The sequence below is a fragment of the Miniopterus schreibersii genome, assembly GCF_964146895.1.
Source record: "Miniopterus schreibersii genome assembly, chromosome: 16".
NCBI classification, from domain to species: Eukaryota; Metazoa; Chordata; class Mammalia; order Chiroptera; family Miniopteridae; genus Miniopterus; species Miniopterus schreibersii.
Window position 1 is genome coordinate 24,454,755 of NC_138116.1, and position 139,501 is coordinate 24,594,255.

The 139,501-nt window shown below is 46.4% G+C and overlaps 8 protein-coding genes and 1 long non-coding RNA gene across 27 annotated transcripts in view; 4 read left to right on the forward strand and 5 right to left on the reverse strand.

Moving 5' to 3' along the window:
* Positions 1 to 8,353: 8,353 nt before the first annotated feature.
* On the reverse strand, positions 8,354 to 35,808 carry GJC1 (gap junction protein gamma 1). Of its 7 annotated transcripts, none has more exons than XM_081116075.1 (4): positions 35,055 to 35,230; positions 14,972 to 15,044; positions 13,465 to 14,048; positions 8,354 to 10,910 (listed from the first exon to the last, which is right to left on the reverse strand). In XM_081116075.1, the coding sequence occupies exons 3-4, from the start codon at positions 14,026 to 14,028 to the stop codon at positions 10,890 to 10,892; spliced, it is 585 nt and encodes a 194-aa protein (XP_080972201.1). In that variant the 5' UTR covers positions 14,029 to 14,048; positions 14,972 to 15,044; positions 35,055 to 35,230; the 3' UTR covers positions 8,354 to 10,889. The 7 variants fall into 7 exon arrangements, with proteins under 7 accessions (XP_080972201.1, XP_080972200.1, XP_080972196.1 ...); XM_081116074.1 differs by having other exon boundaries at positions 12,798 to 14,048; XM_081116070.1 differs by lacking the exon at positions 35,055 to 35,230 and adding an exon at positions 35,597 to 35,808 and having other exon boundaries at positions 8,354 to 14,048.
* HIGD1B (HIG1 hypoxia inducible domain family member 1B) lies at positions 35,359 to 46,841 on the forward strand. 4 transcript variants are annotated; one of them, XM_081116080.1, is made up of 5 exons: positions 35,359 to 35,503; positions 39,460 to 39,530; positions 44,800 to 44,949; positions 45,556 to 45,690; positions 46,328 to 46,841. In XM_081116080.1, the coding sequence occupies exons 3-5, from the start codon at positions 44,850 to 44,852 to the stop codon at positions 46,390 to 46,392; spliced, it is 300 nt and encodes a 99-aa protein (XP_080972206.1). In that variant the 5' UTR covers positions 35,359 to 35,503; positions 39,460 to 39,530; positions 44,800 to 44,849; the 3' UTR covers positions 46,393 to 46,841. The 4 variants fall into 4 exon arrangements, with proteins under 4 accessions (XP_080972206.1, XP_080972207.1, XP_080972205.1 ...); XM_081116081.1 differs by lacking the exon at positions 39,460 to 39,530; XM_081116079.1 differs by lacking the exons at positions 35,359 to 35,503; positions 39,460 to 39,530 and adding an exon at positions 43,608 to 43,969.
* A 93-nt stretch (positions 46,842 to 46,934) lies between these two features.
* On the reverse strand, positions 46,935 to 75,312 carry EFTUD2 (elongation factor Tu GTP binding domain containing 2). 3 transcript variants are annotated; one of them, XM_081116058.1, is made up of 28 exons: positions 75,014 to 75,312; positions 72,329 to 72,437; positions 69,765 to 69,930; positions 69,137 to 69,215; positions 67,684 to 67,759; positions 67,140 to 67,205; positions 66,341 to 66,376; positions 65,232 to 65,322; positions 64,019 to 64,101; positions 61,574 to 61,740; positions 59,667 to 59,791; positions 58,118 to 58,181; positions 57,651 to 57,741; positions 56,365 to 56,500; positions 55,055 to 55,182; positions 54,132 to 54,325; positions 53,077 to 53,188; positions 52,521 to 52,661; positions 51,792 to 51,893; positions 50,742 to 50,824; positions 50,197 to 50,283; positions 49,819 to 49,945; positions 49,533 to 49,620; positions 48,805 to 48,923; positions 48,623 to 48,717; positions 47,999 to 48,152; positions 47,712 to 47,819; positions 46,935 to 47,391 (listed from the first exon to the last, which is right to left on the reverse strand). In XM_081116058.1, exons 2-28 carry the CDS (start codon positions 72,431 to 72,433, stop codon positions 47,296 to 47,298), a joined length of 2,919 nt encoding a protein of 972 aa, XP_080972184.1. In that variant the 5' UTR covers positions 72,434 to 72,437; positions 75,014 to 75,312; the 3' UTR covers positions 46,935 to 47,295. The 3 variants fall into 3 exon arrangements, with proteins under 3 accessions (XP_080972184.1, XP_080972185.1, XP_080972183.1); XM_081116059.1 differs by having other exon boundaries at positions 74,901 to 75,044; XM_081116057.1 differs by lacking the exon at positions 75,014 to 75,312 and adding an exon at positions 74,226 to 74,308.
* Positions 75,313 to 75,340: 28 nt separating this feature from the next.
* FAM187A (family with sequence similarity 187 member A) lies at positions 75,341 to 80,972 on the forward strand. Its single transcript, XM_081116068.1, has 5 exons — positions 75,341 to 75,482; positions 76,371 to 76,522; positions 76,920 to 77,052; positions 78,607 to 78,627; positions 79,428 to 80,972. Exons 4-5 carry the CDS (start codon positions 78,609 to 78,611, stop codon positions 80,672 to 80,674), a joined length of 1,266 nt encoding a protein of 421 aa, XP_080972194.1. The 5' UTR covers positions 75,341 to 75,482; positions 76,371 to 76,522; positions 76,920 to 77,052; positions 78,607 to 78,608; the 3' UTR covers positions 80,675 to 80,972.
* On the forward strand, positions 76,380 to 80,966 carry DNAAF19 (dynein axonemal assembly factor 19; the record flags this gene model as incomplete). Of its 2 annotated transcripts, none has more annotated exons than XM_081116077.1 (3): positions 76,380 to 76,522; positions 76,920 to 77,052; positions 79,428 to 80,966. In XM_081116077.1, the coding sequence occupies 3 exons, from the start codon at positions 76,380 to 76,382 to the stop codon at positions 79,431 to 79,433; spliced, it is 282 nt and encodes a 93-aa protein (XP_080972203.1). In that variant the 3' UTR covers positions 79,434 to 80,966. The 2 variants fall into 2 exon arrangements, with proteins under 2 accessions (XP_080972203.1, XP_080972202.1); XM_081116076.1 differs by lacking the exon at positions 79,428 to 80,966 and adding an exon at positions 77,687 to 79,395.
* GFAP (glial fibrillary acidic protein) lies at positions 80,966 to 90,973 on the reverse strand. 5 transcript variants are annotated; one of them, XM_081116064.1, is made up of 10 exons: positions 90,498 to 90,966; positions 89,518 to 89,578; positions 89,229 to 89,324; positions 88,381 to 88,542; positions 86,728 to 86,853; positions 86,339 to 86,559; positions 85,748 to 85,791; positions 85,269 to 85,388; positions 83,697 to 83,782; positions 80,966 to 83,027 (listed from the first exon to the last, which is right to left on the reverse strand). In XM_081116064.1, the coding sequence occupies exons 1-10, from the start codon at positions 90,956 to 90,958 to the stop codon at positions 82,986 to 82,988; spliced, it is 1,419 nt and encodes a 472-aa protein (XP_080972190.1). In that variant the 5' UTR covers positions 90,959 to 90,966; the 3' UTR covers positions 80,966 to 82,985. The 5 variants fall into 5 exon arrangements, with proteins under 5 accessions (XP_080972190.1, XP_080972189.1, XP_080972193.1 ...); XM_081116063.1 differs by having other exon boundaries at positions 80,966 to 83,422; XM_081116067.1 differs by lacking the exon at positions 85,269 to 85,388 and having other exon boundaries at positions 90,498 to 90,973.
* A 7,441-nt stretch (positions 90,974 to 98,414) lies between these two features.
* KIF18B (kinesin family member 18B) lies at positions 98,415 to 117,139 on the reverse strand. 3 transcript variants are annotated; one of them, XM_081116062.1, is made up of 16 exons: positions 117,006 to 117,139; positions 109,130 to 109,455; positions 108,342 to 108,499; positions 107,899 to 108,003; positions 107,615 to 107,725; positions 107,338 to 107,535; positions 107,005 to 107,181; positions 106,252 to 106,326; positions 105,966 to 106,066; positions 105,391 to 105,568; positions 104,926 to 105,053; positions 102,085 to 102,290; positions 101,299 to 101,821; positions 100,256 to 100,345; positions 99,693 to 99,775; positions 98,415 to 99,472 (listed from the first exon to the last, which is right to left on the reverse strand). In XM_081116062.1, the coding sequence occupies exons 2-16, from the start codon at positions 109,440 to 109,442 to the stop codon at positions 99,318 to 99,320; spliced, it is 2,601 nt and encodes an 866-aa protein (XP_080972188.1). In that variant the 5' UTR covers positions 109,443 to 109,455; positions 117,006 to 117,139; the 3' UTR covers positions 98,415 to 99,317. The 3 variants fall into 3 exon arrangements, with proteins under 3 accessions (XP_080972188.1, XP_080972187.1, XP_080972186.1); XM_081116061.1 differs by having other exon boundaries at positions 98,415 to 99,775; positions 104,926 to 105,041; XM_081116060.1 differs by having other exon boundaries at positions 98,415 to 99,775.
* An 8,931-nt stretch (positions 117,140 to 126,070) lies between these two features.
* On the reverse strand, positions 126,071 to 133,701 carry C1QL1 (complement C1q like 1). The gene is made up of 2 exons (XM_081162673.1): positions 132,839 to 133,701; positions 126,071 to 127,188 (listed from the first exon to the last, which is right to left on the reverse strand). The coding sequence occupies exons 1-2, from the start codon at positions 133,433 to 133,435 to the stop codon at positions 127,009 to 127,011; spliced, it is 777 nt and encodes a 258-aa protein (XP_081018799.1). The 5' UTR covers positions 133,436 to 133,701; the 3' UTR covers positions 126,071 to 127,008.
* Positions 133,702 to 135,701: 2,000 nt separating this feature from the next.
* LOC308568706 overlaps positions 135,702 to 139,501 on the forward strand; it is a 9,472-nt gene continuing 5,672 nt past the window's right edge. The window contains exon 1 of the long non-coding RNA XR_014000520.1: positions 135,702 to 136,603. This is a non-coding gene — a long non-coding RNA (uncharacterized lncRNA). The remainder of the gene's footprint in view (positions 136,604 to 139,501) is intronic.

The following is a 139,501-nucleotide window of genomic DNA, read 5'->3' on the forward strand; positions in this document are numbered from 1 at the left end:
CATTTCCTCATCACTCATCCAGTCCTTGGAGCGAACACTCCAGGTTGCCACCTCCAACTTCATCTCCTTTCCCATCCCATCATCTGGATCCTGGCAACAGTCAGCTCCACTCCTCCAGCTGTTCCTCTCCAGTCCCTCCTCAACCCCGGAGCTCTGGCTCAACTCTCTGTCCCCTACTTGCCTTTCCAGCTCATTTCCGGCCCATCTTCCCCTTTTGGTTCCAACCTTGGGAATGTCTTTCAGTTCCTTGAAGGTTCTCGCCCTTGGACTTTCTCCCCATTTATGACTTTACCTCTGCTTTATCTGGCTAACATCTTCTAGGTCTCCATTTATGTAGCTTGCTCCAGAATGCCACCCTGGGTTGAGGGTCCCCCCACGGTGCACTCAGCACGCTGCATCCTGAGAGCCTGTCTACCCCCAAAGGCAGCATCAGTGCCATGAAGAGTGGGACTGGGGCTGCCTTTTACAGTGTCATGTTCCCAGCAAGTAATTTGGTGCCTGCAACACTAGTGGTGCTTAAAAAGTTTGTTGAATGAAAAATTACTGTGCCATCCAAAGGCTAAAGCAGGCTGGATGGTTGTGTGTTGGGCTAGGAGGGGGGTAAAAAGGAAACATAAAATTGGACTGGCCTACAATGCTTCTGTGTAACTGGAGTTGAATCTGGAATTTGAGTGATCTTTGGGGTGTGGAAGCCAAAGTTTCATTTGAGACATACCCCATAGCATGTGGCACACTGTGGAAATTTCTTTCCCGCTGCACAATAGAAAGAATAACTGATTTGTTGCTGTAAAGAATTGGGATTATATTCCCAATCCCACCCCTCCTCCTCAACTAGCTTTCCTCTTAGCCTTCCTAGATTTATCAGTGGAAATATCATTCTTCCAGCACCAGACAGCCCCATCTATGCCGCCTTAGAATTCACAGCCCCTAATTATGGGGCTTCCTGTGGGCTGGGCCCTAACACAACACCATGGGTGGTCCTCACACTAGCCAAATGTACCAGGGCTATTACTAGTCCCACTTCAAAGATAAGGAAACCCAGCCTTGGAAGATGTGTCCCCTTAAACTATGTTGCTTGTAACACTCACCTGACAATTCATGCAAAGGTCTTATTTTCTGCCACTACATAATGCCACCCAGAGTCTTGGTTTCTATCTCTCTGCATCTTCCAAGAGAAGGCTCTCTGCAGAACTCTTACGTAGAAACTTTATGTGGGATCGCCTAACATCCTTATTGGTGAGGACACTGATGCATGGCTGTTCCTGCAGCCCAGAATGGGCCAGCTGCTCCAACACAAGAGCCAGCCACCCCTTCAAAGGACTTTTATGGGTTCTTCCCTTTTCTGAGTATTTCATAAACGTCAAAGACTTATAGTGTTTACTTACTGAAATCCTTGCCCAGAATCTCCAGGCACTTAGAAAAAAAAAAAAGAGGCAAAGAAAAAGTCCTTATAATCAGTGTTGTTGAAAAGAGGATGGAGCCCAGAATCCTGTTTATCCAGACAGAATTGTAGAATCTGAAGAGCGGGTCCGAAGAAAGTATCAACTTCTCACTTGATTACTCCTGCAAACCCCCCAACTTGACCTTTGTGTAAATTCCTACAATGATGGAAAACATACCACCTCAAAAAGCAACAGATTTTTTATCAGAAAACTTAACATTATAACCAAGCTCTGCCTCCCAACAACTCCTAGTTCAGTCCCGTGTGTTTCGGCCACTGGTACTCCCTTGTGCAAGTCTTCTCTGCGCCAGGCTACAGGGCCTTCCAGATTCCTGAAGTGCTCCTCATGGCCTCGTCTTGCCATTCCCCTTGTACCCACATTCCTAAAGCATGATGCCCAGAAATAAAGAGAATACCCCAGTGTGGCATGCCCTGTGGAGCCGGAGTCCAGCAGGCCACTACCTTTCCTGATAAGGAAATCTTATTTCTATGGAAACAATAACTGTGCTCTGATCAGACCACATCAGAAATGTGCACTTATTGCCCTTCGCTTTACCACAATTTAGCTAAATCTGTAGATATTAAATCTGAGAACGTTATTTGAAAGCTAGATTTAACAGTTTTTAGGAAGGTGCCAAAAACTACATGTCAATCCTTGTTCAGAGAATTTATTACATGAAGACACTGGATATTATACCAGCATTAAGCACCTGCATGGTGCTTCCTTTTGGTAAGTGGAGCATGTTTTTCTGTGAGGCGAGCTGTCTTGTTCTCTTGAGAACATGGGGCTACAGTGAGGCCATCAGGTCACTTAGTAGCTTGAAGCATGAAACTGAAGGCGACCACAGTTGTGCCATCAAGTAGAGTGGTCATTAAAATTCAAAAGTGCTGCCCTAGTCTGTTTGGCTCAGTGGTTAGAGCCTCAACCCAAGGACTTAAGGGTCTCAGGTTCAATTCCAGTCACAGGCACGTACTTCGGTTGTAGGCTCGATTCCTGGCCCCAGTTGGGGTATACAGGGGAGGCAATCAATGTGTCTCTCTCACATTGATTTTTCTGTCTCTCCCTCCCTTCCACTCTAAAAAATCAATGGAAAAAATATCTTTGTGTTAGGATTAACAAAAACAAAACAAAATGCGAAAGTGCTGGCGGGAAAAGCACTCAAAGATGTAGTAAGTGAAAAACAAGACGTTGAAGTGTTTATAGAATGACCTTCTGTACAGGCTGAGATATGCATAGGAAAAGCCTGTGATAGAGTTCGCAAAAATGGACCAGCCATTACACTTCGGGGAACTGTTGGAAGGGGATATTTATTTTTCACCCACTTAATACATTTTGGTAGTTTTAATTTTTAAGACATGTGCATGTATAATTTAAAAATATGTTACTGCTTTCAGAGAGAGAGAGGGAGAGAGCAAAACATCATTGTGAGAGAGAAACAATGATTGGCTGTCTCCTGGTGACTGAGCCTGCAACCCAGGCATTTCCCTTGACCAGGAATTGAACTGGTGATCTTGGTGCCCGGGACGAAGCTCAGCCAATTGAGCCACACTGGCCTGGGCTACTCTTATTCAACAAGGGTTATCTGAATATGAAAGTTGTGGACCATTTGTATTTCCTACATACTTTGAATAAATGCATGTGTGCTTTTAAAAAAAGACAATGGTAGCTAGGGACAATGGCTTTCTAGGAACTGGGCAATTATTGATGTATTTTGTTTTCTCTTTATTTTCTGAATTATGTAAGTTTGTTTGTTTATTTATAAATATACCCTTATTGATTTCAGAGAGAGGAAGGGAGAGAGAGATAGAAACATTGATGAATCATCCTTGATCAGCTGCCTTCTGCAGGCCCCCAACTGGGGATCGAGCCCGCAACCCAGGCATGTGCCCCAACCGGGAATCGAAACACGATCTCCTAGATCCTAGGTTGATGCTCAACCGCTAAGCCAGGCCAGCCAGGCTATACAAGTTTTTTTATAAGGAGCATGTAATGACACCTTTATAACCAGAAGTCACTAAAATAGAATAACCAAAAAAACAGCAATGATCATTTTATTTTAAAAAAGAAACCAAAAGATAAAAAAAAAGACACCAAAGTCATTGAATTACACCCTGAAAAAGAGCACATTTATTGTCTGTAAATTAAGCCTCATAAAACTAATTTTAAGAACTTAGAAAAATCTTTAGAACTCTTACATTTCATTTCATGTAGTCTGTAACAGCGCATAAGCTATAATGTTTATGGAAAGTTATTTCATGAACACTAGCAGTACACGTTCCTGTCAATTTTCTGTGTTCCCTTTTAAGAAAATTAAATTTAAGTAAGTTCTCTACTTTTGGTGCCTGTCATTTTGGATTTGGGGTCCTGTAACCTGCTATTACTAAAGATAATTGTAATTCTGTTGAATAAATGCTTTGCTAAGCAAAGGACAGACATATGTATATGCTCGTATGTGCATAAATGCTTCTAGAAAGAAATGTTAGAGAGTGACTGCCTCTGAGGACTTTCACTCTTTTATACCTTTAGTATTGATTAAAATTATTTTATTGTTTTAGTAATATTATTCTATTTAAATTGTGATTTAAAAAATACAGCCCTGGCGGGGTAGCTCAGTTGGTTGGAGAGTCACCCTGACGTGCCAAGGTTTTGGGTTCAATCCCTGGTCAGGGCACATGCAGGAGTCAACTGATGGGTGCATGAACAGGTGGAGCAACGGGTTAATGTTTCTCTTTCTCTCTCTCAAATCAATAAAGAAAAACTTAAAAAAAAAAAGAAAATGAAAACTTCCCCTTAAAACAAACAAAACTTACCCTCAACAATTTTTAAGTGTACAGTTCACATTGTTGTGTAACAGATTTCTGGAACATTTTCATCTTTCAAAACTGAAACTTTGTATCCATCAAAAACTCATTTCCCCAGCCCAACCCCCACAATCGCCATTCCACTTTTCTATGATTTTTGACTAATTGAAGTATCTTATATAAATGGAATCATACAGTCTTTGTTCTTTTGTGACAGGCTTATTTCATTTAGCATAATGTCCTTAAGGTTCATCCTTGTGATAGGACCTTCTTCTTAAGGCTGAGTACCAGTCCATTATATGCATATATCCTATTTTCTTCATCCATTCTCCTCACCATGGACAGGTGAGCGGCTTCCACCTCTTGGCCACAGTGACTAGTGCTGTAATAAACATGGGTGTGTAAACATCTCTTTAAGATCTTGCTTTTGATTCTTTTGGCTATATACCCAGAAGTGGAACTGATAGATCAATAAATTTTTTAAAAAGCAGACTGGCTGCTGCCCTGAGTTTGGGCTGACATGGCTATTAAACTGTTACTGATAAAATTATAGAACCAGGGAGGGCCAAAAAGCATTCCTCTTTGCATGACTTCTTACTCTTTCTGCATGAAGTAACTCAGACTCAGCATTCATTTTATGCGCATAGCTTTTCTAATAGTTGACTACAGCCTTTTCCATCCTCTGAACACGTCTGAGTTGAATCAACTGTTTATTTGCTAAAATAAACAACCAAGTTGCCAGTTTGTTTGTTTTTTAATATATCTTTTTTGATTTCAGAGAGAGGAAAGGAGAGGGAGAGAGAGAAACATCAATGATGAGAGAGTCATTCATCGGCTGCCTCCTGCACGCCCCCGATTGGGGATGGAGCCCGCAACCCGGGCATGTGCCCTGACCGGGAATCGAACCTCCATCTCCTGGATCCTAGGTCAATGCTCAACCACTGAGCCATGCCCGGCTGGGCAAGTTGCCAGTTTTTATTTATTTTATTTTTTTAAATATATCTTTATTGATTTCTGAGAGAAGGGAGAGATGGAAACATCAATGATGAGAGTCATCACTGATCTGCTGCCTCCTGCACACCTCCTACTGGGGGATCAAGCCCGGAACCTGGGGATGTGCCTTGACCGGGAATTGAACCTCAATCTCCCGGATCCTAGGTCTATGCTCAACCACTGAGCCATGCCCGGCTGGGCAAGTTGCCAGTTTTTTAAAATAATGTTCTTATTGATTTTAGAGAGGAAGGAAGACGGAGAGAGAAAGAGAAATATCAATGAGAGAAAAACATTCATTACTCGGCCACCTCCTGCTGGACCCCCACAGGGGATCAAGCCCGAAACCCGGCCATGTGCCTCGACCTGGAAATTGAACTGGTGACCTCTTAATGCATGGAAGATGCCCAACCAACTGAGCCATACCACCCAGGCCAGGGTTGCCAGTTTTAGCAAATAAAAATACAGGTCACTCAAATTTGAATTTTGGATAAACCACCAATTTTTAAAATATTAATATGTTCCATGCAATATATAAAAATTATTCGCTGTTGATAAAAGATTCAAATTTAACCGGGTATCCTGTATTTTATCTGGCAACCCCAAATCAAGGGTAATGGGCTCCTGCCCAGGATATCTATTCCAAGCCAACCTATGTTGACCTATTCACAACCTTCCCTGGCAGTGCCTAGTTGTGCTACGGCATTTCACATTCCCCCTACCACACAGAAATACCCTCCCCCAACACACACATGCCCTTAGCTTGTATCTACCCTTCCTTCTCCCAGCAATTTCCCAGGATCTTAGCCCATTACTCAGAAGAGCTGGCTTGAAAGGCCACTCACTGCCTAAGGGCAGTAAGTAATGGTCCCCACCCCACACTATATCTTTTAAGTCAACAAGCCCCCAGAAGCAAACCACTGGAACTTAACAGCAGTATCACAAGCAGGTCTATAATCACAACTCATTCCAACACTGCAGATCCTTGTCCACCATGATCATTTCACTATCTGATGTGAAGCAAATAATCCATTGACAATTTGCACTTACCCTGTTCCTAGAGCTTTTGCCATTAAAAGTGTCTTAAGGAACCCAAATCCCCGTGCAGACCACTCTGCAGTCAGAGACTGAGGCCTGTCACTGCTCTCAGCAGCACCTGGGTACAGGATCTAGCATGTCTGCCTGCTGGGCAGTCACCACAGCTGCAACGTGCTTTCCAAAAAAATGGGCCAGGCCAAAGGACTCCCTGTCAGTCTTTTTCAATGTTCCCAGTGCAAAGATAAAATTTCACTTCCACAGGACTACACAAACTGAAAATAAAATAAAGCTATCTAGTTCTGTATCATTTTCGCCCATGGTCAGGTCCCATTCAGGTCACTGGTTATGCACAGAAATCGGTTATGAACAGTTGCTTGGTTCTGCTCTGCCTGGAGTTTAAGCTGTCAGCCAGCCCATGCCCTCTGTGATGGCCCCGAGAGCAGAGCAGACAAGGATACTTGTGGGAGGTTCAGCTGAGGGTAAAGAGGGAATCCGGTCAGCTTTTCCTTGAGGCACCAGCAGTGGGCTTCCTTAGGTTTTCTTTCACAATCCCCGAATCTAGTTTAAAGTAGGCACAGCATGTCAAGGACAGGGCAAGGAAATGCTGTGATGTTTCCTCAGGACTGAGAGGGCCAGGAGAGAAAACCGACTGACAAGTGTTTGTCACCATGTCATCATCTCTTTTCCCTATTCCGGGATGTTTTCCAATTCTGAGTCACTTCCTATTTCTAATTCCTCAAAGATGTCATTAAGTGTACATTGGAGAAATTTCTAAGTAATGACCCTGACTTATTTACATATAAGGTATGAAGGTTCTTTTCATGTGGGCTGAGTCAGTCATAAACCAGAAGTCCTGAATCCATACTGAGTCTGAATCTTCTTACAGTCTTCGTAACTCCAGGCAGCTATCAGTCATTCTGAGCTGGGAGATGACATCCATGTTCTGTATCTCCTTGAAACAGAAGAAATCATTCAAAATGCTCTTCCCCTCTTATTCTGGTTCGCACTTCCTATGGTTCACAAACCTTAATGTACGTAAGAATTACCTAGAGAAATTTTGAGAAAGCCCCACTAACAGCTACTTCTGCACACTCATCTAGGAAGAGAGCAAAGGGCACTGGATTGAGCCACTGGGCAATCACTGTGCAGACCTGGATTCTGTTCTCAGCTCCACCTCAACGTCGTCTTCTTCATGCTCATGTTTAACATGCTTCCAATCTGATACCTCGAGGAGGCAAACCCTAAAAATATTGTGTATTAACATAAGCCCTTAAAACTTAGAAATATTGTCCTTAATTCTATGTAGCAAACAGATTTTAACTTTTCGCCAACACTTTTTGCAGGTATTAGTCTCTGTTCTGATGGCAAATCTGACAAAAAAATGTACTTTCAAAACTAGCAGTGACTTAACTGCTCCAACAGCTTTCAAGCAGCTCAGAAATTTATTACCAAATATGGTTGGCTAACTAGTTTAACAATGTGCTGCTGAGGGTGGGCTCTATGTGTAACCTACAGCCAGCTATTATGTGTCCAGGGGAACAGAGGGCATTGTTGCAATAAATGTGACCCTCTCCCAAACCCTTCTCTTTTCAGAAGGTAGATTAGAATTACCAAGACTGGCGTACGTCTGTGGGGACCATCTCTCTCAGAAGGCACTACTCTTGGAGAAAGGGCCTTGAGAAACAAAGGGAGCCAAAGACAGGGTGTGTGTTCCCAGTTTCTGTGCTTAGACGTCAGCACCCCCCTCCTCCCACACAAGGCTACCTACCCTCCCCAGATTATGATACCACAAATACAGACCCATTTAGCCACAGCAATCCCAGAGAAGTTCTAGCTCAGCTGTGAAAAAAGGTATCTCTTAAGCTCAAACCTCCACTGGGAAATTTTCCTGCTCATGCATTCCCAGTGAGATCAACTTACAGGTGAAGGTATGAGAACAGATTTTTGTATCATGCTTTCTGTGTAAACCATTAAGCTCTTGAGCACTATTTTATACAAAGAATGGGGTAATATACTTAATATGATATGACATTTCCTGGTAGTTCAGTTTTCAAGTTTGGGAAAAGATGCACAGACCACAAATGAATCTTCTAAACTGTATTTGGAACTGACAAAACATTCAAAACTGAAAGAAATCTTTCTAGAGACAAGGCCCTGAGCACAGAGTCTGTCTCTAACCATAAAATTTTACATCAACTGTACAAAACAAAATTAGCAACAAGTGATCTTTGGCACTAGAATGGGTAATCCTTAGCTGTTCATACAATATCCAAACTGCACACCACATGACATTAGATTGCTGGTTAATAGTTGTTTACATTTAAATATCTTAAAAAGTTGGAAGTCCTAGCTAAGTTTTCAGTATTAATATCCTAACCATATCTAACACTTAGTGCCTGAGGTAGAGACTTCTGTAAGAGATTTATTAAAGAAAACACAATTGAGAGTACAATAAAGAAAAAGATTTCCAATCTTGGAAGCATACAGCTAAATGTTTTTGCTGATTCAACAAGCCAACCCTGAAATGCAGAACTCTTCTATTTCTGTAGAGATTTTGCATGGGAGTAGGGCTTTTTTTTTGTTTGAACTCCTGGATTTTGGAATTCTATGTATTGCTTCTTTAAAAAGTATGATTATTAACATAGAATGTGCACGACCCAAACTGACTTAAATCATTATTCAAAAACACAACTGCATTAGCAACATATAAAATATTTTAAACTCTCCATGATGTGTGGCCAGAATGAGTGACAAGTATGCAATTCAACCTAATGACCCTAATATTTGATGGTGACTGTGAATTATTAGATTTATGGTATATAGTTGAGTTGCAATTTGTTTCCAAACTCTGTGCTGTATAGGTTCAGGGGCTTTAATTATTTTCAGGTGGTAAGACTCTTCATGAGATTACATGATTTTATAATGATAAAATTAACTGAATACCTGGAACCTTCCTATTAAAATGACCAGCAGCTGCGTCGGTATCTTTGACTTTAGGTACTTTTCTTTAGTCAGGAAAGACATTCCCTTTACAGAAAGGTGTTTCTTAAAGTAGGTTCAAGTATAACATATTTGCCTGGCTGGCCAAAAATTTATCATAAACTATAGATGGTATTTTTAGATGTATACAGTCTCTTAAATGAGAGAGAAAGCATAAAGATGGACATTCATAAGCTTAAGGGTTACGCATAGGTATAACTAATGGGAATAACGGTTTCTTCCATTCTTGGTATAAATTGCTTAGAGCAACTTAAGTATTTTTAAGCCATCATTGATTCCTGTGGTAAGAGCACTGAAGGACATCTTACTACCATCACAGTTCTCTCAACTTTTTTTTTTTAAGCTCCAAGTTCAGACAAATGACCAATAATAATAGTTGGTCTTTTAATACCTTTTACCATAGGCTCAATCTAACTACTTCATATCACTTTTGAGAGGTAAGTGGCTCCTGAAACTTGGAAAAGTAAAGTGAATTGCCTAATTTCATACCAAGAAGAAATGACAGAATTAAGGTACCTAATGACGATTTTTTTTTCTCTTTAAAGATATAGGTGTCCTTCTGAAGGACATGTAGGAGTCCTAACCTTTAGAAACATTTCAAAAGACAAAAGTTCATTTTTATCGAAGTAATTCTATAGACATTAGATATTAGTCACGGAAAATCCCCAGGAAAACTGACTTCGAATGCAATAACACACTTGTGGTTTTAAATGAAATATCGAAACAGGCAAAACTAAGTCATCAAGCAAACTCAAAGCCACAAAACGAACATTAACATTTCTTTAGGGGAAAATGTTACCTAATTCTCCCATCAGATTTGAACTAAGAAAAAAGCCTGATCCTTTTACAAATCTCTCTGAATAATAGATTTTAAGGAAGATGAGCAAAGGACACACCACATCTAAATAAATCCAACAGTATGCTAAGGTATATAAACATGATCATATCCTGACTCTCGTATGTGAAGAACTAAACGCCCAACTTCTATCTAGAGAAGCAAATATCCTATCACAGAGCATGTCTTACATGGCAATTCAAAGGAATATAATTTTGACAAGAAAAAAATGCTGACAGGCTTTTTATACAAATGCCTGCAAGCTCCAGAACAATAGCTGGAATGGTATTTTTATACATTCAATGTAGACCAATCAATGGTTAACCTAGACACTGACAGGGACATTTTCTTAATGTAGGCTCACAGATATCACTGGGGGAAAATGGCTTTGGCAAATTCTTATGTTCAAAGACTGAAAGAAATATACTAAGAAAGCAGTGAGAGAAACCCATGCCATAATTAAAACTTTAGTGACAGAATAAAAATAGGTTTTTAAACATGTATGCACATGAAGTGACTTAGAATATTTTTCTACATACTTTAAGAAGGTGAAGAATTATCCAGACACAAAAGGTAACAGTCTCACCAGAACAAGCCAAGATGAAACACCAGGGGCACCATTTGTAGATACTGAGTGGATGCTTCTGGCGCCGAACGTCTGCCTGGCATTCCTTCCCTCTCCATCACTCTCAAATCCCCAACCTTTCTGCTGGCAAAGCCATGTTGTTCTTCTTCAGGCTCTGAAGAGACGGATGTGATGTATGTGTATTTTCTGTCCTTCAATTAAGAAATCTGCTCGAAGCTCTAGTGACACAAGAATTGATAATTCTTTATCTTAGCTAGGCTTAGGTATTTAAAATCTTGCCTGTTTTCTTAGAATAATTATTTTAATTTCCTTATTAAACATTTGGTTTGAAGGAAACTGTGCATGTCTATTAATTATCCAGGATACATACATGTATACTTTTCTGAAATTTCCCCTTCAGTCTCACCTGAACTTACTTTTTGCTTAAGATATTTAGAGATCCTGAGGAATTTCTCAGGTCAAAATTTATAAATTAAAAAAAAAAAGCAAAATAAAGGTAAATGCATGGCTAGAAAATAAGCTTAAATTTTCTACTGAGTTTCTTTTGTTTGGGGGTGGGAGCGGGAGAAATGCAAGGGAGAACAAAGAAAAAAGAAAAAGAACAGCACTGCTGTTCTTGGATTTCATTTTAAAATTAAAACATAAAAAAATACTACTTTTGGAATTTCAGAGTCAGAGGTGGCTTGTGATAGCTTCCTTTTTGGAGAAGAGTGAGATGCCCAAAATGAAATACTGCCTGGTGAAGCAAAAGTCCCTTCCTTTAACTCTTTACCAAGCTCTTACTCAGAAGCTCATAAACTATAAAACAAATGATGTGAACAGGACGGGAGAGCAAAGCTCCCCAACGTAACACGAGACTGGAAACGACAATAAACTACTATAAAATATGAGTGCTACGTGAACATTAATGTTTATCACTGACCAACAGATATGCCTACTAATATGTCTGTAGGGAATAAATACTGAAATTCTCTTCAGGTCTATTTACAGATAAAATCCCTGGTCTGACTGATCTTCCAGGCAGAAGTATGTGAATTATGAAAGTTCCACAGTAAATTATAAAAAATAACGAATTTGGATTCAGGCCTTCCACCATATGCAGCACAAGCAGCTTTGAGTATTCTTAGCTTACAGGGGAATATCTGTATTTCTAATGTTAACATATAAAGAAAATATCCATCACTGGTTTCTTAAACTAGAGAGGCAGGTTTCTGGATAGAGATTTAAGGCAAATCAGACAGGTCCACAACTAAACATCCTATCAGGGCTCTCATTTTCCAGGCATTGCTTTGCTTTGTGGAGAGGAACCTCAGTAACAACTTTAACAAAGTCTCCACACTGCTACAGAACTGGGGAGTATCAGCCTTTTGAAAGAACTTAAATTATATACACACCATCAAAGCATATACTGGCAATGCTGATATTTAAAGGAATCCTGCAGTGAATTATGTATCTCCTTGGAAAATACAAATAGTTTTCAACTACAACTCTGGGCACACGAATGATATTCAGATTTCTCAAGTAAAGACCAGAAGATCTCAACCTTCTTCTACTGTGGACTTTCTTTCTAAGACTGAAAATTGATTCTTCCTCCTTCTTATATATTTGAAATCATCCCTGCAATATGAGAGGCACTTTTATTAGGTGTAGCATCTATTAAAACTTTAAACCCATGGTAGAATTTGCTGAACAAAGTAATAACACTAGCCTAATAGGCATTACCTTAGGATTTTTTTCCCCTTTAATATAAAAGTATAACTACAGTGGTCCAATATACAAGTACAAAAGAAGTTCTCATACTAAAAAAAAAAAAAAAAAAAAAAAAAGGTACCATAATACTGTACATACAAAAATTGTTCAACAAGAATGATTTAAATATATCTGTTCTTTTCCAGATCTGGAAGACACGAATGTAAAGTTCTACAACTGTATTATTGCTGGAACATGTGCCCAGGAACACTATGTTTCCCTTCTTTTTCCTCTGTCCCAGCCCTGCCGCCTTCAGAGTCCCCCGAGCTTGGATCACAAGCCAACAGCATCCCTGAAGATAACCAGAGCCAAATGTTTACTCAATGGAAGTCATTATTCAGTGAGCCGTTGCTTACCATAAACTATGAAAAGCACAAGTTTCAAGCCCAGCCAAGATTAAATCCAGACGGAGGTCTTCCCATTCCCTGATTTGCTACTCGTACTGCTTTTGTTGGACCCAGCTTTAGACCCCCCTTTGGCTTTTTTTTCCCTGGGAACATGGGGGTTGTTTTGGTGATTGTAGGCCTGGATTGCTAGGTCCAAGCGTTCCTGAGCCATTCTGATCTCCCGCTGCAGAGTCTCCAAGTCAGCTGGGAGGTGCTCCTCATGGCTGCCGTACTGTTGTTCCTGGGCAATGTTGGCCTTGTTTTGCTTGTAGGCGATCTTAGCATTGGACAGTTCCGTGTACTGGATTTGATCTGGTTTGACGGCAATGTTATAGCCAGGGGGAGCAGATGGTGTATTCCAAGTGAAAGGATAATTATAAACACCCGGGTCTTCCAGTTCTCTCCTTTTACTGTTTAGTGAGTCTCGAATTGTCCCAAACCCTAAATGGAGCATCTCCCAAATGTTAAGCAATAGGCAAAGGCCTGTAACACCATACATTATCAGGAGGAAGATGGTCTTTTCAGTGGGTCTAGAAATAAAGCAGTCTATCTTATGAGGGCAAGGAATTCTACTACACACATAAGATGGGTGGACTTGGAAGCCATACAGAAAATACTGCCCTATCAGAAAACCCACCTCAAATACGGTCCTTGCCAGCAACTGCAGCACATAGATTTTCATGAGACCATCTTCCCGAATCCGCCGTCGGCCATCATGCTTGGGTTTAGGTTGGTTTTGCTCTTTATTTTCTTTTTCACTTTCTAATTCCACTTCTGGATACATCATGGGATCCTCTTCATGGTCCTCTTCTGTTTCTTCCAGAGCCCGGTGCTGTTTCCAACGCATTGCATAGGGTTTGCTCCGAGCTGCCTTCTTGTCTGCTTCACCATGCTCCATTTTGGCAATCTTATGAATGGCGTAGCCCAGGTACATCACTGAGGGGGTTGCCACCAGGATGATCTGGAACACCCAGAAGCGCACATGGGAGAGGGGTGCAAAGGCATCATAGCAGACATTCTCGCAGCCTGGCTGCTCTGTGTTGCAGACAAATTTGCTTTGCTCGTCGTAATAGATGGACTCTCCTCCTACAGCTGTAAGAACAATCCGGAAGACAATCAAGACAGTGAGCCAGATCTTCCCCACAAATGTGGAATGGTTGTGGATCTCCTCTAGCAGGCGAGTCAGGAAGCTCCAACTCATGGTGATTGAACTGGTATGCCCTGATAAAAATGGAAAAATAACAAAGGAAAAATCAGCAAATATTAAAATCTTAGTAATTTAAATTTTTACTGATATCTCTAGGAACTATTTTCTGCATACTTGAAATCTAACTTCAAGGCTCATACTAGAATGATTGTTAAAATAAGAAGCATCTCGTTCTATTACCCTCCAGTAGGACAATTCACCTCAGTCTATGAGCACTTGTTTGCGCCACCAAACTAGAAAGTCTGATTTGCTTTCATGTCTTCTCTAGTTTAAAAGGTAAAATTATAGCTATAATTTCAGATGTATTTCTCAGACACAGTATACTGGATTCTTTACATATATTATTATTTCATAAGGCCTTCAGAGCTCTGTGAGATATAGATAAGAAATAAGAAAACTATTTGGTCCAGGCATGATAAGACTACCAATGAGAACATAATGGAGATACCTGGGCTAGACTTCATTATGAAGTACCTTATTAGGAATCTTAAATTTCACACCTGGTGACAAAGTATTAAAAATAATTTAAAAGATAGTATGGCTGCAAATAATTGGCAATGATCAAGAACTAAAACAAGACAGAAAGGAACTAGGAAAACACTCTCTTGCTAGGATTCTGTATTATGTTTCTGTATTATGTTTCTAGTGAATGTTAAAACATGTCTGCAAACTGAATTGTGAGGACATTAAATCCAATCAATAGGCAAATCCATTTAAAACAGCACTTTGAAGGATAGTTTTATTCTGAGATTCTTAGAACTATGCCCAGAATCTTGGTAAAAATTATCTAGATAAGGTAATATATATAAAATCCCTAATGCTACCTCTGACACTAAGTACACCTAGCTTTTCTCCTTCTCTTCTTCCCTCTGCCAGTTTACTTCTGCAGATTATAGGTGACTATCAGCATCATCAAAGAAGCTTAAATATACTTTACCTGTTATCCAGAACTTCTGCTATCCAAAATTTTCTTAGAGAAATGATGTGCTTACAACTTTTCCAGATCCCCTCTGGAAAGGGAAAAAAAAAGAGGTCATAGGCTTCCTTCCACAGAAAACAATGCATCACTAAAATGTCATTTTCAGGAAGAAACAATCAATCAGCATGAGATGGAAAGAGGCTTCAGTGTGAATATTACTGCTTTCTCCTCCTAATACATGTGGTAGGAGAAATTTCATAGCAGTGACCCAAAAAGCTTTCAGTTATTGTAGTCTAACAAAATATGACAGGAAGATGAGTCATTCATGAAAACCTGAAGTAGATGAAGTTGGGTACCTATAGGAAAAAAACCAAAGCAGAAAAATCCCAACAAATTTAAACTGCACCACTGAAGGCCTTGCGAAAATCCTCACCCTGCATGCTCTACTCCCGCTCTATCCCTGGAGCAGTCAGTACTTCTCACTGGGACTTGAGCAGCCAACTAGGAGCAAGCTGTTTAGTTAAAACACCCAACAGCTGGCTCTCAGTCACTGGGACACCCGTGTCCTACAGGAGGTGATTTACAGACTCAACTGCTAGAAAACAGCTGCATCTGTATTGTAGTTTAAAAAAAAAAAAAAAAAAATCCAGGCCCTGGCCAGCATGGCTCAATGGTTATAGCGTCAGCCCCCACACTGAAGGGTCTCGGGTTCAAGTCTCAGTCAAGGGCACGTAGCTGGGTTGCAGGTTCCATCCCTGGCCCAGACTGGGGTCTTGCGTGGAAGGCAACCAATCAACGTCTCTCTCTCACATCAATGTTTTTCTCCCTCTCTCTCTTCTCCCCCTCCTTCCCTCTCTTCTACTTTTCTGAAAATCAACAGAAAAAACATCCTCTGGTGAGGATTAACAACAACAAAAAAATCCAAGACAAATTATTGCTCACGATCAAGTTTTGCCAACTCTGGCCAAGATTCATCCATTAAGTGCCAACTTTGTTCACTTATTAATAAATAAAATTTAAACAATTCCTGACTGTTATGTGTTCATAGTAACTTAAAAATATTTTTGTGGGGGGTTAAATACAGAAAAACCCAGAACATTTTCAAAATTTTCAAGAGCCCAGTGAGAAAGAGGAAAAAAAGTGCAGGCAGCCCAGCCGAGTGTGGCTCAGCGGTTGAGTATCAACCTAGGATCCAGATCACAGTTTGATTCCCAGTCAGGGCACATGCCCGGGTTGTGGGCTCAATCCCCAGTCCGGGGCATGCAGGAGGCAGCCGGTCAATGACTCTCATAATTGATGTTTCTCTGTCTCTTTCTCTCTCTCTCTCCCTCCCTATCCCTTCCTATCTCTGAAGTCAATAAAGATATATATATATATATATATAAAAGTGCAGTCACCTACATAACATATAAGTATCAAGATTTACATACAGATATCTGACCATACAAAGATCTCATCATAGGACTTCAAGCACAACTCCCATTTCCAGCCCTGATGTCCAACTGAGCTCACCACTTCTCCTCTCACTGAATACATAAGATATAAAACCACAAAACAAAAATAATATGCAATCGACAAATGGTGACGTAAATTAGGTTTCCAACACAGAACTCCATAATTATTCACATTCACAAATTCAGACTCAGATTTTCCCCAAATACCACATCTAAAGCATTTCCCCTGAGTCTGAAATTCTATTTGTTCCAATATGCCAAGGTCATAAAAGTGCAATTGTTTCTTGCTTAGAAAACTCATCCTCTACACTTCCATCCATACCAAAGATATCTTTTAAAATAATTATTGCTATGAAAGAATTTCTTAACAGTTCAGCATCTCATACAATAATCTAACATTTAGGGGGAAAGGAAAAATTGGTGATAAGCTCTTCAAGGTTTATATAAGTTATAAAGCAGCCATCTAACCACTCCCAGAAGTACACATTGTATACTGGTTATGCTGTAGGCCTAGAAAATGCTGAACCCTAGAGTCTGATTTTCCACAGGCATTCATAAGTGCCACAGCACCTTATATCCACATCTTGAGTATAAATGATGTGTTTAGTAACTGAGTTACAACACAAAGTGGACAATGGACAATTTTCTTTCTAAAATAATCCTGAGCTGCTCGTAGCCGGTTTGGTTCAGTGGTTAGAGCATTGGCCTGCTGACTGACGGGTCCCAGGTTTGATTCTGGCCAAGGGCATCTACCCTGGTTGCAGGCTCGATCCCAGGCCCAAGTTGGGGTGAGTGCAGGAGACAACCAATCAATGTGTTTCTCTCTCACATCGATGTTTCTCTCCCCCCCTCCCCCTTCTACTCTCTCTCTGAAAAGCAATGGAAAAAATACCCTCGGTGAAGATTTTAAAAATTAATTAATTAATTAAATAAAATAAAATAACCATGGGCTTCCTAACCAAAGTGGCAGCATCAACACTGTTTCTATCTCCTGTGGCATCAGTAGGTTTTTCTCTGATACTCTTACCTTTCTGCTCCTTGCAAACATTAAGAGAATGGTGTAAATAGAGAATATTATTCCAACAGGATGGAGAAAAGTGAAAGGAGGGTGAGAGGGAGACAGAGAGGAAAAGCCCAGTTGGTGTGGCTCAGTGGATTAGCAATGCATTGACCCATGCACCAAGAGGGTGCTGGTTCAATTCCTGGTCGGGGTTTTGGGCTCGATCCCCGGTAGGGGGCATGCAGGAGGCAACTGACCGATGTTTCTCTCCCTTCCTCTTTCTAAAAATCAATAAAAAATGTATTTTAAAAAAAGAGGGGAGAAGAGACTGAATGAGAATGGTGGGTTCTGGAATTAACATTTCTAAGTGGAATGTGTCACTGCCAAGTGTGGTCTCCTTGTGTTCTTGCTCCACTAGTGTACAGAACTTTTTTTTTTTTGCTTTGTTATCAGAAACCTAAGATTCAGGACATAGTCTTCTCTGGCTCCCAAACAGACTTGTTATAGAGCAGGGAGAGAAGAGCATGCAATTAACCTATAAATTGCTCTCATGAAAAAATAAAAACCATTTCAATATTCCTTCTATGAATGGAAAACGAATGTGGGAACATGTGATAGGTGCTGGTGAGAGCTGGGGGAATGAGTGCCAAACACCCAAATGTTTAGGAAAGCCCCAACTGACTTATATATATTTTTATACTTATTATCTTCTTGAATATATTCTTTAAGCTTTGGTTGAATTTATCTACAGACAAATTCTAGGAAGTGATATTATTAGGTCCAAGAAATGTAAATCAGCATGGTTCTTGCTTTGTACTGTTACTTGACTGTCAATAAAGGTCCTAGCAATTTACAATGCCTGGAATAAATGATTACAATTTCACCTCAACCTCATCAGCAGTCTGTTATGCTACTGTACTAGATGCAAAGTGGTACTTCAAAATTATGTAAATTTGTACGTTTTTAATCCAACAGGATACACATCCTCCACATTCTCCCCTTTGTGGACTTGTTCTATCCTTTTGCCCATTTATCTGCAGAATGTAATCTTAATATAGTACAGACATTAACTATTTGACATTTAATATAAACACCTCATTTGACTGTTTTCCTTCAAATTTTATTTTTATATAGTCACATCAGTCAATTTCTTGAATAAATTAAAAGATGGAAAAGTTATTCTTTCAAGGATGGCTTTTAAAAAATCTCTTATAAATATATTTTTAAATTTTTATTTTTCAATTACAGTTTACATTCAATATTATTTTATGTTAGTTTCAGGTATATAGTATAGAGGCTAGACAATTATATAATTTACAAAGTGATCCCCCTGATAATTCAAGTAGGGTGGCTTTTTAAATAAATAATACTGCAATTCACTGTAGCCCATAATTCAAAAAGATACACACAAAACATACTGAAGAAAATCATGTTTGCTTATATAACATTTATTGGACAGAAACCAAATGTGCTATTTTTAGCCTATTTTCCAAATAACAAAAGTTACATATCTGCCCTGTCTTGCACTAAAAAATAGAACTAAAAAATTAGTTGGCATCAACATGGTAATAAATTATGTAATTCCCTTCCAAATTCTTTATATTTGAAGACTTTTCTATCAGTTACATCCTAACAGGATCAAGTAAAAGTTACTGCATTTTTCTGTAAAACAGAACTCATTGGATTTCTGAAGATTAAATGTAAAGCATATTATTTAGATTATCTCAGGAGGTAAATTACATAATTAGATCCATTTTATTTTTATTTACTTATTTTTTAAAGAGAGAGAGAAACATCAATTTGTTGTTCCACTTATTTATGCATTCATTGGTTGACTCCTGTGTGTGCCCTGATCGGGGCTCAAACCTGCAACCTTGGCATATCAGGAAGACGCCCTAACCAACTGAGCTACCCCGCGAGGGCTAATTAGATCCACTTTAAAATTGAAGAAATGAGGTCCAGAAAGTTTCTAAAATTTGCCCAAGATCATCCAGTTATTAAGAGGTGAAGCCAGAATCTGAGATCAGCCTGTACATATTTCCATCTGTAGTGTAATTCTTTACTGGTGGTTAAGAGCCCAGATTCCGGAGCAAGTTTGCTATGTACAGGTTCCATGTGAACATAGAAGAGTAGACCTTATCCCATTATTTGGGATGAGAATTAAACTAAATAATAAACTAAACTTGCAAAGATCAAAGGGAGAAATTTCAGACTTTAAGATCTTATATGTAGAATTAGAACTGAAAATTTCAAAACCCAATAGAACCACAGTTTCTTAGTAGTTGGGTGGGAAGAATCAAAAAAGAAAAATGGTGTCTTTTAACAAAAATGATTTAACTAAGAAGGATAACTTATTTAGGAATTGAAAATAGGGACTAGAGCCCTGGCTAGTGTTGCTCAGTAGTTACAGTGTCAGCCCTTGCACTGAGGGGTCGAGAGTTTGCTCCCTGCCCCCAGATGGGGCATGTGTGGGAAAAGCAACCAGTCAATGTGGCTCTCACATCTGTTTCTCTCCCCCCTTCCCTTTCCCCTCCCTCCCACTTTCTCTGAAAAGGCAATGGAAAAAATATCCTCAGGTGATGATTAACAAAACAAAAAAAATTTAAAAAAAGAAAGACAGAAAACAGGGACTAGAGAAGTTTGTAAATTCAGTTCAGGGCACACCTGAGATGTTAATATTTGTTAAAGGGGTTATACACAGATAGTATACATATGAGGTGCTCAGAGCTATGCCTGACCTCAAGGCAAACACCATTATTCCCATTACTACCAGTGGTCTTGCATTTTTCTGCCTTGTCACCTCAAGTGTACTGGGAGCCCCGATGTGTAGGAGTGCATTCGGAAGGCAAATGATCGATGTTTCTCTCTCTCATCGATGTTTCTCTCTCTCCCTCCCTCCCTTCCTTCCTCTCTAAAAATCAATATAAAACATATCCTCAGGTGAGGATTAAAAAAAATCCTCTTGTAAATTTTTTAAAGTTAAAATAACTTTGTTTTAATTATTTTATTTCAAATGTTCATCTTTTATTCCAAAATTTTAAATATCATAGGTACACCAACTGACACTATATTTTTTCACATATGCAATTATTTCCTTCCATTAAACCCACTTCTCCTGAACATCTTCATGGTTTGCTCCCTCCCTTCTTTATTCTTCTCTTTAGGTGCACCTCCTGTAGTGAGGCCTTCCCTGACCACCTACCCACAGTAACATCCCTCCATCACTCTCTATACCCTTACCCTGCCTTTTTCCTTCAGAAAACTTAACATTATCTAACACATTTATTTGTTAATGTGTTCATTATCGGTGACCCCAATAGAATTTAAGCAAGGACTGTTTTTGTATCCCTGGCACCTAGAACAACTATTCACTGAGTGATTTCATAAATTTGAATATCTGCTCATTGATTTTTTTTCCTACTTTAAAACATCTTTCCATTACCTCCTGCCTGGAAAAACTTTCATTCTTTAAGATCTAGCCCAAAGGTCAGTTCAAGTGTCCTTGACCTCCTCAATTAATCTCCCCAGAAAGCCCATAATAACTTTTCATTCCACCAATATCAGGACTTCCCCTAGTATTGGCTTCTCCTGCTGAAATATGTTCCTTGAGGGGAAAGTCCACGTTTTTTAAGATTCTTTGAGCCTCTAGCACCTACTATACTGCCTAGGACACAAAAAAGCATTCAATGAATGTGTGCTATATTAAACAGAAAATCTGAATGAATCTGTAGGAAGCAGAAAATATAAAACATGTTCACTACTACAATCAGACTTCAGGGAGGAATACAATGAATGGGATAAAAGTACAGAATGTGAAAATACTCAAGAGACGGGGAAAGACTAATTCTTATGAATTAAAAAACATAAGCTGTTAATTATACCTCCATAAAGCTGTGGGGGGAAAGTATAGAGCTTACTGCAGAAGACAAGTGGGTCTCTGATGGATGGGTATGATTTCACCAGGCAGAGCTGGGGTGGGAAGTAGACGCAAGGCAGATGGAGAAAATGGTCTGAGTGAAAAGTTGCATAGGAAGGCTCTTAGCCTGGAACATAATGGAGAATGTTTGGGAAGTAGTTGTAGAGAAGGCTGAACAGGGAAGTCAAAGACCAGTTTGCAGAGAGCCTTAGCACACCATGGAATCCGAAATTAAAGCACGTAAAAGCAATGATAAGTAAATGTTCCTCAAATGTGGTTCACAGACCACCTTCATCAAAATTATCCAGAGTGCGTGTCAAATGTCAATTCCCAGGTCCTACTTACCCAACTCCCACTCCCAGGACCACTGAATCAAATTTAACCCACCTATGGTTAGACATTTCGGTTATTCACAATGATTTCCTAGAATACTTATAACTTATATCCCCAAATAGATTTAGAATAAATTTCTAAAAGAATTGCTGAGTCAACAGTTGTATGAATTGTGAAAAAATTTTGTGTGTATTAAGAAAAGGTCAACTCTGCCCATTATCTCTCCAAAAATTCTAAAGCTGTTGAAATGTATTACCAAATTACCCCTCCAAAAAGCTATTAACTATTTATATTTCCACTATCAGAGTATAAGTATGCTGGTTTCCTTACTCCCTCACCAATGGCTTTAATATATTTTTTAAGAAACAAGGCTTGAGTTAATTTGAACTTAAATTACAAGAAGTTTTAGACTATCAATTATTGGAGAATACAAATAAAAAACCCACATTAATATTTGAGAGAGAGCCTGGCCAGGCATGGCTCAGCGGTTGAGCACCAACCTAGGATCCAGGAGATCGGGGTTCGATTCCTGGTCAGGGCACATGCCCGGGGTGCAGGCTAGGCAGCAGATCAATGACTCTCTCATCATTGATGTTTCTATCTCTCTCTTTCCCCCCTCCTTTCCTCTCTCTGAAATCAATAAAGATATGTTTAAAATATATATATATTTAAGAGAGAGAAAGAGGTGACAAGAAAATTGGAATCCTTGCTGTGCACTGCTGATGGGAATGTAAAATGGTACAACCTTGTATGGTTACGATTTCCTTAAAATATTAAATATAGAATTACCATATGACCCAGCAATTCTATTTCTGGATATATACTCAAAAGAAACAAAAGCAGGGACACTAAACATATATTTATACACCCATGTCACAGCAGCATTATTCACAATAGCCAAAATTTTGAAGCAACCCAAATGTCCAATGACAGATGAACAGATAAACAAAATATATACATACAATGGATTATTATCCAGCCTTATAAGGAAGCAAATTCTGACACATGCTACAACATGGATGAATCTTGAAGACATTACGCTAAATGAAAGAAGGTAGTCATGAAAGGACAAATATATGATTCTACTTATATGGTGCTGGGAGCAATGGGGAGTTAGTGTTTAATGGGTACAGTTTCATTAGGGAAGGTAAAGAAGTTCTGGAGATGAATGGTGGTGATGGTTGCACAACAATGTAAATGTACTTAATGCCAAAAACTATATACTTAAAAATGGTAAATTTTATGTTATGCATAATTTACAATAAAAAAAATAAATAAATAAAAGTTTTACACGAAAATTCATTCACACAATTAGTATTTACCCACCATTAAGAAGCTTGCAAACTAGCAGTTTAGCCCTGGCCAGTGTGGCTCAATTGGTTGAGCATCATCCCATGCACCAAGAGGCGACTGGTTGATTCCCGGTGAGAACACATGCTCGGATTGCAGGCTCGATCCCCAGTAGGGAGCATACAGGAGGCAGCTGATGAATGTTTCTCTCTCATCGAAGTTTCTCTCTCTCCCCCTCTCCCTTACTCTCTCTCTAACAAAATCAATGAAAACATATTTTTTAAAAACAGCAATCTAGTAGTTTATAGAAAATTTACACCTTCTAAAAACAGTTGAATTCAAGAGGTATTTTAATTATTTTTTAATTATTTTTTTAAAGATCTTTATTGATTTCAGAGAAAGGAAGAGAGAGAGAGAGAGAGAGAAACATCAATGACGAGAGAGTCACTGATCGGCTGCCTCCTGCACACCCCCGACTGGGGACTGAATTGCAACCAGGGCATGTACCCTGACCGGGAATCGAACTGAGATCTCCTGGATCCTAGGTTGATGCTCAACCGCTGAGCCATGCCCGGCAAGGCAAGAGGTATTTTTAATGTATAATTATATATGCTATGCAACACAAGACTAGAGGAAGGTATCTGAAATCATCTGTTAAAGTTTAAACATATTTTATAGCATAGTGACTCTATAGGGAAATGCTTTAGTTTCCAGTTTATCTGATTCATTTTTTCCAATCCAAAAATACCACTTTCATATGTATGTTTGGAAAAGTCGAATAGACTCATGTTAAAAAAAAACACACAAATCCCAAGGGTTTCAGATCAACTAAAAAAACCCATAACTTGCCCACTGCCAATTTTTAAGGCTCACTAAACTATAATAATCAGGAAATTAAAATTTTCTAAATAAGTAGTGTTATTCTAAATGTTTTGCAAATGCAACAACCAAGTCCAAATGAGTCAGAGCCAAGTTTTAATTTCTAATTTAAAAAATGACAAACCTAAAACCTACAATAGGTAGAACATATTTTAAAAATCTTAACTTCTTTTCTAAATAAGAAAAAAATCCAGGATCAACTAAAATTAATATTCAAAGAAAGGGATTTCTAACTTCGAAGTCTGTGAAACAAACAGAGCAAGCACTAAACTAGGGGCCAAAAGATTCTAAACATGTGCTGCAGGAGTACTTCCATTTTTTTCATTTGTGAAATAAGTTGAGAATATCAGATTAGATGATTTCTAAGGTCGCTTCTATTAACATTTGATGAAAATCACTCCAGGCAGAGTAAAATTCATGGAGCAAACAACAAATTATGTATGTGGAAATAACTGAAGTAGTGGCAGTGAAATTAAACAACAGTAAGATGTCAAATTTCCAAGAAGGCATTTCCCAAACAGTCATCCCAGGAAATCTGTGGTTGGACTAAAAAGTCTCAATATTGACTCATCATGATTCTAAAGTATTAACTATCTGGGCCTCCTAGATCATGAGCTGAGCAATCCTCTAAGAATGGTGCTAGTGACTCACACTCCTGAATGAGACTGCTTTATATGCCGAGACAAGGAATCAATTAAAGGGTTTACAATGAAGTTTTGTTTAACTGGAACATTTTAAGTGGAAGTTAATTCTGCATGAGCGATAATAGATGTTTAATAACTAGCTAGTGACAATTTCTAAGCAAAAGCATTATGGCAGCTAACTAGCAAACAGTAATTTATGTATTACAAACATGAAAACAACTTGTTTTTCAAAAGAGCTCTTGGCTATGGACAATATTTGGAAACACAAAATATACTTTATTGTGAATCAAATTATAAAACCTAACGGAAAAAAAGTAGTTTGAAATCTTGGCTCTATTAACCAATAAGGAAATAGAATACACTATTGTGAGTTGAAGTGTCAATTTGTGCTGGCAAAAAGCCATCCTATTTGAATATAAGAACCATCAGGAACCAGCTGGAGAAATATGGGGAACCCGAGATAATGATGCACCGTAAGTGGTACTGTCTTCATGTAAAAAAAAAACCACAACAGCCCAGCCAAGCGTGGCTCAGCGGTTGAGCATCAACCTAGGATCCAGACGACCTCCATTAGATTCCTGGTCAGGGCACATGCCTGGGTTTTGGGCTTGATCCCCAGTGGGGGTCATGCAGAAGGCAGCTGATCAACGATGACTTATCATCGATGTTTCAACTCTCTCTCTCCCTCTCCTTTCCTCTCTCTGAAACCAATAAAGATATACTTAAAAAAAAAATCAAAAACACAACAATATTGGCATACTTTTCCAAAACTAAGCTTAAGTCAAACCAACTGTCTGAACAATGATCAGTCTAGGAAAACAAATATATCTATGACAAAATAAAAATAAATGTATAATTCCAATATTACTAGGTTCACAATACAAAGTTTAAAAAAAAAAAAAGCACTGTCATACACTAATGGCAAGGATGGTCTGGTACAATCTTTCTGGAAGGTATTGTGGTGACAGTTATCAGGAACTTTAGAAATGTTTATATCCTTTGATCAATAATTGCCTATGTAATAACTTATCCTAAATAAATGCCCAATAAAATAATTTTACATAACTTATTATATAACCTGTATGATAAAATAATGTACAAGCATTATAAATCTTATTTTAGAATAGAGATCACAAAATTCAAATGTCTATAATTATACAGAGACAAAATGTAGATGAGTGGTTACCTAGGGATGGGGGTAATAAGGAATGACTGTTAAAAGGTATTAAACCTCTTTCCGGGGGAACAAAAATATTCTAAAATTAGGTTGTGGTGATGGCTACACAACCCTTTGGAATACTAAAAACACTGAATTGTATACTTTAAATAGGTGAACTATATGGTCTGAAGTAAATCTCAATAAAGGTGATATAGTATGTAACTGAAACAGGAAAATGGGGCCTGGAAAAAATAAGCACCAACTAACGGGGTCTACTGCTTATTGGCTACAGTTGTGGGAGTTAACAAACTGTCATATCTTTCAAAAGGATTTCTGAAAGAACTTCAACCTGGATTTTTACGTGAAGGCTGATTTTTCTGGTAAATTTTCTATCAAAGTCTAAAATACCTACAGAAATGTGCACAAATATAAGTGTACAGCTCAATGTATTTTCACAAACTGAACACACCCATGTAACCAGCACTGAAATAAAGAACATAATATTATTAACCACTTAGAGCCACAATTATGCCCCTTCATATCCAAAAGAAACCACCACCCGTACCTCTAACAGCATAGATTAGTTTATCCCAGGGCCAACTTTGGTATGTTGACATTTTGTATAGTTCTTCCTTGTGGGAGACTGTCCTATGTAATGTAGGATGTTTTACAGCATCCCTGGCCTCTTCCAGTTGTAACAACTAAAAATGTCTCTAGAAGTTGCCAAATGCCCCTTGGGGAACAGTATCACACCACACTGAGACCCATTGGTTTAACCTGTCCTTGAACTTTATATAAATAGAATCATAAAGAATAGACTCTTATATTGGAATCATAAAAAATATACTCTTTTGTGTCTGACTTCTTTTGTTCAACATCTGTTGAGAGTCACCAATCCTGTTACATTTAGTTCTAGTCTGTTCATTTGCTTTATTGTATTGCCATTCTGTGAATATATCACAGTTTATCTATTCACTGCTGATTGGTATTTGAGCAGTTTCCAGTTTGGGATAATTATGAATAATGCTACTATGAATATTCCACATATGTTTTCTGGTGAACATATGTATGCATTTCTGTTGCATACCTAGAAGCAGAACTGCTACCCATAGGGATGTATAGGGTTGTATCAGCTTACACTCCTACCTATCTCCTTTATTTTTCAAGTTGACAACGAACAGGAAAAAACATTTAAATAATACTGAGCTAGAGATCTTACCGGCTGAATAAAGTCTGCCAACTTGCGACCTGTTTTAAAAGAATAGTTCATTATGTGGGAAAATGCTCATATGTAGTAAAAAGACAAAAACAAGCAAACAAAAAAAAACACACCCAATAAAATAATACACCTGAGTAAAAGAAATACACCATTAACAATGGCTTATGGACAATTTCTCTTCTATTTGCTTTTTAGTATATTCTACAATAAACACGTAATAATGGAGTTGGCAAAGCTTTACTGTGCAGCAAAAGCCCCGAGAGAAATTTAAAAGTAGGCCAGGGTACAAATTTCATAATACTTACATACATTCATAAAGACCTAGTTAAGTAGCAGATATAACACAGAAAAGTGTTATCTCATAGTTATCACACCTCCTTGCATAAGGGGGTCCAGAATAGAACTCATATAAAATTCTACTCCAGATTAAAATATAAATGGTAAGTCTACAGTGTAATTCTTAATTTGTAATGATATACCAAAAGATAGCAGTACTATGACATGATATCTTATATAGCAACTTAGTATCATAATGCTGCTCTTCTCATTTCTTTAGAGACTCATTCTAAAATGGTATAAGAGCAACACAGAAAAGTAATATACCCAATATTTCCTTGAAATATATAATTGTTTAATGGATTCCAAGATGGCGGCAGATTGAGTAGAAGCTATACTGACACTCTCCCAGGACCAAACTGGAATTATAACTAAAATAAAGAAAAACCATCTGGAATAATCAACTGCAACTGAAGACGAGCTGGAGAGCACCCTCATCACCAAGGAGGAAAAGTGAAGACCACATAATGACTGCTTGTGCCTGGGGTAGAAGCAATTGTCCCATCCTGTTGGAAAACCTTTCGCCCCACCCTGTAGAGTTTCTACAGCTTGAGGTTCATTAAGTAACTAATGACAATCAGCCTCTGGGTGCTTTGAACCTTTGCCTGATTTGCTTCTGGACCCAGGTCTTGGAAAAGCAGACCTTGGTGCTTATCTTGGTCCTGTCCAAATACGCCCTGCCCCAGCAGAGGGAACCACAAGCTGTGGAGTATGGAAAACTTCAGACAGGGTACTCAAGGCCAGTCACAAATAGCATCTGACATTGGTGTGCACCAGATACCATCCAAAAGACTGGAGTTCTAGCAGATCTATCAAATACACAGAAACAAATCCAAACAGGAAGCTAAAATGAGGAGATAAAAAAACATGCCCTAAATGAGACAACAAAAGAATTCTCTATAAGAAGAGCTAAATGAAATGGAGATAAGCAATCTATCAGATATAGAGTTCAGAATACTGATCATAAGGATGCTCAACAGCATGAGAAAAGAAATGGGAACTCTGAAGGAAGTTAAGAATGATATAGTAGAAATAAAAAAAAAACATCGGAAGCAATAAACAGCAGATGAGGGGAAGCTGAGGATTGGATCAAAGAATTAGAAGACAGGGTAGAAGAAAAAAAAATCAATCAGAGAACCAAAAGAAAAAACAACTGAAAAACAGGACAGTTTAAGGGAGCTGTGGGACAACATGAAACCTAACAATATTCGCATTATAAGAATGCCCACAGATGTAAAAAGCAAGCAAGGGTTAGAGAACCTGTTTGAAAAAATAATGGCAGAGCCCAGCCGGGCGTGGCTCAGCGGTTGAGCATCGACCTAGGATCCAGGTGATCAGGGTTCGATTCCCAGTCAGGGCACATGCCCGGGCTGCGGGCTCCATCCCCAGTTGGGGGCATGCAAGAGGCAGCCGATCAATGACTCTCTCATCATTGATGTTTCTATCTCTCTCTCTCTCTCCTTTCCTCTCTCTGAAATCAATAAAGATATATTTAAAATAATAATAATAATAATAATAATAATAATAATGGCAGAAAACTTCCCTAACCTAGTGAAGGAAAAAGTCATACAAGTTCAGGGGGCACAGAGAGTACCAAGCAAGAAGATCCCAAAGAGGCCCATGCCCAGATATATCATAATTAAAATGCCAAAAATTCAAGACAAAGAGAGAATCTTAAAGGCAGCAAGAAAAAAGCAATCTATTACCTACAAAGGAGTTCCCATAAGGCTGTCAGCTGATTTCTCATTTAGAAACTCTACAGGCCAGAAGGGAATGACATGAAGTATTCAAGGTAATGTAAAACAAGTATCTGAAACCAAGAATACTCTATCCAGCAAGGCTTTCATTCGAAATAGATGGTGAAATAAAGAGCTTCCCAGACCAAAAAAAGGCTAAAGGAGTTAATCACCATCAAACCAGCACTGCAAGAAATGTTAAATGTTAATGTAATAAGAAGTTGAAATAGAGAGAGCAAGAAACATAGGCATAAAGAAATAAAATGGCACTAGATAAGTACTTATCAATAATAACCTTAAAGATAAATGGATTAAATGCTCCAATCAAAGGACAGAGGGTAGATGAATGATAAAATAAGACCCAGCCCAGCTGGTCAATGTTCAGTGGTTGAGCACTGACCCAGGATACAGGAGATCAAGGTTTGATTCCTGGTCAGGGCACATGCCCAGGTTGCAGGCTCAATCCCCAGTGAGGGGCGTGCAGGAGGCAGCCTATCAATGATGATTCTTCCATCATTGATGTTTCTCTCTCCCTTCCTCTTTCTGAAATCAATGAAGATATATTAAAAAACAAAAGCAAAAAACCCCAAACTATTTCTTAAAAAAAAAGAAAACAAGACCCAAATATATGCTGTATACAAGAGACCCACTCCTCAGAACAAAAGACTCACAGGCTGAGAAGAAAAAAACCCAACAAACTTCTGGAGGACTTAAAGGTGAGACTGACAGCAATACAGTCATAGTAGGGGATTTTAATACCCCACTAACTTTACTGGGTAGATCCTCCAGACAAAAAATCAAGGACACAGTGATTCTAAATGATGCACCAGATGGATTTGACATTATTTCTTCAAACAGAACATTTCACCCCAAAGCTGCAGAATGGGCATTCTCCTCAAGTGCACATGGGACATTCTCAAAGACAGACCACATGTTAGGACACAAAACAAGTCTCTACAAGTTCAAGGAGATTGAAATCATATCAAGCATCTTCTTGGACAATTACACCATGGAATACTATGCAGCTGTAAAAATGAAGGATCCCTTACCCTATGAGATAGCATGGTGAGACCTGGAGAGTATTATGCTAAACAAAATAAGCCAGTCAGAGAAAGACAATTATCACATGATCTTACTCATATGTGGAATCTAATGAACAAAACCAACTGATGAACAAAATAGATCCAGAGGCATGGAAGCATGGAAAAGACTGATGAATCTCAGAGGGAAGGTGGGGTGGGTGGGTGGGGGAGAGTAACCTAAAAACATATGCATATATGCATAACCCATAGTCACAGATGACAGTGTGGTGAAGGCTTGGGGGGAGGGGTGCAGGGCAGAGGGGATCAATGGGGGAAAGAGGGGGAAGTCTGTAATACTTTCAACAATAAAGATAAATTGAAAAAGTAAAATGTCCCAGTCTGAGTGAGTGGGGGGGGGGCATGGTGTAAATGTTCTGTGATGGAAGGTCATCCTGGTCCAGGGTGGGGCCTGCCTAGAGCTTTGGTATAGACTCAGGTCACCCTCGACACTGAACTGGAATAAGTGGAATAAGCAGGTTGGAAGATGAAAATAATTGTCTTATGTTCTTATTACTGTTTCTTAAATGTATGTATAGCTCATATTTATTTCAATGTTTAATATTACAAGTGTTTTGGGTCTTTATTTAGAAGTTTGGTGATGTTTCTGTGACCAGAAATATGCTGTAGGAACTTAACTCTTGTTTATATCAATTAGCCTATGGTAAAATTGGTTTCATTATACATTGTTTTGCTTAAAGTTATAGTTTCCCAGAACCTGTTAATGACATTAAGTGAGAATGTGTTGTATATGACTTGAGAAATATACATAATAGTAAAAGTAAAAAGAAATGTAAGGGAATAAAGTTGACAACCTCTGATTTAAAAAAGCCTAAAATGGAGGTGGCGGGGACCATGCAATCAGGTAGGGAAACACAGAAGACTTCAACTGTACTGGTAATATTTTATTTCTTAAGCAGCAAGGTAGGTATGTAAGTATTTACTGTAGTATTATTGTTTTTCTGTCCTAAACATTTTTATTTTTATTTTATTTTTGTTTAAAATATTACAGATGTCCCTTTTTCTCCCCAATGATCCATTCCACCCCGTCCCATCCCCCTCCTCAATCCCTCTCCCCATCATTGTCCGTGTCCTTGGGTTGTGCAAATATGCATATAAATTCTTTGGTTACTCTCTCCCCCTCCACCCACCCACCCTCCTCCATCCTTCTGACACTCGTCAGTCTGATCTATGCTTCCATGTCATTGAATCTATTCTGTTCATCAGTTTATTAAATTCTTTAGATTCCACAAATAAGCGAGATCATGTGATGTTTGTCTTTCTCTGCCTGGCTTATTTCACTTATGTCCTAAACATTTCATATTACTTTTTCTCTTTTTACAAGCATGAACAAGAAAAACACTTAGAATTGACTATAACAGACTTAGGAAATGGTAGCCTAGACTAGGATGGAGAGACTAGAGGTGGAGAGAAATGGCAAGAGTCTGGCCTCAGTAAGTTGTTGACAGAGCCACTTAATAAAACAGGCTACAGTGAAGAAGGTCTAGGTTTGCAGCCAAGATCAAGTCCGGGCAACTTAATTCAAAGTACTGAGTACCTAAGCAGAGATGCTGAACGGACAGCTGGGATGAGAAAAAGGATCTGAACTACAGATAAAAATTGGGGCATATTCAAAATATATACAGTAACTGAAGCCACAGAATAGATAAGACTAGAGTGGGAAGAGAGGAAGACTAAGAACCCAGACTTGAGAAAGAACAATTAAAGATCTGATAGAAGAGCAGGGGGGGAAAGCCTGAAGGAACACCCAGAGAGCAAGGAGGGAAAATCATAACCCAAGAGAACAGAGTATTTCAGGAGGGAAATCTTTGAATCAAAATAAACACCCACTCTGGATGGGTAACGAGGAAACCAAGGTCCAAGAATGAGTCAAAGAGAATTCCCTAAAAATAGACAGAGTCCAGATCTACTTTACTCTGAACAGTCCCAAAAGAAATGTTACAATGCAAAGTAACATCAAATTCAGTCAAAACTGCTAAGTTCTACAAAGATGTAGATAAAAATAATCTTTGTAACTATGAGATTTGAATACAGTTTAGAGATGAGAGGATAAGAACAGGGATGTGTGCATTTTATTCCATTTTATAGTGACAAAACGTCAAAACTTACTCTGAAATACTACGTATTTCTTTTATTTGGAAGATTTTAGACAATTTCCAGACTGTTAAACCTTTTTAGCATGTTAAACTATAAGCATTTTCAAAGCAAAAATCACATAGTATTTATCTTTGAATCTTCAGCATCTAGTTTAGTGCCTAACAGTACTTGACTGAAAAAGAAAAATAAAGGTTCACTGAATGATGTGTGGGCACCAGAACACTTCTGTCGAAAATGTGCTGGCGTTACAGCAATATAGCCTCAAAGAACAAGCTTCAAATGAGGGCTCTACTCATTCCACAGAACACTTCATTTCTTTAGAAATAGAATGCTATGTACAAAGAGATCTCATCCTTGTCTTGGGGGGGGAGGGTTGGGGCAACACATTCCACAGGTCTGAATGATAAACCCAAGTGCTGTCAGTCAGTGCGGTATCTGCAAAACTCAAGGATATATGTCAATACTGTCTGGTCATTCACTCTTGAGAGTTGCATAAAATAGCAATGCTCTCAGACTTAACAGAATAGGTTCTCACATCCACACAAACTAAACTCATCAGTTGCAGCAGTATGCTTGAAAAACAATTGTTGGCACTCAGTTGATATTAACAGTTCAAAACTGTTTCTATGTCTAAGTTTCAGATTAATGATATCAGCTAAAATCTATCTTCTCATATGTATTCTCAAAAGAATGGTCTACAAAAGCAAAAGAAGTAAGCTCATCCTTTCCTTGACTAACTCTGCATCAGATATTTTGGATTGGAGCCATGCATGATTCTACGCTACAAGAAAAGCATGAGTTCAGAAATAAGAATTAGACACCCAGTTGCACTTAACTATCCAGATTAATAATAATCTGAACACATCTCATTTATTTTGAAATGTGAATAAACTTCAAATTTAAAAAAAACCATGCTGGAACCTATCACTTTACACTTATTTAGGCATGGAACAAACTAGGCATTTATTAAGAGACTGTGGCTCTGGATTTTAATTATGTATTTTGTATTCTAGGATGCCAACTACAAAATTGATAAGTGAGCCTGGGGGGCTAATCAGAGATAGACCCTGTATCCCTTCCTTTGGCTAATTTATATAAATATGAAATAAGAGTAAAAAATAATTATTAAGGGGTAACAGCATTTATAAGATTGTTATGTTCAAGAAATGTTAACTTGTTAAATCCTTTGGATTAAAGACTAAAACTCAATTCTACCTTCATGAACTGAATAGAAAGTTACTTTGCTTCTTTTTAAGAAAACTGTGGCGGCTACCTAGCACAAGTAGAAAACCAATTCTAAAGTCATACAACCTAAAAAGAAGCTAAAAGCATTGACTTTTTGAAAGATGTTTGAAATGCTTTGGAAAAGTGCACAACAGTTTAAGACAAGTAGTAAATACTAAACCATTACAAATCAGGACAAATAATAAAAGAACTTCCATATAACCTGCATATATTCTCTTCAAAATGTCCTTCGCCCACAACACTGTTCACAAAGATCTGGAGAACATTAAGACACAGATTTGCTTACCAGAGCTTTTTATCTTTTACCCAGAAGTTATTTCATGCTTTTTAAAATCTGCCATTACATTGCACTTAAGAAATACAAAGCAACTACAATATACAACTCTATGCTAAATGCCAAAAAATGAAACCAGAAAACCCCAGCAAACATAACCACAATTCAAGATATTTTTAGTCAGGAGCTCTGTAATTACGTTTATTTTTCTACATTGTTATTCTGAATATTAATACCTAAACCCTCTTGCGGGGGGTAAAGGATCTGACCTCTAAGTTACATTATTAATCCCCTTTTCTACAGATATCAATGTATTCAAGATATGCTGTTCTCCGTCTATCAGGGAATTAAAATCCCTTTCATTTGTAGTTTGATTTTTATAGCGCTTTCTCATGTACTCACTTAAAGTATAAACAACGCAAACGTATGACAATTTTAGACTTACCAGGCATACAAGATAACGCTTACCCAGAACTTATTCTAACTTGACTTATCCGATTCCAAAGCATTGTCTTGATGCTAACAAAATGAAGTGTGAGCACAAAGAAATATGTACCAGTGCCACTTCTCAATGAACAAAAATTCTTGACAACAATAAAATCAAACTCACCCATTTCGCAAAGAAAAAGAAATCCCAACCTTAAAAACAATTGCAAAAAAAAAAAAAGTAACAAGAACAAAATTCTAAACCACACATTTACGTAAATCTTTTCAATTCAAAGCTCCAAACGCTGCGGCCAACCACACAACTGCCCACAATCACAGCGTCAGTGCCTTCTCTTAAATTTTGAATCTGGAGATGGGGGCGGCGGGGGGGGAACCAAACCAAAACAGTCTTCCAAAGTTTCACGACGCGGGAAGAAATCATTTGAAGTTCAGAAAACGTTAATCAAAAGACAACTATCCCATTTCCCCGCCCCCGCACCTAGTCTCCTCTGAAACATCTGCGGGAGACTGGAGACCTGGCGGCGAGATGTTAGAGGAAAGAGTCCAACGAACCTACGCCGCCCGGAGAAACGTCAGGGGCCGGCCGTCGGAGACAAAGACCAGTCCGCGGAGCGCCCAGCGCGGCCCTGCGCCCCTAACCGCCCCGCGGAGTTGGGGGCACAGCCGTAGTGCCGCCCAAGTGCGCGCAGAGGGTCCCCCGGGCTCCCCTCCCGCCGCCGCAGCCGGGACCCGCCACCGAGCCGTTTCCCTCCCAATTTGGAAAACGCGCGCCTCGGGACAAAGCGGAAGGGCGCGCCGGGGGCGGCGGAGGGCCGCGGGCGCCGACGCCCCTCCAGGCTCGGCGGGAACCCCTCGGGGGAGCCCCAGCTCCTCCTCTTTCCCGCCCCCCCGCCCCGTCCTCCCACAAGTTCTCCCGTCCCCACCCCACCCCCGGTCCGCCTCTCCTCAGCCCGCCCAGCGGTCGCCCCTTACCGGGCGGCGGGGTCCCCCGGAGCCGCCTCCTCCGCCGGGCCTCGGCCCGTCCCGCCAGCCGCCGCCTCATGTGCCCCGCGTCGCCATCGCCTTCGCCGCCACCCTCGCTTCTCCTCCTCCTCTTTGGCCGCCGCCGCCTTCGCCTCAGTCTCCAGCCGAGGCCAAAGCCGCTCCCGCCGCCGCCCGGACCCGCGGGGAGGCGCCTGCGCACTACGCACCGCGATGGGGGCGGGGGCGTCCCGCTGCGGCCTGGGAGCGGGGGGCGCGCGGCACGTGGCGCTCGGGTGGGAGAGGGCGTCCCAGGGCGCGCGGGCGTTGGCGCGAGCGCCTAACTTTCCGCGGTCTGGGCCGTGCGCGCTCCCGGGCGGCCCGGGACGCGACGCAGGCGCGGCGCGTGTAGAACCCACCGGCGTGGAGTCTGCACCTGGCGTGGACGCAGACTTCTCTGAGTCAGTGCATTCCTCGAGCGTGATTCCCAGGGCCGGAGCGCCTGCCTCACTTGGAGCGGGCGACTAACGGTGCAGCTGAGGACACGCCCTTACCTGGATATTCTGGGTGGGTCTAACCAGTCCCGGAGGTCTCTGCGCGCTGGGCAAGGCCTTGGTCCTGTGCAGCGTAGGATGCTGATGCCCCTCTCTGGGTTCTGCTGTACAGCTACTCGAGGATCCTAGGAGCCCTCGGTGGGCTAACCATCCTAGCTAAGCTCCTTTAAGTAGTGGCGTTTCTACATTCGTTTGAAGTCCTGGACTTTTCCGATTAGCAAGACCCTAATAGGCCGTTTCCTCTTAACCCCTTGCATCCCAATAGTCTAAAGACTTCCTGAAAATTTGTATGCATAGGAATCTCCAGTCTTAAACTGCCTGGTAGGAATCTGAAAATTCCTCAAATACTTTTAAGTAGCGTCAGTGCACAACAGAAGACGTACTGAGGAGAAGGGAAAGTATTCTGTACAGTGTTTGATAACTCCCAACTCCCATAGTTCTAAATCGTCTCTTTTGACCACTAAACAAAAGGGTAGGCTTTTATTTTTCCCTTTTTGACCAGATTGGAAATTAAGCTCTAAACAAGAGAGGTAATTTGCTACAGGTCAACCCCCTACCTCCACCCTGAAAGTCTAGCCCTGTTGGGCCCTAACAGCTAGTCCAGAGGTTGAAAACCAGGGCTGGGCATCTGGCCTACTGACAAAGTTTTGTTTGGCCAGTACCATGTTTTCCAAAAATATGAATGAATCCCCAAATTTTAAAAACCAGTATTTCTGGCTTCTCACTAAATGTCAAAAAAATTGCTCACTTTGAGCCTCTATTTTCAAGTAGCAGCTACTTCTGATCACATCGGTTTATCCAGGGCAGGCACTGTCCCCATTCAGCTGCTTGAACTCTGTAAGTTCTCCTTTCCTTGTTCTTGTCATGCCCCAGTCTCCCCCAACCCCCCATTATCACATTACCTCTACAAATGTATTTAAAATGACAAGTGTGAAGACTAAATTTATGAAAATTGGAATAAACATGTTAGCAAAAGTAACACAAGTGAAACATCACTGTACATGCTGATTGAAATATTAAACCTCTCACATATTGCTAAACCAGGTATAAATTAGTACAAATCACTTTGGAAAACTGGCAATATCTACTAAAGCTGAACCTGTGGATATACTATGGCTCTGCAATTCCATGGGGATTCCACAGAAATGTGTATAAATGTTCACAAAATACTGGTACTAGAGTATTAATAGCAGCACTATTTGTAAGAGCCAAAAAACTGGAAATTACCCAAAATGTCCATCAACGGTAGAAAGGACAGATAAATTGTATTATATTCACACAATGGTACATTATGCAGCAATGAGAATGAACAATCTACGATTATACACAATAAGACAGATGAATCTCACAAAACCTTCCACTAATATAAAGTTCAAAAACAGGCAAAGCTAGCCTATGCTGTTAGGAGTAAGCGTAGTAGTTAACCTGAGGGAAGGATAGTTACTGGAAGGGAGTATGAGGGGGCTTTTGGGGAGCTCGTCCTGTTCTGTTCTTAATCTGGATGCTGAATACACAGATGTGTTCAGCTGCCACATCTGAGCTGTACACTTTTTGTATGGCACATTAGGACTTCAATAAAAACCTTTGGTGTTAAAACATTTGATTATATATGTATATAAAGCATATACAGTGGTGGCAAAAGTAGGTGTACAGTTTGTATGGAAAAAATATATAATACAGGAATACACTCTGCCCCTGAAACCTATATGATTTTATAACCAATGTCACCCCAATAAATTCAATTTAAAAAAAGAAAAGTAATGAAATGTCACATCCATGATTAGGTTATTAAAAAAAAAAAAAGAATAAACTCCTGTGCTTCACTTACAACGGTAAACCTACTTTTGCCCACTCTTGAATATAAAAAATACATATAAACGAATATGTACAGGGTGGGGCAAAAGTAAGTTTACCGTTGTAAGTGAAACAGAGTTTATTCTTTTTTTTTTTTTTAATTTATCTTTATTGATTTCAGAGAGAGGAAGGGACAGGGAGAGAGAGAGAAACATCAATGATGAGAGAGTCATCATTGATCAGCTGCCTCCTACACGCCCCCAACTTGGGATCGAACTGGCAACCTAGGCATGTGCCCTGACCAGGAATTGAAACACAATCTCCTGGATCCTAGGTCGATGCTCAACCACTGAGCCACGCCTGGCTAGGCAGACTTTATTCTTTATTTTTAATTTATTGATTTGAGAGAGAGAAGTATCGATTCATTGTTCTACTTATCTATGCTTTTATTGATTGATTCTTGTTTGTGTCCTGAACAGGGATGGAACCCACAACCTTGGTATATGGTGATGACACTAACCAACTGAGCTACTTGGCCAGGGCCAGAGTTTATTCTTGTATTATTATTTATTAATTATTGTATTATTTTCCATACAAACAACTGTAAATCTACTTTTGTCCCACCCTGTATTATGTATTATATATATATAAATAATATATAATCAAATGTTTATTAAATATTTTCTTATAAATTCATAGATGAATCTGCAGGGGAAGGCCTCTCATCTCTTAGCATTGCCCATTCTTCATGGAGACTGGGAACGATACACTTTCTATATCTGTTACCTTGTTACAGGAAAGGGAACCTGAACCTGAGCAGGTCTGCCTAGGGTCAGCGTGTGGGTTCTTGACTTTGTGCAGGTGACTATGAGGGAACTTTTATTAAAGCTGGGGACAGTAAAGCAAGAAAGGGCTTAACATAGAAGAAGCAACAGGAGAGCCTAGGCTGGGCTGCCTTAGCTTTCTGGGAAGTCAGAGAAAAGGGGGCCTTGGGGACAGGTTCAGGGGATTAGCCTGGGACCAGCTGCTGCTGCCCATTGCTCTCCTGGTTGCAAGCCTCTTGGGGTCCTTTAGTGTTTAGGAGATGCATACCTGTGGGGGAAGAAGGGAGGGAAGAAGAAAGGAAAGGAAATGGCGGAGAGGCTGCTCCCCAGAGGGAGAGCATGCACTGGACCTTAGTTTTTTGTTTGTTTTTAATCGTCACCTGAGGATATTTTTTCCATTGCTTTTCAGAGAGAGTGGAAGGGAGGGAGAAACATAGATGTGAGAGAGACACATTGATTGGTTGCCTCCCACATGCACCTGGACTGGGGCCGGGGATCAAACCTGCAACCCAGGTACATACCCTTGACCGGAAATCTAACCCAGGACTCTCTGGTGTGCAGGCCGACACTCTAACCACTAAGCATGCTGGCCAGGGCTGGTGGAGCAACCTTTTAAAGATGGAAATAATGAGACCTAAGGCAGCTAAGTTGTTTTACCTGCAGACAGTTAACCAGAAATATAACCAAAGGCTCTTGTTTCCTACTCAGGACTCTTCTTTTGCTCCTCTGTCACCCTGCCAGCTAATGAAATCCTTTAATCCAGTTACAGGTGGGAAACAGGCCAGAAACCTAAGCCAGAGGATTTTTGGACCAGGCATTCACCAGGGTCCGGAGCAAACCAGGGTGTCTGCTAGAATGTGAGCTCCTAGAAGGCAGGACCACAGCACCCAAAACAGCTTCTAGAGCAGATCCCAGCACATAGTAGGTGCTTAGAGAGTATATGCAGAGTGAATGAGTGAAGGAAGGCTTGATATTCCTAGCACAAAAAGGCTGCTAGAGGGAAGAAAAAGAAAAGCCCCAGTTTCATGCAAGGAAATGGGTCTAGTTTCCAGCCTCTGGCAGGGAGTAGAGAGCAGAGCCCAGTGCTGTGAGAACATCACTTTTTATTCACATGGGGCCCGGGCAGGAAAAGATCAAAACCCAGTTTGAAAACTTTGAAACTCACCCTGGGGCTTTGTGGTTCGGGAACTGTAGGGTCAACTTGAAGACTGCAGACTGTCACTATTTCCATTACACATTTTCCAGGGTCTCCACTTGGCTGGTAAACTTGGAGCAGATTCTTCTGTGCTGGGGGATGGGAGCAGAGGCCCAGAGAGGTAGGATTTGAGAAGGCTCCCCGCTGGCCACCGGAAGCCCCGCCTGCCCTGCCGATAATAAGAATTGTTAAAGAAGCTCTTGATGACTCTACAAAGTGGGACTGGGAAGTGGAGTATTGCAACTCCTCCCCCATAATCCCCAGCAGTTTCAGTTAACCTGTGAGACACTTTATACCGCTTCTCCCTGCCATGGGGATGTTGGCTGAAGCAGATTTTTTTTTTGTCAATTTTTTTTTTTAAATAAGTAACACAAGTAGCATAGAAGGAACTGTAAGATGAGCCTCTCCCTACCAGTGTTTCCCACAGCCTGGTTATCAGTTTCTTGTGTATTAATGCTGAATTTTAAATTAAGATCAATTTACCTGCAAATGAGGAGTAGGTTAAGTCTGCGCAGGAGTTGGGGGTGGGAAGAAGGGTATGGGAGGGAGATGTAGAGACCTACTCTGATGCCTGCACCAGGCAAGCACTTTTGGACGTGCCAAGACACTGTGCGCTGGCCCAGGACCCACCCTGCCTTGGTGATAGGCAGTGGGGTAGGTGCTCAGCCCTCGAATGACTGGAAGCCCTGGATTCAGAAGTCCTCTCGGCCCAGCTGTTTATACTCATTTACTCATATTTCTAAGATGGTGTGAGAATGAGATGATGAAATGTACATGAAATCACATTATTAGCTGTTACTGTTAATTTCCTATTGTCAAATGATCTATAGTGTTTCTCATTATTGGTTGTATAGCTCAGCCATTTACTTGTGTGACCTGGCTAAGTTACTTAACCTCTCTGAGCTTTGCTTTCCTCATTTGTAAATGGAGATAATGAGATTTACCTGTTGGGGCTACTGTGAGGATTAAATAAAATACATAAAGAGCCTAAACTTCGTAGGCTGTCCAGACAGTAGTCCCTTCCCATAGTTTGCTTTAGAGGAAGCTGGGTATTTGGGTATTCAAAAGCATCTGCACAAGGACCTTAGCAAAACACCCATTTGTCACCTGCGAGAGTGGTGTCTACTGCTGTCTTTTGCAGCTCAGAACTGTTCCTTCACAAGACATGATTCTGTAACATCAGCATCACTACAGTCTGATTCAGTCTTCCAGTTACTATTATCCATACCCTCTTAGAATTTTTTCAAATATGTGAGCAGTCTCCCCAGAAAGATTAGTGGGTACCAAAAACATTTTCCTGGCCCCAGGCAGGTGGCTCTTGGGGCTGTCCTTGGACAATTGCTGCAAGGTCCTTGGAACTCGGCCTGTTTTTAGAAGAAGATGTCACACCCTCCCCACCTCAGGCACCTTCTAGAGGCTGCCTCAGCCTAGCCACATTGTCTGGAAACTTCCACTGCCCCTGCCTGTCCCTTTTACCCCCCCCTCTGCCTCTCTAGTCCCTGACACTACTATATGGCCTAATGTTTTCTCCCCTGTGATTCCCCCAGCCCTTCAGCCTGGGTCCTTCCCATTCCAAACCCATCTCTGTCCCTTGTCCAATTTATTCTTCATCATCCCCTCACTCACAGATTTCTGTAGCTCAAAAGCTCAAGGCAAAAGCTGCACGTCCCTCCCTTCCCCTGTCTAGTCATTCAGCTCCCTTGGGCTATATTTAGCACAGCTGTGCCTTAGATTGTGTAGCGCTTCAAGTCCCAGTCCCCCCTCCCCTCTCCTTCTCCCTCAACGCAATAGGAAGCCTGAAGCTCCCAGTCAGGATAGGGAAGCCCAGCTAGAGGCAGTGGCAGCGGGGAGTCGTAGAGGGACAAGAAAGGGTGCGCTGCATCGCGGACCACCCAGAACACGGTGACCTTCCCATCTGTTGTCAGGGACTTTCCACTTCTCCCCCAGCCTGCTAGCTATTCCCTGCCACTTGCTCATTCTGGAGAAAGAGGCGCAGGCAATGTGCTGGGGAATTCTAACGATCATCTTATTTAACTCTTACAGTGATCTTTTTTTTGTCAATCCTCACCTGAGGATATTTTTCCACTGATTTTTCCAAGAGTGGAAGGAAGGGATGGGGGGAGAGAGAGAGAGAGAGAAAGAGAGAAAGAGAGAGAAACGTCAACCTGACCAGGGCCAGGGATCAAACCTGCAACCCAGGTTTGTGCCCTTGACAGGGAATTGAACCTGTGACCCTTTGGTGCAAAGGCCAACACTCTAACCACTGAGCTATACCGGCCAGGGTGCCCTTACAATGATCTTATGGGTACCTGCTCAGTCTCCATTTTACAGATGATTTAGACTCAAAGAGGTTGAGCAGCAGAAGACCAAGTATTTAAGTATTTAGGGGGTGGTTGGGCCTTAGCCGGTGTGGCCCAGTTGGCTGGGTGTTGTCTCATGCACTGAAAGATTATTGGTTCTGTTCCGGTCAGGGCACATGCCTGTGTTGTAGGATCTCTGGTAGGGGGTATGCAAGAGGCAGCTGAGTGATGTTTTGCTCTCATATCCATGTTTTTCTTTCTCTCTCCCTCTCTAAAAGTTAGAGGGTGGTTGGTGAAGCAACTAACTGATCCCAGGTCTAACTCCAGCCTACACTCTGGATCCCCTAAGTCCGTCAGCATCATTCATTTAGAGCCCTGTAAATTAGAATTTCTATTAGTGTGACCTGATCTGGAAGAAAGAAGTTTACTAAGCAAATTACTAATGTAGAAAAGCCAAAACCAAAATAATTAGTAAAGACTTGGCATATTAACAAAAATGTTATCATAATTTTATCTTATCTGTTTACTAAAGCAGGACTCTCCTGAAATCTGTTCCCTAAATATTTCTGTGTGTTCTCAGAGGTCTTTGAAAATAAAAATCCATTTTATTTCTTCTATTTCAGGACTTCTCCTCCACTTTACACTCATTCTTCCATTAGTCCAAAGTAGTGAGATTTGATTTTAGGAATGGTGAGAAGTCTGGGCCTTTTTCTCTGTCACTTACTGTGACGTTGGGCAAGACATTTAATCCTAGCCTGTTTTTAAATGTGAAATGGGAAGAATAATAGTAATAGTACTTCATAGTTTTCGTAAGGATTAAATAAAATAATCTACTTAATGCATTTAGCATATTTTTGGCTCCCAGGTGCTCAGTAAATCATAGCAACAATTATTATTTTCTCAGTTCTGGGCTGGGATATTGTGGAGCATCAAACATGATCTCAACAGGGAGAAGTTGAACTTCACTCTCTAGAGCTTAGTCCCAGTCTCTAAAGGGCGTGGAGTTGATCTTGATTCTTGCCATCTTATCCAGACATTTCCACCCCCCACCTCTGGACTAGATCATCCGTCTCCTGAGAATTTAGGCCACTGTTGGGACCAGGAGAGGCAGCATGGGAGAGTGTGTGTGAATGACTGAGAGGAGCTTTCCCATGGACGCTGGGGATATGTGAAGGCCCTGGGGAGTTGCTGTGACCCTGGATCTCTTCCTAGAGCAGTGAGTGCTGGGGAGAGAAAAGAGAGACATCAGCTGCTGGACAAATTTCCAGTGCCGAAAAGCCCCTTAGGGCAGACACATGGGACTGAGAGTAATCTAGGGAAGGAACAAAGGCATGGGATGGAGTGGAACTGCCCAGGCTGCATCCCAATCTTTCTCCATTTGCTTAGCCAGAAGATGCTTTTCTTTTCCTAATCAAGGGTGGCATGATCAATTAGCATTCCGAAGCTTCAATATCAATCCAGAGAGGGTTTCAGCTTGACCAGCCTCCTGGAAAGCAGGTTAGCAGTACAAATTTTGGAGCCAGCCAGGCCTGGATTCAGATCACAACACTGCCATTTACTAGTTGAACAAATCATTTAACCTCTGGGAAACTCAGTTTCCTTTGTCTATAAACAAATTGCTACTTACCATATAAAATAGTTGAGAGGTTTGCGATGTAAATACTTAGAAGAGGCACTAATGCTGGTCACTGTCATCTCTGTAACCCCCCTAGGCAGTATAAAGAGCTCTGAAGATGTGAGGGAAGTCCCAGTTATTTCAAACTTAACGAATCTCCTTGGTCCAGAAAGCATCGTTGAAGGTATCAAAACCAAGACCAGAGAGCCTGCTTCCCACAATCTGAGCATTTTATTTACATCCCACATTGTTCATGAGAGTATTCGAGGCATTATAACTCAGAGGAGAAGCCAGGATCTCTGTCCATCCTTGATCTGCTCTCCATATCAAGTCCATCTTTGACCCAGCCACTTACATCCATGAGAATTAAAAGATTAAATCTAGCTAAGGGCCTTTTTCCATTTAGCCTTTCATTACTCTCCAGTGCCTTGGAGTCCAGCCTGAAACTCAGCAGATGGGGGGTTAAGACTGATGCCCTGTCCTATCCCCTCCCCTCTCTGTTCCTGACTTTAAAGTCTCCATAAAGCCTGCCACTGCTTCTCTGACCCCACAGTGGTAGCTTTGTCATCAGCTCTTGGCCAGTTCAAAACAGACGCTGTGCCCTGGCCCAGCTGCTCACAGCCCACTTTCTGGTCGTCTCCTGTGGTAAGCATCAGCATGCTGAGGACCTGTGGGGCCAAAAGGTCTTGCTCCTCCAGGAGAGGAGGGCAAGTAGGTATAGAAGTTGCCTCAGACAGGGAGTTTATTTCAGGGTTAGACTTAGGAGGCCCACAGGCAGAACCCCTGGTTTAAGGACCAGGACTCTGGAACTCCGTCTAGTTTGTGATCAGAGCAGACATTTATAGGGGTTAGCAAGTAGAACAATAGGGGTCACCAACCCAGGGATGGAGGCAGGGGGTTGGTATTTGCAAAGAACCTGGAAAAAGATGGACCTGAAAGTGGGAACAGCTCAGGAATCAGAATTTGTTCTTAGTATTAATGTCTGAAGTGTACACAAATCCGTGTACAATTATTTCAATCTCTGGTTCTGGTGATTGGGTAATCATGCTGTAACATTGCCTGGGATGGCTCTGGTTCCCTGAGGCCAGATCCTGCTCTGTAGCTCCCTTAGGAGTAACTGTCACAAACTCAAGGCCGGGGGGGGGGGGGGGGGGTCCCAAGGCTCAAGGCCTTTTCCTTCCACCCTCATCTGTGGATTTTTCCAGCTGCTTTTCTTGGCCCAAGGATGACACCCATAGAGATGCAGATGGGAGAGGGGGAAGCAGAGAAAACAGTGAGGTCAGAACAAGCTAGGGAAGAGGCAGATATTAAGATGGAGAAATGGCGCTAATGGTCCAGCCATTCTGAGACAGGACATCTTTTTACGTAGCAGCTGTGTAGGGCATGGTTAAGAGAGGGTCTCAGCAGGCGACTTTCTCCTTTCCACCCCAAACTGAGTAGCATTGGAATTCTGATTGTGGGGTGCTTCCTTCTAGGGCTGGGCTGAAACCTAGGAGCCCTAGCTGCTAACATCTGGGGCAGGATCATGTCTGCTAACAAAGGGTGGTGGGCGCCACCCAAAGGTGAAGACAGTGTGTCTGAGAAGTTCCTGAGGAAGACCAGGGAGTCTCCACTGGTGCCTATAGGTGAGTGGGAATGGAAGGGATGGGGGGCAAGGAGGGGCCTTCTCTCAGAGAATACCTCTCCTAATCCTTTCAAAGAACAAAGCAGAGAACTCAAGTGGTCCTACCCACTGAACAACCAACAGCTAGAAGAGAGAACCGATAGCAGAGGTGCTAAGGGATAAAGGGACAACCCTTTACAATGAAATGAGGGACTCTGGATGGGTGGAGGTGGTGGCCAACTGAGTGCATGGGATGTAGGGAAATGTGGGGCACCAACACCAATGTCAGGAGGGGAAGGGGCAGTTTGGGATCCCCTAGGGCTTTCTTTAAGACCCTGGCAAAGTAGGAAAACAGCTGTATCAGGATGTGGGAGCCAACAGTGGTTCAGAAGGGCCGAGAGCAGAGCTAACGGGTAGGGGATTCATGATGATGGGCTATTTGTATATGGGGGACGGGAGTCACTGGAGGGAGGCAGCCACTTTGAAAACACCATCCAGAGGAAACTCGGTAGTCTAATAACCCCCCCAACCCCCTCTTCATCTAGATGCCCAGTCTGCCTACTGAGGTCTCTCTCAAGAGTAATGTGCTTTGTAGATGAGGCTCAAGGGTCATGTTCTCTGACTACAGGCTTAGGAGGCTGCCTAGTGGTAGCAGCGTACAGGATTTACCGGCTGAAGGCTCGTGGTTCCACCAAGATGTCCATACACCTGATTCATACTCGAGTGGCAGCACAGGCCTGTGCTGTGGGTGCCATCCTGCTAGGTAAGTGGGGTCACAGGAGAATGTGAGCTAGGAGTCCTGACAGTTAAGGGTCCATGATTTCAGTCCCTGTTCCCTATACAAGGCTCCATATCAAGTCCTTGGTGAAATCCCATACTGAGACATATTCAGGGTTCCCTGTTTAATCTCCTGTCCCAGGCCTGTGGGGACAGTGTGCAGTCTGTTTCATGACAGTTTGTCCTAAAGGTGAGAAAAACCATGCAACAGAACATAGGCTGAACTTCTCTTCCTCTCGGGATCAAAAGGCAGGCAGCTACTTACTAGTTGTGTGACAGTGGACAAATCCTTCTCTGTTGGTTTCCCCATGTGTAACCTAATAACCACCCCTGGCTTGCCTACCTGAGGTTGCAGCAAACCTAAGTGAGGTTTCTTAGATAGAACTGCACTTGAAATGCTTTGTGAATTGTTAAATGGGTTGTTTTCTAGATGTGTGGCCAGGTGCTTGCAATAGCTGTTGAGCCCTAGAGAGGAAAAATGAGCAGTAAACTAGACTCTCAAGGGGTCGGCTGGAGTCAGATCCCTGGGGCTTTGCAGCTACTTCTCTCTGGGACACTGGGGGAGTCAGAGGATGGGTGAAGGTTTCGATGCCAAGGGGTGTTTTGCCTTCTCCCTCATGCAGGTGCTGTGTACACAATGTACAGAGACTACATCAAGAGAACAGCACAGGATGCCAGGGAGAAGTAGGTTCCTATAGCCATGGGCAGTCAGACACTCTCACATCAATCCCTGGTATGTTCCTAATAAAGGAGTTTTGTGAAAAACTGAGAGTCTCTTCTTCACCTGGGGGAGAACAAAGTAAGGGATTGGCAGTGGCTGGTTGGGGAACTCAGAGCAAAGGGTTGGAAATCAAATTTTGGCCCCAAACTGCAGGGCAACAGAGACTCTCAGGGGGCAGAAAGGGAGGTACAGTAGACCTCCAACCCCATAAACCCAACAACTTCCAAGCCAGCTCAGGTCCCACCTAGAGAAGGATGGTAGAGAGAACAGAATGCCAGGAGTGGGAGTGGGGGCAGTAAATAAGCCTCCATGCTTACGGGACACTGAATTAAGAGGCAGGCACTTCCCCCACCACAGGCTGCTTCCCTGGAGACCCAGGCAGAAAGAAGGCTGCAGCTGGGAGCAGAGGCAGTGAAGCCTCATGGGAAACGACATAGATTTAGAACCCAAGTGCCAGGACTAGACTGTGCTGGAGGAAAGGGTGTGGATGAAAGAAACAGAGAAAGGCAGAGGTTAGAATGTTCTGTTCACTTATAAACCATGTCTAAGGTCAAACTTGTACAAAAAAATTCCATGTAAATTCTGAGGACAGGGTCCCCTGGGGTTAAACACTTTTATCCCCTTCTTCCCTGAGCCCAAGTTCCTCTCTGTTCCCTGGGAATGGAGCCAGGCAGAGGCCACAGAAGGAACCAGGAGGCCAAATGTGCCTCCCTCACTGGGCTCTGCATTGGAGGCTCTTGGGTTGCTCCAGACGGCCACAGCAGCTCCCAGACACTCTGACAACATGGAGTCCAAATCACACCAGGTCCCAGCTTCTAGTCCAGGATGCAGCCCCCTGCAGGGAGCAGGAGCTGCTAGGGGTCCTGGCATTCACATGGGGTAATTGAGCACAACATCCTGCTTGGCGAGCTCCAGCAACATAGGATCATCGAAGAACTTGCTGATGCTCACGTCTTCACTCAGGCCCTGCAGAGGGTGGGGGCAAATGCAAGAATGAGTCCTGTGTGGTGTTTGAATGAGCTGGGGGCTATCTGAGACCTGTGGTTTAGTGCGAGGCTGGGGGTGGTGGGGTGGTGGAATGTCAACCAGGCTGTTTGAGGATCCCTGCCTTTAGGGAACTGTCCCTGGAGAGCAGGTCTAGCTGCCTAGGGCCTGTAGAGATTGCATCTCTTTACATTGTAAGTAAACTGCTTAGTCTTTGGGAGAAGGGTCCAAAAGGAAGAAATGGACTCCTGCTAAAACCCCTGCTGGTTGAGGGGTAGTCATAGGTCTGAGGGGACACACACCTTCCGACGACGGGTTTTGATCATGAATTCCCGGGCCAGGTGAGGAGCTGGCTGTGGCTCCAAGGGGCGGATGACAATGCTCTTATCCAGAGGATCACCAGGAACAATCTAAAGAAAAGGGGTTTCAGAGGATCCAGGCAGACCTCCAGTGCATTTGGGCCTGGAAGCAGGACTCTTTTCAAAGAGGTTGGAAAATCTCAGTCAGGACTTGGAAGGGGAACAGGTCAGAAGGGATTGGCCTTGTACAGGTGGGAGGCCAAGTTGGCCAGCATGCACCATTTTCTCACCTGCCAATGGTGAAAGACAGACAAGGAAAAGGCCTGCCCCTGGGTGTGAGTCCGCAGATCAGTCTCAAAGCCGAAAGAGTCGATAGCCGGGATGAAAGCTTTGATGGTGTAAAGAGGGGAGCCTGGAATGGGTGCGTCCTGAGTCACATGCCCCCTGAGACAGAACAACAAAGGCTGGGTCAAAAGCAGAGAAGCAATCTGCCCCCAAATACACCCCAAAACAGAATTACTGTCAAAGAAAAAGTAACTGTGAATGCACTACAGGAGACAGAAAAGGCTGGGGCTCTCAGTGTAATTCCCTGTGGAGGTCAGAGGGGCAGCAACCTCTAGGCCAGAGTGAGAACATTGATGGACAAGGTTTTATAGACAGTCCCACCACCGACACACTGCAGTACTTTCCCCATGAGCTCTGAGAAGGGGTGCCCAATAAGGAACCTCAAATTTTAATCTGCAGGAAAGCGGGGGATTGCCTCATTCCCGTTTCTACTTCCTTCTGAAAACTCAGCTCATTAGGTTTCAGGAGTGGAGAGGGTGGGGAGGCCGATCCCTCCATGGTAGCCAACTGACTTCCTGCTTTGCTCTTCCTCTCTGTGCTCTCCCTAAAACAGGCCTGGGGCTGCTCACCTGCGCCTGGCCAGGACAGTATAAACAGCAGAGACACAATCTGCAGGGGCCTGCACCTCTACAAAGTAGTAAGGTTCCATCAGGCGAGGAGTGGCCTGCAACAGAGGAACAAGAAAGGGATCCTTAGCTTGGGGAAGGCTGAGGACTTAATGCCCTGGAGCAGCAGAGCCCCACTCACTTACCATGAGGAAGGCAGAATAGACAACTCTCCTGGCTGTGGGGATGATTTGGCCCCCGCCTCGGTGCAGGGGCTCCTGGGCAACCACTGCATCTAGAATCTTAAACTTGACGTTTCGAATCACTGAAAAGGAAATGACAGCTAATTAAGGAGTGGTTCTGGTGCCAATTAAGGGTCCACAGCCAGAGCAGCAAGGAGCTTCTTATAGCTCTGCAGCTATCTTGTGGCCAAAGAAGATAAGGTACAAAATTGCCCTACAGATGGGTGTTCTGATAGAATATGCAAGGCCTGTAGCAAACATTTAAGCACACATTTGTAGTGCTTGTTTCAGGTATCATAAAGCTTCTCTAGAAGTTTACGTGCTTCTTTTGCAGACATCTAGTTATTTTTGGGTATAGAATAAATTCTAGGAATTGCATATTTGTTCCTATTAAGTCCAATCCTGGTCTATAAACCACTCTAATCCCATCTTCCTCTTGAAACATCTGCTCAAATATATTCCTTCTCAGGAATGAGGAACGAATGTCAATCTGGAAATGACTTTATTTCCAGGACGTACTAAGTGTTAGCAAAGGATAGGGTGGCAGAGAGGCAGGAAGGTGGTTCAGGACACTGGATGGCCCTGCTGCTTCTCCTGCCAGGTCCCAAAGATGAGCCTACCACACCTTCTACACCCAGGTGCAAGGACCCTAGAGGACTAAGGTATGGCAGGCAAGAAACTGGTAGACTTACATTCATCACAGAGAGGTCCCTCCCTCGTTCCCCACTGGAAACCTTGAACAATGCTGTCCTTCACTGAGCCAAGAAGAGCCTTGTCCACCTGCACAGAACATAAGGGCTCTTTAGTAGTGACCCTGGCAATAGCCAGAGTTTAGAGGGAGGAGAAGGTAGGTACACTTATAAGAGGATATTCTTTCACCAGAAGACACAAAATACTTTCAGGAAAAAAAGAACATTTTGTAGTTTCTTCCACTTGAGCTAACAGACTGCCACATGGCTCCCATCAGTTCTCCTGTACCTCAGAGGGCAGGGTATCATCCACAAGGATGTTGGGGCCAGTGGCATCAGGGCCAAAAGCCCAGATGGAACGGGCAGCCAGCAGATCCCAATCGTACTTGGTTTGGAAGAACTCTCCCAGCTTCTTCCTGGGGAAGGAGGAGACAATGGAGGGCTCAGCCAGCTCTGTGATTGTTGGCTCCTGGGGCCACGGATCCTGCCTTTCTGGAGACAGTCAAGTCACCCCACTGCCCACAAAGTGCTATAGTCCAAGACAATAGCAAAGTGGTAGAAAAAAATTACTTCCCAGAAGGATGTGTGGTATTAGAGACCCAGCAGGTAAGCTATGGCACCCTGACCCATCTCCCCTTTAGCCCTGGAATCAGAGCTGTGTTCTCGCCTGTTCCATGTGATCTGGACCACCTCATTTTCAATGTCTTCAGCAAGGCCCTTTTCAAGAGGCTCAGCAATCATGGTGATCTTGTTCCTAGTTAGAAAGGAAATGAGTAATGAGGTGGGTGAGCAGGACTAGCAGAAGGGCCATTCCTAAGAAAAGGGGGACAAAGGAACAGCTAAGGCAATGACATCAGTGAAAACCACAGGAGCAGAGTAGAGCCAAAAGAGCTCATCTTCTGTCTTCTTTCATTAGCATCTACCACTCTTCCTAAAAGTAAGGTTTGAGGAAATACTTTAAGATGGTCATATTATAAAGAAAGGAGAAGTGACAACTGCAAGTCATCCTGGAATAGAAAGTCTTATGGCAAAGGATTTCACAGGATCATGTCTAAAGGCATAATGGATCAGGGGCCTGAGCTAAAACTCAAGTATCCTAAGCACCCCCATCCCAAGAATTCAGGGTCTCTATTTCCACAGTGTTTGTGATTGTGGTGGAGTTGGTGGGGAGGGGAGCATGTCAGTCCAAGGGACACTATGCCTCCAGCTTACTTCTTATTGGGTGTTTCAGCAAAACACTTGAGGGAGGATGTTTCTACCACGGTCTCACAAAAGGTAACAACGGGGTCAGCCACCTGGGAAACAAAATAAATTATTAGGCCAGGTCTCATTTTGTTGGAAGAACCACCTCCTGCCAAAGGGAATTCCGAGGGCCCCTTGACACTACCTCTGTGAGAAGCCCCCACCTTAATCAGCATCAGTGACAAATAGAAGGCTAAAAGTCACTATCACTGAGAAGCCTGACAAAACTTAGTGTAGCACAGTATTTATGTTCTGAAGCGAAGAGTATCTGGGATCAAATTCGATCTAAATTACAATCCCTCAACGTATCCTTTGACATCCATGTAGCCATCCCACCACCATTCACTGAATCACTCCTGCAGGTCTGTCAGAGCTGGTACTAGAGACTGACTGGGGAGTACCCATTCTGTTCTCAAACTGTGACTTTTGGGTAGCATAACTCTTCCCTGATGTTCCTGTACCCAGGAAATCCAGTATCTTCTATAGCACCAGTCCTGGGCACATCAGTAGAAGAGTCTAAGAGGGGTACTTGAGGGTACTCATTCCCACCACCCTAGGGCCTTGGAGAAAATGTGTCTCTCAAATGGGAGACTGAAGCCATGAAATGGGCAATTTAATTGAGGGGCTAAGACTTGACAATGAATCCAGGAGAGCCAGGCCCCATTCCCTCCTTGGAACAATCCACTCTGAGCCTTAATCACCACAGATAAGTTGCTTTTTTTTTTTTTTTTTTTTTAAACAAATGACCAAGAATAACTCTGGCTTGGGAGACTTGACTTTAAATGTCCGACACTGAGAATAAACCTGTAAAAGGGGGAAAACCAGATCTCAAATACCATCCCATTTAGGGAGCAACAGATCATGGTTTTCTGAAACAGATCTCCTCTAGTAGGGCACCCCTCTTCCCTTGGGCCTTCCAGGGGAATCTAGGGTTTAGCTGCTTGAGAAATCAGTCTGGAGCTATGAACCAAGCCCCCTGGTCAGGCAGGCACTCAAGAAAGAAAGGGGCCGCTGCTTTACCTTGATGTCTATCTCCGAGTACATCTTACGCAAATCATGCATCACACAGTCCAGGTAGAGCTCCCCAGTCCCCAGAATCACATGCTCGCCAGACTCTTCCACCTGAAACACAACAGCCCTGGTGGTCACAGCCTGGACTCTCTTGTGCCAGCAACAGTAGATAGAAACAGAATCAAGAATGGACCCCAGGAGGAGGTATCTGAATCCACTTTCATAAACAACCACTGCTCACCATCGGTCCTGGCCTCTTCAAGAAAAGTCCTCAAGACACCTGGGTCACTCAGCACAGTGCTACTGGGTGTGATAAGGTCACTAATTTTACTGCCATCTTAGACATCTAGGGAAAACCATGCCCTATGTCTGTGGACATAAGCTGACCTTTTAGCCCTGGCAAACTACTCAGAAAGGTATGTTGGCAGGCTCAAGAGTGTAGAAGGGTCAGAGTGACTCACTTTTCCCTCTCAATTTTTCTGGAAAATAAATTCAAAGTATACTGTACAGAGAACATATCTTTTCTACCTAGACACTTGTGAAAGCTGTGTGCGTGCACACACGTGAGCTCCCCCAAATGGGTCTCACCCTGCCTTTAAATGACAGTGACAGGGATTAAGTCCTGACACAAACTGTTGAAAGCAGATCAGATACCTGATGGACACGAAGCAGCAGGCAGCACAGACCACTTAGCTGGGGCAAGTAGGGCTTGGCAGCTGCTGCAGGCCCTGAGCCTACCTTGGTGGTGAGGGATGGATAGCTCTTGTTGACCTTGCGTAGACCGTCCAGCATCTTGGGCAGCTCTGAGGGATTGACTGGCTCCACAGCAATCTTGATAACAGACGTGGTGTTGAACTTCAAGGGCCGAAAAATCTGAGCCTGCGATCCAAAATGCAGAGGAGTGAGAACACCTGGCCTGAGTAGGCACAGACGGTGTGGAGCTAAGAGAGAAACTGAGGACCTACTTAGGGGCAGACTCTTCTCCAACCAGGAGCCACGGGGCTGCTTGGAGGCAAACTGAAGGGGGATTTATTCCCATGTATTTTGGCAGAACAAAGAGAGAAGGGAAAGAATAAAAGGCATTCCTCCTAATTTCTAGCACCTGAGCAGAGTACAGGGAGACTGCAGCAGGGTCAGATCTAGAAGGCTGAGCCTGGGCTGAGGACTGGAACCAGGAAGTAGCAGTGACTCTGGGTTAATTCCCTACCAGTTCTGCTGCTTATTGCTCACGTGTGCCGTGGGTCCTGTGACCCTCTAGCTTAAGCCAGTTCAGCCACCTCTTCAGAAATTTTACCTCCTCATTGCCTCGAGGTTCAGTTATGGTTGCTGTCTTCACAATTGGTTGATCAACACCTTCAATCAGAACCCAGTTGCCAGCAGGAACTCGGTTCACTTCAATGTGGTACCTGAAGCAACATCCAATAAGCAGCAATGACACCTGGGCAGAGTCTTCATTCCATAAAAATGTACTCAGTGCCTGTTGCGTGCCAGGCCCTGAGCCAGGAGCAGGGGCCAGCCAAACAGATAGATTCTAGCAGGGGAGGGATGCAATAAACAATCATATAACCACACATATACGTCATTACAAACTGGTAAGTGCCATAAAAAGAAACTGCAAGGGATTAAAAGAGGACAAGACAGGAAAACTATATTCCAGTTGGATGTTGGTGATAAGCAAGCTGCTCTCAAAGGCACAGGATGTAAGGAGATGCCAAAAGCACCGCAGAACATACTGCAGCTGTCCTAGTTCTTCTATTTTCTTCTGCCTTCTAGCGAATGGGCTGGATTTGGAGGAGGCAAAAGGGGCTTCGACGAGGTGCAGCAGCCACACTAGGAATAGGATTGCCCAGTTCTGCTTCCCAGATGAGGTGCTACACTTAGGAACTGATAAGCAGCCCAGAGGCCCAAGCTAAATTTGATTCTGCAGATGGGGATGCTACAAGGGATCCAGCAAAGTCTTCTCTCTTGGTCAAAGAATAGTCAGTGGAGGTTGGGAAACAATTTCTTTTGGGAAGAAACACAACGGTTGTGACTTAAGGAACACAGAAGAGGAAGAGGGGATTAAGATGAGTAAAAACAGAAATGCTGCTACAAAAGTTCATATAAGCCATCCAAACGCAAAGGCAAGGCTCTTGGCATTATCCCAACAGCGGCTGCCTTTGGCCCTAGCAACACTGGGTAGCAAGAACTAAAAGTCAATAGATCTGCTGAGGGAGAGTCATCTTAGCCCCTATTGGGGGGAGCCAGGCAGCAACTATGTTTCCAGGGAGGACCACCTCCTTCCAGCTGTTTGGGGCAGTTCCAGTGTAGAGGACAAGGCAGGCCCCTAGGGGCTTTGGTTAGAGGTACCTGGCCACAGAGATCCAAAGGCGGCCCACGGTGCATATCTGAGAGTCTTCCTCATCCTCCAGGGTGTAGTTCTCTCCCAGCACCTTCACAGGCTGCCCAGCATGGATGGTGCCACTTAGCACCCGGCCAAAGGCATGAAACTGAACTCCGTCATCTGTGCTATACATCTTGGTAGTGTGGCACATCAGGGGACCCTGGAGGAGGGGACAGAGTGCAGCCTCAACCACACATACTCTCTCGGTAAGTACCACTGTCTCCACCTCTCCTCATAGCAATGACATGAGTGCTATGAGGAGGCAGCCCAGATGTAGAGAAAATGTGACAATCTCCTGGGAAAATTCCAACCATGCTCTTCCCCCTACTTATTAATAAATGTCAAAGGCATAGCAAAAAAAATCCACTTTTCCTTTTTTTCTGGGATGAGGGCAATAGGGAGGAAAAGCAGGGTTAGGATGGTAGATTGGCACTGTTAACTTGCAAGATTATGAGACTAACTTGCCCCAAATTTCCTCTGAAGATGTAACTCACAAACTTCAATCGGCTGTATGTTTATGCTGAGAAACTAGATTGCCAAAAGAATGGCCGGGAAAGAGTTTTTGAAGAGCCAGGATTGACCAGATTAGCAACCATTCATTGAATCTTTACTACCTAGTGGGTGACATAACATTTTCTTAATCTTATTTAAGTCTCATAATGACCACACACATATTATTAACTCATTGCACAGACCAAAACCCTGAGGCTCAAAGACTGAATAATGTTCCCAAGATCATACCACTAGTAGCAGTAACATCAGGCTTTGAATTCAGGAAGTTTGACTGTGCTCATGGGGAGGGGAAAAAGGCATTACTTCTGTGACCAGAAAACAGTATCCTCGCACAGGAGGGAAGAAATCAGAGAACCGGGGAGCCACATTCCCTTACGTCAGGGTCACAGTCGCTCATGGCCTCGCCGAGGTCGGAGTCCACACCACCGGTGTAGGTGTGCTCAATCTTGGGCTTGGCGCCCACCTTTGGAGAAGGGATATGCTGCACACACATGTCCACAAAGCCTGCAGAGGAAGAGAAAGCCATTATTTTACACCCTCATAGGGGGATGTGAGCAGTGACTTATCAGCTCATGATGGTCAGAAACCTAAAAGGGAGAGGACTTTCTGCTCTGAAAGCTGTGACAATATGATTCTAAGGGGAAGTGATACCCTATTTCCTGGGAGTATGCTGCTAAAAGGCTGCAGTCACACTAATGCCAGGAAGAACAAGAAGCAGGTCTCAGTGGTTCCTTGGAACTCAGCTGACAAAAACTTTCAGTTATCTGTATCAATCCACGACCTTTTATTAAATATAAGAACCTACGAGCACTTACATGAAACTGAGTAAGTATCCCATCTCTCCTTCCAAGATCTACTTTGAACAATCCTTGAATTGACTTTTCCCCTTTGGCAAACATCACATAGGTTTCTGTTCACTAAGTTATCTTGTTTTTCTAACAGTCAATAAGCCATGCGAAAGAGAACGTCCGTTACCACCCTGGGGTAGGCATGTCTACTTTTAGTGGTGTCTCCCATGTCATACTGATGGCCAGCCCAGAGTGAACTACTAAAATTATGTACAGCGCAGACTCAGACACCAATATCCCACTAGACTCAGAATCAAGAAATTGCTGAGGGGGTCCTTTGCCATCGCGTTTTACTCTCCTTTATTTTACAGATGAGAAATTAGAGTCATAGAAGAACTCTATGACTGGCCTATGGTCACCCTGTGGAAGAGCAAGGCCCAGAGCAGTCCAAGGCCTGTTCTTCTGTATCACCTGCCTTCCGTGTAACTAAAATATGGGAGAGACAAGCTCAGGGGAAAGAGAAATTTGAATCTACAGTCTGTCTCCCAAATCCTAGCCTGGTGCTTTTCCCACTATTTCACATCACCTACTAGTCCACCTTCTTGACTGTCTCCTGGCAAAAATGCCAGAACCTCGGATCTGCGCTCCCATTTCCTTTACTCACATGTTCCTCCTGGTAGGGAAATTTAACTGCTTTTGTTTCCCAGCACAGAATTCTTGGTACCATCCACTAAGGAAAGCAGCTAGGAAAAACCCAAGTGCTCTGTATCCAGACCTGTAGTTTATTTGAAAGAGCCTCAGATCTCTGACCACTACTGTGGGTTAGGGAAAAGTTCTCCACGACACGTGGCAGGACGTAATGATGGTGATGTTAAGGAGGCCATGAGCTCTTTATTACCTGTGAATTCGCCAAAGAACTTTTTGCAGACCAGCCTGAGAAGGGGACGGATGTTCAACTTCAGCTCCTCCTTGGTCAGGTGGATGCCAAGCTCATCCAGCGTTCTCGGGAGGCTGGTGTCCACATCACCCACAACCTGTGACAGTACCAGACACCATATCAGTTGTAGTGATAGCCCCACTGTGGTGCTACAGAGGAGGCCAAGGAAAGGCCAATGGGCAATCTGAAGGGTCGCTGTACTAGATTCTTGTCTACAGGGAGAGCTTTCGGCAAGAACAATTTAGTTTCAAGGAAACCTTTGGTACCTACCCTTCAAACCAACCCTGGGTGAAGCAGGCTTGGTTAAAGGCCCACACCAGCCAATAAACCGGGCACTCTTAGATGGATTGCTATCAGTGCTGCCCCCTGGTGTCTAAAAAGCAGCATTACTCTGGCAATCCTTACCCTTCCCTATTTTAGAGACTGGATTTAGAGGATCGCTGTACTGGAAGGAACCAAAAAAGGTCACCTAGCAGTCCATCCTCTGTCAAGACAGGGCCAAGCTAAATCATCCTCAGCAGACTCCAGGTCTCTGCCAAGACAGATTCTATAAATTTCTTTTATTAATCCATTACAGTTTGACACAAGATAGTATTTTTTAGCACTAATAAATTTCAATCATGTTATTTTGTCTTGTTGCTATGTTTTACTATTTTAAAGTTGGAATGGCCCCACACATTTTGTATATATGCGTGTGTTCACTGTACACAGTACTTATTCAACACTTGCATATTTTATAAATGTCTCAGGAGAAGTCTGTATGAAAATTCTTGTACATTATTACTTTTAGTTCTGCCTTTTAGGGAGTACAAATTCATATAAATGCAACATTATCCTCTTTTCTTTGGAGCATCCCATATGTTTAACTCCATCCTTACCACTGTCTGATGCATCTTATGCAATCTGGCAAACATCGCATACCTGTGTGCCTAGAACAAAGCTCATGCTACCACTCACTAATGAACATTTAACTGATTTCCAGGTTTTAAAAAAAATGTTCTCTACTGTTATAAATAATGCCATAACAAACAAATATATTAAAAACTGGAGGACTTTCACAATTACAGCTGTAATTTAAATTCCACAACTGAACTGATAAGTTCTCAAGTGTCACATTCTTTTGAGCAGTCAAAATCTTTGCACAAAATTTGTTTTGGTTGTGCCTTTTCTTTCTTTCATACATTCCCCCTTTAAATCCAACAGTACTTAGAAGGGCAGATCTAAACCAGGTGGCCCAACACACTTACCTGAGCAAGGATCTTATACAGGGGCTCCAAGATAAACTCCACGAAGCTCCTCTGGGAGCTGCTGGTTGGGGCCTTTTTGGTGAACTTTCGCCTAAAGAGAAAAAGAGTTACGGGTGATCCAAGAGAAAGAAGGCAGTGTTACTGACCTCCAGGGTGTATTTCCTAAGTTCTGAATCTGAACAGGGCCAAGGGGAAGAAATGTGTGTGTGTGAGCATAAATTTCCAGACTCCTGAGACGGCATACAGTTATTACTTTCATGGATGCCTGCACTAAACTGTAAAAACCTAAAGAGAAACAACTGCTCACCCTGTTAGAGCTCATGAAACCAGCTCACTTAGAGGAGGAAACATGGTAGCTCATGTCTAAGAAAAAAGTAGGTTTTAATCTTCAGAACTTTCTTATGACTGCCCTCACTTACTGGGAAAATGGATCACCCCTTTAGCGTCACTTCCCACATCCTACTTACGTCTTGGGGTTGAAGTAGATGTCACCCCAGAGTCTTTTAGCAAATTCCTGGTAATTAATGTCACCTATAAGAGAAGCCATACAATTATAATCTACTTAGCAAACTATTGTTCAAAATTCTCTTTCAGGTGCCACAATAGTTTGTAGCTGAGAAATTCTTGCACCTTTCTTTCCGAGGTCCAGACATTTCCTTCTACCCAGGCAGGCAGACAAGGACACAGACGCACAAAGGACAAGACTGGCCCAAAGTTGACAAGGCTATGCTGGAGCCAAAATGAGCCCCCAGGTAGCATTCCATCTCCAGCAAGCATGGGACTGAGCTACAGACAAGGGTACAGTTTTTATTCTGCCTTTGATGGAACAGGCTCAACTGCAGCCTATATGCAACCCTTTGTCTGCACCTAAACCCCATCTTCCAGAAATGATGGACCTAGCCCTGGCCACTGTGGCTCAGTTGTTTGAGCACTGACCATGCACCAGTTTGACTCCTGGTCAGGACACATGTCCAGGTTGCGGGCTAGAACCTCAGTAGGGGGTGTACGGGAGGCAGCTGATAGATGTTTCTCTCTCATCAATGTTTCTATCTCTCTCCCTCTCCCCTTCTCTCTCTGAAATCAATAAAAACATGTTAAAAAAAAAAAGGTCTTGGATTTTGCTTTACATGCTGATACAAGAAAACACTGAGAAACACATAAACTGGAATCCTGTTCAGATGAATGCACTCATCGTCCATCTATTTTTTTTTTTAAAGAATCATCTGGAAACAACAAAAATATATGTTTAATGATGAGAAAAGTGGTAAGTGATAGTACATCTATACAGCGCACAACCGACCGATGTTTCTCTCTCTCCCTTCCTCTCTCTAAAATCCAACAGAAACATATCCTTGGGTGAGAATTAAAACCCAGGATGATAATGCCCTTCTAATGAAGTACAGTATTTGACACACGACACTCAGGGCATGGCTCCCATTGGAATCTGAAGGAACTGGGGAGGCAACAGAGGTGGAGAGGAACGCAGGAGCCTCTTGAGATGGGAAGCTGGTCTTAGGGTTCTGGTGTCGAGGCTCCAGAGACCCATAAAATCATTCAACTGGGCATCCACTGGAGGCTCGTTTGTGCTGACTGGACATCCAACATGAGTTAAGTAGGCCTACAAAGTTTTTACCTGCTAGACATGGCTGGAAAGACAGCTAGAACACTACTACTGAGGGAGAGTCCATTTCCAAGGAAGAGCTGAAGGGGTTTTGTGAGCATGGCTGATTCCCTTTAGACAAAATCTGTCTAACTCTAGGAGAGAGCCTTATTCCTAAATGAGCTCTTTCTTCATTCTTCCTTCCTAGTCACCCTTATTGTTCCATTGTTTAGAAACCACTCGTCCTGAAGAAAGGGCCTAGGGGCCAAAAAGAGCCCCAAATGTGAGAATAACAGTTGATAAAATGCTCCCCGAAACAGGGACTCTGGCATGAAGCCAATTTCTAAACCATTCAGCAGGAAAGGCACACATGACTCTGGAGAAGCTGGTGAGAGAGACTGCCAGCCAGAGCTTACCAAACGTGTCAGCGTAGATCTTGGCAAAGGAGCCCAATGTGAAGCAGATGCTGTACTGGGAGCTGGAGAAGCAGACGTTGCCCAGGAGTGGGGACAGGATTAGGTTCTCATCGGTGGAATACATGCTGAAACAGAGACAGTCATGAGCGCACAGCCAGGCTGACACACTGCCAAGGGTAAAGGGCAGGGATTCAGTATCACAGCCTCTCTCCAGCCCTTGCCCTCCAATGGGGCTTACATAATACTGTACTGTCAGCTCTGCCAACAGCCTGGTCCAAGAAAGTGACATGATGGAGTTGTTCCCTAACTCCCAGTAACAAGCTGACTTCCTAGAGCTGGGAACACTCTGCATGATCTTGGAGGAGTTAACTACACTGGCAGACAAGGGAAAACTTGGAGGACAGAGACAAAGGTCTTAGAACACAGGAAATGAATCTGATGTGATTGCAGAGATATACATTCTGGAGAAATCTCAATCTTACAAACACAAATAGACATAAACACCAGTATAAATGATTGCTTGAATGAATGAATGAATGAATGAATAAATAAATAAAAGAAAAAGTAATGTTGCTCCCACCATGCTCCTCTTTCTTCTTTCTTCTGTTTGTTTGGCTTGCTTTACAATTTTGTGTTAAAACTTTGTGTCTTAAAAGCCATGTAGAAGCAACAGCATCACAAGTTCACTAATATTTGTAACAAAATCAGTTGTACACAGGGATCAAACCCACAACCCTAACCTTACTACACAATGTTTTATGGAATTTCTTAATTTAGAAATAAAAGTATTGGCTTATAAAGAGCAGTTCCCTACCTCACTCTACCCGACTCCCAAGTTATGCTCCCCAGAGGCAACTGCTTTCAATTCTTTTAAAGCTGCTTTTAGAGTATTTACCTCCATATTTCTAGACAATATGTTTATATTGCTATTTCTTATTTAGAGGCTGAGACATCATGACTTCCTATTTTGGTAGATCGGGATTTAGCCCTATCCCACCCCATCTCCCTTTTTGAAGAAGTTTATCACTTCATATTTTAAATTCCTGATATTACATTGGGCTCTAGTCATTTTCAGCTCTTCCAGAGACAGGAAGAAGATATCCCTGTTGATAATCAGTGCTGCAACCAGAGAAGCTGATGAACGTAAATCTGTCTCTGGCCACGTAGGTACAGTCCTCAGTCCTCAACTGGAGAGATGTTCTCTCAGTCAAACGGTCTATTCCCATGCCCTTTGAGGGGCCTCAAGAAGTCATCCAGTACACTCTTCAGCCTACAGATGAAACTGTCTTTAAGACATATTTAACCTATTCTTCAAAGCCACCTTGATACTATATTCTAAAGTCCCCCAATCACCACTCATACTTATTAATGAATCCCTTGTAAACCTATCTGGTAAAGCAGCTATATCCAGAAACAACAGCCAACAGTTCCCTCATTTATTGAATGCTAATAATATAATAACAGCTAGCATTATTCAGTGATCAGTTACTGCTAAGCACTGTGCTAAGTATGTTACATCAGATATCTATTTAATTTCTTGTGACATCTCATTAGGCAAATATTATTATCTACCTCTTACAGAAGCAGAAACTGAGGCTCTACAAGCTTAAGTAATTTGCCCAACTTTACACAGTTGGTATGAGGTGAAGAGGAGACTGATTCTAGAGTTCAAGGGGTTGACCACAATACTAAATTGAAGATGTGTGAAGACGTGTGCACAACTGATTGAGACAGAAAATGAAGGAAGCCAGGCTGTGGAGTCAGTCCCTGTAGAGCCATGGAATGAGCCTCTAGGCCTGCCCAACAAGCTCATCAACACATGCCAAGAAATCAGAGTTGCCCCCAAAGTTCAAGGTTAAGCTTTATAAAAGCCAGAGTCCCTGAGGACACTGCCAGGGTCCATATACCTTATTAATCCGTTGACCTCATCTACAATGTGGCGCAGCTTGTAATAAGCATCAGTGGGAGGCAGCTTCAGCTCCAGGATGAGCCTGTCGATCTTGTTGATGCACACAGTGACTGCCAGCCTCTCTTGCACTGCGTGCTTGATCAGCCGCTCTGTGTTCAGCATCACCTGAGAGACAAAGGTGGTCAGGGCAAAGAGAGCAGAAAAGTCCAGAGCAAACTCAAGAGGGTACTATTTTAAAATATGAAGCATGAGGAAAAGAGGACCTGAGGAAATAGACTGTTGGGTGGAAACAGATGGTATCTTGCCAAAGGCAGATTGATGAACTTTAAGAAGGTACCAGCAGGACTGAGAAATGAATAAATACACTGATGATGTTGGGAGCCAGGTTTCTCAGAGCTAGAGAAGAAACAGAAGAATTAGGAAGAACCTATGGTGCTAAAATGCAGTTGCCAGAATTAGGATAAACTAATTCTTTTTTCTTCTTTCTTTTGTTGTGCTAATGATTTTTTAATATACATGAGTAAAAATAGTTACAGATATGCATGGATGTATATGATCTGTGCTCAGTGAAAGGACCAAGATGCAATGCACCCCAGTAGCAATGATCTGTTTCTAAATACCAGTCTCCACTATAAGAAGCCAGAGTTCCTTGCAGAAATGGCTGATTCCAGGACTGGGACAGGGAAAGTACAAGATGAGTCTAGACCATCTTTTTGTGCCTAAAAGCAGGAAGTATTAAAAGGAGAAAAAAAAAAAAGATGGGACACGCCAAAAGGATAAAGGAGACAGCCCAAAGGATCTCTCACTAGCCAAGTCTAGGATAGAGTATCAAAATATATAAGGACAGAAATAGATTATAACCCACAGAATAAAATAAAAATCCATGTATCCATACTAATAATAAATAAGCAAATGGGGGAGAAGGGAAGGCTTTTCCTTACAAAAGAATTCCAACCAATAAATACAGAAGGAATAGTAAGAGTTAGAAGATCACCACTTGCAACTATTATAGAAACAAGCTAGGAATGATCAATAGATGATAAAAATTGTAGGTAAAGTTGGATAAGGAATAGAATATATAACAGACTCAAGATATCCCCCACAAATTATTACACAGGGGGAAATGGTAACTTTACACCGAAGAAAGCTGACAGACCTGCCTTAACTAGTGATCAATGTTAACATCACCAATGGGATAAGCTGACATCATGGACCTCCTGAGAAGATGGAGTAATAAGAACACAGCTATACTTATGTAGTATTCCTGCTAAAAATAACCTAAACATAATCACGAGGAAACATTAGACAAACCCAAATAGACAGTCTACAAAATAAACGGTATATATGCTATATGCCAATGTCATAAAATACCAAGAAAGATAAGAGAACAGTTCCAACCAATTAAAAGAAATTAAAGATACATGAAGACTAAATGCTATGCAGCGTCCTGGATTAGGAAAAAATACTATAAACGACATTATTGGGACAGCTAGTGAGACTAAGTTCTGTAGAAAAAGATCTATATAATAACAGTGTATCAATGTTAAAGTCCCTGATTTTGGTAACTGTACTATGGTTATGTAAGTGAATGTCTTTGTTCTTAGGAAATACATTCTGAAATATTTTACTTTCAAATGGTTCAAGGGAAGAACATACACACGTGTGTGAGTATGTGTGTACATGTACAGAAAGAATGACAAAGCAAATGAGGGTGAGTTCTTTGTACCTGCAACTTTTCAGTAAGTCTGAAATTATTCCAAAACAAAGTCAATTTTAAAAAGGCAATTCTGGGTCCCTCTGCTAGCTATCTCACTAATGACAACATGAATGAGGTTAGCCAAATTACCTCATCTTTCAATTTAGAAATATAAAAGACAGACAGCTGTCCCGCATGGCTCAGCAGCTGAGCATCGACCTAGGATCCAGGAGACCTTGGTTCAATTCCCGGTCAGGACACAAGCCTGGGTTGCAGGCTCGATCCCCGATGGGGGACCTGCAGGAGGCAGCCAGTCAATGACTCCCATCATTGATGTTTTAACTCTTTCTCTCCCTCCCTTCCTCTCTCTGAAATCAATAAAGAGAAATTTAAAAAAAAGAAATAAATATAAGACACGCTGGGCCTCCAATCTCTCTTGAGATTAGAAAACTCATTAATATTTAAAATCCACTTATACAAATATACTCTCCACCTTCCCTTTTATTTGTCATTTTATCTTTGTGTTTTCTGAATGGCAATGGGTCTTATCAATCATTTTGAGCTTCACTGGGCAGGGGGTGAGGAACTCACATTGAGAACTAACTTTGACCTTCATTTGTTGCCTTAGTTTTAGAGCAAATGTGAGCCCTAATCCCACAGACTCTCATGTTCTCTGGCTCCCATCTTGCTCAGTGCTCTGGGTACTGTGTGGGGCAAACCTAATGGGGAGGAGGGGCCCAGACTCACACCCTCGGCAGCATCGATGAAAAGGACCACTCCATCTGAGATGCGCAAGCCAGCCGTGACCTCATCAGAAAAATTCACATGTCCTGTAAAGCAAATACCAACTAAGTCACCAACTAAGCTGCCACTTGTACGGTGGCAGGATAAGGCACAGTAACTAGTAGGTGGTCTGAGGGGTACTATAAAGCATGTGAAGTCCCAGTATCCCTTTCCCTTCTCCCCACAGCTCCCTGCAGTATATAAAATTCCACCATTAGAGTCACATCCTTGGATTAAACTTTTATACAAGAGATCCCCAAACAAAAAGAAGGAAGTGGCCCTGGCCGGTGTGGCTCAGTGGCTAGAGTATCGGCCTGTGCACCGGAGGGTCAAGGGTTCGATTCCCAGTCAAGGGCACATAACTGGGTTGCAGGTCTGATCCGCCCCCCAGTCAGGGCATGTGTGGGAGGCAACCAATTGGTGTGTCTGTGTCACATCGATGTTTTTCTCTCTCTCTCTAAAATACCCTCTCCCCTTCCATCTACTCTCAAAAATCAATGGAAAAAATATCCTCACTCCGGGGGTGAGGATTTAAAACAAAACAAAACAAAACAAAACCCCAAACAAACAAAAAAACAAAAAGAAGGAAGTGTTTGACCTAGGAGGGTATAACATATTCACATTCACATACCAGCTTAGTCTAATCAGCAGTAAGCAGAGTTCTGTGGGACAGAAGATAATTTGGAGGCAGGAGAAAAGGCAAAGGAGGACCTGGAACATGGGAGACAGCATCTGGCAAGATGCTGGTGGGGGGCAGGGCTGACAGGTATGAGGGTATTGGGCAAGGAAGGCCAATCTGTAAAGATTCAAATTTTCCTACTTAAAAATCTGCCACACTTGGTCTTTGCCAAAAGATAAAAAGTCAGCTATAGGGCAAGGCATGCTGCTCCCATGGTAACCTGTGTGTCCACCAGCAAGCAGTTGGTGTGCTTCTCCCATAGTCTCCTTCAAAAGATTGGGAGTGCCTGAGGCAGGGAACCATGCCTGACTTATCTTTGTTACCATAGTGTCTAGCATGGGGCCTGACACAGGCCCAAGTGAATAAATGAATGAGATTCCCTAAAATTTAAATATCCTAGAGAAGAGTAAAGAGAGGAACAAAATGAAAGGCCTGGAGGACAGAGCTTGCTAATTAACTAGTAAGAAACAAAGGAGATAGGGCCAAAGAATGTCCTACCTGGCGTGTCCATGATATTGAAGAGGTAAGATTTTCCTTTGGTATCTGGCAAAACCACTGTCACAGGAGTGCTTTTGATGCCAACACCTCTCTGAAAGTCACAAAATGAGAGTGTTCAAGGTTCCTTCCTATGCAAGACGGGTTCATTCTGCTCTTGGCTTGCCAGTTGCTAATAAATTACATTGACTTCTCTCTTTGTAGTGGATATGATTTGTATCTAAGCATCCAACCAGAATGACCTTGAAGATGAAGTATCTTAATGTTAAACAGCATTTTTGGAGGGGTTTTCTTCAAACACACAAAAAAAGTAAAACTAAAAATGAGCAAGCAAGCAAAGCAATATTAAACCTTAATGGAGAATCCAGGGCCCTAAAAGTCTTCTCCTCATGCACTGGAAACAAAAACAATAGCCAAGCTTCAGGTAAGTAAAAAGAAACAATCTGGGGGCATTTTAGGATAAAAAAAAATAATAACAGCTTTAACAGGGAGTAATTATTAAACTCTAGTCAAATAAATATATTAAGAAACAACAGCAGTGCCCGGCTAGTGTGGCTCAGTGGTTGAGCATCAATCCATGGACCAAGAAGTCACCAGTTGGATTCCTGGTCAGGGCACATGCCTGGGTTGTGGGCTAGATCCCTGGTAAGGGGCATGCAGGAGGCAGCCGATTGATGTTTCTCTGTCTCTAAAAATAATAAAAAAGCTTTATATAAAAGAATAAAAGAGAGAAGCTACTCCTAAAAAGGCATCATCATATGGAAGTCATCTTACAGATTTTAAGCATGATGTCATTTAAAGCATCAAGTTGTGCTTCTGCATAACTTATAACATAAATGTACACATCACCTCTTAGTATTTGCCCCATTAGGCCACATTAAACCCAGTCAAGGACAGAAGGGTTCCCCCCCTTTACCCTACAGCTTGCCTACCCAGCTCTTTCAAGTTACAGATCATGGGATGACTGGTAGAAGCAGGGAGATAAAGTGGCGGGAGTGAGAGAAGGGTTGCGGTATGGACCAAAGTGTTATCATAAAGGCTCCCTATACTCCCTATAAAGCTCTTGCTGGGTCTGGTGTGGGCAACAGTTGGATTTCCCAAGGCACACTTACCTCTTGCTCTGTGAAGAGGATGTCAGTGTAGCACAGCTGAAAAAAATAAACTGTTGTTACCAAATGAATTCAGATTCCTCTCCCACACAAATCATCAATCACTTTCCCTCACCACCTCCCAACTCAAGGTTTCTACCTCAGGAGGATAGGCTGAAAAGAGCAGGGTGTCCCTACAGAAATTCCAGACAATGAGACCAGAGCCTTCACAGATGGAAACTGTTCCTCAATGTGTGTGTTTTGGGAGGGTGGGGGTGGCCACTGAAGACCAGGTAGGGCTGGAGAGCTAAATTATATCAAATGCACCAAATCACCAAATTCTTTGATTGGTAAAGGAAACATATTCAGCTTTCATGGAACCCCCATATGTCAAAACAGTCAATCGGGCAGAGACTGAATAACTTATTGCACTGAGACTTGCAGCCACAATTGGCTTCATTCACAGGCATGTAAATGTATCACACAAACAACAAAGTGCAATTGTATTAGATTTACAGAAGAAGCTTTTAATATTATGACAGGAAAGAACAGGCTATAAAAGTCAGGATATATCAGAACAGAGATGGGATCCCAAGTGCAGAATAGATCATCCAAAACTACTGCAGATTAATATTCTTTATGCTTCCGAGAAAGTTGTAATTATTTTCTTTAAAGCAATTAATAGAGATTACAATCATAAAGAGCACTTTGTAGGTGTCATTATTTACAATGAGTGGGAAGGCTAAAGGAAGGGGAAGGAGAGAGACACACTCTGTATATTCTGAATGCTTCACCCTAAATCCTCAACAGAATTTCTACTTACATCTTGGTCATAGCGCTTTCTGATTTCCGGGTGAGTCTGCTCTATTAAACAATCTACAAAACAAGTCTGAAAGGAAAGAGAATGTTAAGACCTGCCAACCACAGAGGAAAATCTATTTTATCCTTCCCCCAGCTCCCAATACACCACATCATTTAGGGATAAGGAGAGGGGGAAGAAAACAAGGAGGATTATGGGACAGCAAAAAATTAACACTGAAGCCACAGGATTATTTTCAAATGAAAGATGCAATCTTTCTTGGACAAGCATCCCCAGGGATGCTTGTATAAAATCAGAGTAAGGCTCAATTTTCCCTTTTCTGTCCAGCTGTAGACACAGGGCTCAGGCATGCAAGTGGCTTACTAACAGGCTCCACATGCTGCTTAGGAAAAGCTAGAATTTTAGAGCTTTTGCAATAAGCATGGAGGCCCCCAGAGTCAGGATTTCCAGCCTTGTGGGCTCAAATCCCAACCTGTGACTCTGAGGGCTGAAAAAATGAGCAGGAATGAAGAGAAACCCTCTTCCAAGTAGCTAAAAGCTCTCTCACCTTGCCATGATGGAGATGGCCGCAAAGGGTCACATTTCTGATGAGCTCCGAGTTATCCATCAGATCTGCCAGGAAACTGAAAGGAAGAAGGAAAAGAGAAAAGGAAATTTGGAAGTTTTCAAATGGGAAGGGGTGCAAAAGTGTCTTAGGTATTTTTAGTTGTTCAGGATCAACTTTCAGACCAACAAGAGAGTGCTTAGAGGCAGATGGGAATTTCTACATCTATACAGTTCTGGCTTTGGGAATGGAATAGACTTCTCCATGAGGGTGACGCAGTCCATGAAATGTCATGAGGATTTCAACAGTATAATAATGAGATTTAAAAAGGAAAAAACAAAACAAAAACGAATACCAGAACTAACACACATACACAAGTACTGTCCCTTTCAAAATCGTCAGGCTAAATGCTATCGTTTATTCCTTTGATGCTAAGGGGACTTAAAATAACTTTGGGAGCTTTTCTTTTGAAACTGTCATCAGAGCTAGTTAATAAAAAAATGCCATCTCATTAACAATGCTGAGCAGAGAACTTTCATCTTTACCAAAATCAGCACTGTTTTTCTTGCTTAGCACCCACATTACTCACGGTAAGTAGCCTTCACATGACTGGCTCTTCAAAAATATCAAGTCTGCTTTCAAAGACAGGAGATTTTAAAACATCACCATTGAGAACAGAAAGGAACATGAAGTGAGTTCTGAAGATAACTGAAAAATTGCTTCAAAAATGCCTAAATGATGGTAGGTGAACTGAACATTTGATAAGGGACCACACTCTTGGACATATGAGATGACAACATGGTTAAAAAAGGTTTCATTATCGAATATTGAGTCACAAGCACTTTAATATATGAGGGCCATACCAGTGCATTTCATCAACTTAAATATTTTCAAAAATAGACTGAAGAGTCTAAATTATTCTATACATACAGGGTTCGACAAAAGTAGGTTTATAGTTGTTCGCATAGAAAATAATACAATAATCAGTAAATAATAATAACAAAATATAAATAAACTGTTTCGTGTCCTCACAACTATAAACCTACTTTTGCCCCACCTGTGTATCTACCTACTTGTACCCTCCTTTTCAAAATAGAATCATGTTTCCAAAATATTTAGCAATTTTGCTGAGTCAAAATAGGCTCTGGTAGCCCAATGACAATTATACTACTTAGTACTCACTGTCTGAAAGGCTGGCTTTCAATACCAAACTAAAAATTTGGAAGAAGAGAAAACAGCTGAGATATGAATGACAGCCAAGAGAAAAGTTAAGAATGAAACTAAATATCCCAGAAACCAGATAAACTGAAAGGAAATCTTGACAAATTGTAGGGAGAGATTTTGCTTTTGCAATTCACTGGCTATTTCAAACACAAACCACCTCCTACATCCCCATGAAAAAAACGAACCTACACTATTCATGAAGAGAGGCTGAGAGACCTTATTTATAACTTACTCCATTTCATACACTGTGACAGGTAACGTCTGCTCCATCAGAGTAAATTTCTTGGTTTTCACTGGTTTAATAATGGGTTCTAGAGAAAAAAAAAAAGTAGTGATGTGCAGGTAGGCAGAAAACATAAAAATACAGAGCTCTATCCCATTAGGCTGAGCTTTCAGAATGTCTGATATGTGATATCAATTTATGTTATTCTCAAGAATCACTCAGATGTTGAGAAAGTTCTGAGAATGCTGTTTCACACAAACAGTAAAGGATGTTGAATTTTGGACTGAGCCTGAACTTCATTTTGTGGGAGAAAGGGAGAGGGACCGGATATAGGTTGAGGTCAATGTCACTTCAAAAACTCTCCTTGCATTTATAAAATGCAACTACTTAGAAAATAAGCATCATGAGGACTGGTTAAAGGAGTTGAGATTATTTGGATGGGAGTCTTCAAGCACCTAAATAGATATTAGATAAATAAGTAACTCTTATTTCCTTAGGAAAAAGCTATGAGTTTTACTGAATATTAAAACAGGGTTAACGGAATCTCAATCCAGAACTCTCAAGATTGCTGAATGCTGTGAAATGAAGAGTTCTAGTTTTACTGTCACCGTACACAACCCAGTGCCTCCTGACTTGCCTGTCAGAGGCTGGGTGTCTTCCTCCTGAACTATGGTCTCCACCTCAGGACCATACACCTCTTCAGCTGTGGGGTAGTACTTTTTGTCCTCATGCAGCACCACCTCCATCCCAGGGTGATCTTCATCATGATCGCCTACATCATCGTCATCTTCGTCGTCATCCATCTAAAAGAAAGAGAGGCTGTAAGAGGCACACACTTTTCCTGCTCAATAACTGACATTACATGAGTTAAGAGCAATGACTTCCCATGCATGACAGCTTCAGTGTTCATCTGGTCATCCAGCTCCCCTCATTCTCTCCCCGCCCCACATTCAAGCACTGGCCCAAATCTACATCCCTGCGTCCTTTCATTGTGATGAACTTCTGCAGGCCTGTCAACACTCCCTTCACTAAAGGAACAGTGCCAGCGTCTTCCTTTGATCATGTCACCCCTTATTCCTGGTTCGCCATTCAAGGCCTTCTATAGTCTGGCCCCTCCCCCTCTGCTTCACACCCACAGCCATCCTCCAGCAGCTGTGCTTCAGAAATCAGGAGGAGAAATCACTTCCTCTTAACACACAATCTCTGGGCCCCTGCTCACTATATTCTTTTCCAGAATGCCCTGCCTTCTTTCCTGTCTCCATTATCAAAATCTTATGCATCTCCTACTGTTATGTGCCTTCAATAAAGACGTTTTAAAAAATTTGTGCATCCCATGTGGACTAGGAGGTTATAGGAACTCTTAGTCTGCTAGGAATATGAACTAGTGCAGCCATGCTGAAGTGTAATTTGACAGTACTTAGTATAAACACATTAACAAAGTATAAACACATTAAGTATATATATGATCCTATGATCAGCAACTCTGCTTTTGGGAATATAACACAAAGAAATTTTCACATGATGCATAAAGTGAGACTATTCGCTGCAGTATTATTTGTGTTGAGGGAAGGCTGATGGCAGGTTATTTGGTCCCCATCACTAACACACAGGGAAAACTGAGCATCAGTCAGATGCCATAGACTAGCCATACACACAGCAACAGAGATGGATCCTAAAATGCATCCCTTATCACACGCTGAGTGGGCAAAAGTAAGAAACAGAATGATGCAGATAATACGATTCCATTTACTTAAATTAACACATGTGCACAATGTAACTACACATTTTGCAACTCATACAAATAAAAAAGCATACGTACATTAGAGCAATTACTATGGTAACAGGTATGAGAATGAAATAAAAAATTATATATATATAGGTTAATTATGCCTGGCTGGGCGTGGCTCAGTGGTTGAGCATCGATCTAAGATCCAGGAGATCAAGGTTCGATTCTCTGTCAGGTTACATGTCTGGGTTTTCAGGCTCAATTCCCAGTGGGGGGTGTGCAGGAGGCAGCCAATCAATGACTCTCTCATCATTGATGTTTCTATCTCTCTTTCTCCCTCTCCCTTCCTCTCTCTGAAACCAATAAAGATATATTTAAAAAATAAAATAAAAAATCTAAAACTCACATGAGCTTCCTAAGTGTTCAACGTCGCCTGTCTTAAAATTCCTTTCATAATTTTTACCATGCACACATACCACACTTACTAGCCTGTAGTTTCTGAAATGCAGTGCCTTATCTCCATCTTTACAAAGCCTGATGAGACTCTGATTCACTTTAAAAAAAAAAAAACTTTATTGATTTGAGGGGGCTGCCTCCTGCATGACCCCTACTGGGGATTGAGCCCGCAACTCGGGCATGTGCCCTGACCAGGAATCGAAATGTGATCTCCTGGATCATAGATGAATGCTCAACCGCTAAGCCATGTCGACCAGGCCCTGATTCCCTTTCTAGCACCACAGCCAGTCCCAGTTTCTTAAAGATGACCACAGTGGCTTTCAGCTTACCTCTGCAAGATCTCCCCTATCCAGGACCTAATGCATCTGGGCCTGGAGACTTGAATGCATCTAAAGTCGCAAGATGCTCTTTTTCCACCTCACCTATATGGCTTCAGTTTTCTTTTTCCAGTGTTTTTTTCCTTTCTATTTTTATCTAATTCGAAAGACATTTTCCATGATGGAGATTACCGATGGCAGCCAGGACTTTTGTTTTGCTTCTCTGCTGTTTTATTAATGTCACACCTCCACTGATGAGCAGGGGGCCCACCTACCCCTCGTTCTGAACTCTGCTAAATCATAACAGCCACCTTCAGTGTCTTTTGCAAGCCTCAGACTTCATCCTCCATAGCTCTCCTGAAGGGAGGCACAGGAACCTGTACCTTCTTTCTCTATTGTTTTTGTTCATCTTTCAAAATCTGAGCTTATGAGGGTGGTCCCAGTACAGCTGCACTTGGCAAAGGTAATTACCTTATATTTCCTTTTGGAACTTTGGTAGCAAAGTTTTCTTAGGGGCAGTGTGAGACCCCAATTAAGTTATATTATAATGTACACAGGTATTATGGGAGCACAGGAGATTCCCATACTGACAGCTCCCCCTCCTCTTTCTTCTCATTGTCTCTGCTTACATATTCTTTTAATACTAAAAGTTTTGTTGTTTTTTTAAAAGTGAGAGAAGAAAAAAGCAATATATTATCTTACCTCATCAAGATCTTTGGTCTCTCTGCCCAGTTCATCATCATCTTCATCAGAATCTAGCTCTGGTCCAATATAATTCCCAAACTCATCATACAAGTCAGTATCCATGATGCTAAAATTCAAGAAGAGGAGTTAGATTCTGAAAAGGTAATCAAGGCCTCCACGACATGGCCCCACATGTCTAGGCTTAGAGTTGACCATATCCCTTCACACATCTCCTCTCCAATTACACCAACCTACTGACAGCTCCCCCTCCTCTTTCTTCTCATTGTCTCTGCTTACATATTCTTTTAATACTAAAAATTTTTTTAATAACTTAATACCAGAAGATTTTAAAAACAGTACAAATAACTTTCTTTTCCCTAAATTATTTGAGAGTAAGTTACTGACACAATGCATCATCACCACCTAAAAGTTTACTGCAGGAGTTGGCACATTATGGCCTGTGGACAAATCTGGCCTGCTGCCTGATTTTAATTTTATTTTAAAAATTTATCTGCTGCCTGATTTTATAAAGCCCTCAAGCTAAGAATGCCTTTTACATTTTTAAATAGTTGAAAAATCAAAAGAACATTATTTCATGATATAGGAAAATTAATGACATGAAATCAAATTTCAATGTCTATAAAAACAGCTTTATTGGAACACAGCCACGCTCAATCATTTATATTATCTATGGCTGGTTTCACACTGTACCAGCAGAATTAAGTAGCTACAACTGAGCCCATATGGCCCAGAAAGCCTAAAATATTTACTATAGGAAAGGTTTGCCAACTACTGCTTTGGTGTGTATCATTCCTACAAACAAGGACATTCCCCTACAAAATCACAATACAACTATCAAAATCAGACACATTACTACCACCTAATTCACAGACCCCAAGTTTCACAAGTTGTTCTAATAATGTCCTGCATAGCAAAGGATCCAATCCAGGATTGCATGTTTGCATTTAGTTGCCGTGTATTTAGTTTCTCTCACTCTGGAACAATTCCTCAGTTTTTCCTTGACTTTTATGACTTAAAACTTTTGAAGATTATAGGCTAGTGAGTTTGTAGAATGTCCCTTAACTTGGGTTTGTCAGATGTTTCCTAATGATTGATTAAGGTTATGCATTTCTGGCAGGAATATCTCAGAAGTGATGTTGTGTTCTTTTTAGTGCATCTTCTATCAGGGAGTACATGATTTTAATTTGTCCCATTAGTGGTGATGTTACTTTAACCACCTGATTACAGCAGTGTCTGCCAGACTTTTCTATTGTAAAGTTATCTGTTTTCTCTTTTTAATTAATATGTTTTTTGTGGGGTTTCTCCACTTTAATTATTGAAATTCTATTCAAAGTACAGTTCAAATGCCACCTCTTTCAAGCTTTTCTACATTCTCAATTTCTCACTCCCCTATGCTGCTATAGCCTTCTGCTCCTTTACTAGCATTTAACTGTCTTGAATGGTAGTTAACTGTACTAATTACCCTCACCAACAACTCTACAGCTTGTAAGTAATATGCAGCAAACCAGAGCATGGGTTAAGGGCCTGGGCTCCAGAGTTGAAAGACTTGGATGTGAATCCTTTCATTGCATGAAGGGTTATGAGAATTAAACAAAATAGCCTGTGTAAAGAATTTATCAGAGTCCCAGGCTCAATAAATGTTAGCTAGCATTATTTTTTGGCTATTCTTGAATACAGGAACCCTGTGTTCCTTGTGCGTACCTGCCAGTACACCTTGCATAAATAGGTACTGTTAAATATTAAGTGAATGGAATATTTAATTTTAAGATACTGTTATTTCTTGCACTGTTAATCCCTCTACCTCCCTCAATGCACCCTGTCGAGTGCTGATTGTAGATAAAATAGAGAATTAAGAGCTACAAGAACCAGTAACTAATGTAAATTATTATGGTACCTTTCAATATGCATAGAGATTCTTTACACTTCCAAAAAGCTATCGCATTCTCCTTCGAAATGTGAAATGCTCTTCCTTTGGATATTCATACCTTGTTCCTTCATTTCACTCAAGTCTCTATGAAAATGTGACGTTTTCTGAGAAACCTTCACTTGTAACTCTATAAAAGTCCCCTATACACACACTCTTCAACCCCCACATTCACTGTTTTATTATTATTAACATTTATCACTAGCTGAAATACATCCATGGGTTCAGTCAGCTCCTTAACTACAATTTAAGCAAGGACTTAATTTGATTTCACTTAGAAAAGTGCCCGACACAATACAGGGCCTCAATAAGTAGTTGTTGTTGAATGAATGAATGAATGACGCCGACAAAGCAGAGAAGATAGCTGACTTGCCTGCAGTTGCACAAAGCTAGTAACCTTAGGTACCAAACCTCACTGCAGCTTCCCGCTATAATGCAGGCACGGAGGGAGCTTGGCAGAGGAGCGAAGATGGCACAGATGGAACCGGAGAGAGGGGACTGAACAGTGAGAGAATGACCCCTGCCTAGGGAAGGGGTTTTACGGATAGCCGACACTGAGGGAATCCTGGAATGTGTGTGCGTGTGTGTGTGGGGGGTGGGGTGGGGCTTTCATTCCTTTCCCGCTCCGCACCTCAATTTACTCACTTGTAAAGTGAAAGAGGCAGATCGCATATAAAGTCTCTTCCAGATCTGACATTACGTAATTTCCCATCCCACCCGGAGCAACTTTCCCAGGCCGTTGACCCCCGTCAGCTCACCTCCCTCCGGCTCAGCCAAAACCTCCAAGAAGCCCAACGGCGACCGCGCTTCCGGCCCACGCCGCCGCACCGCCTGCGCCCGCTGCCCGGAAGGACCCCGCCGACGCCGCTGTCGCGTTTCTGACGCGGAGGACAGCCCTCTGCCTGAGGGCCAGCTCGGAAGAATGGCCACCGTAGACACAGGAACGGGTGATGTGGAGTTGTGGGCCCCAAAACTGAGGCGTGGGCTACTCCAAACAGAGTGAGGCCTGAAGAGGCCTGAATCTGATCAGGCGCCTCGGGGCCGCACTGAAAGGGGGGCCTTCGGGCCGATCACGTGTGCAGGCTGTTGGAGCTGTTGCTAGGCAACCACAGCGGCTGTACCTGGTCTACGCTGAGCTGCCCTGTTACGGAGTACCTAAAAATCCCCAAAGAAAGCACGGGAACCGAGGCCAGGGCTGCTGGGGTGACGGCTACGGGGGTCAGAAGGGTTAGTTGTATTTATTCAGTGACTGGGGAGGGCTCCGAACTGGACAGGAGCCAGAACATTTGAGTTAAATTCCTGGTCAGCCCTCTTGTTGGTGTTCAGCTTAACCACGTTGGGGTGGAGAGGGAGGGCTATAGGGTTGGTTGCGGACATTCTGCTGCCCTGCGCTAGGGCTATTGATGATGACTACCACAACATCTAGCTCAATGCCCCAGGAATCTGAGGTTCAAGGGGGTCTCACAACAAGGAAAAGCCAGAGCCAGGACTAGAACCCATATAGATGATCTCTCTGTAGAACAGGACCAATCAGCCTCAGATCCCAGAGGCTGCAAAAGTACAGTGGCAGAACTAAAGAGGTCTCCGAAGTACCTAGGGACCTGTCCTGGGCAGGACTGAGGGATTTGGGAACAGGGATCATTAAGCCCCTTCCTCTGCCACTTCTTGATTTCCTGCTCAGTCATTGCATCTGGTTTGGGTGAAAAGTACCCTTTCTTATTAAAGACATTTAATGATGGATGAAATCTTATCCCCGGGCTCAAGAGTAGCTAACAATAGTTCTCTATCACAATAACTTGCTATGTGAAAGAGTGAAGGGACTGAATTATAAGATCCAAATGCTTTCTCATCAAAAGCAGCAATATTAAAATATTCTTAGAGGCAGAAAACAAAATTAAGACATGACTCCAAACTGAACAGGCTCTATGTTTAGTGACAACAAATCTTAAGCAAGTCCTCAGTATGTAACTCTGTAGAGAACTAGATTTTCGTAAACCCCCCAATATAAGTGACAAGATATCTGGAGTGCTTTTGTGTCATTTTGTGGGCAAGAGTCCATTTTCCTTCCCCTGATACTGACCTTTCACTGATGTCCATTCCCTTTGCCTTCCCCAGGCACAGGCCATGGAAAGGAATGACATTATTGACTTCAAAGCTTTGGAGAAAGAGCTGCAGGCTGCACTTACTGCTGATGAGAAGTACCAGCGGGAGAATGCTGCCAAGTTACGGGCAGTGGAGCAGAGGGTGGCTTCCTATGAGGAGTTCAGGTTGGCTTAATGTCATTTTTCTCAGGCCCTCCTGTTATGGTCAATAGTAGTGGATAAGAGCATGTGTTTTGGATTCAGACAATTCTGGGCTCAGTACTGGTCCTGCCCTCTGCTACCTGTGTGATCTTGGGCAAGTTATTTAACCTCTCTGAGTCTCTATTCCTCATCTGTAAAAGAGAGTAACCATTACTATGATTAAATGAGTTATTACATGTTAGATTTCTGAGCACAATGTCTGGGACATGGGAAGTGCTTAAAAGCTGTCAGCGATTATTGTTGTTGTTGTTATTGTCGTATTGACCTGCCAACAGGTTCAGCCTGTATCATGCAAAGTCCAGCCACCTCACACCCACAGACAGCTTTAGTCCATCCCTTAATCTTTGTCCTTTGCCTGCAGGGGTATTGTCCTTGCATCACATCTGAAGCCACTGGAGCGGAAAGACAAGATAGGAGAAAAGAGGACTGTGCCCTGGAACTGTCACTCTACTCCAGGAAGGACATCTCAGGATGAAACCACCGAAATCTCCCAGGTAGGTGAGGCCCAGCAGGATTCTCTGCCCTAAACCTCCAGTCTTTTCTTCTTACAACACATACCTTTTCCTTATTTCTCATGTTAAGCCAATAGAAGCAGATTTCTGTCTCCAATCCCAGAAAGAAGAGCAACCATCAGATGGTGAGGATGAGTTAACTTGGGCAGAACAAATCCGAAAGTTGGGCTAGGCAGGTCCTTTTCAGTCAGTCCTTTGACTTGCATTCACAGATCAGATTTGGGTTGCTCTGGGTTATATGCTATATAGTATAATGATCCTGTGGCCGTGTTGGGATGTAGACCCAGCCTGTCAGATCCTTAACACTCCCCTTAAGTTCTTTCTCTCTTCCTGAGGTTTTCAGTCATCATCCCCTCTTCTCTGCTCAGAGTAGATCCTGACTTACCCTCACATTCATCAGTAGGAAAATCCTGGTACAACTGAGAATCTCACATCATGACCTGGGTTCTTTGGGACCCTCTCTCATCTGAAAATGAGGCCCACATGGACCATTGTCTTCCCAGTGCTCAGAGAGCAGTAGTAGAGTTAAGATGAAAACCCACAGGCTTCCCTCACTCTCACTGTCACAGAGCAGCTTGAAGAGCTCTGGATTCCCTTTTCGTCTTTTGTCATCTAGGAAAAAACAATCCTGCAGCCTAAGACCTCAGCAGAGTTTTACCGTGATTGGCGGCGATACTTGCGGAGTGGGCCAGAGCGCTACCAGGCCCTGCTGCAGCTCAGAGGTCCCAAGCTGGGCCACCTCTTCCAGATGGATGTGGGATTTGGACTACTAGGGGAGCTGCTGGTGGCACTGGCTGATCACGTGAAGCCTGCTGACCGGCTGGTGGTGCTGGGGATCTTGCGCAGCCTGGCCAGCACTGGGCGCTTTGCCCTGAACCTAAGCCTGATGAGCCACGCAGAGAGAGCGAGCTGCAGGGGCTTGTTTCAGAAGCTGCAGGCCATGGGCACCCCCAGACCCATGAAGGAAGGGCTCAGCCAGGAGGAACAGGGTCTGCAAGAGCAGCCTGGTGGGCTCCAGGAGGAGGAGATACTCCTACAAGAACTGCTAGCACTGTACCAAGTGGATTGATGGGACCAGTTATCTTCAGAGGCCCCCACTGGTTACTGGTGGCATATTTTGGTTGCCTTGGGGGCACTTTAGGACTAATAAGCCCATGCCTAATTCCCTTCTCAACTTGGAATCTTCAGAACAAAAGCTAGAATCAAATCTTCCCCTCTTCTCTAGTCCCTTGGTGGCTTGATATTCTGAACTGTGTAGATCCATAGGATGGTCAAGTACCCAGAAAGTTAAAAGAGCTTTGCGCCCTAGCCAGTTTGGCTCAGTGGTTAGAGTGTCGACCCATAGATGAAGGGTCCTGGATTTGATTCCAGCCAAGGGCACATGCTTTGGTTGCAGGCTCGATCCCTGGGCCTGGTCGGCAACCAATCAATGTGTCTCTCTCACATTGACATTTCTCTCTCTCTCTCCCTCTCCCTCTCCCTCTCCCTCTCTCTCTCTCTCTCTCTCTCTCCCCCCCCCCCACTCTCTCTGGAAAGCAATGGGAAAAATATCGTCAGGTGAGGATTAAAAAAGAAAGAAAAAAGCTTTGCTTCCTACCCTCAGAATCTGTCAAACCTGTGGCCCATAGCCCTGAAAGATGGGCATGTGCCCATCCAAATGGCTATGCCAGTTACAGCCCCACCCAAAAGGAAAAAACAAAATCCTTACTCTTCCACAATAAAGAAATACTGATCTCCATAGCTATTAACAAGAATATTTATAACATAAAACTAGTGAATGGACATTTAAATGACAAATGGCCAAATGCTACCTCATTTGAAGTATAGTATTTTCCTCCAGGGGCTGAGTTCCTGTGCAGGTTGGGTCTGGGAAAGCCCCAAGCCATCAATTTAGGTCTGACGAGCCTCCCAGGCTTCTTCAGGTGGCCTGATGTGAAGCTGGTGGGTTTCCTTCAACTCCTGGATTAACCAAAGGGAAGACCTTTCCACCAGACAGGCAGGACAAGGCCTGGAGCAGGACGGCAGAGATTTCCCTGTCTAGCTCCTATGCCCTTGCTTCTCATTCCAGTTTCTTCTGAGCCATTCTTGGGCGAGTGCCAGTGTTCTAGAAAGGAGAGAGAGGGCCAGGTTCTAGAATGGTTTTTCCTTGAGATCACATCTGACACATTAGACAGGCATCGTGTACATCAGCTGGGAATAAATTGCCTTGCCTTTGGCCACTTGCCCCGCAGATCGTTGCTCCTTGGCTGCTCCTTTCCTCATAAAGATGCCTCCTCTGGCAGTGATTTCTAGCAGCCCCATAGGCCTTTAAGTGCCTTGGTTTTTCCTTGGCCCTTCTGACCCCTTCCCTCCTTCAGGCATGAACCCGGCCCACACTATTGTGCTGCTGTGGGCATGGGGGAGTCTCCAGGCCTTTGAAATTGTGGAGAAGGAGAACATTTTTCTGAGGACCCCGTGCCCTTCTTTCCTGACGTTCGACAATGCAGCCTACCTGGCCGACATGAGCTTCGAGCTGCCCTGCCACTGTAAGCCCGAGGAGGTGTCTGCTGTAGTGTGGTACTATCAGGAGTCTATCAGTAGCAGCCACACCAAAGTGCTCACGGACTTTGATGGACGTTTGCTGACAGAGGCATCCCAGGTACGGGCGGGCAGTGACCTGCTGGTCCGCTTCAGCATTCGCATGTTCAGCCTGTTGGTTTTCCGGGCCCAGCCCGAGGACTCAGGTTTGTATTTCTGTGGCACTCGCAAGGGGGACTACTTTTATGCCTACGATGTGGACATCCAGAGTAGTAAGGGAATGGTGGCCACCTTCAAGGACCTGGGCCAAGAGCCCTTTGTCGACGAGTACCGTGGGAAACTCCATGTCTTCACCACCTTCTGGGAGTGGACCCCCTGTGACCGCTGCGGGGTGCGTGGGGAGCAGTGGCGCATTGGCCTCTGCTATCTGGAGAGTCCAGACCTCTCCCCACGCTACCACAAAACCCTTGAGGACGTGGTGTCCTGTGGTTCACAGGCTGCGCCAAAAGACCTTCAGGCCAAGGCCAGAGACCACACACCCGAGCTGCAGATTCAGAGCTGCATGGTACCCTGCAAGAATAAGAGCATGACCTTGAACAGCGTGATGTCCATTGTAAACTATGTGTCCAAAGTGGGCAAACGGCCCTGGGTGCCCCAGGTGCCCATTCAGTACCACCAACAGAAGCCGGGTCACAGACTCATCATCTCCTGTCCTGGGGCCCGGCCCGAGCATGCTGTGGCTTGGGACAAGGACCGCAAGCGCTTCTATCGCACAAGGTACCTGCAGGGTGTCAATAGGTCCATGAGGGTATTCATCGACTATGGCAACCATCTCCACATCCGCTTTACGCAGCTCGACGACAGGGGCATCTATTATTGCTGGCGGCAGGGAGAGCGGGTCGCTGGGTTCCGACTGGGCGTGACATCTCAAGGGCGCTACAAGGTCTCACTCTCGGACCCCGAGGTCCGCTCCGCCTTGGAGCTCACCCTGATAGGGTACCTGCTCATCACTGCAGTCTTTGTCATCTTTCACCTTTGTCGCTGCTGCTGTTACTTATTTCGCTTTTGTCCCAACTTCTCTCCCTAGGCTCTCTCTTCCCTTTCTCTGAAGACCAGTTGTGCTCAAGTGTGTTTGTTCAGGATGGTGGGCCTCCCGAACTAGAACATGTGGCGAGGGGGTGTGGACAAATTTGTTAGTTACGACCTGCTCCCCATTTTCATGGACACTGATCTGGGAAGTGGGGAGGCCTGAGGCAGGTGGGAGATGGGGACTGAGGCTATGATGGAGTAGCCAAGGTGCACATGTCTTCTGACTTCATCAGATGAGAGAATTCGGAAGAAGGGAACCTAATATTTATTAAATGGCCTATTTGGTATTGAACAGTGTTTGTGGTGCTTTATTTTCTTGCCTTCGAAGATTGCCAAATGGGTGCTGGTTGAATTGGGGATAGCAGGGAGAGGAAGGAAGAAAAGAGAGGGCGGGCCTCTTGTATGTCTTCTCTGCCTTCCTCCCAGCCTTGTCCTGGGACTGGCTGGTAGAAATGGCAGGTTTGGGAATAAAGGTAAAGACTAGAAGAGAGGAAATGGGTGAGGAAAATGGAGGTTAATTCAGGGCTTTTCTGAGAGACTGCACCTGTGCTGGGGGTTGGGGGTAAGAAGAGGGGCTGGGAGCAAAGGCCCCAGGGGGTGGGGTGGAAGCACCAGGACTGCTATGGGAGAGCAGGGTTGGAGGTGGGACTTGTCATGTGGCTGCTGCTATGAGGGGTTGAGCTCCAGAGTTGATCAGTGACAAGAAGCAAGTTGTGTCTTGTCCAAGGCTGCCCTCTTCCCCCAGCCCCAGCTTCTTCTGAACAGATCAGAGTCCACTCTGGAGGAGGCCACAGCAATTGGCTTTATTTACCTCAGTAACTAAAGGCATCAGTGGGTGGCAGGAGGCGGTCAGAGAAAGGGCACCAAGTCTTGGAAAGAGGGATTCCTATTTCTCACTCCCTTTGGCCTTAGAGGGAAGAGGGGCACCCTGGAGTTGGTCCTCTCGGTCCCATTTCTGGGCACAGATAACCCCATGCCCCCCACAGTCTTCCTGTGGGAAGCAGAGCAGATGCTCTGGGTGCAAGTGTCTCTGCCCCTCCCCACTCTCCTGTCCAGGCCGTAGGAACACAAACCAGGGGCTTCACTCTGCTCATGCCTCAATTTTCGGAATTACAAAATAGAGGGCTAGCTAAAATACTGGGGTACATTTTGTATTTGAGTAAGAGGGGACCACAGGGCCCTCGGTTTAGGGAAAAGCATCAGGTGACTGGGTGTTGGCTTCACCCAGCTGTATTTGCTGGGGTTGGGAGACAGCGGCTGCAGGGGCTCAGAGGCTTTGGGTGGATGGGAATTATGCAGCAGAAAGGGGCCTTTGGAACTGGGACAAAATGTGTCCTGCTCTTGTGGTCAGCAGCCCCTTTCCTATTTCAGTATCTTCAAGAGGACGAGTCACTTCCTTGATTCTCATGACCCAGATGCCAAGTGTAACTGGTCCATCCACAACCCCAACTCTGATGTCTAGCATCATCCCACTGTCTCCTCTGTCTCTACCTGCCTCCCTCCCCCAGCCTATATGGGGAAAGTCCTCCTGGACTTGACCTCTACGTACTGACATCTAGGGGCCAGGCAGTCCCCTCTACTTCCTAGCATCACTTCTCTCTCCACTTATACGAAGATCCCCTAGTGCTGAGAATCAAGCTCCCACCTGCCCACGTGGCAGCTCAGTGAGGCCAAGACGCTTGAATCATCACTCAGGAGGCCCCTCTGGAATCGGCAGGCCAGGAATTCTGTCTGCTGATGACTCCAGGTGGCAGGATACCCTCGCCTGCTTTCAGACTGGGCAGGGTCCGTTTAGATTAAGAATGAGCCTCTGGCCAGGGCCACCTTGCGTGCAGAGACTTCCCCTTCCTGTCTCAGAGTCTCGGTTTTCCTCCAGCAGCCTGAGGAAACTCAAAGGCCCACTTCCCAGATAGCCCAGAGACCTCCAGCTCTGGCAACAGTTGCCATGACAACAGGGATTAGGCCATGGAGGGTGATTTATTAGGTCTCCAGGCCCTCCCCAACTTCTCTCTTTCCTCCCAATTCTAACCCAAGCTTCTTGCCATGCCCCTCCAGGCTGTCCCTTTGGGGTCAGTGCTCTGTTAGGAGGAGTTGCTGGGAGTGCGGTGGGTGCTGTCTAGCAGGCCTAATGCTGATCGAGCCTAGGGCAGAAGCTGGCATAGAGATGGAGTGGGGAGAGGAGCAGCTGCGGTGGGGGTGGGGGTGGGAATTCAGGTCTGGGGAAATTAGCTATCAGAGGAGGGACAACTATCCTGTTTCCTGCTGCAGACCCCTCTGGGTATGGACAGGGCCACCAGGTGGTTCCCTCCTCACATCACATCCTTGTGTTCCTGCTTGGACTCCTTAATGACCTGCAGGGGGCAGAGAAGGTGCACAGTGCCACAGTTAGGAGCTCACCCAGACCCTGGGTCCATCACTGCCAGGCTACGTGACCTTGGGCAAGTGCTCAACCTTCCTGGGTCTTTCTTTTCTATGAAAGTGACCAGAATCCCCTCATGCAGCAGTCAGGGGGGGGGATGAGATCACACCTGTAAATCATTTAGCACTATGCCAGGCACATGGTGAGCTGATGGTGTGAAATTAGCTAGTACTGTTGCTGGTGTGATGGGGAGTGGGTTATGCCAAATCCCTTTTCCCACTCCTCTCTGGAAGATTCCTTTAAACAAGCTGGAAATGGAAAGTTGGGAGTGAAAACTGCTAACTTGAATTTTCTTTCTCTCTCCCCCACGTCTGGTGCTGGGGATACCTGAGTCAGGGTGAGAAAGGGAGAAAGCCTGAGTCAGGATCCCATCCAGTGGTCTAGTCACCCAGGCTCCCCTTAGAACTGCCAGTGGAGGGGCTGGGAAATTGAATTACATCCAGGTTCCTTCCCCTCTTTCAGAACCTCCCTGCGGAGCCCTTACGAGTTCTCAAGAACCTTCTATGTGCCAGTTCAGGCTTTATTCCAGAGCCTGGCCTCAAGAATTCCTGGGGGCAGCCAGAGCCTGATGGGGCCAGAATCTCAGGTCTGCTCTCCTCACCTCTCCGTCCCGCATCTCCACAGTCTTTACCACGATGTTCCTCTTGAGGTGGCCTTCTGACACAGACTTGGTGTCCAGGCTAGTTTCTGTAAATGTGAGGAGAGGAGGCCTTCTGTGGGCACTCAGGGCACTAGACATCCTCAGCCACTGCTGGCTTCCTGTCACACCCAAATCATGAGGACAATAGCCTATCCAACCAGGCAGGGAGGGCCTAGGCTCTTCCAAGGGGGCTGGCAACCCCCAAGTCCCCATTGAGTTGGGCAAGTCCTGGCTGCTCTGTCCACTGCCCGCTTGCTCTCCTGGCCTGGCTGCATTTCAGTCCCTCTGTAAGCCCTTGCCTGGCACCTGGCGTTCTTTTCTTTTTCTTTTTTTAAAAAAAAATCTTTATTGATTTTAGAGAGAGGAAGGGAGAGGAAGAGAGAGATAGAAACAGTAATAATGACTCATTGATCAGCTGCCTCCTGCATGCCCCACACGGGATCGAGCCTGCAATCTGGGCATGTGCCCTGACCGGGAATCAAACCGAGATCCCTTGGATCATAGGTTAATGCTCAACCGCTGAGCCATGCTGGCCAGGTGCACCTGGCTTTCTGACAACCCAGCACTGTGCCAAGGAAGGAGCACGTGGGCTTTGAAATCAGGCAGGGCACAGCTCGAGCCCCAGCTCAGCCACTAACCAGCCACACAACTGTGGGCAAGTTAATTTACCTCTCCCAGCCTCAGCTTCCTCATCTGCAAAATAGGGATGATGGTGCTTACTTCTCTAGGTGGGAGTGCAGTCAGTTAACTGAAATAATGTATGTTAAGCGATTGGCTCAATACATGTGGGTCCCTTTCCTGTCACTTTTCCCCTTTTCTACTTCTCTCTGCCAAGCCTCTGGGCCATAATGACCCAGGGACTTGGCATATTACCTCTAGCTGGTCCCCCTGGTTAACCTTTCTGATGTTAAACTAAACCCTGAGACACACATATCTAGTATTCCTGTGTTTCTAGCCCAGAAGAATTTTTCCCCATAGCTGAGAATCATCTGAGGGCCACATACAAATAAGAAGTAATTTAGCTTCCCCCCCCTCAGAGAGAAAAATATAACATGTCACACTCACTAATATTTAAAATTAAGAGCAGGGAACATAAAACTTTATACACTACAAGAGCAGCAGTCCAGGGGGAAATAATCCTCTGGGCTGAATCAGCATCAAGCTGAAAAACGGAGCTGTGGGGAAAGACAAAACAAGCAGAGAGCCTGGCCACTGGGCAGTGAGACCCTAGGGGCCCTCTCAGTGACAGGGAAGAGGTGAGGCAGAGGCTGGCATTTGCTCAGAGGCCCCAGAGCATCTCATCTGAGCATATATTACCCTGAACACCAGCCAGCTCTGCTAGTTTAACCTACATTTACCCTGTCTGTGCCAGGTCCTGGGTTGGGCACTCACATTGCTGGGAAGATGACACAGGCTGGCCCTTTAGGGAAACCTGGGAGGAGGGAGCCCAAGAGGATGGGGAACATGGACTTGGTGAGGCTCCCTTCCTACCAAGCGGAGAAAAGCACTGTGTCTGAGAGGAAGGCAGCTAACCTAGAGCCGGCGGGGCTCCATTTACAATCTGGTGAGCCTGAATTGGTATAAGTTGTACTGTGAGGCTTTTGAGATGTCTTGTGACCTTGTGACCTTCCCCTTCTTTGGTGCTTTTGCCCCCTGTAGTGACAAGCAGTTAAAAAAACAAAAACATAAAACACTCAGATGGGCAGAGCTTGTTCAGGGATCTGCAGACAGGACAGAGGCTGAGCCCCTCACCCAATTCTGTAGGGAATGGGGTGCAGGGATGGAAGTAGGACACAGGGAAGAGCAAGACAGGAGTGGCTGCAAGCCCCACCTGAAATGCCCTGGGATAGTTTGTTCTAGCGAGAAACTCTGTGGTGAACTTTGGAGGCCCTCAAGGAGAGCCGTGAACCCTTTTACCCAGGTTCTCAGCCCCAGGCCAGAGCAGCAGCTCACAGGCCTGGGGGAGGGGGCATTAATCGAATACCCTGGCCACTCAGCTCTGCTCTACTGACCTCGGATCTGCAGGTTGGAGAAGGTCTGCACAGGAATGGTGATGCTGAAAAACAGCAGAGGTGAGGGGTGACCAAGATGCCCAAGGACATCACAGTCCAGGTCCTGGTCCAGGTTTATCATGACAGCCTTGAGGAGCGAATTTCCTAACTTTTCTCAGCAGCCAACATGCTCCATGGGGCTCCAAGAGTCTGCAAGGGGCTTGGGTATCATCTGTGAACATCACCTTTGATGGGGGTGGGCTGGGGGGGAGGGGAGTGGCAAAGAAAGTTCTGAGGAGGCACAAAAGATAGGTCAGGGGAAAAGAAGTCCATTATTTGTTGGGAGGGTGGGGTGGTGGTGAGCCTTTTAGTTTAGGGGAGGTGACCCAAGTCTTTGCCCTGGGACCTAATCAACATTGGTTGAATTGAATCAGTTCACTCATTCATCAAACATTTATTGAATACCTACTGAGTGTTATGCCAGCACTGTGCTGGGCACTGGAATAGGAAGGGGCAGAACACAAGGCTGAATAAGGCAGTCCCTGAAGGGAACAAAGTGACTCTAGGGAGGAGCAGCAGGGCGGATTCCCCAGGGCTGTGGTCGGGGCTCACCGGTTCTCCTCGCCCTCCAGCAGCTTCCTATAGGTGGCGATCTCGATGTCCAGGGCCAGCTTGATGTTGAGCAGGTCCTGGTATTCCTGCAGGTGGCGGGCCATCTCGTCCTTGAGGGTCTGCCCCTCCTCCTCCAGTCGGGCCAGGGTCTCCTGGTAACTCGCAGCCTCACGCGCGTGGCGCTCCTCCTGCTCCCGCATCTGCCTCTCCAGGGACTGGTTCTGTAGGGCGGAGCCAGCCTGTCCCTCGAGGCCCCGCCCCGCCCCGCTCTGGCCCCGCCCCTGGCCCTCCTCCTCCAGCGTCCCCGGGGGTGCCCTGTCCCCTCCTCCCGCTTGCCAGCCTCCTCTCGATGCCCCCGCCCACCTGCCTCGGGCCCGGCTCACGCTCACCGTGCCACGCAAGGACTCCAGGTCGCAGGTCAGAGCCTGCAGCTGGCGCCGGTAGTCGTTGGCCTCGTGCTTGGCTTGGCGGAGCAGCTCGGTGTTTCGGGCAGCGGCGTCTGTCAGGTCGGCAAACTACATGGGAAGAGGGCCCTATACTGAGGGGGGGAGGGTGTTGCAGCCACATATGGGGAGCTGTGTGGGCCCGTGAGAAGGCACAGTCTCTGGAAAATCAGGGAGGTGGGCAGGACCCCAGGGTTGCGGTCCAGGTCACCCCAGACATTGGCCCTGGGTGAGATTATTCCCAGCGACTGTGACCCATGGATAGGGGACACAGAAGCCACTGCTGAGTCTTCAGCACTTAACACAATGCCTGGTCAGGGAATAAATGAGTGAACAGTATTGCCACAGAACCCAGAATCTCCTGCACTGGCAGCTCCATCTATGGGACTGAACCCTATTTCCCCCCACCATAGACAGTAATGGGCTCTGCTGAGCAGATACTTGGGTTCTAATAGCCCTCCCTCCCCCAGCTTGCAGCGAAGCCCTCAGGGGTCCAGCAGGCTTCAATCTACTCACAACCATCACTGGCTTCTGCCACACACTCCTTAGCTCAGTGCCCTGGGCCAGCATCTCTGGGCCCCACTTCTCTGTGCCTTTCTGCCTCCAGGCCTCTACACACGCTCTGTCCTACACTCGGAATACCCCTTCCCTCTTCTCTTCATAGCCTGCCAGTCCTGCTTAGTCCAAGTGCCCTCCCTTCTATGATATCCTTCCTGGTCCCCACATTGCACATAGACTCTGCCCTGCAGTGTTTTCTGTAGACACCATACTTGGGTGCGCACCACATCTTCCTGGTCAGACATGTCTCTGTAGCCCAGGCAGTGCCTGGCATGCAGTAGATGCTCAATAACCCAGGACACAGATGGCAGAGGCATCAAGAATGCAGGCTCCTACCTGGCCGGGCGTGGCTCAGTGGTTGAGCATCGACCTAGGATCCAGGAGATCGTGGTTCAATTCCCAGTCAGGGCACATGCCCGGGTTGCAGGCTCCATCCCCGGTTGGGGGCTTGAAGGAGGCAGCCGATCAATGATGACTCTCTCATCATTGATGTTTCAACTCTCTCTCTCCCTCTCCCTCCCTCTCTCTGAAATCAATAAAGATATATTTTTTTTAAAAAAAAGGAAAAAAGAATGCAAGCTCCCAAGTGAAATGGCTAGGGTTGGAAATCTAGCTCTACCTCATAGAAGCTGTGTGACTGGGCAAATTAGTTAACCTTTCTGGACTTCAGTTCGCTCATCTATCAAAGAACAGTACCTACCCTGTCTATCTCTCTCCCTCTCCTTTCCTCTCTCTGAAATCAATAAAGACATATTAAAAAAAAAAAGAACAGTACCTACTTCATAGTAAGATAATCTGTGCAAAGCACAAAGCCTGGCACAGAACAGTGTTGTCAAATAATGATAGTAATAGTAGCATTAAGTTGTTATTGGAAGTAATACTGCCTGTGTGTCCCAGGGCAAGTCATCTCACTTCTCTGGTGAATGTCAGTCACCCAGAGAGGATCCTCTCCCATCTCCCTCCACCCTCCTTTCCTAATTCTCTTGTATGGAGCCAGGAGGGCTGCCTGGAGGAGGCAGGCTGGCCCACAGTCAGGGCTACCTTGGACCGGTACCACTCCTCTGTCTCGTGCATGTTGCTGGATGCCACTGCTTCATACTGGGTGCGGATCTCTCTCAGGGCTGCTGTTAGGTCTGGCTTGGCCACATCCAGCTCCACATGGACCTGCTGCCGGGCAAGCTGTTCCTGGAGCTCCCGAACCTCCTGACCGGGGTGAGAGAAGGATAGCAGGGCTCAGAGCCCAGGCTGCAATTGGAGTTTTCCTGTAGCATCTTGCCCTCTTCTGCCTGCCTGTCAGATACGGATGCTGGCTGAGGCAAATGGGACAGTCCCAGTTGGAGGAAGTGTGTGGCCCAGGCTAGGGAAGGCTGGGGGTATTTCCGGGTCTCATGGTGTCCTCCTCACAGGCCTAGATAGGCAGGAGCATTGAAAATGTGCCTGTGTCCTTATGAAAGAGTGCCTGAGTCACTGTGTGTGAGTGTGCCCGCAGGTCTCCAGGTTCCATGGGGTCATGAATGCTGAATCCATGATCCGAGGTCAGAGCTCAGCGGGATCTTTTTTGTTATGAATGGTTCTTGGTTAAATGGAGACAGATGGCAGAATGAATGGAGTCAGAGACTAACTGTGTGAGTTTAACAAGTTCTTTAACCTCTCTGAGCTTCAGTGTCCTCTGTGAAAAGTAGATAATACTGAAAGGGTTCCTATCTCACAGGGCTGTAGTGAGGAAAAAATAAGGCCACAAGGCTTTTGTAAGTGGTGTGTGTATGTGCATTTTACCAGGGGCTGTTGATGTTCTCTTGTCTGTCTCTACCTCTGTCTTCCTCAGTTCCCCCCCCCCACCCTCTCATTTCCAATCTGTGTTGGCCTTTCCTCCCTCTGTCCGGCTTTACCTCCTCGTGGATCTTCCTCAAGAACTGGATTTCCTCCTCCAGAGATTCAATTTTTCTCTCCAGATCCAGACGGGCCAGGGTAGCTTCATCTGCCTCCTAGAGTAGGGAGGAGGCAAAGGCCACTCTGACCCCAGACTCTTTTCCCCCATTCCCTAGCCTTGTCTGTTCCCCCGCTTCTGGGGCTGGGGGAGCAGCACAATGCTCAGGAAGGCTGGTTGGGGGCTGTGTTTGGGTGGACTGTCATCAACCCTTTCCCCACTCCTGCGCCCCACCCCTCCACCCCTCTGACCTGTCGATAGGCAGCCAGGTTGTTCTCGGCCTCTAACCTCAGGTTGGTTTCATCCTGGAGCCTGAGGTAGAGGGACACATTTCTGGGTCCATGCTCTTCTGAGGACTCTTGGACCCCTGCCCCAATCTCCCTGGGGGTGACTGCCAGAGAGACACCCCACCCGCCCACCCCAGGACTAGTGGAGTGGCAGAAGGAGAGACTTGGCCAGGAAGGTGAACAGATGAGGGCCTTTGCTTTAACTCATTACCAAGGTGCCTTATCAGGGTTGCTACACCTGCTCCTGCTCACACAGGAGCTTCCACCAATGTACACTCACTGTAACATGCATGCGTACACACACGTCTTCCTGCACTTGGGGGCACACACCCATGCAGTTGGCTCAGCAAAGCACCATGCCCCTGGGGTTCCCTCTGGCCTTTGGAAATGGGTTTTATTAAGATCTCTGCTTCACAGCTGTGCAAGTTGAGATGGCTTGACTAGGATCATAAGCTGGTGACAGAGTCACCTGTGTTCTGAAGCCAGATTTTCCTGCTCTTTCTCCCACTTCCTTTACCCCAGAGCCCAGTCCTCCTAGTGCACACCAGCCATTCCTTCCAATTCCTCCTTTATTCAGATCTGGGCTCAGAATAGGTGAGCTCCCCATCCACAGTCACAGGGCCCCACCCTGAATGAAACACACAGACCCTGCCTGCTGGGGTCCCTGACTGCTCTAGCACAGACTTCCCCAGTGGGCAGGTGCTGAGAGTACCCTTTTTCTTGGCAGAAGGTCTTTGGGAATCAAATCCCTGAGGCTCTGGGCCTTCTCCCAGTCCCTCCCATCCTCTAGGGAGCAAGGACAGCCCTCCCTTCCCAGAGGTGTGGAAACCAGTGAGCAGGGAGGCAGGGTCCCAGGCCTGAGTCTCTGCAGGCCTTCAGAGACTTCCTCTTAGGGGCTCAGTCCTCCCTGCTCATGAGGCTCCTCTCCTAGGTCCCCTCCTCACTTCTGCCTCAGGGTGCCCAGGTCTTGTGCCAGATTGTCCCTCTCGACCTCCAGCCTGGCGTTGTTGGCGGTGAGGTGATCAAGCCGCAGGCGCAGCTCTCGAAGCTCAGCCTGGTAGACGTCAGCCAGCTTGGTGGGCTCCTTGGCCCGCAGCTGGTTCAGCTCCGCAGCCAGTGCCTTGTTCTGCTGTTCCAGAAAGCGCACCTTCTCAATGTAGCTGGCAAAGCGGTCATTGAGCTCCATCATCTCTGCCCGCTCGCTGGCCCGTGTCTCCTTGAAGCCAGTGTTGAGTGCCCCGGCTAAGGAGAAGTCCACCCGGGCTGGGAGTGGGGGTGGCATTCGAGCCAGGGAGAAGCGGGTGCCAGGACCCAGGCGGCGGCTGGGAGTCAGGCCCCCTACCACCATCTCTGAGGAGGAGACATAGGAGCGGCGGGCAGCTGAGGTGGCCCATCTCCTCTCCATCCTGGCCTGGCTCTGCGGGCTCCTGGGATGTGAGGGCTTTATGGAGGAGGGCGCCGGCTTGGCACAGCCCAGATTGTCCTTGGAAACACCCCCTGGCATAGCCTGAGGGGGTGGGGCTGGGTTGCAGCCCAGCCCCAGGGAGAGCTACTCTCACCCCACTGAAGTCATTGTGACCAGAGGCAGGGCCTCCTGGGCATGCCAGATCCAGCCTGGCCACAGACAGAGGTACTAGTGGGCAGTGTCTGGGGCCAGATGCTGGGTCTGAGGCCTGATCACTAGGCAAGGAGATCCTCTCTCTAGGAAGGTGGGTCAAGAAAGGGCTGTACCAGGTGACCTCTAATCTGCCTTCTAACTCTTAGTCCCATAACCCAGGCCTTCCCTCACTCAGCACTCTTCCTTCAAGTAAATGGGAATTTGACAAGAACAAACCTGGCCCTAGTCAGTTTTGCTCAGTGGTTAGAGTGTCAGTGCAAGGACTGAAGGATCTTGGGTTTGATTCTAGTCAAGGGCATGTACTTCGGTTGCAGGCTCAATCCCCGGCCCAGTCTGGGCTCAGGCAGGAGGCAACCAATTGATGTGTCTCTCTCACATGGATGTTTCTCTCTCCCTCTCTCTCTCTCTCTCTCTCTCTCTCTCTGCCTTCCACTCTCTCTGAAAAGCAATGAGAAAAATATCCTCAGGTAAGGATTAAAAAACAAACAGCCCGGCTGGGCGTGGCTCAGCCATTGAGCATTGACCTAGGATCCAGGAGATCTTGGTTCAATTCCTGGTCAGGGCACATGCCCAGGTTGCGGGCCCGATCCCCAGTCAGGGGTGTGCAGGTGGCAGCTGATCAATGACACTCTCATCATTGATGTTTCAACTCTCTCTCTCCCTCTCCCTTCCTCTCTCTGAAATCAATAAAGATATATTTAAAAAAACAAACAAAAAACAAAACAAAACAAAACAAAAAACAAACACACAAAAAAGGAACAAACCTGTTCCATCCTGTCAAGCCCAATTCCCAAAAGATTGCTGGAGTCCCTCCCTCTGTATACAGGCACCCTGTATTCCTGCTTTCTTCCCATTCCCTGGAGTTCTGGGGCTGTGGGCTGGAAGTGGACACCAGCCTTTCTTTTGGAGGGTCAGTTGAGGCCTCTATCTGGCAGTGGGGGGGATGATGAAAGGAACTTGGGGGATGTGATAGGGCAAGAGGGGGCAGGCACTGCACTCTTTGGCCCTTTCCCTGGGCCTCTCTTAAGCCCCTGCCTGTCTCACTGGGCTCACCCTCTTATGCCCAGCCTCCATGCACCCCCTCCTAGAACCCAGGCCTTGACAACTCCACAAAGCAGTTATGAATGAGCTGGCTGTCCTTAGTCTCACCTTTGTTCCTGCAGTACCCTGTTTCTCTGGCCACCCCTCACTTCACTCTCACTCTGCAGATTTATCTTCTTTGAGTTCCCACACATCAGGTCGAGAAGATGGAAAGGCCTCTGGGATGGGTGGGTTTGGGAACCCACGAGCCATTGCTTCCAAACGGGGATCCTGGAGCCTGGGCCCTGTTGGTCTTTGAGACTTGAAATCCATTTACCCCTTTTACTCTGGTCCTGAGAAGTCAGCACCCCACCAAGGACCCCCACCTATCCGTGTCCTTGGACTTCTGGGAAGTGGGCAGCCTTCCTCTCTCCACCCCCACTCTGCCCACTGCCCGTGCCTGAGCCTCTGATCCCTTCTCCTGGGCACTTGCTGAATGGAGCTTTGTTTTCCACCCCCGGTGAGGGTGCCATACACAGTGAGGGCGGCCCCCAGGGATTGTGCTGTTTTTATCCCAGGATGTCAGGCTGTTAGGCAGGGTGAAGCCCAAGCCCACTGCTCAAAGAGCTTCTCGGAAAGCATCTGATGGGGGCTGGAGTGCAGCGGGGAGCAGGCTCTGTGCCCACCCCCAACCATTGTATCTGTGCCAAGGTGAGTCATCCAGTGGGCATGAGGGGAAGTACCCTGGGGGTGGCCAGCCTAGCACTGCCAGGTCTCCAGCTCTGCAGACAAGGCCTGGCTGCTCACCCCTTGCCCAGTTCTCAGAGGCAGCTCAGGCTCCTAAGCTGGGGCTCACAGGGGGAACCCCAGCAGGCAGCCCATAACATGCCCAAATGAAAAGCATCTTCCCCAGCATCCTCTGTGTGAGTCTCAGCACAGAGAGAGGAGGTAAGAGTCCCTCAGTCTTAGCCACATCTGACCCCAGGCCCTGAACAGTTTCATGGGGAGGGAATCCTGAGGAGGGGGTGCTCAGTGACTTTTGATCCTGTTGTGGGTGGGGGAGCTGTGGAAGGACAGGGCTTGTTAAAGGAAGAGCAAGAATGGGGACAAATCCTTGTCCCAACTCTCCTCTCTATGGCTAGGAGTGGCTGCTTTTCCAGCTTGCCGGGCAAGTCACAGTCTGCAGCCTCCTCTGCTTGTTTAAATGAAATCTGGTTGAAGTGAGCACCAAGCAGTCCTGGAGGGAAAAGACCTAAAGAGAGCAGGGAGTGCTTGTCAGTGTCGTGCAGTGAATTGTACCTGCGTGTGTGAGACACAGGAGTGTTTCAGCAACAGCAGGTGGAGGCCCACCTTCACCCGCTTCAGCCACCTCCCTGGGCCCCTGTCATAGCGCCAGGCTTCTCGCTCCATCTTCAACCCCCACTGATCCTCAGACCCATCCCTGCACTCAGCCCTTACCTGTCTAAAGATGTCCACACAGAGAACCAATGAGGGAGACAGACTTGGTCATGGTTGTGTGCCCAACTTTCATTATTTCTATTATACATTCATTGTAGAAAATATCAGAAAACATACTTAAAACTAAAAAATTGAATTAGGCATAATTTTGCCACCTGGAGATAAATACTACCAGATTTCCCCCCCACACATAAATTCCTGTTTTTACCAGTGGGCTCATGCTGTATAAATTATTATGTAATTTTTTCGCTCAACAATATGTTGTAAACATTTTTCCATATGGATAAATATTTATCTACATCATCATTTTAACAACTGCATGGTTTTCTTCTATACACATTGATTTAACCAAGCCCTATTGTTAGACAGTTATGTTCTCTCTCTCTCTTTCATTCTCTCTCTCAGTTCTAGATCACGCTATAATGCACATCTGCCCCTGGCAGACACAGCTCCCAGCCTCCACCGCTATTGGCATCCTCCTGGACTGGCTTAGGCCCCATCTGCATGGTGCTGCCTCTCCTGCTTCCCAGCCTGAGGCCTTCAACACCTGGATCCTCAGGCAAACCCTAGACCAACTTCACAAAGCAGAAAGCTGTGGGCCATGGGGAGAGGACGCCTGGATGCCCCTCCACAGGGCCTTCAGCCAAGCTGTGCCCCACTTCATGTTGAGGTAGAGATAAGATGACCTCCTACGCCCTGTCCTCTCCTCCTGTGTCAGAATCAGCCAGGATGCCCCTCTGCCTACAGGGCTCAAATGCCTCTCAGGACAGACCAACACCATACTTGGTCTCAACTCATACATGAGGTGCCCAACGTTTTCCAGATTTGCTAGCCTCTAATTCAAGTGGCTGTTTTGCCACTAGACTGCTGCCAACTGGCTCTGCTTGAGCCCTTACCCTTCTCCCAGTACCTGGCACAGCATGCTGGGCAGCAAGCGTGGGTGGGATGAAGAGAACATGGGTCTCTCTGGCTGGCTCCTTGAGCACCACTCTGTCCATCCCTGACCCAGCTCTGAGGAAGAGAACTAGGCCTTGGTGGCCACTAGATGGCAGTGCTCAACTGCCTAGGTTCTGAGGTGGCCTCAGCGCCACAGTCCACCCTTTAGAGGCAGGGAGAAAGCTGGACTCAGCTGTAGGCAGTCTTTCCAAAACCCAAATTTGTGTCACCCAGAGGCATCACCACTCTTTATTTTCTAGAGCTGCCTCTGATTGCTGCTGCAATGCCCTCTAGGAGAAAGAGCAAGGCTGTGGCTACTCAATAACTGTATGATCTTGGCCATACAGTAAAATGGGGACTGGCCATACTTATTTCCAAGATAGTTGTGAGGATAACATCAGTGAAAGCCTGAGGCAGCAGGCACTTGACAAATTATAGCTTCCAATTCGATAACACCTACCAGGTGCTTTACCTACCTACATGTTAGGACACTTGTGATGGGGTGGGCCCAGAGTGGAAGCTGGGTCCATGGAATGGGGTGTGGGAGGGCTGCCATGTCCTGTTGACTTCATTGCGGGTGGGGCGGAGACAGTGTGTCCCCACCCCTAACAAAGGGCTGTTAGTTGGCAGTATGGACAGAACACAGGGGGCAGGAGCCAGTGAGGAGAGGGTGGGAGTTAGCACCATTTGCGCCTAGTCCACTAGTTGTTTGTGGCTTTGGGTTTGCCAGGGATACGTGTAAGTTATCTCCAACTACCCAGGAGGAACTCAGAGTAGAGGCTGTTTCCCAGCCTTTTTTGCCTCTCTGACTTCTCCATCTTTGCCCATCCCCAACCCTAGATTAGAGGCCCCAACTCCATCTGGTTTGAGAAGCTCCTAGTATGGTTCTCTTCTATACCTCGGCCTAAGGCTTCCTAAGGAGAAGGGCCACGTCATCACTCATGGGTGGGGACTTTCTAATGCTAGGACCTACATCTCATCAGACTGGGATCACCCTAAGGATAAGGCCTGCTTCCCCCCTCAGGCTAAGGCACCCACAGGGCAGGAGCCACCCTTTCCCCTTGGATGGGAGCTCCCTGATGTGAGAACCCATGGTTCACTGTCAGCTGGCTGTTCCTTGAGGGCAGAGGTTATTTCCTTCCAGTTGGAGGATGGCTGCCCCAGGCCAGGGTAGGTTCCTTCTGTCATCCACAGCCTGGGCCCAGCCAGCCTCTGCTGGTTAAAAGCGCCCAACTCCCATGGCTGCCAAGGGGTTCCTGGCTGCACCCCCCAGTCTCCTTCCTCTTCCTCCTGCCCCATGTCAGCACGTTGTCATCTGAGGCATCATCAGCTTACCTTCACAGACCCAGGTGCCAGGCTATTTCATTGGGATTAATAATCTCGGGCTCTTTCTTTCCCCTTTTCTCCCTCCGAGCCAGGGCCCCATTCCAGCCCCTTCCACCTCTCAACCTCTAACCCTGAGACCCGCTTTTTAATTGCCCCCGCATCTGCTCTGCTCCTCGCTCCCCTCCGCCTGCCTGCCTGCCTGCCTGCCTGCCTGCCTCCTTCTGGGAGGGTTAGGGGCGGGGACCAGATGTGCCCCTGGTGGGAGGAGAGGGCTGGCGGGCGGCCTGTTGTTTCCAATCCAGTGGTCTTCCAAATGGACAGGATGAACCAGGGATCTGTGGTGGGAGGGCTGTGGGTGAGCTGAGGGGAGCCCTTGTGGTGAGCTGGAAAACACAGCTAGTTTCCAGGTCCTTCAGAGTGACTCTGGTCCCTTCTACCCGCAAAACCTCTATCCCAAACTCTCCTGGGTCCCTCTCCACTAAAGGACCATGGAGGAGGAGAAGACAGCCATGAACTGATTCTATCTGAGAACCAGGATCCCCCCAAACTTAACCAAGAGCCAAAGGGACATTCTTGGGGGAACCTGGGGACACACATGCAGAATCTGGGAGGCAGAACTCCTGAGTTAGCAGCTGCTAAGGAGGTTCTATGGGGGCCAAGCCGATGGCTGGGGGTGGGGAGGCCCAGAGAAGAAAGCCCAGTCCCCTCCCTTTGACAGGTCCCAACACTGATGGAGGGTTGGCTTACACTCAGGTGACAGGGATAGGTGCTATTCTGATATCCTGCATGAAGGGACCATGTCCTGTTCTCTGTCTGAAGCTCCTGACACTGAGCCTAGTTCTGTGAACTGAACAGGGGTTTGTGCTCTAGTGTAGGGTCCAGATCTCAGCTGCTGGGGCCGAGGTGGGTATAAGGGGCCTGGGAAAGAGTACTTTTAAATTCCCAGAAGTAGGGGCTCTGCACAGATCACCCAGGTGAAGCTGGGAGGGGGACCTTAGAGAAGGCTGGGTCCGCGGTGGATGGGGGAGCCATCGATTGCCGTGTCTCGTGGGTGACTGCTTATGTAAGAGCAATCCAATCTCCAACTCTAGTTCCTGCCCACGGAGGTGGACTGGGAGCTGGCTGTCAGCTCCCTGTGAACTGGGGCCAGCCAGGCTGCCTTCTGGCAAGTGGGCACTCTCAGCCCGACCTCCTGTGATTGGGGGCAGGAGCCACATGTGCTTAACTCCATCGGCAGAGTCTTTGTACATTTAATGGGTCACCTGAGAGCACATTTTGCACCATGGAGCCACAAATGTTTGCTGAGCGAATGGCCATCTGCAGAACATCCTTGTCAAGAGTGATCTCTTTTACTTGCGTGAGCTGCCCCCAGCCCAAGCTAATTCTGCCTGGTACAGGGGACTCTCGTGTGAAGCTTGCCCTCCTGGCCCTAGTTGCCAGCCGCCTTGCCCCATGCCTGCTGCCTCTGCACTTGCAGGGGTGATGGCGATGACCAAATGAGATATGTGAGGGCCCCAGGAAAGGGGGAAGTTATTCAATTTGAATCCAACCAGCACTCAGCAAGGCCTCCCAAGGTCGCAGCGCCATGCCAGGCTGCTGGGGGCTATAGATGTGAAGCTGACTGCTTCTGTGGGAATCATGGTGCACAAGGGAAAAAACTCATTAAGACTAATTGGAGAGGAGGAAACCCCAGGCATGCGGGGGGAAAAAAAATGATGTCTACTCACTTCTAAAGGGAAGCAGCTTGGTGCCATGCAAAGGAGCAGACCTCAGTTTGAATCCTGACGCTGTCACTTGCTAATTCTGGGCATGTTTTGTTAGACTTTTTGAGTTTGTTTCATTCGTTCTCATAGATTGCAAAGTTTTGTGAAGATGCCTGCAGTTGGTAGAAACTCAGGGCTCTGCTTTGTGTCCTCTCCAATTCTCCAAAACGGAGTCCAAAACTGGGCAGGGAGAGCCTCACCAGAAGTGGAGGCTGCTCCCTGAGAACAGCAAGGACTCATTTGAAATTAGCAGCATTATTTACACACCACTCACAATGTTGTTAAATGCCTTTAACTTGTTTGTTTTCAGAAGCAAGTTAAACACAGAATCCTGTAATTTTGTTTACACTATTAATTCATTCTTATGTTGAACTGTCACAATCCAAACGAATAAAGAGGAAAGCCACCGAGGGTAGGGAGTGGGGCTTCTGGGGGCAAGTGGGAGGAAGGTTGCCCTGGGTTCAAGCCTGTTGGGGCTTAGCCTGGAGCCTCACCACTAAGATGCTCTCGGTGACTGACCACAGGACTCCTAGCAACCCACACCCACTCTATAGGAGGATAGGTCAGGCCTCCAGGTGTAACTGTTACTTCAATAGCTCAGGAGCAGACCTGAGGCTGCAGGAAGAGGCAGAGGGAAATGTTTTCTATACTCAAAAGCTTCTTGAGGTCTTAAAGAGTGTGAAGGTGAGAAAGGGAAGGTGTATTGCCATCCTACCTGGGTATACAGAGAGAAACACACACCAAGGATAGAGATGGTTTATTAATATTGTAACAAAAATATATATTCTATATCTACATTATACATGTATTTATGCAGAAATAAAGAACCAGAGGATATTTACCCAAGTGTTCACAGCTTTTATAGGTGGTAGTATTAAGGCTGAATTTCCCTCTCTTCTTTTTTTTTATTTTTTAAAACAATGTTTTTGTTGTTTTTAATCTTCACCCAAGGATATGTTTGTTTGTTTTTCATTGATTTTTAGAGAGAGAGAAAGGGAGAGAGAGAACCATTGATGTGAGAAAGAAACATGATCCGTTGCGTCCCAACCGGGGATTCAGCCTGAAACCTAGGTATGTGCCCTGACTGGGTGTACGGGACAACGCTCCAACCAACTGAGCCACCCGGCCAGGGCTCCCTTTTTTCTTTACACTTCTTTTTACACTGAGTGTGTAGCCTGTTCACAATAGGGTAAACAATGAAGCTATCTTCATTTGGAAATCAAGGCACCACCATCTTCTGCATCGTCACCAGGACTGTAGCTTCTGCCCCAGGGGGCTGAAGATGTCCCTCTCTCAAAAACCAGCAAGAGCCAAGCTGGGGCTCCCCACCAGGCCCCTCCTCGTCCTCATGCCTCCTCACTGCCATCATTAGGCAGAGCCCTATGTTAGACTGGGGCGGGGAACAAAGCCCCCAGCTGCCTGCCTGCAGGGAGGGTGTTATAAACTACGGGGGAACGGGGGAACGATGGCAGCACCCTTTAAAATAGCAACACATTAACACTCACGAATGTATATATACATGCTGAAAAGCTGAGTATAAGAGATTAATAAAGAGGGCGAGTGGCAGAATGAATGTCTGGGAGAGGAGCGTTAATAAAGGAATAGGGTGTTGGCATTAATTGCTCCAAGCTGAGGAGGGCAGGTCAGGGCCCCTGGCGCAGGCTGATACGGGATTCGGGCGGGGACAGTGGCCAGGACACCTTGGCGAGGCAGCTCCCAGCTGACAGCACGCCCCTAACCCTCATCAGTTCCCTCTGGCCCCTCAGGTAGCCAGGGTGGTGGGGGCTGGGGGGGAGCTCCGCAGGCCAGCTGGAAGGAGGGGAGGCAGGGGGGAGGGAGTGAAGTGAGGCTCTGTCCCACTCTTCTCCTCCACCCCACCTCCCATCTCTCTCATCAGGGTTCCTGAGATGCTTGGAAGTACTCCCAGGCCTTCGGGTCTCTGTCCACCTTGTCCTTTCCTACTTCCTGTTTTCATCTGTCACGGTGGCGGAGATCATCCTGTTCCCAGTGCTAGTCACCTGGGGTTGCAAGGGACTCAGCTATCTTCTTCAAGGTGCTGCTGCGGAGGCGGGCGATACGGCTGCGGCGGGAGACGGAGGAACTGAGGGCAGGAAGGAAGGAGGGAAGGTAGGAAGGTCACAGCTGTGCCCCTGGAGTACAGGTGGGGGTGGGTGGGCCTAGACACCAAGCCTTGAGCACCAACAAGTACTCCCAAGGCCAGATCTGAGGGTGGGAGAGGTTGGGGCTGGGGGGTGGGAGGAAGCTTTGTGGGGTTTGGGAGGGAAGTAGAGCTGAGGGGGTGGGTAGTCCATTCCCAGGACTAGCCAATGAACTCTGAACACCTCTCTCATGAAGGGGGCCCTGCGGCCTTTAACCAAAAAAGGGAGATACTCTTCATCTCTAGTATAATCCTAAAACGGCAAGGGCCAAGGGAATCTCAGTCAGACAACCATACACGGCCCTGCTCACAGGACTCCCACTACCTGCTCCAAGGGGTCCAGAGACACACGGAGGCCTGTAGTTGGCCCAGGCATCACCACCCTGGTGAAAGCTTCTTTCCCCAACACCTCCCCAAACTCACCTCACAATGCGCCTCTTCTTGCGGGCTGAGGTCTCAGGGAAGGAAGACGCTGGCTTGGGGCCCTTCATGGTGAACAGGGGCACAGGTCCACTGGGGGAAGGAGAAAGATGAAGGGAGGCAGATCAGGAGGGAACCAGGAAAGGGTGCCAGCGCCTCCCCACTCTAGCCCCAGCTTGGGGGGTGGGGAGGCTGGACAAGATGACCTCTGAGGCTTCTTCCTACTAAGAGGAGGATTCTTCTCCCTGCCTCTCGGCCTGGGCTGACAGCTGAGTGACAGGCCTGTTCTGGGAGAACATCCAGGTGTCAGTTTCTGGTGCGCCCAGGGAGCTGGAGTTCAAACAGTTTCACCCTTCCACCTGCCCGCTTGGAGCTTGTTACTGAGGCGGCTGGGGCTGCGGGAGAGGCGGGGCTGCGGTGGGCAGCCTGCCGTCCTTGGCCTCACAAGTCCAGGTCAGTCTGCCACTTGTTCTTGGCCTTGGACTGTCCTAAGCTGGTCGCTATTCTCCTACCCAGACATGTGCGTGGAAGGTGGGGGTAAGAGCTTCATCTTCTCACTGAAAAACGCTGAATGAAGTTTTCTGAGCACCCCCTTCCTGGTTCCGGATGCCAGGCTAGAGGGTAAAATCTGGGGATGGCAGTGGCAGAGGTATTTCTTAGTGGGATGCAGAACTCAAATCGTGGTAAAGGACCCCATTATGCAGAGGAACAGAGAGGGCTGGACTGCCCTCATGAATTCCTGCTCCCTGCTGACCCTTCCCAAGTGGGGGTCCCATTTGTAGCTACTCATGGGCGTGCCACAAGCCACACAGAGCTGGGGGTTTTCAAGTAGACAGACAAGGCAGGCCCCTGCGAGTAGCAATGCCTCCACAAAACTGTATGTTCTGCCCTCCTGGGCCTGGGGAGCAACCTGATCAGACTAAAGATCAGCAAATGTCTAGGTTCCAAGAGCTGGGCTGCCTTCCATTCCTTTAGGCATCACCACTGTCCCTCACTGACCCCTGATTCCCTACTGGGAGGGCTGCAAGGCAGGAAGGGAGAGTCACCTGGGGATGAAGGGCTGATCCAGCCTGTTCTGGGGGACATTTTCCCAGCTAGCGCATTCATGAAAACCCAACTTTGAAGGGGGCTCCTCGGAGAGATCAAAGGTGATGTTGAGGTCCCGAGCAGGCAGGGCCAGAGGAGTGGAGCAGTTCTGCAGAGCAGAAGGGCCCAGAGGCACCCGGCTTTTGATGACTGTGGCTGGGCAGAAGAGAGGGGAGTGGCAGGGGGAGGAGACCCTTTCCTTTTTGGGGGTGGTGGGTCCAAGTGAAGGCTGAGTCTCAGGCAGGGACCCCCTTCTCAGGCAGGGCAAGAAGGACTGGCGTTGGCGCTTGATCCCTGGCTTTGAGGCTGGAGCACTATCTTGCTCTGAGGGGCTCAGTTTCCTTCTTCTCTTCTTCTCCATGGACTGCAGAGATGCCTGGGCTGAGGTGTAGTCAGGCCCAGGTGGGACCCCCAGACTGTGCATGAAGCCACTCAGTTGCCTTGCCATGGTCCGGGTCACAGGGCCAGAGTATCCTGGAGACTCTGGGTATAGAGAAGGAGGGTGTTGAGAGGAGATCAGGGACTGAGCAGAAGAAAGGAAAGTTTCTAGAATTTGGGGAGAGAGACATGGGAGATATGCAGGAGCTGCTAACTCCTCAGTTTTGTTGTGACTTCTGGGGCCTCTCTGCGTGTCCCATGATCCCAGGGGTCCTATTCCATCACCTGAGGCCCCAGCTAACCCTTGGCACCAGCTGGGTTTTGGAGATGGCACCAACAGGCAGAGGCAGAGCAAGGGCAAGACTCACTTGACTCTGAACACAGCTCCTGAGCAGGAGGTGTCCCCTCAGCCGGGCCAGGTGTCCCTGAGGCCTCTGTTCCAGGCCCAGTTTTTTCCTCTTGCACCAGCTGCTGCAGGGTCTCAAACTCTGTGATCATGTCGGGGGTCAGGAGGTTGGCTGCTTGGAGCAGGGAGTACTGCCGCTGGGCCAGGCACAGCACCTTCAGGGCCAACCTGGAACAAAGGGAAGGGGATCCCCATCCTCCTCAGAGGCTGGCCAGGGTCCTCTCTGCCATGCACCTGGCCCCATTGCTCCAGCTGTGGTGAGGAGCACAGGTGGGCTGGCCTCCCCACCATCCCAGCCATGGCTCCTGCTCTGCCACACCCTTGCTGAAGACCAAGGTTGGCAGGATGGTCACGGGTAATGGTGGGAGGCTTTACCCACTAAACATGCCTCCTGACAAAGACAGTGACCTGGGGATTACGGAAAGGGCACTAAGTGGCCTTGGACTCAAAAGGTCTGAGTTTCTTCTTAGCTCTGCCACCTGTTAATGCAGTGATTTTGACTAAGTTTCATTACCAGAGGGGCAATGAAAGGTAGCGGTGAAGAGCCAGGCTCATATCAGACTGCCAGCCTGCCAGCTCAAATCCCTGTTCCAGAACTTCCTACCTGTTGAGCTGGGATCACTGCTTACCCTCAGTCTCCACATCCTTTAAATGGGGATAGCAAGTGCACCCACTTCATCAGGTTATTGGGAAGATGAAATGAACTATTTTATACAGAGAGTGTTTAAAGAGTACCTGGCACATGTACTAAAAAGTAAGCACTATAAGGCTAGCTAACTATTGTTTCCTATAAAATAAAAATAATGCCATCTTGTTAGGCTAAGAGTAGATTAAATAAGATAGGATGTGTGATCTGGGTTCTGAGAGGATCCTCAAACATGCCTTCAGTCTGTGCTTTCTATGTAATGGTTGGGATGCTGAAAGAGAAAGCGTGAATCAGTGCACACTTCACATGCACTGAGGGGCTATTTAAGGGAAATTATGAGCGTAATGTGATTATTGATGTTGTAAATTTAGATTCTAATAAAGCAAACTTCCTTTCTGTCAGGGACACCTACAATAAAAGAAAAAACACAATTATCTCAGTGGGGATTATTCATGGCCAATAATTTATCCTCAGGTAGCATAATCTACCTGCCTGGACACCTCTGAGCCTCCTCCTCTGCCCTCAGTGTGTGCTCAGGGAACCCGAGCTCATTTTCTAAAGCAGCCGCCAGGCCTTTTTGAAAGAAGGCAGGATATAAATTAAAAAGGACACAGCAGAAACTCATTCTGTATCCGCGTGAACCACACGTATAAAGATTAGACCACGAAGGAAAGTGGGTGTTTAGGAGAAAGGTACCGGCTGGGATGTCAGATGACCAGGTCTGGCCCCATCCCTCTCACTGTAGTTGCGTGGCCCTGGGCAAGTGCCTCAGTATCCCATCTGACAAATGGAGACTTGGTGTACATCGGGGGTATTTAATTAGGTTTGAAGAAACCCATCCGAGGACATTTTAAACGGAGCAGCTCTGCCTTATCTGTTTTCCATATTAATTTCAGCATAAGGTTTCATTTGAAAAAAGGACTTTGCAACAAAACAAAACAAAAATTCTGAAAACCACTGAACTGGAAAATCAAAGATTGACTCAGTACCCTGGTGGTCTCAGATTCTAATGTTTAAAGCCAAAGAGAAATTATTTTCGATTACCTGATTGTTAGGGTGTTTCCAAGTATGAAGATGATCTAGACTATTCTGCAACCCCTAATACTTGGGGTCTTCTCTCACACTTTATTAGTACTTCAGCTCAAAGAAGTACGGAGAATAATTAGGGTTTTGATCCCTAAATCACAGCCACAACTGAAGCAACTTGTAAGAGGCCACAAGACCAGAAGCACAGCAGAAGTGAGAACTCTGGTGTCTTCTCTCCTCGCAATGGGGGACACCAGGCAGAGAGACCCTGAGTCATAAGTGGGGGCCCACAGTTTTTCCCTGGGCTCCGAAGAGATATCCCACCACTGCATCCCTGCCACTGCTGGGCCCCCAGGAGTCAGCAGCAGGAGACAGATAATAAGCTGCTGATTATTCAGGCTGCAGCATTTTTGCTGAGTTGGGAACAGACACTCCCCAACAAGAAATAAAATTAAACAGGCCCTTCTGTCTGGAGGCTTTAAATACACTGCCTAGCATGAAGCATACTGGGGAGGGTGGAGTGGGGTTGGCAGCAGCAGAGCTAAGTGGCAGGGGATTTACGTGCTGGGAGCCAGGGGGAAAAATATTAGCAGCACCTCTCTATTAAGCACAGAAAGAATGGTCCAAAATCTATTTCTCTGGCTTTGGGTGGTGGTTTGTATTTACTTCTGAGAAGAAACCTCTACAGTCCATCTGTTGAAGAGGACACATGGTAAACACCTGACTCAGGAAGGCTGTCCCTTCCTCAGCCTGCCACCTGACTTCTCTTGGCTGCTCCCTCCTTGCTGAGGACTGGCAGCTTGGCCCTCAGACTGGAAAGCAAAGCACTAGCCCAGGTGACCCTGCCCTAACTCGGAGCTTACCAGCTATCGCGATGGAATTTGCTGTTTTGCTTCCCTTCTGTTTGTTGGGCTGCCAGCTATGTGGAGCAGTAAATAAATGATAAATAAATAGAGTAGGTGACAATAAGACAAACTGCTAAAAAGCAGATAACGGACAGTAGTGGGAAAGACTTGACTCATAAAGAGAGCAGAACCAGAGCTTTTGTGACTTAGCACCAACTCCCACCCCAAAAGGCTGGAACCCAAACCTCCCTCCTTGGACCCCAGAGAAGGGTAAGAGGACACCTACTGCTTAAAATGGTCCCTTTCCAGGTGCTGTGGTGAGAGGCGGCCCATGACTTGCTTGGGCTCCAGGGTCAGGTCAGAGGACTCCGGCAGTGACTGTTGGAGGCTCTGTTCTGGTGCCTGGATCAGAACCTGAAGAGGAAGGAAGTCACAGGTAAAGGGCCCAGGATGACCTCCCTCCCTATGTAAGCAGCTTCCAAAATCTTTCCCTCCTCCAAGAGTGGGAAAGACAGCTCCTGGAATGGCCAGATCCTCAGAGGGGCTTTCTTCCTCTCAGTCTCCACCCTGCTGGCAGCACACACTCACTTCAGACACACAGGATCTGACAGAAGAGCTCTCCTTCCTGCACAGGATCGGAAAGCCTCCTAATGACTAAGATGTGATATCCAGGTAGAGAACCTGGGACTGAAGGGACTCTATGAGTTGGAAAGGGCATTTCTTTGAATATTCCACCAGCTCTAAGTCCTACCTCCTTGGCCACGCCTTTGTCTTTGTCCTCTGAGGGCTGCTCCTGGTCTGAAGAGCTCCCTTCCATGACCCTCTCCACCTGGGCCTCTGTCCCCAGGCTCTTCTCTTGAAGGAATGCAGACCCTGGGTGGAGCTCTGGGGTGCAGGGCTGGCTGGAAAGGCAGGGCGGTAGGGAGGAGCTGGAAAGGCAAAGGGGGAAATGAGGCTTTAGGGGCGGGGAAAGCAGGAAAGGGGCAGGTGAGACAGAGCCCATAAGGATGGATGCTTGGGTAACAAGGGGGCAGTAGCTGAGGTAGGGAGGAGTCAGAAATGTTCTGGTTTAGGAAACAATGACACCAGCCTCTTCACTGTACCTTCTTTTGAATAGTAGATGCTGCTTATATATGGACTGGGGTGTCATTTACTCGTTTGACACAGAGCATTGTGGATGCCAGTCAGTGTGCAAGGCACTGGGTGGGGACCCCTAACTCTAGGTGTCAGAACAGAAGAAAGGAGTCCTAGTCCTCCAGAAGCTGAAGGAGGGGGGCTTTCCCTGCTGAGCTGAAGGATGGAGCATGTTTGGGCCACAGGACTCACGGTTGTTGTGGATGGCCCGATTGGGGGGGCTGTGGGAGGTCCTGTTGTGGGGCCTGGGCTCCCGCCTCATATACTCGGAGCTTCTCCCTTAGGGTGGCCACCTGGAACCAAAACAGCCAGTTCCTGAGAGCCCCCAGTGAACACAGGAGGCAGGGGCTCCACTGGGCATAGAGCCCCAGCCATACCCCAATGTTCCTGTCTCTTGTTCTCCTGCCCCCCCCCCATCCCCTCATCCCAAGCCAGGGTACCCTGCCTCCCAGCCATGCTCCCCAGGTGGGCTCCTCACCTCAGCCTGGAGCTGCTGGCAGATGGTGGCATACTGGCTGATATGACAGTCCAGACTGACCACATTGCTCTTCAGCTGAGATGGGGACACAGGGGAGAGATCTGTTTGTTCATTCAAAGTAGTTTTAAGCAACCACTTCAAAAGGCCAGGCATTGCGCCAGGCACCTCACTCATATTCCCATGACTCACACTCAGGACTGAGAAACTGACCTGGGAAGGTCAGTGGCTTGCCTGAGACCATAGCAGAAGCAGAGGTTTCCCTTGAACCCAAGACCCCTGACTGCCTGACTAATACACTCTCATCAGGCCAGGGGCTTTTCAGTAGCAGCTCCGGGAAAGCCAGGGTTCCCTAGAGGAGGCAGGGGAAACCAGAGCAGCTCTGCCCTTATCTGTGTTATATGTTGGCCTTTATGTTGTTTTGCTGCTAAAGACAAGTCTAGAAAAGATCACTGGCCAATACTTGGCCATCCCTTCCCATTGCCACCCTCTTGAGACGATTCTGCCTCAGTCATCCAATGCTGTATTTTACTCTTTTTCCAAGTCTTGGAGACCATCCTGCCTCTCCCCCCAATGGAGACTTCCCAAGGACAGGGACTGTGTCACTTCTACCACAGTTTCCCTGAAGATAGAGGCTTGGGAATGTCTTCCCTCTGCCTGTGGGAATCCTTGCTCCAGGCACCGGAGGACGCCTGTGGGTCCTGTCCCTTCCTTCACCCAGCCTGGGGGCTCCCCCCACACCAGGCTGGCACGCACCGAAAGTTTGATCTCCTTGGCCCGGTCGGCATACTTGAGGGTGTTGTAAGTGTCCTCATATGTCAGGCTGGAGGAGCTGATGGCAGCAATCATCACCGTGCGGCAGTTGCCCCCAATGGAGTCCTTGAGCAGACGGGTCAGTTTGCTGTCCCGGTAGGGCACGTGAGACTTGCGGCCCTAAGGGGCAGAGAGCGGGCTTGGGGTGAGGTGGCTGGACTAGACAGACACAGGCTGGGATATGGCAGCCTCTGGCCCAGGGCTGTAGGGACGGACCCTTGGATCTGGGCCGTCAGTAGCTGTCCTGTGGGGAACCCTGGGTCTGTGCAGCTTTACCTTTGCATCAGCGAGGGCATTGAGGACATTGATGAGGGCCAGCAGAGAGCGGTTGATGTTGGCACCTTCCCGCAGTCGCTCCCCCTTTGCATGGGTGCTAGATGCCCGCTCCGAGCCAGCCAGGTCAATCAGGCTCATCTTGGCCACTTGAAGGGCCTGGGTCAGACCTGGAACGCGGTCCTGCTGCTTCACGAAGATCTGGGGGCAGAGCGCAGGGGTGAGGGGCGCTGGGCATCAGAAGCCCTGTCTTCAGTCTCCGACCCCCAATCCCTCTCACCTGGAAGATGGCATGGGAGCGGGAGGAAGTAGCATTGGCATCAGTGGGGTGCTGTGTGCGGTTACGGTTCCCCCTGGTCAGCATCTCCAGCAGCTGCTCAGCTGTGGTTGGCTACAGAGGAGATGACCAGGAAGGGAGCTGTGGTTTCCCCCGCCAGGAGGGCTGCTCTTCAGAACCCATGTCACCAGCGCAGCCATGGGATACGGGGCACCCCCAAACTGCCCAGTGAGGAAACCCTAGAGGACCAGTGGGACTGCTTGTGCCACCTGAGCCCAATCTCACACCTGGTGGAAGGAAAGTCCTTGTACTACCACCCCCTTGTCAGGGTCCTCACGGATGGCAAGGGGTCCCTTGGGCTCCAGGAGGTCGTGGATCTGCTCATTGTACACCTGAGGAGAGAGGAAGCAAGGGAGAGACCTGAGGAACAGGGCCCATCAGGAAACCTCTCCTCTAGGCACTGCGAGGGCTGAGCTGCTGGGCAGGGAAAATGTGACCAGACACCACAACATGAGTGTCACTTTGCCAGATGATGTTAAGTGACAAGAGCAGGTTTAGTTCACATGCAGTCTTTCTCTGAGCTGTTACTGCTCTCTGGGCTCTCACTGGCCCCCATCTGCCCACTTCCTACCACCCTTTCCCCCACTACTCACTCCATTCCACTCCCTCCTGAGGTGGTTGTGAGAATGAGGGATGGGGCGACCCAGTCCCAGGGAGAGGACAGTCCTACCTCCTGGTAGCTGATGAGCACCTCGAATCGCTTCTCCTCCTGGCGGGCCTCCAGTCGCTTGTACAGTTCCATAGTGGTCAGGTACATGATGCCGGGGTCCCCTTCTGTTCCCAGCATGGTGTGTGTCTTCCCGGCCCCAGTGGCCCCATAGGCAAACACTGAAGAGGACAGAGTGGGGAGTAGGGCGGTGGCAGGGCCAGACCCACCTTCTCTAGTGGCTCCCCCTATGCATTTCCACCCGGCTCGCCCTTCCCTCCGCAAGCCCCTTCCTTTGCTCCCATCTGCACAGTCCCACTGCTCCTACCACTCACGCCCCCACGCTTGCACTGCAGCTTGAGTTCCTCACTTCTACATCCTGTTTTCCCATAGGTCTGGGAATTTGAGGGCAAAGGGGTCTCCAAGGTGGGTGGGGAATCTCCCTTTCTGAGGGATGCCTTCTCCCTCTGCTGAAGGCCCATGGCTCTTTCCCTCCTATCACCTCGGTTTAGAACCACACACTTGTGGGTGTGATTTTGATTAGTGTCTTCTCCCCACCTCTAGGCTGTAAGTATCAAGGGGACAGGAACCATGTCTGTCTGATGTGCTACTGTATCCCAGGCCCAGGAGAGTGCCTCACACAGGAGAAGAATGAATGGGGACCCACAGAGAACGCAAGGGCCAGAGCCCTCCTCAACAAGTGCCCAGCTGAGGGGAGGGCACCTGTCAGAAGACACACAAAACCCTGAGAAGGAAGCAGGGAAAGGTGGCTACCAACCAGGGCTCTCCCTCCTCCCTGACCAGATTCTCACCTGAGCAGTTGTAGCCCTGGAGGAAGCTGTCCAGGATTCTGTGCGTGGTGTGCTGGAACACGTCCTGTTGGGTGGCCGCCTCACCGAAGACCCGGTCAAAGACAAACGTCAGGTCTTTGCCCTTCTTCTTGGGGCCATCGTGGATGTTGCCCCACTTCAGGCCAAGGAAGCCCCCATCGGGCTCCTCGGGGTCAAACACCAGCACCTGCTCATCCACCACCTGAATCACAGGCCTCCGCTGGCTCTCCAGCTCCCGTGGGGTGGCGGGCCGCACCCGAACCACAACCTGCACCATGCTGTCCTCCACCGCCATCACCACGCAGCACCTGAGCGAGGCACAATGGAGATGAGGACCAGCCAAACCCAGGCTTGTCCAGGTGCCCTCTCAGCCTGGCATTCAAGGCCTCCTCCCACCCCCACCCCCACCGCCGGTCTGTTTTATACTTCAAGAATGAGAATATTGGTGCCAGCACCAATTATTAATAAATCTCTCTTTCCCACTTGAAATACCACGTTTGTCATGTCCAAATGATTGTTTTTTCAGAGGCCTATTACCGGGCTTTTTGTTATGTTCCACTAATTTGTCTACTCCTGTGCTAACACCACACTGTTTCCATTCCATTCCTTTACAGTATGCTTTTTATCAAGTAAGGCAAGGACCCCCCTCCACTAGTGTTTCTTTTTCATTATTTTCTTGGCTATATTCAGACATTTATTGTTCTATTTGACTTTGAGAAAATGTTATCAATTCCATCCCCAACCCAGAACACCTCCTACTCCCCACAAAAACCTTATTGGAATTATAATTGGAATTGTATTACATTTACATATTTATTTTATATTAAATTTTTTCATGCAAAAACATGGCTATTGCCTTTCTATTTGTTCAGATATTTTTCATGTCCCTCAGTAAGATTTAATAGTTTTCTTTTCTCTTCAGATAGTTCTGTAATTGCCCTTTTAATGTAATTCCCAAGTATTTTATGGACTTAATCACTCTTATGAATAGAACACCTCCTCCCATCTCTAATTTCAGGTGGTAATTGCTAGTATGGAGAAACACAATTGATTTGTATATATTTGCCTTATAACTACCACCCTCAGACTCTCTTATTAATTCCAATTGTATTTTTTTAAAATAGTGCTTATTGGGTTTTTCAGAATATATACTATATATCAGAAAGGAAAATAATTTTTTTACCTCTTTTCTCTATATTTATACCAAATATTTTATTTCTTTAAAAAAACTTTCTTTTTAATCCTCACCCGAGGATATTTTTTCCATTGCTTTTCAGAGAGAGTGGAAGGGGGAGAGAGACAGAGAGAAATATCGATGTGAGAGAGACACACTGATTGGCTGCTTCCTGCATGCGCCCCGACTGGAGCCAGGGATCGAGCCTGCAACCAACGTATGTGCCCTTGGCTGGAATTGAACCTGGGACCCTTCAGTCCGCAGGCCAATGCTCTAACCACTGAACCAAACTGGCTAGGGCAATATTTTATTTCTTATCTATTGCAATCCCTAGAACTTCCACAACGATGTTGAACAATAATGATGACAATGGGCATCCCTGTCTTGTTTTTGATTTTAAAAGAAATGGCTTTAGTGCTCCACTATTTAGAAATTAGTTTTGGATATATAGTCATTATCATACTAGTAATTTCTTCTATTCTTATTTTACTTAGAGTTGTTATTAGAAAGATCTAAAATTTTACCTAATGTTCTTTCAGCATTTCCTGATATGTGTTTCTTCTCCTTTATTTTGTTGAAATGGTAAATTATTTGATATTATTTCTGGTATCAAACCAACCATGCATTCTTAGAAAAATCCTACCCTGACCTTGCTGAAGCTTTAAGTTTTTAAATGGTCAAGTGTGTCCAATTTTCTTTTATGATATTATGTCATATTTAAGAAGAGATTCCTTCCCCAAGGTAATAAACACTTTTATTATATTCCCGTCTAATATTCTTTCTGTTTAAAATTTAGGTATTTTTACAGATGGAATTTACTTTTTTTGTGAATGGTATGAGGTTTCTAGATTTCTTTCTAAATGGTAAGCAATCTTCTCAAGGTCATTTATTAAATAGTGTTGTTGTTTTTTTAATTTTAGAGAGGAGAGAGAAAGAGAAAAGAGAGAGAGAGAGAGATAGACAGACATTGACCTGCTGTTCCACTAATTTATATATTCACTGGTTGATTCTTGTATGTGACCTGACTGGGGATTGAACCCACAACCTTGGTGTATCGGGACGATGCTCTAACCAACTGAGCTACTCCACCAGGGCTAAATAGTGCATTCATTCTCAATTTTAAATGCCACATTTAACATAGTTAAATTCTCCTATAAACATGAATTTGTTTGTGGACTCTCCATCCTGTTCTGCTGTGTCCATTCCTTTTCCAGTAATTATTGTGGTTCTATAATATCTCATCTCATTGTTCCTTTTCTTGGCTATTCTTGAGCATCTTGCCTGGCATATAATTTTAGAATCAGCTTACAGAGTTATTCTATGAAAAATCCTGCTAAAACTTTAATTGGGAATACTTTGAATTTATAGGTTAATATGAGGAGAATTGGCATCTTTATAATATTAAATCTTCCCATCTAGGAACATAGTATTTCTTTTTATTATTCACAACTTTATAATCCTCAGTAAAATGTTACAGCTTTCTTCACTTGAGTTTTGTGTATTTCTTGATAGGCTTACTACCAGTTATTGTATAGTCTTTATTACATTGTGAATAGGCTCTTTTGCAAATTACATTTTCTAATTCATTTTTGTCAGAATATAGGAAAGCAACTGACTTCTGTATGCAGATCTTGTATCTGGCTGCATTACTGAACTCCCTTATTAGTTCTAATAGACTGTCATCGATTCTCTTAGGTTTTTCAATTAAATGATGGTATAGTTTGCAAATAATGACAGTGACTCTCTATCTTTAGCTCTTCTATATTTAGTTCCCCACCCTTCACTGTCCATTAGGAATGGGTGTTAAATTTTATCAGATGCTTTCTTGGCACTAGCTGAGATGATCACACAGTGTTTCTCCTTTAATCTGTTAATGTAGAGGGTGACATGGATATATTTCCTAATGTCGACCTGGCAATAATTCCAAACACTTATTTACTTATTCCTTCTTGTATTCCCCTCAGACCTCTCTCCTTGTTTTTCTCGTTTCTGCTTCAAACCATCTTACCAAGGGTAGAGATGGAATTTTTGGAATGCAGGAGTCACAGATATCCTGGAAAAGTCCAACCCAACTCTAGGGATATATTAACAGGGGTAAGAAACAAGGGCTGTTCCTGGGGGATATGAACAGATGAGTGCTTTCCCAGGAAAGACTAGGTCCCGCTGATAGGACCAAGGTCATTCAGCAAAGAAAACTAAAATTTCTACCTAATACTCCAGCAAACAACTCATGCTTTCCTTTGGGAATGAGGCAGAACTGAGCTGATTTGAAACTCCTATCCCCCACCTCAAAACTTCTTAATTTCTCCCTACACAAAACAAGATATCAACCAATAATAATCTTTTTACATGTGTATAATTTTTTACACATGCAATTGGACTGCAACTGCTTACCTACTATATGAGGGACTGTTTCAAGCGCCTTATGAGTATGATCTCCTTTCATTTCCATCACAATCCCACAAAACAGATAGTATTTTATACTCATTTTTTCAATGAGAAAATTGAGACCGAGAGGGTTTAGCAACTTGCCCAAGATCCCAATGCTAGTGATGAAGCCTGGTTCCAAGCCAGGCAGTCTGACTGCAGAGCCCGCATACTGCCTTATAATGAATGATATATAATATCACGCTTTCATGATCACACTGTTATAATTGTCCCTTATGCTTTTTAATAATTATAATTTCTTTTATGTAACTAGCCTAATGTATTCTGCAAACACTTTCAGATATATGGATTGTACCTAATTTTCAACACTCAGAGAGAGTTCCTGTCTCCCATCCTCTCATTTCCATCCCCACAATCACCCTCTGCCTTTACCCAGGGAAGTGAAGACAGAGGGTACTTGGCCCCACAGTCTGGGTCTACACTGGCTGCCTTAATGGCAGACCCAGCTCCTGACAGGGAGGGTTTCAGCTGAGGAGGAGCGACAGAGCAGCCTAACATTCTAAGCAGGAAATTAAAAAGGGCACTGGCAGCGGAGTGCGCATAACCTTTACAGTTCTCTCCTCTCCGCTTCCTAAGGGCCAGTGAGGCAGCCTGTTTGCCTAATGAGATGTTTTCCTCCTTCCTGAAACAGTGCTGGGGGCATGGGGTGGGGGTGACACTTGGCATGGCTGCAACTAGGACACCTGGGTCCTGGTCTCTGCTCTGCACCTGACCAGTGGGAGGTCTTCCCACCAGCCACACCACATCCATACACCGGACTCCCCCCTTTGAGAGCCAGAGAGAGAACAGCTACAGATCTGCTCCCGCCCCAGGGGGATGGGGAGATTAATGAGAGAACGTTTGTCAAGTTTGCTTTGATCCTCAGTTGGAAAGAGCATTTCAGCCCAAAGTATGAGGGAGATGATTCTTTAATAAGATCTTCAGGGTTCTGAGCCTGCCACAGTCACGTCCTGTTTCTAACCCAGGGCAGCTCATTAAAAGCCTGAGGCTAGTTCACTGCTGAGCTGGGGCTGGGAAGCCAAAACTCAGTTGTTTTCAGGATAGTTTCCTCTGCCCACCCTCAGAGGAACAGGCGGAAGAAGACAGAGGTCCTCAGAAGCCCCTGGAGAAGAATTTCTGAGGACTTGAGGGGATCCGCCTACAGACATTGAAGGCTGGGAAGGCAGGCGGTGCCTAGCCCTTGGATGTTCTATTTTTATAGGGATTGCTGTAGTCCCCTTCATCGCTCCTTCACAACCCTCACACTTGTTTCTTGTCCTTAAGATCCAAGAAAGCAGGACCTTCTTCTGATACAGTCTGTATACTGCAGATGCCTAGGCACCATATCCAGCATGCAGTAAAGGCTGTATAATATTTGTTCTATGGATGAATGAAGGCCAGAGAAGAGCAGAGTCTGAATCTAAAAATCTAAAAGTAATTACTGTTATAGCTAACATTTATTGAGCGCTTACTATGTATTAGGCCCTATGCTAAATGCTTTACAAACAATGTCACTTAACTTTCACAGCAATCTCATTCTGTAGTTATATCCCAACTCTACAAAGAAAGCTGAGGCTTAGGAAGGAATTTGTCACATGGACAGTACATAGCAAGGCCAGAATTTGACCTTGTTCAGACTATCAGCAGAGGCATTACTCTTCCTACCAGGCCATTCTGCCCTGTAGCTGGGCTTTTGTGGCTCCTGCCTCTCCTCACCTTAGTACTTACAGGGCAATGTCCAAAGACCACTGGTTCTTTCTGTGATTGGTTGTGCAGAGAAAAGAGCTGTGTTCTTTCGTTTTTTGAATAGACAATCATAAGGCTGTAACTGATGACAGTTTTGCTTATTCTTAATTTTATTTTTATTTATTTCTCTTGTCTTATACTTATGGCTAGGACCTCTGGTACACTACTGAATAGAGGCATCAATAGTGCGCAATCTTGTTTCTTTGCTGATCTTATAAGGAATGCTCCTATTATTTCACTTTTTGTTGGTTTAAGAAAATTTACCTCTATTTCTAGTTTACTAAATTAAAAAAAAGTCATGAATGGGTATTGAATTTTATTGAATTCTATTTCTGTGCATAATGGAATATGTTTTCTCCTTTAACCTGTAATTATGTAAATTATCTTAGTAGATTTTTCTAATGTTAAACCATTTTCATATTCTTGGGATAAACCCAAATTGGTCATAATGTATTTTTTAATATACATTGCTGGCTTCTGATTGTTAATATTTTATTTAAGGCTTTTACAGCTACAAAACAGACTGGCTCATAATTTTCTTTGCCTTATTTTTGGTATCACAAAATAGATTGGAAATGTTTTCTTGGTTTTTATTTGGGAGGGGGAGAGTTTGTATAAGATTAGAATAATTTCTTCCAATTGTTTGTAAATTTCTAGTTGAGTATGGTAATTATGGTGTTTTGGGGTTTTTTTTATGGATGTGTCAGTACATTTTAAAGTAATTTAATTTCCTCAATGGCCCTAACTAGGTCCGTTCAAAATTTCCAGAGCTTCTTAAATCAGTTTTGGTTAGTTGTTTTTTCCTAGAAAACTGTCCAAAACCATTGTTAACAACGGTGTTCCACTAAAGTCTTTCTCTTTCTTTTAATTTCTCAGTGACTGAAGTTATGTCTCTATTTTCTGCTTAAGAACATTTTTCTATGTTTCTTTTCTTTATTGCTAGAAGTCTGGCTTTTTTATTAGTCTTTTTAAAGATACAGATTTTGGCTAAGTTAAACCTCTCTCTATTATGTAGTAAAATTCTACTCTGTTAATTTCTGCTCTTAACTCCTTTTTATTTCCTACACATTTATTCTGTTGTTCTAGCTTATTAAAGTTGTATATTTGCCTCACTGACTTTCAGCTTTAAAAAAAAATCAAATTTAAAGACTTAAGACTATAAATTACCTTTGAAATATTGCTTCAACTGTATCCCACAAGTTTTCTAAATAATATTATCACTGTTCCATGCTAATTATCTTTTAATTACAATTATGATATTCCATTTAATTGAGTTAAGTGGGTTTTTAAAAGAGATCTAAAATATGGGTTTAATTTCTCCCTCTTTCTTTTTTTTTGTATTTTTAACTTAATTGCTTGTGGAAAGAGAATATGGTTTGAACAATGGTAATTGTTTAGATTTGTTTTGTGGCCAGATAGAGACAATTTTTATGAATACCTTTAAAAACAGGCTACTTGTAAACTCTTAAAAAAAGATCTCAGTGGAGCTGGGATGGACAATATAAAGACCAACAAATTGAGACACCTTAAAATATCTAAGGGTAGGGTAATTCAATAATGAAATAAACACAGAAGTATATTGGTGGTTGAAGCATGGGATGGGGTGAGGGAGAGGAAATAGAATTGGGACAAGATTGGAGAAAACTGTAACACTGAGGAGAAGCTCATTCAGAAAAATGTTGTAGACTTTCTCCTCTGAGCTAGATTCAACTTCTCTGTTTTCCAATCTGTAAAATGTAAATGATATTAGTATCTACCCCGTAGGGTTGTTGTGAGAATTAAATAAGTTCATTCAAACATGGTAAGTGCTCAAAAAATGTTACCATTATTATTAGGATCAATATGACACACATTTTCCCATGATGCCAGAATTGTCTTCAGTAAAATTCCGTTTCCAGTGGCAGAGACCAGGCTTTATGTTTTTCAAGTTACTTCACTACCTTAAAGGGTCAAAGCTAAGAGAAGACATCCTAGGAGCAGTAGCAGAAAGCATGGTCTTCTACCATGCAGATATTCTTTCGTTCCCTCCTTTATTCAAACTTTGACTCTGTAACTAAGTAACTCAGTAACTAAGTTACGGCCACTGGCACAGCTCTGCAATCAGTTCTCCCGCACAGATGTGTGGAGAGGGTGTTAGCTACTCCACACAGAGGAGCAGGAGGTCCCAGGTCGCCAGATCTAGTGTCCAGAAAGACCTAATTCTTCCTTACACGTGAGCAGGACCTTTCACAGAGCGGATGCACCGAGGCGGGGGCCCAGCGCAGATGGGCGGACACACTCTAGGTCCGGTACAAATGAGCGGAGGGGTCATGGTCTCCTGCGCAGACGTGTCAGGAAGCGGCCTGCTCCCCACTCCGCCTCTGCCCTGCTCCCGGGGACCACACAGAACCTGCTCGGTCCCCACGTCGCACGTTAGGATCTCGCACTACAGAGGTCGGGCTGGGGCTGCGCCCTGGGCAGCTGGGGCTGAGCGTCCCAGACCTGAGCGCAGGAGCCCGCGGGAGAGCTTACCCTTCGTCGGTCCCCTGCCGCCGGTGTCGTCGCTCGTTGCAGGGCCCCTCGGCCGTAGACCGGAGCCCGGGGCCACAGGACAGCGTCCCCCACACCCTCCACTCACGCAGGGCAACCTCCGCCCGCGCCGCGCTTTCAAATGAGCCGGGGCGGTTCATGCGCGCTTCCCATTGGTCACCGCCCGGATCGCTGATTGGCTGTTTCCTAAGTAACAAAGTACCCGCGGCGGCGCTCCCGTCCACAGTGCGCTTGCGCACTTCCGGTAACTGCTGCCCCGAGGTTTCGAGGCTGGACCCCGCCAGGCTGACGCGCGGAAACCAGCTCGGATGGAGGTCCGGGGTGGAGGTGCGTGGCCCGTCTCTGTCGTCCCTGGGACAAGATTCATCACCAATGGCAGCAGCCGGACGTCAAGCCCGTTTTCAAACCTGCTTTTTCTGCGGGCATCCGCTTATCCAAGCCACTGTCCAGGGTCTCTTCTCGCCCCTCAACCATCCCAAGAATGAATTTCGAGAGCAGCCTTGATGTGGAAAAGCGGGCGGAGGCAGAGAATGGCGATTCCACCCGCTTGGCTTTGGCAGTGTCAGGAGTGTCACGGACTGATTGTTGAATACGGGGGTCGGCCCCTAAGGGGAACTCTGTCCATCCTCCACAGCCGCTCGCTGCGTGGATGCTGGTGGGCCAACCTCACGCTGATACCCAACACCAGAGGTTGTGGGGGTCGAAGAGAGTCTTGCCCTATTCCAGTCACTAGTGGCCGAGTGTCAGTTTACTCATCTGTAAAATGGGCAAATATCCTACTCACCTAGAAGAGCATGGATGGGAAAGATCTCCAAACCCCCTGCGCGTGTAAAGGGATAGCTTTCTATTAGTCTGATTAGGGTGATGGCTGCTGGTAAACTGATCTGTTCCCACCTGCGAGCAGGTCTGAAACACGCAAGAAAGCAGGAGGCAAAACTCCCTCAGTGGACCTGCCATCAAGATAGTAGAGTCGCAGCCCTGGCCACATAGCTCAGATCGTCCAGATAAGCCACGATTGTGAGTTTCATCCCTGGTCAAGACACATACAAGAATCAAACAGTGAATGCATAAATAAGTGGAACAACAAATCAATGTTGTTTTTTCTCTCTCTCCTTCCTCTTTCTCTCTAAAAATCAATACAATTTAAAAAATTTAAAAAAAAGATAGTGCCCTAGCTGGTTTGACTCAGTGGTTAGAGCTTCGGCCTGTGGACTGAAGGGTCCTGGGATCAATTCTGGCCAAGGGCAGGTACGTGGGTTGCAGGCTCCATCCCCTAGCCCTGGTCAGGGCATGTGTGGGAGGCAACCAATCAATGTGTCTCTCTCACTTCCATGCTTCTCTCTCTCTCTCTCTCTCTCTGAAAAGCAATGGAAAAAATATCCTCAGGTGAGGATTAAAAAATAAATAAAATAAAATAAATAACTAAATGTGCCATTTAAAAGGCAGTGTTGAATTGGATTAAAAAATATATAGTGGAGTCACTATTTAATACCTGGTTGATTTGGCCCAAACTTGTCATTAACCTACCTGGACCTCAGTTACCCTCTCCGTATGGTGGGATAACACGGCAGGTTTCATGAGAATAAAATGAGAAGACTATGCAAAGGTCTTTTATTGTAAGTTACAAGAAAACCAAGGTGTTCTTGTCATCTCCGCTACCCCAGAGAAATGAAACTGTTAAAGAAAGGCTTCCAGAGGTTTGGAGCTGTGGTGGAGGGCTTGGGATCTTCAGGAGCCTCTTGTGTCCTGTAAGCCAGGCCTTGCCCTGGTCCAGTTCTGGTTTGGACAATTAGCTGAGGAAGGTGAAGTGAGTCAGGGTGAGGCAAGGAGCAGAGACTGATTCTGCTCTCAGAGGGGAGTGACATGCAAGTTGAGGTCTGAAAGAGGAGTGGAGCTAGTTTGGCAAAGGGAGTTGTTCCTTGGCTCTCAGAAGCCAAGGGAAAAGAATTTTTCAGCTGAGTCAACTTAGCCCATGATGCTGAGAGGTCTTAGTAGGGCCTGGCCAGGCCCACTTTTAGTAGACACAAATGGGAAACCCTTGGGCTCTACACCACAGATACTGACAAGAGGAGATTATCTAGCATTGGCTCAAAAAGGATTTCAAGGCCTAAAACCCAGATACGAGGGCCAGGTGCAGAATTTTTGCCTTGTATGGTGATAGATGTTTCTGGGCTGATATGAGTGGGGGTGTGAAAAGCAACAGGCTCTATGCTCTTGTGAGCTGTGTGGATATCTTACTATTTGTAACAGGCAAGACCACCAACCCTAGTGCTCAAAGGAGATAGAGGGAAGGCACATCCTTTCACCTGCACCCTTATCACTGCACACACTGTGCACCTAGGTATGGTATTAGCTGTTTCAGATATAGACTAATTTTAAAAGGTCCTTGAACCAAATCCAAGACATTATTCTTGCCATCCTTAAATGTGAGCCAGATTTTAAGATCTGGCCTAGCACAGAAGCCAAGCACGATAAAGATGGAAAAGTGCTCACTCAGTTTGTCAACAAGGAGGTCATAGGTTGCCTTGGCAGGAGCAGTTTCAGAGAAGTGGCAGCAGCCAGATCACAGTAGGGGGTGAGAAAATAGTAACAACTCTTTTAAGTCATCTGGCTGTCAAAGGGAGCAGAGAAAGGTAGTACCCAGAAGGTGATGTGTGGTCAATAGAGGATTTTTAAGGATAGGAGACTTTTATTTTTTAAAATATGTTTTTATTGATTTAAGAGAGAGAGGAACGGAGATGGAGAGACAGAAACATCAATGATGAGAGAGTCGTCATTGATTGGCTGCCTCCTGCATGCCCCTGACTGGGGATCTAGCCCACAACCCAGGCGTGTGACCTGACTGGGGATCGAACCACGATCTCCTGGATCCTAAGTTGATGCTCAACCACTGAGCCACGCCGGGCCGGGCCAAGGATAGGAGACATTTAAATGATGATGGGAAAGTGCTGATACAGAGTGAGCAGTTGAAAATTAATTGAGAGGTGTGATTATCAATTAAATGAAGTCCCCCGAGAAGGAGAGAGGTAGATTAGTCAACAATCTCATTTTGCCCAGCTGGAACTAAGGGGTTTACCAGAATGCAGGACTTTCAGTTTAAAAACCTGCACAGTCCTGGGCACACAAGGATGGATTGGTCATGCTGGAGAGAGGGAGTGGATGCAGAGCACCAATGGCAGGCTGGTCCCTGGAAGGTGACACAACTCCTCCATGGAGGCAAAAAAGGAGGAGAGAAAGGGTGCAGATGCAGGAAAGTTTGTGGATTTTATGGTGAAAGTTAATGGAATTTGTGGATTTTATGGTGAAAGTTAATGGAATCTCCTTTTTTCTTTTTTAATCCTCACCTGAGGATATTTTTTCCATTGCTTCCCAGAGAGACAGAGAGAGAGAGAGAAACATCAATGTGAGAGAGACACACCAATTGGTTGCCTCCCACATCTCGGAGAGGTACATGCCCTTGGCCAGAATCAAACCCAGGACCCTTCAGTCCATGGGCCGATGCTTTAACCACTGAGCAAAACTAGCTAGGGCAATGGGGTCTCCTTCTTGTAGCTTCTGACTTCTCTGGGACGTAGGAGATATGATCATCAATTGGACAGTTAGTTTCACACTCCATCTGCTGCCTTTGTTGCTGGTCCGAAACATACTAGGTACTCAATAAAATTGGCTGAAGGAATCAATAAATGAATGAGACTGGGGGTAGATGTTGCAGGTTGGGTAGTCTCAGGAGCAGACTCTGAGACAGAGGTCAGTGTGCAGGAAGTTTATTGAAGAATGCTCTTAGAATTAACACCTGTGGAAGAGAGGGAAAGGAAGCAGGATCGGGCATAACTGGGAGCTGGGAGCTCTGAAGCTGGGAAGATTTTTCAGAGTTGTCCTGAGTTGAAACCCCCATGTTGATCAGTCACTGGAAACAAGCTGCCTGAGAAAGGGGCAGGACGTTGGGCAAGACAGCTCACGTCAGCAGAGGCAATCCCTCTGGAGGGGGCCGGTAGCCAAGAGCCATCTGCTGGCAGCACTCCCAGCAGCTGGGAGAATAGATCCTCAGTCCTGGAAGAGACCTGGGCAGAGTATCACAGCATCCATCACAGGAGGTGGAAGTTTATGAAGAGTGAGAGAAGTTTGAAATAGGCTGCTATTATGGTAGTAGAATGGTTATTTGTGAGGCAGGCACATGTTAAGTACTGAGTAAGCCATTGTCCGACTTGGAGGAAGCTCTCAGTATGTACTTGGAGACAGGTAGAGAGATGACTGCTGGCGAAGTCCATGAAGGCTTCATGGAAGGGCAGGCAAGGGACTTGGGCTTTGAATAATAGTCCGGTTTTCTGCAGGCCCAGGGCCTAGCAGAACCATCCCTGGCTCTGGGCAGGCAGGGAGAGGGCTGTAACTCTCCTGGCCTACGCAGTTGTCCTGGTCCAGACTGGGGTTCCTCACTCAAGGAACAGAGGAACCTGTGCCCTGGGGGCCTGGGAAGGAACCCTTGAATTTGCTCTTCACCATCTGGGGAAAGGCAGGAGCCCCAACCTTGTACTAGCTAGTTGCTCAAGCAGCAGGCATTGTAGGAAGGGGTGTGTCTGGTGACTTAAGGGATGAAAGGCTGTTCTGGCTGGGAAGTAGTGAGATTTAACCCTTCCCTCCCCTACTCTAGGGAATGGTCAGTCAAGAGGGCTGTTCTCAGAAAGAGTAAGCCATGAGATCTTGGGTAAGTTAATTCACCTCTCTGTATCTCAGTTTTCTCATCCAAAAAATGGGTGCGACAATAGTAACTACCTTGTGGGATCATTGTGAGGTTTAAATGGAATAGTACCTGGTACGTAAGTGACTGTTATCACTTAGCTGTTGATACAGACATGAGTACATATTGTTCCTCCAGCTCCAGTATCCCTCAGCCCTTGGGCAAGAGAAGAGAAAACTCTCAGCTGTCAGGGTTCTACCACCCACAGCATCCCCAAAGGGACAGTTTCAGCAACAACATGAAGGGTTGGGGGTGATCAGGGTTTGGAGGGAGATATACTTGTAAAACCTTTCCAAACATATAAGTAAAAAAAAAAAAAAAAAAAGCAAGCCTCCACTTAGTCCAGCTCCTTGAGAAGTAACCCCTCTTAACAGTTTGGGAAGCCTCCCCTGCTCATCAAACAGCACCATGTCCTGGATGTATCTGTGTGATCTCTGTGGGTATCTTGAAGCTCTGGGTGGTTTCTTATCCATTGCTGGATCCTCCACACCAAGCTAGAGCCTGGTGTGCTGGAAGTGTTCAATAACAATGAAGCAAAATAGATCAAATAGCAACAGGAACCGATGGGTGGGCCAGGGCCCCGGGGGCATCCCCAGGCTCTCGCTCCACATTGGACGCCACAGAGCATAGGGTGAGGGAATCCACATTGGAGACCTGACTCAGGGCACTCCATTCTCAATATTTAGCTCCACATCCTGGGTTCCCCAAACCAACCCCTCTCCTAGTGCCCCACATTCACTTTGGGGTTACCAGGGTGAGAGAACAACCAGATGTCTTCATCTCCCTTGATGACCATTATCACCATCCCAGGCATTGAAGTGCAGCCAAAAGAACTTTAAATTATGGAGCTCAAGAGACTTGCGTTGTGATAATAAAAATGCATTTGCATTTTGCTTCATAACTTACAAACAGGTTCTCACCCAATGCATCACAACAGCCTTCAAGTAAATATTTTTATTATCTAGCTCCGTTTTATAGGTGGAGAAACTGAGGCTCAAAGAGGTGAAGTGTTTTTCTCTGAAACACTGAGCAGGGCTAGGACCTGAGTCCAGTGCTTCTGTCTCTATTTGTTGCATGTCTCATGGGTCCTACTGTCTCTGGTTCTAGCTACCCTGAACCGACGTGAGCAAATTTGAGTTCCTCACTCAGTCTCAGTTTTTCCAGCTGTGTAATGGGAGTTGCCCATTCTGTTGCTTTAATTCTCAATGTTGGTGGATGGGGCAAATGAGTAGCATGTACAGAGTATGGGGGGCAGGTAGCTCTCTGGCCTTTTTTCCTCCAGCCCCCAGCTTCCACCAGCTCTCTGTAACCCTGCCACCCCTTCCAGTTCCAAACACGTGTAGACTTTTCCCTTCCACTTTATTATCACCTCATTTGTAGGATTTTAAGGTTTGTTACCTGGAAGGGAGTGTGGAAATCACACTTCCAGTTCCGCTTTTCAAATACACCTTCATATCTTGTGAAATGAATTGTGATTAATTAATGAATAATGTCCCTGCCAGGCGGGTTGTGAGGATGGAGGTTAATAACCTTATCAACAACATCTAACCCGCTACAGCTTATGGGGGCGCCCAGATAAATAAATGCAGAAGGAACCAGGGCAAGGGAAACAGTGCTCCTAGCTGGGGTGGTGCACAGCCTTTGGACCCCTGTGATTTTCTCCCAGCTCTTGGTGATCCTCAAACTGTTGTCAGGGTCAGTAGAACATGGATGAGGCCCAGAGTAGTCTTGAGCAATTGGCTGCCTTCTCCGGGTCCTCGCCTCCTGCCTCCTCTGGTGCTCAGAGATCCTCCCAGAAATAGCCCCTGTGCCTCCGAAGCTCCCCTGGCTCCAGAACGCTTGTGCAGGATTGATTCTCTGAGCAGCTCCCCCTCTGAGCAGTAAATGAAATATTGGTTACCAGGAGTGAGGCAGGAGGCAATTAACCCCTAGACCTCACCATGGTAGATGTGTTTGTAGCAAGCTGAAGAGGGGAGAGCTGAGTGTACCTGCCTGGCTTTCCTGCAAAGTCATCCAATTAGGGCAGTCCCCAGTGGTGGGCTCCCACACCCCTCTGGCCCCTATGACCCTAGAAACCAGGGCAGCATCAGCCCCTAGGGCTGGCAACTGCCTGGGCACAGGATGGACTGACATTCCTTGTGTGGGTGAGCTCCAGGGGCACCTCCATCCTCACCACCCCCTGGCAGGGACATTATTCATTAATTAATCACGTCTTCCTAAAATGGAGGCAGCCTGGGGAGGCTTTTTCCTTCCTTCTTCCAGAGTGTGACCATCATTCTGCCTGTCTAGCCTCCTTTCTACCACCCAGCCAGGCCTGTGCTCTGGAATGTTCCTGTGCCAGAAAAGCCCCTGACTGAGGAGGAGGGGAGACACATGCCCTGCTTTCAGGGCACTTCCAATCTGAGAGGAAGACATAGCTCCTGAGCTCAGAGAGCCCCCAGTTGGATTAGGAGACAAGGTCTGTCCTTTGGGGGAACCTCCAGTCCCAGGATCTGGTCTCAGAAAGCCCCAGTTTAATAGAATAAGTACAATATCTACCCTTAGAGCCACTGAGGGAAGAGCCACAGTCTCTGCATCCAGGAAACCCAGTGGAGATACTCACCTTGCCCTCAACTCACTCAAAACACTGTCTTTGAGGATCCCCAGTCTGATCAAGGAGACACAGATCTTGCCTTTAGGAAGCTTCCCATTCTGATAGTGGAAACAGTCCCTGACCTTGGGTATTCCAAGTCTGAGCGGGAAAAACAGACCTTGCCCTCTGGGAACCCCTGTCTGATGGGGAAGACATCTCCCTAACAGGTTCCCTTGCAGCTTGAATGCTGCCCAAGTGACAGGTAGCTGACAGCTGGCCCTGCTGGACGCTCCTGGTGCCCCACAAAGAAAGAGACAGTTCTTGGCTTCAGTCCAGTCCCAGTTCTGCCACAAACTTGCTGCATGACCATGGGCAAGTCATGAATTTTCTTCTGACTATGATTTCCTCATCTGTAAAATGGAGACTTCAGGCCCATCTTTCAAAATGACATGAGGATCGTCCAGTCACCAGAAAGAAGAGAAAGCCAGTCAGCCAGCCAGCCAGCCAGCCAGCCAGGCACTCCCTACAGAGATGATTAACATGCTTTTTATTGTAACAGAGGTCCTAGACCAGTCCCTGTGGTCCTCTGGGGAGGAGTGGGGTGCCCCCAGGTGTGGTGGCTGGGTAATTATGAGCCATTGGCCATTAAAAAAATCACAGGGGGCTGTGGGCAGAATTGGGGGGCCGGAGAGGGGGAGTGCTGTCTAATCTAATCACTCTTCCCAAGGCAACTCTCATTCCAGCCAGATCTGCCAGGGGTTTTATTGGGTTTGTGGGGACCTGCAGATTTCAATCTCCAGACCCCACAGGGAAGGAACAAGCATTAAGCTAATTTTATTAAATGGCCACAGCTGGCAGTAGGGGGAAGCAGGGGAGAGAAGGGCGCATAAAGAAAGTCATTCACGGCTGCCAGCCATGACAAGGGTCCACACATGGAGCCTGACTGGAAGAGAGGCCACCCCCTCCTTCCTGTCTCTCCAGCTGAGCCAGCGGGATGGGGGGTGGGGGAGGCCAGATGGGACCTTTCCCTCAATGTAGAGCCTTGGAATTCTCCAAAAGGCTTACTCCATGTCTGCTGCCGAGGGCAAATGCCTGTAAATACACCAAGTTTCTGCAGGGCAGGGGCAGCCGGAGTGGAAGTGCTGAACATGATGGGGAGAGAGACTGAGCTGCCTCAGTGTCATCCTTCCTCAGTTTTGCTTTGGAGATCCCAGATCTTTATGAAAGATGGTATACTAGGAAAGATGGTGTACCAGGTCTTTGGCTCAAATACTGACATTTGCCTCTTCCTAGCTCTGAGACCCTGGCAAATTAGTTAGCTTCTCGGAGCCTTAGTTTCCTCCTCATCTCAGAAAAAAAATAACAATATCCACCAAAGGGCATGAGAGCATTTCCTGACAACCCCACACACATCCATGAAATATTTATACAATTCCCGTATGGAGTTTGATACAGAGTGGGTGTTCTCTAAATGTTAGCTCTTGTTATTCAGAAAAGTCCTGTGGGACTGTCATGGCCCCAGGTACAGGAAGTGGGGAGGCAGTGGCAGGGTGAAGAGACTTGGTGTGTTGTCTCCAAGGAGCAGTGCTTCTTAGACTCAAGTGCAATCACAGAACTTAGTGACTGTGTCACAATAAGCAAGCTATTTAACCTTGCTGGAAGGATTAAATCTACTCATCCAAACTTGGGAGACTTGAGATGACATACCCGAAAGCATTTTTGAAAACTTTAAAGTGATGTATAAACAATAAAAGCTATGTTTATTGAGCTCGTACATTATATCGCTTTAATCCTTAGTCAAGTGAGGTAGGACACCTACATTTTATAGATGAGAAAACTTGAGGCCCAGAGGTGAAGTGCTTGGGCCAAGGTCAGCCAGGTTTTGGTGCAAAGGCTGTCACTAACCCAGAGAGGAGTGACTTGCCCGGGATCACATATGGTGGCACCGGGTAACCTGGGTCTCCCAGTTTAAACCTTGCTGTGCCTTTGGAACACCGATGCCACTTTCAAGGATGAAAAACTGGAACTTACCCGCCTTGGAGGATGGTAGTGTAACCGGGCAGCTTCCCTTGCAGCTGCTCAGGCCCATTTGGGCTGTTGTGGGCACTGGGCCCCTCGGCCCACCTCCTCCTGGAGCATCTCTGACTCTGACCCCCAGCTTCCCCCAGCTCGTGGGCAGCTCCCAGCAGACCCCTTCCCAGTCTGGAAAGAGGGCAGGGTCAGGATCCCCTCCTGCAACTCCTCCCCAGGGCACAGACGGAAATCCAGCGGGGTGGAAGTGTTTTTATTATAGCTTTGGTCAGACGGGGCGCGACTGGGGGCCGGGCTTTAGAGGGTGCTGGGAAGCTCTGCAGCCCCCACCCCACCCCTTCCCCAGGCGGCGCCGCCCGGGAGCCAGAGCCGGAGGGCAGCGCATCTGAGCTCGGGAAGCGACTCCGCCTGACCGATCCGCGGGCTTGGGCGGGCTGGCGGGAGCGGTGGGCAGTAAACGGTCCTATGGTACAAACACTCAGCGCGGGCAGGGCCGGGGCCAGGACCGGGGCCGGGGCCGGGACCGGGCTCTGCGGCCCGGGCGGTAGTGAGGGTGGGCCGCCCGGCAGCGGAGAGGCGGGCGGGGGGCGGGTCATCCTCTGCCCGGCGGGACAGGGAGCCCCGGGGGCGATCGGGGCGCGGGGAGCTCAGTCGGAGTAGATGATGAAGCCGGAGAACGTGCTGTATTTGTTGCTGTTGCCGCCATGCGCTTTGCCTCCGTCGAGCTTGATGAAGACCTCGTCGCCCGCGTCCAGGTGCAGGATCACGCTGTTGCTGGCGTAGTCGTAGTTCTGGTCCGCGTCCTGGGCAATGGCACTGGCCCGCACCTGAGGGGGTGGGGGAGGGGGGGTGCCAGAGGGGAGGGGGGAGAGAAGTGGGGTGACGGAGGGAGGGGAAGTGTCAGAGGCACGGCAGCCACCGTGGAGGATCTGGAGGCCCTAAAAGCCCACTTTCAGCCCTGCGAGGGCTCTGAGCCTGCTTCTCTCCCATCATCCCTGCCCCCTTTTCCAATCAGAAGGTGTGTTTTAGGTGATTACAGAGGAGCCCTGGATTTCTAGGGCTGGTATAATCTGGGTCTGAATTGGGAGTCAAGATACAGTCTGTTTTCTTAACTTTCTAGGTCTTAACCACCTGGCCTTCTGAGAACCTCAACAATGCCTCCAGGATGGCCCAACCTGGAACTCCCTCCTTGCACAGTGAGATTCTCTGGACCCCCAAGGATGAAGGGCCCCCCTCTCTCATTATTCCTTCCTCTCTGCTTTAATTGTAATAACAATGCCTTACTTTTCAGCCACACCCACCTGTTCTCACATCAGAGGATGGACACAGGGCACACCTTGGCTCTGTACATCAGGGGACTAGACCAACACCAGGCTGCTGGTAAGCAACCACCCTAGTACCAGAACCTGATTTTTGGACTCTTTGTCTGAAGTTCATTCTGGAGTCTGTCACACCGGAGCAGTGATTGGAAGGCCTGTAATTATTTCCTCTCCCAAGGCTCAGATTGGGCCTGTACACCTGCCTCCAAGGAGCTGTAGCTGTACTTGTGACTCAAAGAGGATTTCTTTTTATTATTTTTTGATTGTCACCCAAGAATATGTACCTGAGGATATGTTTTTATTGATTTTAGAGAGAGGAAGGGAGAGGGAGAGAGAGAGAGAAACATCGATGTGAGAGAGAAAAATCAATCAGTTGCCTCTCATACATGCCCCAACTGGGGACTGAACCCACAACCTGGGTATGTGCCTTGACCAGGAATCAAACCTGTGACCCTTTGGTGCACAGGACGATGCTCCAACCAACTGAGCCATACCACCCAGGGCTCAAACAGGATTTCTGACTCGTTTCAGCTTACGGTGGCAGAAAAGAAGTGGGAGGGAAGAAGGGAATCCTTAAATCCCTCTGTGATTTTTAGTCTGATCTGATATCCTTGCTGGTCCCTGTTCTGATGGAGAAAGGGAGGAATAGGTAGGACAACGGGGCAAAGGAGCGCCAGCATTTGGGTTTGAAGCCTGCCACCATCACTTTTGTGGGCTCTGACTGCAATGATAAGATATTGAAGGTGGGTGGTGTGAACAAATTCCCTCCAGGCATTTGTTTTCCACAGCTGAGGCAATGGCAAGGTCTGAACCACAGCACCTGGGGCCTCTCCAGGACATCTTGGGTGGTGAACAGAAAGAGAGGAGCTATCTCTAAGATTCTGACTTGTGTTGGGGGGAGGCTGCATTGAGAGGGTTCACTCAGCCAGGCTCCTCAACAGCCCCACTCCGTCCTGCCCCTTTCCTGAAAGCAGCTCCCCTAAGGGCTGACAGTTTGGGCTGGACCAACCCAAATTAGGGGAGGAGCCCATCCTTCTGGGTGGGAGGCAGGACTGCAAGTCAGCTGTGCTAAAGCTGCTGACTCGGCAGCACTGCTGCAACAGGGGGACCCAACATATTTGCATGCAGACTGCCATTTAAAGTCCAGATCCTTCCAGCCATCTTCTCCCCCTCAACCCCTTCTTCTCCAGCCTGGGAAGGAATGGTTTGGGGCACTTAGCTGGGAAAACTCATGGTCCATCTAAAGGTGGGGGTAAATCAAATGAGGAGGAGACCTTGTTTGTCAAGAAGCTCAGTTTCTCTGTTTAGAAAATGGATGAGAAGATCCTGCCTCACCACTGCCACCTTTATAAAAGCTTTTTGATGGTAAAGAAAAAATGTTTTAATCTTGTTGGGGCTTTGAGCTACTACGGAAGAGCTCAAAGCAAGCAGCCAATTTCCGTATTGTTCCCTGGGCCCTAATCCTGGTAGTATTTATTATTACACATGCATTTCATTATCTTTGCTAATAAATTACTACTAATAGCAATTATTTTTATTACCCAGATTAATTTAGCCTTAACTCATTAAAACAGTGTGCTTGTTAATAGCAAAATCCATTAGAATACAGTCATCTGTCATCAGGAATCTCCTGGTGATGTGACAGGCATCAGAACTGTTATGCTTATGTTTATTATTTATTCATCACCATGATTGTTGCTGTGATTATCCTAATTATCCATGGAGGCAGGGAGAATTTATGCCCTTCCGTGTTTAGATGGTGAGGGATCCAGGAATGGAACACAGGGGTCCTGATTCTCCGCCCAAGACTGGAAACAGTGGAGGCATCCAGCTCCTTCTGGGGGGCCAAGGGAGTTTGGGGAATTGAGGTTGCCATGGAAGCAGGAAAGCAAGTCTGGGACTTGTCCAGAGGGGGCGCTGTATAATCACCTCTTTGAGAGCTGCCAGGAAGGGAAACTGAGGCAGTGGTCTGACCAGGGACCTGGAAGAGGTGGGGGGAGAACCCAGGAAATGTGCCCTAGCCCCCAGGTCAATGCTGGGGACTTGGATGTGCAGGTGTGCCTCCCATAGGCAGTTAGCCTTGCCTGCAGGGGACACACATTTACTGGCTCCCTACTGTGCCAGCCACTGTACTCTGTGTTGTCTGAAAGGCATTAGAGGCCAGAGAGGAAAGCTGGGGGCCCCTTTCCCACCATCAGGTGAGAGGCTGATCTCTAGTTAGGTCTTTATACCACAGCCTTCAACTTATATACCCTACCACCTCTCACCTCACTCAGACTCTAATCCAAGCCCCTGCCTATTTGTAATGCTCACCTTCCCATAGGCCACAGCCTGTCCCCACACAGCCCCTCTCCCCCAGTCTAATTTATCAATTTCATGTTCTCCTTGATCCATATGAACTGTGGATCTTAGAGGCAGCTGCAGGGAGCTCACCTCACCCAGGGTACCAGCCCCTTTCTCAGGCTCCTCAGGTCCCCATGTCCTAATGACCAGGGCTTGGTGCCATCAGGCTGTGCAGTGGTGACTCAAAGCTACCCCTGGGGAGATGGGCCAGTGGGGCTTAGACAAGGATAGATGGGGGCCTCAGCACCAGGCAGGAAAGTGGTGACTTCCCTCCTCCCCATCTTGCCCAGGGAAGGGCCAGGCCCAGATGCAGCTCTGCCTTCCTGAAGAAATTCTGGAAGTCTCTCTGTAGGCAGGAAATCAGAAAGAAAAGCACAGAGCCCACGGTTGCCCCTGGTCTTAAAGGCACAAGAGGTGCAAGCTCCCCTCTTCTGTTCCCATCCATTGCCCAACTCTGTCACCTTTTCCTTGGCTCACTTGAATGCCCTCTTCCACTTCTGAGCCAGTCGTTCCCGACACTTGACCTTTTTATTTTCTCTCTAGTCATGTCCCTTCACCTTGGGGACCCAGGGTCACCATCCTCTTTCCCAATCAGGTTGGTCTGAACCGGGGCAGGTTCCACTGAATCACTCCCTCCAGCCGACACATTTGGGGACAGGAGCTCCCAGCCCTCCTCTAACACAGTAATCCCTGGGGCATGCTAATGTGCGGTTACTACTGTCTCCCCTGCACAGACCATGAGGTCCTGGAGGGCAAGCGGATTGAACCCCTGGAACCAAGTCCAGAACCGGGCTCCTAGTAGGGGCTCAAAACTAATACTACATGGAATACTTGGTGAGATTAAGTGAGTCTCTTGGATAATCTGGAAGGAGAGGTCACCAAGGATATGGGAGAGGCCATTCGCCCCACTATTTGTCTTGTTTTTGGAGGTGGGGGAGAAATGGTCTGAGTAACTGTAAAAATGCTGAGTCTTTGAAACCTCTAGTTAAAGCCACCTCCTTTCTTCTACTAGTCTGTGGTCCCACCTCCTTGTCAGGCTCTGCCAATCCCCTGCCCCTGCTTGAGGGGAAAGAAAAGACTTTTGAGTCGGTTTCACCTCCCAGTGATTAAAGCAAGTGCCCCTGCCCCAAGCACACAGGGTCTTTGGGGCCTCCTCTTGCCCCATTCTGGGGGCCCTATTGCAACCTCCTGAGGTGGTGCAGGGTATAGGGCCCACTTGTGGTCTGGTGATCACTAACCTCCCCACACAAGCTGGGCCCCCACCCCTCTGAAACCTCAGCTTGGTGCCAGCCCAAACTTTCTTTGGGAAAGAAAGAAATTCCATTATGAAGGTGACATTGCTGCATCCCTTATTGGTGATTAATAAGGGGAATCATGGAGCTGTCTGCAGAATGAGCCCTCACAAGATACTGGGGCCTCCCTTTTGGTTAGGAACCAAGGACAAAGAGGAGAGACACGGGAAGCCTAACAGACACAAGTGGGAGAGAGACACCCGAAGAATAGAGAAGGGGGGGGTTAAACCCAGGAGAGGGAGGCCAGAAACCCAGGGAGAGACAGATAGGACTGGTAGACACCAGGGAGAGACAGACACAAGAGACAGGGAGACAGAAGAGGCAGGGGAGAGGTGGAAACCAGAAAGAGAAGCAGGCAGTGGGGAGAGAAAAGTGTGTGTGTCAGGGGAGGGGGGACTACTTACAAGTACCTGGTCAGTCAGCTTTTTGCTGACTCTTACCCCCAAGCCAGGGTCTTCCTCAGAGCAGTGCTGTAGTGGGAGGGGTTCCAGCAGAGTCTTGGGTCTCAGTCGCAGGAGATTCCTTTCCAATTCCCACTAGCCTAGCTTTAGTTCTGACCTGAGCAGGTCCCCTTCTTCCACAAAAATGCTTGGCCTGACCACCCGCAGAGACCCCAGGCCACTGGAGTCCGGAAGCACTGGGAAGGGAGGGTGTATCAAAAGGGAAGGGAGTTGGGCAAAACTGTTGCCCTGGGGCAGGGTTAGGTTGAGATTGGTCCAGGGGCAGCAGTCCCAAGAAGAGCACCATGTATTGCAGGTCCAGGTACCAAAAACCCTGTGTGCTTGATGCCTGCTGGCTCCCATCTCTGGGATGGGAACAAGGAAGGAGGAGGATTCCCCCCCACTCCAGGAGTCAGGAGTTGCAGCTGGGAGACCAAGAGGAGGGGAGTTTTCACCTCTTTGCCCCGCCTCAGAAGAAAAGACTCCCCCCACCCAGGCCAACTTCTTGCCCTGGTAGCTCTTACACAATGCCAAGGGGCCGCTCAGTCCCGGGTTTTGCAAAGGGTGTCAGATCGATCCAGTGGTCCCTTCCCAAGGGCCGGAGATGTATTGCAGCTAAGGCTTTGCGCCAGGCTCCCTTTGCCTTAGTGCCCAAAACATCTACAGCTCGCCTTTTCGGCTGGTGCGCATAGCTATGCACCTGGGAGCCCGCAGGCGCCAAGGCTACCTTTTCCCATCCTGCCCTCCCCTAGTCTCCCGCTGGTGTCAACCAGACTCCCAGCTCTCAGACGCGCTTCCCAAGGGCCAGTCCGCGCGCCCGGGAGCCCTGCGCTCTCACTAGTTCGATTATCTCCCGCATTTCCACGCCGCGGGTGGCCAGCAGCGCCTGCCTTGGAGTCGGCGCCCAGTAATTGAGGAGTTAGAGGTACCAGCCACCTTCGACCGTCCCCTGCATACGATGCCTTAAGTCGGGCCGCTGTACGGTTTTCACCAGCGCCCTCCGACTCCAACCTGGTACCCATATGACCCGGGCTCCTAGAGGTCCCTGCCCCAAGGCCAACCCCGTGCCCCCGCCGGGCCCACCTGGCCGTTCTTGCAGAGGTCAGCCCACATACTGGTGCCGTCGCCGCCGCGCATGAGGACATGGTAGGTGAAAAAGTAGGTGCCGGGAATGTTGCACGTAAACTTGCCGCTGGTCGCGTCGTAGTTGTTGCCTAGGTTGGTGACCACGTCGTCGAACTTGAGCACCTCGTAACCCTCGTGGGGGTTCTTGAGGCCGGCGTAGAAGGCCACGCGCGGCACCGTGGTGTAGGTGGCGGTGCTGATGGCGCCGCTGCCCCCCGGGCCCGGCAACCCTGGAGGGCCGGTCTTGCCCGGCTCACCCTTCTCTCCCGGCGGCCCTACAGGGCCCGGAGGACCCGGGTCCCCGGGGGGTCCGGGGGGTCCAGGCTTGCCAGTGCGGCCCGGCTTCCCCTGGGGGCCCTGCACCAGCGTGGAGGGCGGGGGCGCGCCGCTCTGCTCGCTCAGGGCATCGCCACCGTCGGGCCGCGCGCCGGCGCCGGGGCCCCGCGCGGGGTAGGGGTCGCACACCATGCGGCAGGTGCCCAGCATCTCATAGTGGCCATCAGGGCCGCCCGAGCTCACCAGCACGGGGATGAGCACCACCAGCACCAGCAGCATCACCACGCCCGCGGCGGCCGCCAGCAGCGTCTTCCGGCCGGCGCGGAGCCTGGGGAGCGCCGGGCCGCCCGGCCGCGCCGTCGGGGCAATGGTGCCGGCGGGCGGGAGGCGCGGGCGGGGCGCCCGCGCTCAAGGGCCGTCCGGCGGGGCTGCAGGCATGGGGCCGGACCCGGGGCACCGCGCTGCGCTGGATGCGCCGCCGAGCCCAGCCTCCGGGTCCCGCCTCGCGCCTCCCTCCCGCTGCGCGGCCGGACTGAGCGCGGCAGCCGCAGCCTCCCGCCTCGCTCCTCCCGCCTCCCGGTGTTGGGGCCACCGCCCCCTCCGCCCCGCCCCGCTCCACCCGCATCCATCGACTCAGGGCCCGCGATGGGTGGGGCTGAAGGCGGGGCCGGCGTCTCATTGGGCCGCGGGAGGTAGGGCTCCGCCTACCTAGAGGGGCGGGCCCGAGGGGGCGGGGCCACGGAGGGGAGGAACGGAGCACCCGGAGGAAGAATCTGAGCCCGCGAGGAGAGGAGGGGGCGAGAGTCTGAGAAGAGGCTCCCGTAGGGAAGGGGAGAGTGGGGACCGAGAGCGAATGGAAGGGGGGGCCACCCGGAGAGTTAGCGAGCCGAGGGGCCCTGGGAGAGGAAGGGCCTCGAGGGTCGGTTACGAGGAAAATCGGGAGAGACCGCAGGAGGCTAGAGGGGCCACGTTCTGCAGGGGGCGGAGGCAAGGGGGGTGTACCCCGGTCTTCAGGGGACAAAGGAAGCGATTGAGGGGAAGGCCGAGCGGGGAACAGAAGGGACAAGGTAGAGGGTTATGTGGGGAGAAGAGGGAGAGGCAAAAGGCGGGTGGGGAGGGGGCCATCCCGCACCCGGGACTGGAAGACCACCCATCCGTGAGATCCGGGGGAACTGTGTGCCTGTCACGGTACCCAGCGGGGTCCTGAGTACTGACAGCAGCCCCCCTCCTCTTTTCTGGCTCCTCGCTGTTCCAGGACCCGCCTTCACCTGGGAGGGGCAGAATCGTCTCCCCCCAGCCCCAGGCCCGACCAGGCTGCTCCGTCCTGGGAGGGAGGGGCACCTCCGTCTTCCTCTGATCATTTCCTTATCTCCTTCAGACAAGGAGAACTGGGGCCCCTAAGAAAGCGGGCACCCCCACATTATTTCTCCATTCCGACCAGTACAAATATGCCCCTGGGTGGTGGCCCCCTTTTCCAGCCTTCAGGAGAAAAAGTTGAGCTCAGCCAGCCAGCCCCTCAGCCCCTCCTCCCCACCCCAGCCTTCTCCGCAGCCCCCTGATTCTTCTCCCCATCAGGTTGTACGAGACAGTCCTCTTCCTCAAGTGCAGTAAAGTGTTTAGGTTGCATAAACTGAAATGTGTCTGCTTCCATAAAAGTATTTGTCACATTACTGGAGGCCGGCCCTGGGCTGCGCCACCACTCCTCCCTCACCCTGCTTTATCCAGCCCACCAGGGAGGGGAGACCCTCCAGCCTCTTTCTTTTCTTCTGAGATCCGCTCCCAGTTCACACTCTCCCCGCGCTGACCTGTCACCAAGTCCTCATGTTGCTCCGGCTTTCTCTGCTCAAGGCTGAGACTGCTTGACCCCACCCAGAGCGGGCTGAATGAAAGGACAGCAGGGTACCCAGTAGGGGGCTGTGAGAGGACCTCCCAAGCACGGCTGGCTGATCCCAGGTTAGAGCGACACCCACGACAAAGGAGGGAGCTAAAACAATTCAATAAATAACGTTTATTCAGGCTTAACCGTGTGCCAGGCCCTGTGCCTAATGCTTTAGGTATGTGGCCACACTTGGTGAAATCCATAGAGGCAAAGCCAAAACCCATCATTATTCGCATTTTACAGAAGCTCTGGCAAGTTAAGAGATTTGCCCAAAGTCACACAACGAGTAAGTGGTAGAGTCGGGATTCAAACCCGCAGCCTGGCTCCGCGCTCTTCCAACCTCGATGCCATTAGGTCTCCAGGTGCCGTTTACCGCCCAGAGGGTGGAAGGAGCCAGGGCGGGAGGAGGGGCGCTCCGGCAGCCAGCGCGCTCCAGGCTCGGGAAGTCCAGTCCCTAGCTCTCGCCGTCAGTCCGGCCTCCTGTCCCCCCACCGCGGTCTCCCCCAGCGTGATTCTCCCACGACCCGCACGGCCGGTGACTCCAGGGACCAGGGCGCGGTCATTAGCGTATGATTTGTATACCCGCCCCCCCCCCTCCGCCTAGTTCGCACGCAAAAGGGTCCCGCCTCCGTTGCGCCGCCGGAGCTCCTCGGCCCCCCGCAGCCCTCCCGGAACCCGCCAGGGAAACCGCGGCTGGCGGCCCGCGGCCGAGGAGGGGCGGGAGCGCCCGCCGCCCGCGCTCGCCCGCGCGTCCGAGGCGGCGCGTCCCCCGCCCCGAAAGAACGCCTGCTCCCCTGGCGCGGTGTGGCGTCTCCGTCAGCCCAGCCGGATTCTCCCCGCTTCGCTGGAGTGGAAAATAACGGCTTCAAACTTTGCAGAGAGGAGCTAGTGCCAGCACTTTAATTAACAGCCATCTTGGCCTGTGAGCCTGGGCCACCGGCCCGCGTCGCTCCCGGGCTCACCAGGCCCCGCCCGGGCCCCGCCCGGGTTCGGAACAAGGTGAACCCCTGCCGCGGCCTCCGAGGGAGACGGGGGCCTGGCTGAAGCGGGCGGGTGCTGCCCTGGGGAAGAGACTCTCCTTAGCTTAATACCTGAGGACCTCCAGCATTCGCGCACGACCCACCCACTCTACATTCTCCAAGCCTGGCCTTGAAGATCCAGGAATTAGAGACTTGTGTGCCAATCCCAGCTGGTGACTTTCGGCTAGTCGGTTAATCTGCAACGCCTCACGAAAAGGGTGGTGAGACTAAAATGAGATATAACGAATGGAAAGCGCTGGGCTCAGTATCTGACCCTTGTGATGTACCCAGTAAATGGTGGCTAAGGAAATTATTCCACCTCAAGACTATGAAGGCCCTCCCACCACCTCAGGCCTTGGGTCTCCTGGTCCTGCCGCCTTCTTGCAGACTGCTGTGCTTGGCACTAGCAGAGCAGGGCAATGGCCTATGCTCCCAGGTTCAGAGACAGGACCAGATGAGAGAGGAAGGAACCCTGGAGTTCTGGCTCCCAAGTCTCTTCCTCAACCACCTGCCAAGATCAGGGGTCCAGGTTTTCGGAAAGGAAAAGAGGTGAGCCGCCAAGGGAAGGCAGGGCAGCACTATCTGTAGCTAGGATGCCCCAGTGCTGGGGGCAGAAGGTCCAGCTTTGCTTTCCCTCTTGTGAGTGGGAGCTCCCTCACTCCTACAGCCCCATCATTCCATGGGTGGGGAGAGGGTGTTGATCATTTTGGTGGTGTGTGGAGAGTGCAAGAAAGTGGGTAAGTTCTGCATTTATGCATGGCTGACTTTAGGAAACTGGGTGGCTCTTCTGTGGTATTTGGGGTTCTGTGAATGAATGTGAGTGAGTGTGAATGTTTTAGAGACTGTGCGTGTGTCTGGGTTTGTGAATGACGAAAGGGGGTGCTTTGCCCTGACTCATCAGCAGTCAAATCTGCATTCATTTGTTCATTCAGTAAACATTTCCGGAAAACACCTAGCGAGGTATTGCCAGGTGGTAGTGGTGATGTGTCCAAAAATAAGTTAGACGTAAGCAGTACCCCTGAGGAGCTCACTCTTGGGCAGGGATCACAGGAAGGAAGGAATGATAAATGCTATGATAATTATTGGAGCTAATATATATTTTTAAAATATATCTTTATTGATTTCAGAGAGAGGAAGGGAGAGGGAGAGAGAGAGAGAGAGAGAGATAGAAACATCAATGATGAGAGAGAATCATTGATCAGCTGCCTCCTACTTGCCCCCGACTGGGGATTGAGCCCGCTACCTGGGCATGTGCCCCGAACCGGGAATCAAACCGCCATCTCCTGGATCTTAGGTCAATGCTCACGCCCAGTCAGGCTGGAGCTAATATTTTTTGAGGACTTACTAAGTGCAAGATTTTTTTCTAAAGCACTTTCTGTGGATTATTATCTCATTTAAATTTAACAACCTATTATTAGCATGGACTCAAAACTATTACATGGCTTATGCCATTTAATATCAACAATCTCATGAGAGAGGTACTCTTATTTTCCCAATATATGGCTGAGGAAACTAAGTCTTGGGTAGAGGTTTGTACTAAGTGCTATGAAGCACAGATGAAAAACTCCCTGCTCAAAGGACTCCAGAAGACTTTACAGGGGAGGTGTCATTTTTCCATCTATCTATCCATTCATTCATCCATCTTCCATCAATTATAAGCCCATAGTAAGTGACTGTCCACCATACAGGACAGTGATGATCATGAAAGACTTCTGACCTCATGTGGTTTATAGTGTATGGTAGGAACCTGGACAATTAAACAAGCAACTGCTATCTAGATTGACAATAAGCTGCCTGGGAATGTGTGGAGTGCTGTAGGAGCATGTGGCTGTGTCGCCAGAATCCATCTGGAAGCAGGGAATCATGGGAAGCTCCCTGGAGGAGGTGATATGTAAGTCAAATCCTGATGAAAGGACAGCAAAGTGAAGAGGATGGCCATCCAGAGGTGGAGGAGAGAGGGAGGGAGGGAAGATTATTTCAGGCAAAGGGAACAGTATGTTCTAAGGACTAGTTTGCAGTGCCTCATGGGCTGTGATAAAGAATGTATAATTTATCCCAAAGGCAATTAGAAACTACTGAAGAGTTTTGAGTGAGTGATATAATCAGATTTTTCAGATTAGAAAGATCACTGTGGCTACTGTGAGAAGCAGGGATTAAAATAGAGTAAGAGTAAGATCTTGAAATGTTTATGAAATTGATGAAGGATGGATGAATGTTGTTGCTCTTACCTGAGTATCAGTATGTGGCAGGTACTTTGCATACTCTATTTCGTTTAATCCTCACTGGAAGTTTAAGGGATAAGCATTATCATCTCCATGCTGGAGATGAGAATGCTGAGGCTCGGAGAAGTTAAGTAACTTTCCCAGATCACACAGCTGGTAAGAGGGAGAATCAGGATTAAATATCAGGTCTGTTTAATCCCAGGTTGGGGGCTCCTTACCACTTGGCCCAGCAGGCACATACCTAGTGGGGAGAACAAGGAAGGCACTTTAGGGAGAAAGAACAACTTGGGTCAAGGCCCAATAGCATAAAAGGCATATTTTTGGTTTTTGGTTGAAGACACTGGTTTATAGCCTTGGCTTGGGCAGGATGAGGAACTGGACACCAAGAGGCAGAGGCTCTCAAGACCCAGTAAGGCCACCAACTTACCATGTAATGTATGTTTGGGGAAGTCTCATCATACTTGAGGGCTTCTATTTCTTTCCCTGGGCTGGAGAATTTTCCAGAGCAGCTCTGAAAGGCTGTGATTTCATGTTGAAAACTCTCCATGGACCCATTAAAATATCTCAAATCCCTTCATGGCATTTAAACTTAGGCACTTCCAGATCCTCCATGGGAAAAGCCTCCATAATTTCAGCCCCCGTTGGGGGAAGGGCATTTGGACAGAAAGCCTGGGAGAAAGGGGTTGTGTTGTGATTTGGCATGGGGGGCAGGACACACCTCAGTGAGCCAAACCAGGCTGGGACTCAGAACCCCTGAGTTTGGCCAGGTCTTGGAGGTTGGTGAGGAACCTTCTTCAGGAGCCCCTCTTCCAGCCCCATATCCTAAGGAGGAGAGGAGATAAGGGGGCAGAGCCCAACTACCCAGGTCATAAGCAGGGTTTCTCATGCTCCTTCACCAGAGAACTCTGGGCCTCATGCCTGGGAGTTCCAGGGTAATGCCCAACTCTGGGCCTCCTCCCCACCACCTCTGACCTGTAGCTGTCTGCCACCCATCCCAAAGCCGGCTCCAAGGAGGCAGCTCTATAAAGGCCCCTGCTGTGGGAGGGGAGACCTCATGGAAGGGGCTTTCTCCCCTTAGCCAAGCCTGAATCTCCCAGCTGCATGTATAAATAATGAGGCTCCACAGTCCCAACAGGAACCAATATAATGGCTGGGTCAGCCTGTGAGACAGATAGCGGGACGCAGTAGTGACAAGCAGTGCAATTATGCTGAGCCTCCTGCAAAG

What these genes read in the sequence shown, in the direction of transcription:
- GJC1 (XM_081116070.1), bottom strand. Translation starts at nt 14,028, where the DNA reads ATGAGTTGGAGCTTCCTGACTCGCCTGCTAGAGGAGATCCACAACCAT.
- HIGD1B (XM_081116080.1), top strand. Translation starts at nt 44,850, where the DNA reads ATGTCTGCTAACAAAGGGTGGTGGGCGCCACCCAAAGGTGAAGACAGT. An exon ending in GTCTCCACTGGTGCCTATAG is followed by an intron (nt 44,950 to 45,555) that starts GTGAGTGGGAAT and finishes CTCTGACTACAG; the next exon opens with GCTTAGGAGGCTGCCTAGTG. An exon ending in TGTGGGTGCCATCCTGCTAG is followed by an intron (nt 45,691 to 46,327) that starts GTAAGTGGGGTC and finishes TCCCTCATGCAG; the next exon opens with GTGCTGTGTACACAATGTAC.
- EFTUD2 (XM_081116057.1), bottom strand. An exon ending in GTTCTTTGGCGAATTCACAG is followed by an intron (nt 55,183 to 56,364) that starts GTAATAAAGAGC and finishes CTTCCTCTGCAG; the next exon opens with GCTTTGTGGACATGTGTGTG. An exon ending in TCAAAACCCGTCGTCGGAAG is followed by an intron (nt 47,392 to 47,711) that starts GTGTGTGTCCCC and finishes CACCCTCTGCAG; the next exon opens with GGCCTGAGTGAAGACGTGAG.
- GFAP (XM_081116063.1), bottom strand. Translation starts at nt 90,958, where the DNA reads ATGGAGAGGAGATGGGCCACCTCAGCTGCCCGCCGCTCCTATGTCTCC. An exon ending in TGGAGCCCCGCCGGCTCTAG is followed by an intron (nt 83,783 to 85,268) that starts GTTAGCTGCCTT and finishes TCACATTTACAG; the next exon opens with AAACTAGCCTGGACACCAAG. An exon ending in TGGAGATGCGGGACGGAGAG is followed by an intron (nt 83,423 to 83,696) that starts GTGAGGAGAGCA and finishes ACCCTGACTCAG; the next exon opens with GTATCCCCAGCACCAGACGT.
- KIF18B (XM_081116062.1), bottom strand. Translation starts at nt 109,442, where the DNA reads ATGGCGGTGGAGGACAGCATGGTGCAGGTTGTGGTTCGGGTGCGGCCC. An exon ending in TGCTCATCAGCTACCAGGAG is followed by an intron (nt 108,004 to 108,341) that starts GTAGGACTGTCC and finishes CTCTCTCCTCAG; the next exon opens with GTGTACAATGAGCAGATCCA. An exon ending in ATGCCCTCGCTGATGCAAAG is followed by an intron (nt 107,182 to 107,337) that starts GTAAAGCTGCAC and finishes TCTGCCCCTTAG; the next exon opens with GGCCGCAAGTCTCACGTGCC.
- C1QL1 (XM_081162673.1), bottom strand. Translation starts at nt 133,435, where the DNA reads ATGCTGCTGGTGCTGGTGGTGCTCATCCCCGTGCTGGTGAGCTCGGGC. An exon ending in ACCTCTGCAAGAACGGCCAG is followed by an intron (nt 127,189 to 132,838) that starts GTGGGCCCGGCG and finishes CCACCCCCTCAG; the next exon opens with GTGCGGGCCAGTGCCATTGC.